We start from the raw sequence: 106,416 nt of genomic DNA on the forward strand, positions 1-106,416 counted from the left end.
ACTGGTCTGGGGGAGGGCCAAGGAGATCGGCATGTAGCCTTTCCTCTGACCCTTCTAATACAGTGTGTCATGGCCTCTAATATGCAGGGAGTTGCTCTGGCCTCCCTTGCATCTTCTAGGATTCTCAGTGGTGTCTTGTCCACGAAGAGCTGTGGTGGTTCTTGTGAGGGGGAGCAAAACTGACAGTGACCTATGTTGACATCTTGGGATGTCACTCACTGCCTGTTTGATGAGCAGCCAAACTTTTTCCACAGCATCTCCACCATTTTACATTCCCCTAAGCAATTTACAAGAGTTCCAATTTCTCCACATGTACTCCATATTTTGCCTAGTGAACATGCCTAGTGAATATGAAGTGGTGTCTCATGATCTTGATCTTTCACAGTTCACTAAAGATTACTAATATTGAGCTTCGTTTACGTGCTAATTATTACATAGGGTCTTTGGAGAAATATCTATCCAAGTTCTTCCACCAAGTTGTCTTGTTATGAGTTCTATCTTCTGAAGAGTATATCCTTAAGTCAGATACATGATTTAGAAATAGACTACCTTTTCACTTACTAGTTAACGTTCTTTGACATAAACACTTTTGAAATTTGGTTGTTTCGGTGCAGGGCCAAACTCTTAGCATTTCCCATGTTACTTTTCCCTTTTGTCTCTTCACTTGTGCCTTAACAGAGTACTCAGATACAAGCTTTCTCTTAGGTTGTTCAAGTAGAAAATACTTACCTACTTTTTATATTAATATATATATAATATATATATTAGATCAACTGTACTTTTTATTATCAACAACTAAATAAGTATAAGAAGTATGAGTATTTTGTTTATATTAATATATATTAATATATAATATATATTAGATCAACTGTACTTTTTATTATCAACAACTAATTCAATAAGAAGTATAAGAAGTATAAGAGTACTCAGGATACAAGCTTTCTCTTAGGTTGTTCAAGTAGAAAATACCTACTTGTTTATATTAATATATATATATTATATATATATATTAGATCAACCGTACTTTTTATTATCAACAACTAATTCAATAAGAAGACACAAATGACATTCTGTGTACAAGTGTCTCTTGATAAGGTCAGCTAGGGCCACAGAAATTCTTAATCCTAGCAGTTTTTTTACATCCTGCCAGGAGTTACACCATATACATCATCTACAATCACCTATGAGAGGAATTGCATACAATGCTCTGATGGAATAAAATTGCTTTTACCAACATCAAAAGGTGATCTCCTCTACCTCCTCTGCTTATTTAATTGTGCAATAATTAATTAGCTGTGTTTTAAGACCTGGGAAATCACCTATTTAGAACAATTATCTTTGAGTTTAAATGTTACAAGTGAAGTCACATTCAGTATAAAGAATACACAAGAGCTGTTAAATTATCACATATTTATTCAACCTTAACAGAGTAGGTAAAATAAGATTCACATTAGTGAAAAATCTCTACAAAATGTCATTGAAAAGCAAAATATGACCGTTTCATCAATTTTGTATCTTCATGAAAGATGTGAGTTGTAAAAATAAAGCAGTTTATTTAGCACTGCATCGCTTTTTGGGTTATCTTCAGTTATAAGTTTAAAGAGGTAGATATTTCTGTAACACCTGAGAGATGAACTGTGAAAACCAGGTGTGGTAAGACAGTTGTATGTAATTTAAAAATACTGGTCTCATGAACACAAAATGTACATTCTACATCTTTAGATGAAATGGCCCTGTTTTGTAAAGCCATTTTTTTTTCTACACCTTGGAGTTCACTGACACTATTGACTTTATAACTCCATAGCATTCCACAAAATGGTGCAAACAAACATAATTTAAAAGACTGCAATATTTAAACTTTTCTTGGGATTGCTGCAGAGCTTTTAAACAGGGCTGACAAAGAAACGTCCAATAGTAAATCTTTAAGATTTGCTCAACTCAATATTGTGGTATGAAAGCAGCTGTATCTAAGCCAATATAGAGATGGTCTGAACAAGTCCTGTTCCAGGACATAGTAGACAGATACTGCAAATACTACAAAGCCATTTGGAAGAAAATCCTTGTCATAAAGGTTCATTTTTTCTTGCTAACCAGAGGAAAAATTCTGAAAGGAATCCAAATGCTTTCCAAACAGATTTCACATCATTTCAAGGTATTGTATTATTCCACACAATAATACCTAATATATACCTTGTAAACCCAAAACAGTAGACCAAATGCTCTGAAGCACACTGCTTTCAGCCCCAAGATTTACCTTCCATACAAAACAAGTGCCACAAACAAGTGTGGGGAACACATAACTACCTTGATAAGATGTTAAGAGGTTACATGCAGTGGGGTTTTGGTGCAATATGATCATTAGCATTACTTTTAAGTAAATTCTATTTCTGACACATAACCTTCACTTCCCCCTCATAGTAGTGTGTCCAATAGTTCACTCAGTAGCTAATGGCTAATTGAGAGGCTTTTAAAATGTTGTTGGAGCATGTTATTTGGTTTTGCTAATCTTGGCAGACTATAGTTCTCCAACTTCATGTACATTTCTTTCGTTTCACTGTCTGGCCCTTGATTATTGTGTCAGTGGCAAAAGTTTACAATTACCTCACACTCCAGGCTGTTTTACCTATTAAATAACTTCTAATTTTCAACCCACTTTAGCTCATAAATGTGACCAGAACACATAAGCAAAACTAGCTTCTGAACACTGAAATAAAAAGTAAGAAACAAAAGTACAAATTCTAGAAATTCTGCCATTGTAAATGCAAAGATCTACTTTCTTCTTTAAATGTGTTCCAAGCTGAAACGAAAGTAGAACTATTTTTCTTAGAGACTCGCATGAAACCTGTTTGTCCAATTACTTGTCTGCATATGCTATTTTCTTTAGGAGTAACAGCTTCATGTACATATCCTGCTACAATCTTGAGAAAGTCAAGACTTGCAGTCATCTCAATTTGCAAGTGATAAAAGTATCATTAAAAAGTCTGTATCAAATATGCTATACTTGTTTCATGGGGCATCTAAATGAGCTACTAGATAAGACTAATAGTCCTCATGTTGTCATCTTCTTTTTTTGTTTCAATGGACTGCAGAACTGAAATCACTATTTGTTTCCACATAGGGAAACCATTATTGGAACAACTTTCAATTTAAAGATAATTACAAGGGGCAGGGTTAAGGCAAATGAACACACAAAGTGAAAGGATAAGACAAGGGACACACTTTTGCAGTGAACGGGAAGGTAAGGCAGATGTCTGATACAGCTGATAGTTTCCTAGTGTATACATTAAAACAATGTAAAACTGCAAAGCAGCCTCCTGTACCACACAGCCCAACAGTTCTTGAAAAATACAGATATAATAGAAAAAAGTAAGAACATTCATCACAAAACCAACAGTAACTATTACAGAAAAGTCATATACAAAATACGACTCAATACAGTGATCACACTTCATCTTATTCAACAATCAGTGCCTGGAAGAGATGGATAAAGTGTCTTGGGAGCTACATTTTGTTTCATTCACTCCCTCAACCTTAGCATCCAGGTCGACTCTTGCAGTTTTACTAGAAGAACTCTTCAACTCATTCTGAGAAACTGGAGGAGCAGTGCAGGACTGTATCACACGTACATCCACTATATTTACAGAGGCCTGCTCTTTCAGGACTTCGACCTTCTCACGAAGCTCATTTCTTTCTGCTTGGAGAGCTCTACACAGCTTCTCTAACCGTTCCAGTTTTATTTGAAAGGACTTGTATTCTTTATCGCGGACAGTTTTCTGGGGGGGGGGGGGGGTGGAGATGGAGGAGAGGACAGAATTCATGTCACCAATTCTACATGTAAACAGAAATTATATTACTGCATTCAAAGGAAAAGGAAATTCAGAAATCTGTGCCACACTGTAAACTATCTTTTGTGATCTGTTGGACCTCACTCTATACTGATATTTAAAACACTTACGATTATTCTACAACAATGTAAAACTTAAATACTCTTTTTCTCATGTTTCTTTGAACTAAGGAAAATCCACTTCTTGACTGCAATTACCTATGTTGACTTAATGAAGTATTTACAAAATTCGGGATTTTAATTAAAAATGCTTATTTCTTCAATTTCTCTTCCTTCTCACCATTTTTTTAAAGCCTAATATCTTCACTCATGAAACATTATAAATTACTCCTAACCAGTTTATCAAAGTGAGAAATTTAGTAACTGTAAATGGAATATACTCTTACTTTATAGCAAACCTGAAAAAAGGTACTTTGCTGCCTTTGGAAATGAATACGTCAAGGTAGAAAAGCAAATTAGTTGAAAGTCTGTGTGCCATTCACAGGAAATCTGAATTTGAAGACAATCTGAAGTTGTCTTCCCTGGAAAGCTGGGATTCTCAAGTTGTGGACTTCTGAACCAGCAACAGGAACATATCCTGGATACTTGGGAGGCCACACCTCAGATAAAATAAGTCAGGTTTTTGCTAAAACAGGGGACAGCCTCCTGTTTAACAAGCCTTAGTCTGTATAAGCTAGGTCTGCTGTAGAAGAAAGCAAAATCTAATTACTTTAAGGTGTCTATAACACAACCCTGAGCTAATTAGTTGCGAAAACAATTCTGATACCTCACCTAAGACAACTTAACTGATTGCAGACTCCAGACCATATAAATAAACTTCCCGAAGGTCCAGCCTCCGTTAGTACGGAGATAAATGAGTGTTCACTGTGCATCAGGTAAAACCTTCTCACCTCTTCAGCCATTTGCAGAAGTACTCTATTATTATTTTCCCACTTGGTACGCCACATTATCATGTCTTTTTCCAGCTTTTTAATTTTCTTTGTCATCTGTGAATCAACAGAATTGCAAATTTTAATTCTAAGTTGCATTCCCTGGCTCAGCACAAAAATATTTTATATTGTTCCTCCCACCCTCCCTCTCCTCATCTAGTGCACTTGCCTCAACCAGCTGATACCTGTGCCTGTCTTGCTAAAAGTAGCTATGCTTGACTGCTGTTAGCAGAATCAAACAGCAGAAGCCCTTAGTGGTAGCAGCAGGAAACAAAGTAGGGAGGAGTTTCATATTATGAAAAGAACAACAAATTCGATCTCCTCAATTTCAGAGGAAGCAGTATGTGGAAAGCTCAGATACCACCACACTCTGAACTCTGTCAGTTAAGGCTGGAGGGCCATTATTCCAGCTAGCGGGAGCTAGCAATGGGACCACCTTCTCACTAAATTGTATGAGAAAATGTCAATGATCTCGAGTATTTAATTAAACTAATTCATCAGTTTCTTGGAATGACTGCTAGTCTCAGTCCCCTAAAGAGAGTTAAGAATCAATATTAAACTGTCAGTATCAGAAGCAGAGGCCAGATAATTTAGGTAAGTGACCAGGAACAGGATATTAAAATTATTAAATTGTTAGCTTTAATCATCATCACAACTCACAAGACTATTCTTTAAAAATTATATTAGAGATAAAATGGGGGTAAAAGTAAGTGTGTTCTTAAATTAATGCTATGGGATACCAGATTCAGTTATAGGTCGTAGATTCAGCTACGGCCATCAAGCATGCATCTTTCCTGTATTCCTTTCCTGTTGGTCTGCGCATAAGCTCTGTTCCAAGTACAGAACCTGCATCAGGCACTGTTAAGGGAAACTATGATACGGCAGAGCCAATGCTCTACGCCAGGGCTAATTACCCATAAAAGTCCCACAAGGCAGAATGGGATGAGGGCTATGGGAGAAGCTCCTGAAAGATGTGAGCTCAGTGCCAAAAACCGTGACCTCTAAAGACACTGACAGAGAGGATATGTTTCAGTACAGTGAATTCTCCAAAATGGTAGCACACTGAAGAGTCTCTGGCCCTAAGCTGCTCTGCATCAGTAACGCTCATGTGCTAGAGTCCAGCTAACTTTGTATGGAGGCTTTGTGCTAGAATCCAGCTAACACTTCCCTTCCACTGGCGCAGTCAGCTCAAAGGACCAGCAGGGACAAACAATCTGCTGCTTGCTAAATTCTACAAACTACAGGGTGTAAAAATACCTAGAGTTGGTTACTGGAGTACTTAAGGTGGCTAAGCAGTGTTGTTTGATTTTTTATAAATTTATTTATTAGTGTTCAATTTGCCAACATATAGAATAACACCCAGTGATCATCCCATCAAGTGCCCACCTCAGTGCCCATCACCCAAGTCACCCCCACCCCTTGCCCACCTCCCCTTCCTAGTTCGTTTCCCAGAGTTAGGAGTCTTTCATATTCTGTCTCCCTTTCTGATATTTCCCAATCATTTTTTCTCCTTTCCCCTTTATTCCCTTTCACTATTTTTTATATTCCCCAAATGAATGAGACCATACAATGTTTGTCCTTCTCCGATTGACTTATTTCACTCAGCATAACACCCTCCAGTTCCATCCACGTTGAAGCAAATGGTGGGTATTTGTCGTTTCTAATGGCTGAGTAATATTCCATTGTATACATAAACCACATCTGGCTAAGCAGTGTTTGAAATACAGCAGATACTTTGGCTATTCCCATTTTTAACAATGAAGGAACAGAAAAGCTCAACAACTTGCCCAAGGTCTACCATAAATGATGACCAGGATATTTAATCTAAGAAATATGACTAATGAGTATGTGCCCCCAAGCCCTGTTTAAGAGCTACCATCAATCATGCCTGATATGCACTGAATGGCTACAAAATGCCAGCTCTACTGTTAACGTATCATCTATTGACTACCATTTCTTCTTAAATCCCAATTTTAAGAGGGAAAATGCCAAGGTAAATTGCTGCCCCACGGAAGTTACACAACACAAATAACAGTCCATGATCCAAATGAAGGTGGATGTTTATTTGGGAAGAGGCAAGTAACTGTACAAAATTACCACTTAGCCCACATTCTGAACTAGAATGACTCCAAACATTTTTCTAAACTGAACCTGAATAGCAATAACTAAATTTTATAAGGATGTTCGTCACTATACATTGTATATAAGGATCAAATTTAAAAGAGTAAAAATACACTCAGCTAGGTTAGATCCTCAGAAATAATCTATTTCAAACAAAATATATCATAACAGCCCTTGACCTGGATCTTTAAAAAAAAAATAATTTACATAATGTTTTGTGAAAGAACGGGGCAGGGATCATCTTGAGTGATTTTTTAAAAGAAAACCTATGTCTAATAGTAACATGTCTTTAAAGAATAATTTTTAATGATGATTAAAGTTTTGAGAGGATCAAGATCATAAGCAACTTGGGGTAATTTCATGGCAAAATGTCTGAATTTGCCAGGCGAAGATCAGGAACGACAAAGTTAAGATTATATCAGTTCACTCACTGATATATAAACTCACCCAAATACTAATAACACTGAAAATGACCTCAAAAATTTAGTGGTATTTATTCTACTAAAATCAGGTAAATACCTTTTCCATTTCCTGCCTGAGGGTTGTAAAGAGTTCATTGCTTTTTGCCATTGTAGTCTGGAATTCTTCAAACTTATCCATATAAAGAGAAAGCTACAGGAAAAAAGTATCAGATATTCTGAGTTCCAGATATGCAATTTAGAATCCCAAAGACTTGCAAAATAACACAAGATGACAAACATTAGTTATGTGTTTTAAGTACTACAAAGAAGAAATACTCTGAAACTTTTGAAATCTTTATTTTATCTAACTGTAAATGTCTGAAACGTTCACACCTTTACTAGCTATATTAAGTCAACTATAATAAAAATTAAGAATTTCGTATACCTATAAATTTCCTGTAACTGTGATGCTTTATGCATTACTCCCCACCCCTATCCTTACATTTGAAAAACTGTTTTTTGGAAAAGATCCTTCTTTTATATCACTAGTCTGCATAGTTCTTAGCTTGATACCAAGCTTTTCTTAATGTGGGCAAGAAAACAAATCAGAAGCTGAAGAATGGTTTGGTTGGAGGATGAAGAATTTAGTGAGAGCAGAGTTAAGCAAAAGGAAAGCTAAATTAAGATAGAGATGCCATTTTTCCTTTAATTCCTATTCTCAGAGAATTTTTAAATTGTACCTGGGAATATAATGCTGAGCAGACTAAAGAGAATATAGCATAGTCACTTTTTTCTTCCCCTCAGGAAAGGAGCTGGAGTGGAGGAACACACACAGAAGTGGCCAGAACAGAAAGATTCACCTGGATGAGTGCTGAGCCCTATGGGCCTCAGAGTGGGCTGAATTGCTTCATGTAGACCAGGGGAAACTCTTTGTGGAGACCAGCTCCAAATAGGAATGCAATTGATTTTATATATAACATTACATGCATTATACGGTACACATTATATTTAACCATGTTATAATATGTAATTATATTATGTTCAGGATGAGGAAGGAGGATAAGGGAACTACAGTGTTTTGCCAAGAAAACTAGAAAACAATAAAAGACCATCAGAGGCCATGAATCAGTTTAAGTGGTATCTCTCCATTTTCATCAGTGTTGTATGAGAATAAACAGAACCACCTGACCATGATGGGGAAGGGATAGGATGTGATAGGATGGAACCAGAACACCCAGCCATGACATCAGATGGGTCATGTGGGAAAAAGCAGTTAAAAGCAAGCTCTGATGCACATGGGAAGGAGAAACAGACTAAAAGGACTATTACTAGTAACAGAGTAGACAAGATGACTGTAAGACAACCAAATCAGATCTACAGAGAGCAGAAGGCAATGGTCAGGCTAAATAGAAACTCAGGAGCAAAGTGGAAAATAGGTGGAGGCCTTATGAGCACTATATAGAGGGACACACACTGTCAGGGCTTTGAGAGTGCTGGCATGCGGTTAATAAGTAATAGTACTGGCTCAAGGACACAAAGGGAGCAGTTTGGGCACCGGAAAGAGATTAGAAGTTATGGCAGTCTGGGGATGATCTGTATGTACTGATGATGCACCATCCAGGTAGACTGTCTGTCCCATCTCAGAGCTCACTGGAGGCCCACACTGGGTAGTTAGTAAGTGGCAACTACCATCACACCTGGACTTAATGCTGGCATTACAGTCAACACACACCAATGTGACTCTATCCTCAACAAATGCTGGAAACTGACAGGTGAGACTAAATCTTGGAAAGAACAGCCATGTTTAGGAACAAGGAAATGGAAGAGGTTACAGCAGAGGAAACAAAATAATGATCAGATCACCCACAGTGATGCAGATGCACAGAAAATAGAAGAAGTTGCAGTGAAAACACTCCAACAGAATCAGAACTGCCTGAGAGCTTGATCAAAGGTCCTTTGGTGACCTATACTGGAAAAATTTAGTGCGCACGTGTTTGTGTGTGTGTGTGTGTGTGTGTGTGTATCAATGGCTCCCACATTAAAGAACATCTTCCAAAGCTGTATATAGTCATATTACACCTTCTCCACATCAATCTTCTTTTATATGGACTTCTGACTGTATAGGACTAATAAGTAAGAGGTTTGAAAGTTTCTAGAAGCATGCTAGGCAGATTCATAACCTATCCTTCATAAGAACAGAAGACTTGTCCTATCTGATACCTGAATTTTCACTGAGGCTACTAGCTTTATCACTAATATGACATTAAAACTGTTCCCAAAGAGAGAAAGAGCACTCAGAAGGGTTGCTCATGATGATGTGTGCTAGTCTTAATATGAATGTATTTTAGAACTAACTAAGAGAGTCCTTATGTTAAACATTATTTAATAAAGTTTGAAAATAGGTGATATTTTTTCAACAGGATGTAATTTGGTTAATGAAAAAAATACATTATATGGACAAATATACAATTGCTCCTGCAGTTAAACACTAGGTAGATATTAGTAAACTTTCAGAGACAGAAGCATGACCTTTCCTGGATCTTTTCTTGAAGTGAGGATGCAGCACCTGTTTCCTTCATCCCTTACAAAGCAACCACATATCAAGGCTCAACTCAAACACAAAGAATCTCAACTCTCACTTTTAAAAAGTACATATACTCATCAGCAAGTGAACTTGTGTAAGCATATGTTGTCTTTTTTTAAATACACATAAAACAAAATACACATTTTCTGCCTCTTTTATTTTCCTCAGAGAACAAACTTCAAAAGATCCTGGAGAAAATAAGCTAGGACAGTACAAACAAGAGACCAAAAAGAGTCTCACCACCCATCCATATTTAGCTGGCAGCTAAAGGGCTTTTTCATGCTAATTTGAAAAAAGTTTTAGTCAACTTACAATGAGTTAGTTACTATAAATGAAAAGAAATATTCCAAGAGATCTATTTTCAGTTTTAGCTGGCAGTGACTGGGACCACAAGACTCACATATTCTATCCTCTGTTGTCAAGTTACCTGCTGTTTCAATTGTACTTCTTGCTGTTTCATTTCTTCATATTTGTGCCTCGATTCTGTTGCTTCTTTTAGTAACTAGAAAACAGAAACATTCTGGCAAAACACTAATAGTAATTACACATGTGGCTGAAATGTCAAATGACCAGATACTTAGGGTTAGTGCTTCCTCTCGTTATTTTAGCAACAACCACAAGTCATGCATCCTGTTGCATCAACGGCCATGCACCAGTTGCTAACACCTAGGAATGTGGGAGAAACTTTTAATCTGCTTAGGAAGAGTATCCTGGAGGTGTAGTAAGGAAAACTCACGGTTAAATGGTTGTGTTTAGGTGTACGACATCAGGCATCTACACTTAAAACCACAAAACATGGCTGCAAATATTGACAGTATCTAGAAAGCCCCTGTATTCCATGCAAGTCTAGATGAGGGATACATGCAGCACAGCAGTGAAAACACACATCAGTTCTTGATTACATTTCTAAAAGTAGCGAAGAGGACGGTTGCTCTACTTTTTATACCTGGATTTTTAAGAAAATTATAAAGTTGTACAGTTGGCAGTAGCTGAAATTCAATCTTTGAATTTCTGAAGTAAAATGCCACACACAGCGCAAATAAGACTTAAAGGTTTGTGAATCAACCAGGAAAGTATATACATGTAATACATGTTATGTATGTGCATATATATGTATACACACACATACACACTTTATACTCCAACTTGGAAATGGTAACTGTTCCATCAGTTGTGCATGAGGTATCACTGCTGGGGTAAAATAAACGTGTCCACACTATAAAAAATCCGCCTCTCTAAATCCTAAAATCACACTTTAGTATGAGTTGTTCAGATCCTGACGAACACTCAGGAACTGAGCATTCCATAACCTGATTACCTCAGCATCTAGGTTACTTGAATGAAGTATGAAATGCTGGATGGAACAGTCCACATCTTATTTAAATAAACTTAAGCATATACATTTTGATTTGCATTATGTTAAATATGAGATTTCACTATGTTCACAATCACTGATACATAAGTACTCAAAATAATATGAGTACATCATTGGGGGAAAATATTGCATGTTTAAGTAAATAGAGAATTCTGTTTAATTTTACCAGAAAACTGTACCAGAGTTGTTAAGCAGTTTGCCTATTTTGAGTTATTCATTTAAGAGAAGATGTAATAGGCTGTAGGAGACCCTCATCTGGTAAACTTGGTGTGAAAAGTTATTGCTACAGGTCTTAAGGCTTAATTTGCAAATACCTGCCACAACTCTTGCACCTGATTGGTACTTGAAAATCAAGATAATGTTCTTCATGTGAACAAAATCACCATGTGCAAGTCCTCTTGGTCTAATACTTCTCAGTCTATCTTTTTAAGAAAATTTCATCAGAAATAAAAAACTGACTGTAGTCTAACATTTCTCAATCTTGAGGGTAAAACAGGCCCACGTAAAATACTGAATCAATTTAAGCATTTTAAATGGTTTGCTTACAATTATGGCAATGATGTTTTTAGGAAACAGAACTTACAAACTCTCTCTCCCTTTGGTGTTTTTCATCAGCTTCCTCTATGAGCTGTGTTGTTTGCTGAAGCCTGGCATCCACAAGTCGTTGCTGCAGTTCCTTATGTTTGAACACTTTATCAATATGCTACAGAAAATATAAAATTTCTTCCGTCACTTAATGAAAAAGGGTATATACACTGGTGAGGAGATTTAACACAAATTACAATAACTTCCTTCCCTATTCATTCCTGTTCATACTACCATAATAATAACATTGGGTCTTTCTGTCCTTCTTCTTGCAGGAGCATCTATTTAGGTCACCTTGTAAACCACTCTACAGCTGCAGAAAGGATTCCATCTGACCACTAACCTGAGCCCATCCTTGTCAGAGTCTAACCCAATCAAGTTTTGTATTTCCTATTTCTGCTCTACACTGAAAATCAGGCTCAAACTATCAACACAAACAACAACAAAAGCCCCCAGATGGATAAGGAGATCAAGCTACTGAACCCATTCATCACATACACAATTCCTGGATACTTTTTCTCCTTATTAAATATTCTCCAATTTCTTAGTATAGAGAGTAATACAATACAATGGTAGGAATGGCCTGGAACTGAATCTTGGATCAATAGATTGTCTTGAACAAATTCTACTTCTTGATGAATCTCAGCTCTCTTACCGGTAAAGGACAACCACACACGTACCTTCCAAAGTTACTGTAAAAATCAATACAATGGTAATACTATTTAACCATTGTTAAATGGTGGTTGGTGCCTGGAGCATATCAGACAGTTGGCAAGAGACAAGGTCATTATTATCTCCAAACTAAGTTGTTAGGTAGTATTTCTGTATAAAAACGTCATCAGAACATCCTACTCAGAGAAACATTAAAACATTTTAGTTTCCATGTTTCATGTGAAAGGAAGAAATGCTAGTTAACAATGAGTAATTTAAGTTTTGGGGAGTGCACCAGATGCATCTTTGAAAATAGTTTTAGATTATTAAATTATATTCTGGCCCCATTTCCCAAAAAAAAGGGGACACACGAGAGATAATTCTATAATATCTAAAACAAATAAGACTTACATGTAATATGATTTGAACATATGCTTTCAGAATGTGCCACTTTAATAATGAAGTAGGCTGTCCTTTGTCACAACAACAAAATCAAGGAAAATTTTAAGAAAAAGAGGACTTAACAAGCTTAAAAAGGGGTGTGCAGAACAGAAAAATGTGGGTAGTGACAAGTAGTTAAGTAATTATTATTCAATATTTTGATGTGAAAATGGCATTGTGTTTCTAACTGAAGAGACTTGTTATCACTTCAGGATGGGTGAAATAATATGACATCTTAGGTATGCTTAAACACAGATTTGCTGCTGTTAAAAGATGAAGGAGAATGGTTAGAATAATACTCAAAATCCCGTGTAAATTAAAACAATCTAAAATTTGAAGTGAAACTGAATAAATGCCATCGAAATTGTTTTTGGGTATGTTCTGGGGCTATTTTTGGTAGCAAAACACACCATTTTAAAATTTACAACCTTGGGGCACCTGGGTGGCTCAGTGGTTGAGTGTCTCCATTTGGCTCAGGGCGTGATCCTGGGGTCCTGGGATCAGATCCCGCATCCAGCTTCTTGTGGGGAGCCTGCTTCTCCCTCTGCCTGTGTCTCTGTCTCTCTCTCTGTGTCTCCCATGAATAAATAAAATCTTTTAAAAAGTGAATAATCACAAATAAAATTTACAATTTTAAGCATTTTTAATGGGTCAGAATATTTTTGAATTAGCAATTTTAATGTGCTTTCTAAGCAGCTCAAGACACTTAATGCAACATTTTACTACCCTCAAGACATAAGGAAGGTGGAGAAATGTACCCTTTGGAAATTCAAAAGGCTCTTGACCCTCTACACTTGAACTCTGAAAGTAGCAAAATTTAATGAGCAAGTTATCACCAATTTCTTCTCAAGCTAGATAGCACAGAACTTCCAGACTAGTTGTAAATTAACTGCAATTGTGCAGGTATACATCATTTGTGTAAATTAACTTACTGTGTGTGACAACCAAGATGACTGGTATTCTGATAAAAGAAGGTTTTTTTTCCTCCCAAAAAGTATGGTAGGTAGAATGCAATGGTACTATACATTGTATTGTCATAGATTTATGATGGATTACCATGGAAGTCTGAGATATTGAACACTGGAAGACCAAATGCTGATTCACTGTTAGGACTGGACATAGGAAAAACATTCTGTATGTTAAAATCACAATCTTCCAGTATCACATGGAAAACAAGTGCCACTCAACATGTCTTGCAGAAAGTATCTCACAGGGATGCCTGGGTGGCTCAGGGCGTGATCCCAGGGTCCCAGGATCGGGTCCCACATCAAGCTCCCCACAGGAAAGCCTGCTTCTCCCTCTGCCTGTGTCTCTGCCTCTCTCTCATGAATAAATAAATAAATCTAAAAACAAAACAAAACAAAGAAGTATCTTACATTTCCAAATCTACAGACACCTGGGTCACCACCTAGTCCTTTAGTTCACACTGGGCCTAATACTTTCCATTCATTTCCTAATGAATGCCTGACTGGTTGGTAGAGTACACAAAAGTTTTAAAATATTGTCCCATGACAAGAGTCTTTAGGAATGAATGGTGAAAAGTTTTTCATAATAACAACATGCTGTCTAAATAAACAAAACATGTTTACCTCTTCTCTCAGTGCATACTGTTCAAGAAGTTTCTTCAGCTTCTCTCCCAGTTCAGTGTTCTCCTGGCGGAGTTTGGCATTGTATATGTCATGCTGTTCCAGCTGTGCTTGGATTTCATTTAAAGTAAATTGGAAACGTGTGGTTGCTTCTTTACGATGTTCTTCCTCTTCTTGTGCCTGCTGCACATTTTCTTCCTTATTATCCAAAATAATTTATGTTACTGATATAGTATAAGCTTATATATATAGTGTTCAAAGAACATGTTACTGCTATATGGGTTCATGTAATCCCACCCTAGGTATTGCTGCTCATCTGAAATTCCTTCTCCTGGACCAGAAAACTCTCATTTAAAAGCAAACATATTTCCTATGTAGATAACCAGAGTAAAAGTAATTGCCCTGTTACAGAACAAGTGTTTGCTGACCTATGGAGACCTTACTTCCCAAAGTGCAAGGAAAGAGCTTCTCCAAACAGATTCTTCCTCATTATTTTCCCAACTATTCTCCTCATTGCTTTGGCAGGGCATCATCCTAGATCAGTCTGAAAAGAGATGTCTCATCTAGCAACCCACTTTCTGAGTCATACCTTCCATTTCCTAGATGTCAAGGGAAAAATGGAATCTTTATTTTAAAAGCTCACTTTCCGCTTATTCTAGGATACAAGCACAAAAGACCTTTACCTAAACAATTATCAGTCTAGTCAAACTGTTAATTTGGTATAAGGACAAAAAAATCCACTTTCATTAAATCCAAACTTAAGGCTTCTAAGGGAGGCAGGGGGTGGGGGTACGGTGGCGGGAGAGCCTCACACCACATGATCATTCATTTTATGTCGTAAATTTCAGGCTGTTGGCCATCTGCTGTGGCACAGGTGATTAGAGATCCTGCCTAATCAAAATCCTATCCCATTCATACCTGCTTAGCTACTATTAGCTAAAAGCAGCCACATTCCCATTATAGACTGCAGATTCTTTCTAGAGTCTCTCTTCTTTTTCCTTCTTCCCTGGTTTACACTAATGTTGATACCTGTTTCCTCTTCCTTCTTGTATAAACTCTATACTTTATGTATAAAGTCATGTGTGTATATATGTAAATATACACATGCATACACAATCTTTTTATATATAAATAATCAAATAACGCTCTCTCTATATATATCTCTATAGATAAGTTTATCTATGCATATCCTACATATAGGATTATTAATTGATATACAGGACTACATATATTTCTACACACTTTTTACATATACACGTAAATGAAATCAGCTTAAGTGTAAGTGCTATTCTGCAGTATTTAGCAACTGAAGAGCTGAAGATTGGCAGAGAGTACTCGGGCAGACCAGTCAATGAGCATCCATTGTATGGCTCTGCAACCGGTTTTCCTTCCTAAACTAATTTTGATTCAAGTCTATAGCTACCAGTCTCTTCATGTCAGCTAAGCATCTCATTTCTCAGCTAAGAAGAATGTGGTAATCAAGTACATTAATATCTCACAACCTTGAGCTTCCTAATAAGCAAGGGAGCTGTGCACTTAAACATCAATATTATCTAGATTCCCTGTGATCAAGTCTAAGCTATACTACAGAGCTCTTCCTTCACGCTGAAACCAGGAGTTGGATAGAGAGTGAGTCATAGACTTATAGTGGCCTCACATACAGCATTAACCCAGACAAAAATGAATAAACATGCAAGCAAGATAGTAAGTCCTTGAGGGAGCCCACAAAACCCTCTGCTCAGGAACCTAACTTACCATAGTAAGTGTACCTGGGAGTATGAACAGAAGCCATTATTACAAACAAGTTCCACTACAGCCAAGTGAAATAAGGATTTACTTCAAATGGATATGTAGGGGTTATAAAATTACCCTAATCTCCCGAAAAACAGAAAAATGAACCAACTAACCTTTAAGCTCTTATTGTGACGCTGAAGTTCCCTGCAAAGAGACTCCAGTTTGCTTCTTGCCAAGATAGCCTTGCTGTGTTCACTCTGCAAGTGAACTTTCTCTTTAACGATCTGGGCTTGTTTCTTCTGTAGAATCTTCATTTGCTTCTGAACATTCCTGTTTTCCTCCAACTAAAATTAATAAGCACTTTATACATTTAAAAAGTGAGAACCTCTGAATTACAGTTGGCAGAACTGGAAATACTGTCATGGAGCATGTTCTACTACTCTCCTATTCAGTTAAGATAGTAAGGAGTATGCAAATAATGTAGTGTATGAGGAAAAACCAATACCAATGTCAATTTTTTTTCTAATGAAAACCAAAAATGGATCTTTTAGGAAAACTTATGAATGTACACCATATGGTTTTGCTTTTCTACAAGAACATATAAAAACTACTTTACTGAAACAAATAAGCAGCTTGTTATGGGAGACAAGAAGAAAATTATAGACTAAGAGCAAATCAAATGAGTCTTGCTGACTCTTCAATAAAGCTTTCATGAAGAAAAAACACTGACAATCAAACATTTCAAGAGCAAAGGTGATTTATCCAGGATATTTATCAAACACTCTTAGGGGTGGGGCACCTAAGTGGTTCAGTCAGTTAAGCTCTGACTTTGGGGTTCAACTCAGGTGTATCTCATGGGTCATGGGGTGGAGCCTTGTCAGCAGGAAGTCTGCTTGAGATTCTTTCCCTCTCCCCTTCTGCACACATGCTCACACACTGGCTCACTCTCTCTCTCTCAAATAAGTAAATAAACAAATAAATCTTTAAAACAAACACACACACACTCTTAAGGCAATGTGTTTACAGGTACTAAAAATACTTTCAATGAAATTCCTGTGGGAAAAGAATAATCCTGCTTTTGAATCTTACTACAGTCTATGAGTACAGCATATTTAAACTGGCTATAGGTTCTGCAGGAATTACCTGTAATCCAACCTCTTGCTTACCCACTGCTCATATACTAGAAGATGAGTAAGCACACTATTATGCTTACTAAAATTGAGCTCTTTAATGGTAATAGTAATAAGCAACTAGTGGTGGTGCAGCTCAAAAATGACTGCCCTATTGTACCAATGATGGCATAGTACACTGAACTGAGGAGGTAGTAGACATCAATCTAATAAGCATTAACAAAGAAAAAAAGATCAAAAAAGATCCCAGAAGCTGGACAAAGTTGTAATTAACTTAGAGAGTTGATATGGAGATACCAGCTGTCTAATGGCTTCTCTTTCATCTAAGGAATATACAATGGAATATTACTCAGCTATTAGAAATGACAAATACCCACCATTTGCTTCGACGTGGATGGAACTGGAGGGTATTATGCTGAGTGAAATAAGTCAATCGGAGAAGGACAAACATTATATGGTCTCATACATTTGGGGAATATAAACAATAGTGAAAGGGAATAAAGGGGAAAGGAGAAAAAATGAGTGGGAAATATCAGAAAGGGAGACAGAACATGAGAGACTCGTAACTGGTAAATGAACGAGGGGGAGGGGTAGAAGGGGAGGGGGGTGGGGGTGACGGGCACTGAGGGAGGCACTCGATGGGATGAGCACTGGGTGCTATTCTACATGTTGGCAAACTGAACACCAATAAAAAATTTATATATAAAAAAGGAAATAAAAGGCAAAGTTGCAAATAATTTCATGAAGTCTACTGAGAAGGAGACAGGTAGAAAGAACTTGAGAGTTTATATAGTTAATGAAAAAGGTATCTAGTATGTGGAGTTTTTATAATAGTGTAGTGATTGTAGAGAGAGATAACAAAAATCACCACACAGAAACGAAGACCTACTTGTGCTTTCATCTGCCTAGTCGTATTTTTGGATTCCCAGAGCTGGGATTCTGCCAGAAAGGTGAAATGGATGGATAAGGGTGGAAAAGTGTATTTCCAAAAGAAGTGAATTTTATGTGTGAAATCCAAGGGAAAAAACACGCATAAAGACAGAAGCTGGTACAGGCAGTGAGAAGGCACACGGTCAACGTACTGGTTGCTGCAGTGATTACAGAGAGAACAGATGTAGCAGGAATCCTTCAATAAGTATGCTGGTGGTTATAATCTGAATGGAGCAGCTTTACTTGTGACTTTGGAGGTCCTCTGTAAACAAGGTGACCAAAGAGGACAGAGAAAGACAATCAAAGACAAGAAGCTGAAGTGACATCAAGGAAGACTACAGAGTAGACACAGTTAGGATTCTGTCTCCACTCCTACAACTGTGTGGGCAAAATCTATGTGATAACATCATTTCAGAACACTGCAGTCTATGCAGAGTCTTGCATCCTCCAAGGGCATGACTGGCCAGTAAACTATGGTTATTTTGGTTCACTTAAGCCAACAGTGTTGGAGCAGCACTCATTCTTCACTCCACAACCCCATGACAGGCAGGTACACAATCTAATGTTCCTGCAGTGGCTTACAGAAGCCAGGGGAAGCAGTGGGGACTCACTCCTTCAAATATTAATGACGTGTTCTGACTTCTGATTAACACATCTGATCATGAAGGTGCACACGGAGCATGGCCACCATTGTTGCACCTGTCTTCTTTCATGTGAAGTGACATGCATGGGATTTGAGAAAACAGAACCTATTTTATTATTCACTCCCTTCATTTAACCCCTTTTCTTCTTTGGGGAGGCAGATATTTCAAAAACAACCACATATCTGGGGAAATTTAGGAGGTCACTCATATAAGCCTAAAATCAAAGGCAATGGAGGAAGACCTTAAGATCTCACACTAATCTCTGACAAATACTCTATAACAATAGTGAAACAAGGCAAAGCAAAAAAAACAAGCCTAGGTAAAGGGAGATAATCTAATATTCAAGCTACTATGCTATGAGATTCAAATATCCAGTTTTTAACAAATCATAATGCATACATTGAACTAGGAAGTATAGCAAAGTCAAAGGAAAAAGATAACTCAGCAGAAACTGTCTCTGAGGAACATCAGATGATAGACTTTAAAATTTTTTAAACCCAAGACTTTAAAATAATTCTACTTATCTGTCCAAAGAGCTACTAAAGGATGATGTGGAGGAAGTTAGAAAAACAATGGAAATAAAATGGAAAGGAATCAGCAAAAAATTAGCACAGAAAGGAACCAAAAGCAAAACAAAACAAACAAACCCACCCAAAACAAAACAGAACAAATGAACAAAAACAAAAAATCAAATCTGGAATTGAAAAGTGCAAAACTGACAATCAACTAGAAGATAGGACAATGGGAAATTATCAACCTCAACAGTAAGGAAAAAAAAAAAAGGAAACCTCTGAGAACCTAAGAGATCTGTGGGACACCATCAAGTGGACCAACAGATGCACTGGCACTGTGGGAATCACTGTGGGGGTACGGGGGGAGCAGAGCAGGGCAGAGAGGTTATCTGAAGAAATAATGGCCCCAAATTTCCCAAATTTGACACAAGATACAAATACCAAAAAGCCAACTGAACTCCAAAGAGGGATAAACAGACACCCACATTAAGGCACATTGTGATAAAAGCTGTCCAGTGCCAAAGACAAAATCTTGAAAGAAGCAAAAAGGAAAATGACTCATCACAAATGAAAGGAAACTTCATAATAAACTTATCAGCTAATTTCTCAGCAGAAGCCACAAGTCAGTGGCCTTCAAAGAGTTGATATACTGGGAAGGTGGGGGAGGTAGACAAACCCCCACCTGAGAATCCTTTGTCTAACAGAACTGTCCTTCAAAATATTAAGACATTCCCAGATAAAAAAGAGCTGAAGGAAGTTTACCACAGTCCAGAGTGCTGGTAGTATCTCCCAGAGAGGAGTATGTACATATACTTGTGTCCGTCTTCGCTTCTTGTACCTTGTTTTTTTATGACTGTTCCCTAGGGGGAACTCCTTGAATGCCTGGCTCTGGTGGCCAACGATTATCCTTATAGTCCCAAAGGACTTCTACAAACGGAGAGACATTCATGCTTGCTACCCCCACACACAATTTACAGTGAAGAGACAATAGCCTGAAATGCAACCCAGACCTTCTGTGAAAGAGCATATCTTCAGGGGGCAGGCTTCTTATCAAACACTCATCAAGGGGCCAACTACAATCCTCCATACCAGGCAGGACAGCAGGCTCCATTTTCACTCTCTACTTCTACCATGCCCCAGATTATTAAAATGTTTTCAAGAAAGGAGACACTGAATATGTCTAACACCACTGATTTTGTGTCTAATACCACTGTTGCTGCCAAGACAATATATCCTTTGAGTGTTTGGCTCTGCTGGCCAGCGGGGTTTCTGTTCATAGGTTCACAGGACAAGAACAATGAAAAAACATTCTTAACTGTCTATTTCCCAAAGGCTCAATGCACAGAGAGCAGAAACAATGCCCATCCTCAAGTCTTCCTCTAAAAGAGGGTATCTGCACACTTTGAATTCTGCTACCTGAGCATATGGCTTACAATCAGCCTGAATCTCAGTGATGACCACACCTTTCGGGAGACTGATACACTCTCAACTACTGAGATCAACCAAAAATAAAGTAGGCTGTGAGAACAATCACTGCAGTTTATTATTGGAATAAAAACAGATGAGCTAAAGCAGACACCGTTGAGTGATGAGGTTTATTACCTATACGAGGCCACTGCTTCAGAACTAAGATGGGTGGCTGTTTCATCTAATACATAGAAATACATGCAGAAAGTTAAGCAAAATGAAAAAAAGATAAGGGAATATGTTCCAGAATTAAGAACAAGGCAAAAACCTCAGATAAAAACTGTACTGACACCGAGATAAATGACATAAGGGAGTTCAAATGAACAGTCATAAGGATACTCACCAAGCCTGGAAGAAGAATGGATGAACAAAGTGCAAATTACAAGAGAGATAGAAAATACCAAAAAATGAATCAAACAGAAGTAACTGAGTTGAAGAATATACAATAACAGAACTGTAAAACAGACAAGAGAAGGTGGAGCAGCAGATTAGATGAAGCACCAAAAAAAGAATCAGTGAGCTAAAGACAAGGTAGAGGTACTCACCTGATCAGAACAGCAAAAAGGAAAGAAAATTATTATTATTATTATTTTTTAAAGATTTATTTATTCATTCATTGAGAGAGCGAGAAAAGAGGCAGAGACACAGGCAGAGGGAGAAGCAGGCTCCATGCAGGGAGCCCGATATGGGACTCGATCCCGGGTCCCCAGGATCACACCCCGGGCTGCAGGCGGCGCTAAACCACTGCGCCACCGGGGCTGCCCAGGAAAGAAAATTAAAAACAGCTTTCAGGGACTTAACGCATACCACCCATACCGACTTTCATACGGTAAAGGTCCCAAAAGGGGAAGACTCAGAGAAAGGGGCAGAAAACATATTTGAAGAAACGATAGCAAAGAACTTCTCGATCCAGAGAAAGAATACAAACATCCAGGGATCCCTGGGTGGCGCACTGGTTTGGCGCCTGCCTTTGGCCCAGGGCGCGATCCTGGAGATCCGGGATCGAATCCCACGTCAGGCTCCCGGTGCATGGAGCCTGCTTCTCCCTCTGCCTGTGTCTCTGCCTCTCTCTCACTGTGTGCCTATCATAAAAAAAAAAAAAAAAAAAAAGATACAAACATCCAGATATGGAAAGTCTAGAGCATTCCAAATATCAGGTCAAAGATAGCCACATTAATCTACATTTAATTAAAACTGTCAAAAGTAAAGACAAGGAGGAAGTCTAAAAGCAATATGAGAAAAAAAAAAAAAAACAATACTGCATTGGGTACAAGGGAATCCTCATAAAATGACCAGGAGAAACTGCTTGTAGGCCAGAAGGAAGTAGCTCAACAATATATTCAAAGTGATGAAAGAGAAAAGAAAAAAAAGAAACTAACACCCAGAAACTATTAAACTGGAAAAACTGCCCTCCAGATTTAACAAGGTTTGTTTTTTTTATTTTTTTCCAGGCAAGAAAAATTAAAGACATTCATCACCACTAGAGCAACATTAAAAGAAAAGTTTTAGAAAAAAATTACTACTTTAAGCTGAATGCAAAGGCACAAATTAGTACCTGGAAAATGTATGAAACTAGAAATAATACTGTTAAGTATAAATATACAGCAAAATTTAGAATAATCTAATCTATAGATGGTGGTGGGTTAATCCACTTATAAAGCTAGTATGAAAACTAAAGGATAAAATAATTAAAAACAACCGTAACTACAAAAGTTTATAAATGAATACAAAACATGTAAACTGACAAAAACAGAACACTGGGAGGGAATTAAAATGTGGAGTATAAAAATGAGTTCAAACTTAGGTTGTTACCAACCCAAAACAGACTTAACAAATAGAAGTTGTTTTATGTAAGCCTCACAGTAACCACAAAGCAAACACCCACAGTACCTGAACATAAAGAGACAAGACTCTAAGCGTAACACCTAAGAATGCCATCAAATCACAAAGGAATATAGGCAAGAGTGAAAGGAACAAAGCAATTCATTAACAGCAAAAATACTACTAACAAAACAGCACTGAGTACATACACATGGACTAAATTCTCTAATTGAAAGACACAGAGTGGCCGAATGGATTTTATAAAACAAGACATAACTAGCTATTTGCTGCCTACAAAAGCCTCATTTCAATTTTAAGAATGCACAAGACCAAAAGTAAAAGGATGAAAAAAATAGCACCTGAAAATGGAAACTAAAAAACACCTATGCTTCTTTCAGACAAAATAGACTTCAAAGCAAACTCCACTGAGACATGAAGATCATCCAAAGAGAAAATCACTCTATGGATTTAAAAAGGTTATACAGGGGATCCCTGGGTGGCTCAGCGGTTTAGCGCCTGCCTTTGGCCCAGGGCGCGATCCTGGAGACCCGGGATCGAGTCCCACGTCGGGCTCCCGGCATGGAGCCTGCTCTTCCCTCCTCCTGTGTCTCTGCCTCTCTCTCTCTCTATCATAAATAAATAAATAAATAAATAAATAAATAAATAAATAAATAAATCTTTAAAAAAATAAAAATAAAAAGGTTATACAGACATATACCAGACATCCCACCCAAAAGCAGAATACGCATTCTTCACCAGTGCACCTACCAATGGTATTTTATTGTTGTTTGGCAAAAAACAAGAATCCATCCTAAAATCATGTGGAATCTCAAGTGAAAAGAACATCCAAATACTGAGAAAGAAGAGCTGACTGTCTCACCCCTTCCTGACTTTATTAAAAACTTCCACAAAGCTCTAGTAGTCAAAATACCATGGTACTGGAATAAAAACAAACATGTAGATCCAATGGAATAAAGAGCATAGAAATGATTTTTAACAAGGTTCAAGATGACCATCCAATGGGGAAAATCTGTCTCTTCAACAAAAGATGATGGAGAAATAATATCCACATGAAAAAGAATGAAATTAAACTGTCACTATTTGTAGATGACACAGAAAATCCTGAAGAATCCACCAAAAAAACCCCCCAAAAACCACTATGGGTAATAAACTAATTCAGCAAAGTGGTAGGATACAAAATTAATGCCCAGGAATAGGTAATGTTTCTATACTTTAAGAGCAAAGCAGCAGAAAGAGAAATTAAAGGAATGTATATCATTTACAACTGTACCAAAAAATTAAATAAATAAAATAACGCTGTGAATAAGGTTAACTACAGAGGTGAAACATCTCTATTCTATGATAGACAGTGACAGAATTGAGAATGACATAAACAAATGGAAAGATTTTCCATGTTCATGAATTCAAAGTATACTGGTAAAATGTGCAAAGTATCCAAAGCAATCTACACATTTAACGCAATCCCTATGAAAATAGCAATAGCATCTTTCACAGAACTAGAGCAAATAATACTAAAATTTATATGGAAACATAAAAGACCCTGAATAGCCAAAGAAATATTAATAGAGTTAATGAAACTGGAAGGACCACAATACCAGATCTGAAGACAGTGCAAAATTGCAGTACTCAGAACATTATGGTGCTGGCACAAAACAAGATGCACAGATCAATGGAACAGAAAAGAAAACCATGAAATGTACCACAAACTATACAGTCAACTAATCTCTGACATGGGCCAAGAACTTGCAATGGGAAAAAAGCGATCTCTTCAACAAATGGTTCAGGAAAAACTGGACAGCAAGAAGCCAAAGAATAAAACTGGGCAGCTTTCTTAACACTATACGCAAAAGTAAACAGAAAATGAACTAAAAACCTAAATGTCAGGCCTGAAACCATAAAACCACAAAAAGAGAGGGGCTTTCTCCAAGTATTCCTGGTTTATATACTTTTGACTGAGCATCTTCTAACATACAGAACTTAATACACTCAAAACCATAGAGGATCACCCTTTAGAATGACCTCTCAGGTAGACTACATTCTCCCTCCAGTAAACTTCTTCACCACCACCATCTCCCAGTCCCCTCCCACTTTCATTTTCTTCTCTTTTTTTTCCCCCCTCTTTACTTTTGCTTTTTTTTCCTCTTTTTTTTTCTTTTTTTCTTTGGGATTCTTGACCTTGTATTTTATACTACTTTGTTTTAAAATTTGTTTTTCACTTTAGGGTCCTTTTATTTGATCTGATCTTTGTTTTCATTTTCTCTCTGACCTCTTCAAAATCATCTAGGTTCTGAAATTTACTTAGGTCATGGTTGACATTCCTGACTCAGCCTGCTCATACAACCACTGCACTGAGCAAAATGACTAAAAGGAAGAATTCACCACAAAAGAAACAATCAGAAACGGTACTCTCTGCCACAGAGTTACAGAATACAGATTACAATTCGATGTCAGAAAGCCAACTCAGAAGAACAATTATGAAGCTACTCCTGGCTCTGGAAAAAAAGCAGAAAGGCATCAAGAGAAATTCTTCAAGACTGCAGAATTTCGACCAAATCAGGCTGAAATAGACCAGCCCCGGTGGCTCAGTGGTTTACTGCCGCCTTCGGCCAGGGGCATGATCCTGGAAACCCAGGATCAAGTCCCACATCAGGCTCCCAGCAGGGAGTCTGCTTCTCTTCCCTATGCCAATCTCTCTCTCTATGTCTCTAATAAATAAAATCTTTTTAAACTTTTTAAAAAATTATTTATTTGCTTATTTATTTATTTATTTATGATAGTCACAGAGAGAGAGAGAGAGGCAGGCAGAGACATAGGCAGAGGGAGAAGCAGGCTCCATGCACCGGGAACCCGATGTGGGATTTGATCCCAGGTCCCCAGGTTCGCGCCCTGGGCCAAAGGCAGGCGCTAAACCGCTGCGCCACCCAGGGATCCCTGAATAAATAAAATCTTTAAAAAATAATAATCGGGCTGAAATAAAAAAAATCAATTAAATGAGATGCAATCCAAACTGGAGGTCCTAACGAGCAGGGTTAATGAGGTGGAAGAAAGAGTGAGTGTCATAGAAGACAAGTTGATGGCTGAGGAAAGAAGGAAAGAAGCTAAGGAAAAAAGAGAAAAATCATTAAAAGACCACGATGAAAGGCTAAGGAAAATAAACGATAGCCTCAGAAAGAAAAATCTACGTATAACTGGGGTTCCAGAATGCGCCAAGAGGGCCAGAGGGTCAGAAAGCATATTTGAACAAATCATAGCTGAGAACTTCCCTAACTAGGGCAGGAAAACAGGCATTTAGATCCAGGAGATAAAGAACCCCCCCTCCCAAATCAATAAAAACCTTCAATACCATGACATTTAATAGTGAAACTTGCAAATTCCAGAGATAAGGAGCAAATCCTTAAAGCAGTGAGAGACAAAAGATTCTTAACTTATATGGAGGAAATATTACATTAATAGCAGACTTCTCTACAGAGAACTGGCAGGCCAGTAAGGGCTGGCATGATATATACAGGGTACTAAATAAGAAGAACATGCAGCCAAGAACACTTTAACCAGCAAGGCTCTCATTCAGAATAGGAGGAGAGATAAAGAGCTTCCAAGATAGGCAGAAACTGAAAGAATCTGTGACCACCAAAACAGCTCTGGGAGAAATATTAAGGGGGACTCTGTAAAGGAAAGAGGAAGCCGAAAGACATAATCCACAAAAACAGAGACTGAATAGGCATTATGATGACACTAAATTCGTATCTTTCAATAGTTACTCTGAACGTGAATACTAAATGATCCCATCAAAAGACAGAGGGTTTCAGAATGGATAAAAAAGCAAGATACATCTGTTTGTTGTGCACAGAGACTGTTTTTTTTTTTTAAGATTTTATTTATTTATTCATGAGAGACAGAGAGAGGCAGAGACACAGGCAGAGGGAGAAGCAGGCTCCATGCAGGGAGCCTGATGTGGGACTCCATCCAGGGTCTCCAGGATCACGCCCTGGGTCTAAGGCAAGCACTAAACTGCTGTCATCCAGGGATCCCAAGGGCTCATTTTAGACCTAAGGACACCTAAAGCCTAAAAAGGAGAGGGTGAAGAACCATTTACCATTGAAATTGTCCTCAAAAGAAAGCTGGGGTGGCAATCCTCATGCCAGATAAAGTTTATCTCAAAGACTGTAGTAAGAGATGAAGAGGGATACTTTATCATACTTAACGGGTCTATCTATCCAACAAGAAGACCTCACAATCATGAATATTTATGCCCCTAATGTGAAAGCTGCCAAGTATATCAATCAATTAATAACCAAAGCAAAGACATACTTAGATAATACACTAATACAGGAGACTTTAGTATGGCACTTTCTGCCAATGGTAGATCTTCTAAGCCAACATCAGCAAAGAATCAAGGGCTTTAAACAATAATACTTGACCATATGGATTTCACAGATATATACAGAACTTTCCATCTGAATGCAACTGAATACACGTACATTCAAATGTACGTGGAACTTTCTCCGAAACAGACCACGTACTTGGTCACAGATTAGGTCTCCTGCATTTGTTCAGACCACAATGCTTTGAAACTAGAACTCAATCACAAGAAGAAATTTGGAAGAAACTCGAACATGTGGAGGTTAAAGAGCATCCTACTAAAAGAGAATGAGACAATGAGGAAATTAGAGAAGAATTTAAAAGACTCATATAATCTTTGGGATACAGCAAAAGCAGTCCTAAGAGGGAAATACATTGCAAAACAAGTGTCCCTCAAAAAATTGGAAAAAACCTCAAATACACAAGCAAACCTCCCACCTAAAGGAACTGGAGATAAAAATAGCAAATAAAAACTACACCAAGCAGAAGAAGAGGGATAATAAAAATTCAAGCAGAACTCAATGAAACAGAGACCAGAAGTGTAGAACAATTCAACAAAACCAGGAGTTGGTTACTTGAAAGAATTAATAAGATAAACTGTTAGCCAGACTTACTTAAAAAAAGACTCAAACTAATAAACTCACGAATGAAAGAGAAGAGATCACAACCAATTCAAGGAAATACAAACGATTTCAAAAACATATTATGAGCAACCATATGCTTATACAGTAGGCAATCTAGAGGAAATGGATGCATTTCTGGAACCACAAATTACCAAAACTGGAACAGGAAGAAACAGAAAACCTAAGCAGGCCAATAACCAGGGAGGAAACTGAAGCAGTCATCAAAACTTCCCAAGACACAAAAGACCAGGGCCTGATGGCTTCCCAGGGGAATTCTATAAAACGTTTAAAGAAGAAACCATACCTATTCTACTAAAGCTGTTCCAAAAGATAAAAAGGGACAGAATACTTCCAAACTCGTTTTATGAGGCCAGCATCACCTTAATTCCTAAGCCAGACATTTTATGAGGCCAGCATCACCTTAATGCTTAAGCCAGACAAAGACCTCACCAGAAATGAGAATTATAGACGAACAGATCCCTGATGAATGTGGATACAAAATTCTCAACAAGATCCTAGCCAATAGTATCCAACAATACACTAAGAAGATCATTCACCATGACCAAGTGGGATTTATCCCCGGGATGTAAGGCTGCTTCAACATTCATAAAACAATCAACGTGATAGATCATATCAACAAGAGAAAAACAAGAACCATATGACTGTCTCCATAGATGCAGAAAAGCATTTGACAAAACACAACATCCATTCCTGATCAAAACTCTATAGAGTGTAGGGATAGAGGGAACATTCCTCAGCATCTTAGAAGCCATCTACAAAAAGCTCACAGCAAATATCATTCTCAATGGGAAAATACTGGGAAACGAACTAGGGGTGGTGGAAGGGGAGGTGGGCGAGGGGTGGGGGTGACTGGGTGGCAGGCACTAAAGTGGGCACTTGATGGGATGAGCACTGGGTGTTATTCTGTATGTTGACAAATTGAACACCAATAAAAAATAAATTTATTAAAAAAATACATAAATAAAAAAACATAGAAAAATAAAAATAAAAAATAAAATAAAATAAAAATAGAGCTACCCTACAACCCAGCAATTGCACTGCTGGGGATTTACCCCAAAGATACAGATGCAGTGTAATGGCAGGACACCTGCACCCGATGTTTATAGCAGCAATGTCCACAATAGTCAAACTGTGGAAGGAGCATCAGTGCCCACTGAGAAGTGAATGGATAAATAAGATGGGTATATATATACAATGGAATATTACTCAGCCATTAGAAATAACAAATACCCACCATGTGCTTCAACAATGTGGATGGAACTGAAGGGTAATATGCTAAGTGAATAAGTCAATCAGATTAGGAGAAACATTATATGGTTCCACTCCTATGGGGAATATAAAAAATAGTGAAATGGATTATATGGGAAAGGAGAGAAAAATGAGTGGGAAAAATCAGAACAGGCGATAAACCTTGAGAGACTCCTGAGGGAAATGAACACGGGAAAGTGCAATGGGAGCTGCATTCGGGGTCGGGTGACTGAATGACAGGCATTGATGGGAGCACTTGAGGAATATTGGGTGTTATACTGTATTTTGGCAAATCCCACTCCAATAAAAAGAAAAAAGGGATCCCTGGGTGGCGCAGTGGTTTAGTGCCTGCCTCCAGGGCACGATCCTGGAGACCCGGGATCGAATCCCACGTCAGGCTCCCGATGCATGGAGCCTGCTTCTCCCTCTGCCTATGTCTCTGCCTCTCTCTCTCTCTCTCTGTGTGACTATCATAAATAAATAAAAATTTTTTAAAAAAGTGTAATGAACAATGGAATATACACAGCCATAGGAAAAGATTATGCCATTTTGCACCAACATAGTAGCACCTACAGGATGTAATGCTAATTGAAATAAGTCAGACTGAGAAAGGCAAATACCATCCAATTTCACTCATAAATTGAACTTAAAACAAACAAAAAGCAGAATTAGATCCATTAGAGCAGGGAACAAACCCTCGGCTGCCAGAGGCAAGTGGGAGGATGGGCAAAATGTGTAATGGGAAGGGGAGGTAACAGGTTTCCAATTACGGAATGAGTAAGTCTCAAGAACAGAAGTCAGAGTCCATGATATTGTAATAGCGAAGTAATGTGACAGATGGCAGCCATTCTTATAGGAGAATAGCACAGTTTAGACTTGCCTAATCACTGTACTGTACACCTGAAACTAATGTAACTACTCAAAAAAAAGAAAGAAAACTATTTAAAAAACACCCCAAAACCTAGATATTGTATCCCAAATCTCTCCTACAAAGAAAAAATAATGGATCAAAGACTTATAACACCTAAAACTGTAATACTTTACTAGAAAACTGGGAGAAAAGTTCATTACATTACATTTGACAATGATTCCTGGACCTGACAAAGACAGGGAAGAAAGGAAAAATAACTGACTTATGGAAATTAAAAAATGTTGTACATCAGGAGACACCATTAAGGAAAAAAAAAGGCAACTCAGAGACCAAAAATAAATATATGTAAGTTACGTATCACAAGAGAGTGATATTCACAGTTTATAGACAGTTTCTGAAACACATTAACAAAATAACTCGGTTAGAAAACAGGCAAAAGATTTGAGTAGACTTTTCTCCAGAAAAAACACACACATCACCATAAGCAAGTAAGAGATGTTCAAAATTACTCATCACTCCACAAATGCTAGCAAAATTGCAGTGAGATATCATTTTGCCCCCCTTACGTAGATTTTATCGGAGAAAGAGAAGACAGCAAAAGCTGGCAAGGATGTGGAGAAACTGGAATCACTGAGCATGATTGGCTTGCTACAAGCCACTGGGGTAGACACAGAATTACTATATAATCCACAAATTCAAGTTCTGGGTATGAATACAATATAATTGAAAGCAAGCATGAACAGATTATTTATAAGCTATATTCATAGAGGCATTATTCAAAACAACCAAAAGGTATAGACAAAACAATGTCCATCAAAGGATGAATGGATGAACATAATGTGAGACACACACACACACACACATATGCAATGGAATCTTACTCCACTAGAAACGAATGAAGCTCTGATACATGCTGCGAGATGGATGAACTCTGAGACATGATACATAATATAAAACAGGTACAAAACGACAAATACTGTATGATACTACTTAAATGAGTCACCTCAAGTAGTCAAAATCATAGAGCTAGGAAGCAGAATTGCAGTTACGGGAAGCTGAGGGAGAGAAGAAGTATGATTTATCATTTAATAAGCAATAAATAGAGTTTTGGTTTGTTTCTAGAGATGGAAAGTGTTGATGGTTCACCACAACATGAATACACTTAATACCACTGAAACACATTGCTTGACAGTGGTTATTATGGTACATTTAATGTTATGTATATTTTAGCACAAAAAAACAGCACAGAAACAAGAGAATGGGGCTGGAGTTTGATATGGGCCATCCACAGTGAGGAAGCACCAGGATTGAGGAGTCAGGGGATGCCTGGGTGGCTCAGTGGTTTGGCGCCTGCCTTCGGCCCAGGGTGTGATCCTGGAAACCTGGTATCGAGACCAACATCAGGCTCCCTGCATGGAGCCTGCCTCTCTCTCTCTCTGCCTCTCTTTCTGCCTGTGTCTCTGCGTCTCTCTATCTCTCATGAATAAATAAATAAAATTCTAGAAAAAGAGAGAGGAGTCAGGGTACGATGCATCGATGTGAGTCAGTGCAAAAGCTTCAGTGAGTGAGAGTTGGGGACCAGGAAAGTTGATTCAAGACAACAACAAAAAAGACAAAAAATAGCATGACAGCTAGATTTGTCTCAAACCTTTGGAAACATACGTTTTTAAAAGAAGACAGAAAAACAGGGGAAGACCAAAAGAGATAAGGTCCTTGGGAAAAATAGCTTTCAACAATGTAAGCTGATGCACTGATTTTAGATATGGAAATATACATTTTTTAAATTTATTTATTTATGATAGTGACAGAGAGAGAGGGGGAGAGAGAGAGAGGCAGAGACACAGGCAGAGGGAGAAGCGGGCTCCATGCACGGGAGCCCGATGTGGGATTCGATCCCGGGTCTCCAGGATCTCGCCCTGGGCCAAAGCCAGGCGCCAAACCGCTGTGCCACCCAGGGATCCCCTAGATATGGATATAAATTCTGAAGTTTGCACTTCATGTGGTAAGAATCAAAGATGACTACAGAAGTTCTGTTTGTTTGGTGGGGGTCAGAGGAGAGAAGGAAAGGCATCATCATCCATCCCCCAACACCTAATTCCCCTAGTCATAGGCACCATGGTCTTTCCCTTACAGTCAGGACCCAAGATTATTCTGGTAGCATGGCTCAAAGAGAAAGCCTAGGAATTGGTTTCTCACAGGCAACTGGAATTGACAACTGTATTTCTGTGCTATCACTTCCAAGGTCTCCTCTCGCAGTTCTCATTTTATTTACTGGAGCCATCTCTATTTTTTTCTTGCAAAGCCTAGCTGAAGATTTGTCAATTTCGTTACCTTTTCAAATAACCAGCTTAGTTTCATTGATCTTTTCCATTGCTTTTTGGTTTCTTTTTCATTTGTTTCCACACTGATCTTTATCATTTTTATGTATTCCTTCTAACTTTGGGCTTTGTTGTTTTTTTTAGTTCTTTGAGATATAAATGTAGGTTGGTTGGGTGAGATTTTTCATGTTTTTGTGGTAGCACAAATGGCTATGAACCTGAGAACTGCTTTTGCCATGCATAATCTGGTATGATGTATTTCCAACATCATTTGCCTCAATATTTTAAAACAGTTTCCTTTAATTACTTTACTGACCCACTGTTCAGCATGTTATTTAACTTCCAGATATTAACAACTTCCCTCTTTTGTTCTGATTTCTAGTTGTTTGGTAGGGATGCTTGGAAGGGTTTCAATCTTGTTAAGTGTACTGAAGCGGCCTAATGTGATCTATTCTGGAGAACACGTCATGAGCATTTTAAGTGAATGTCTATTCGTTTTAGAATGGAACAGTCTGTATATCACTTTTAAGTCCATTCGTTTTACTGTGCTGTTTAAGGCCAATATTCCCTTACTGATTTTTTTTTTGTGTGGATAATTTGTCCATTGATGTAAACAGGGTATGAAAGCCCCTTACTGTTACAGTATTCCTAACAGCCTTTAGGTCTGTTAATGTTTGTTTTATATATTTGGGATCTCTATATTGGGTACACTGATTATTTTTAAATGTTACATCCGCTTGTTGGATTTTTCATTACAAAGTGCTTTTTGTCTCTGCTTTTTATTTTAAAGGCCACTTTGTCTGGTTTGACTATAGCTACCCCAAATTTCCTTTGGCTTTCATTTGCATAGAATGCCTTTTCCCATCTCTTCACTTTTGGTCTCTGCATCCTTATGTCTTGTGAAAATCTTATGACTTTAATATATGCAGCATATAGATGGCTCTTGTTTCCTTATTCTTTAATCCATTTAATCCCTATTTTTTTGATTAAATAACTCAGTCCACTTACATTTCAAGTAATTATTGATAGGTATGTTCTAAGTGCCATTTGTTAATTGCTCTCTGGCTATTTTATAGTTACTGCATTCTTTTCTCCTCTGTTACTCTCTACTTTGGTGACTTGATGAGTTTCTTAAGTCGTATGCTTACCTTCTTTTCTCAGTATCTTTTGGGTATCTACTACAGATTTCTGGTTTTTGGTTACCAAGAGGTTGGCATATATCATCACACATCTATGTATGTGTACCAGATTATTTTAAGTTGATAATAGTAAGACTGACTATATTCTAAAGCTCTACATTTATCATGTCCTCCTAAGTAAAATCCCACTTGATTCATGTTTCTCCAAGCCTGGTTCCTGGGCCCAGCGCTTTGGCCATCAACTGGGAATTTGTTAGAATATGATACTGTAGCCATCTCACCCACTCCTGCCTCAGATCTACTATAAAATGAATCTTAACATCTCCTGAATCATTATTAACAATCAATATTCCCTGGTGATTTATATAAATTTGAGAAGGACTGCCCTAGACCACTCTGCTAGTCAGTTTGCTCTTTCTTCCCTAATGCTTCAGACTTGCTGCTGATGTCACATCACCAGGCCAAATACAACCATTCTGCCACTTTTCCATGTGAATTTCATGCCTTTCTCCATCTTTCTTTTTCTACCATTACTCATTTTATTTTCATCATGTCAGTGTACCATTATAGACTGACTTCCCTACCTGATGGAAGCAGCCCATTCCTTTCCTGAGGCCAGCACCAACAACTCTGATTGCTTTGCATCTGGACAGTTTCTAGACCTTTCACTGATGCTCAGTGGTTCCTGCCTCTCACAATTTCAGAAGATGCCAAAATGCTAATAAGCAGGATATATGTGAACTATCTGAAGGAACAGTAACTATACTTGTTCCAGCTCAACACTTAAGAGTTTGTTATTCAGAAAACATAGTAATATGTTGATATATGATAGTGCTTTAATAACAAATTTTGCTATATTTTACATAGGCTTTGTGCCCTTAATACTCACAAGATCAGCGTATTTCTTACAGAGAGCTGCCAGCTTTTCCTCTGGAGTTGAAAGAGTGTTTAAGGCTTGCATCAATACTAACACTTCTTTTCCTGATAACCAATAAAAGAAAAAAAAGTACCAGGGTGAAAAATTATTATTATTATTATTTATAAATTTATTTTTTATTGGTGTTCAATTTGCCAACAAGTAGAATAACAACCAGTGTTCATCCCATCAAGTGCCCCCCTCAGTGACCCCCGTCACCCATTTACCCCCACCCCCTGCTCACCTCCCCTTCCACCACCCCTAGTTCATTTCCCAGAGTTAGGAGCCTCTCATGTTTTGTCTCCCTTTCTGATATTCCCACTCATTTTTTTTCTCCTTTCCCCTTTATTCCCTTTCACTATTTTTTACATTCCCCAAATGAATGAGACCATATAATGTTTGTCCTTCTCTGATTGACTTATTTCACTCAGCATAATACCCTCCAGTTCCATCCACGTTGAAGCAAATGGTGGGTATTGGTCATTTCTAATGGCTGAGTAATATTCCACTGTATACATAGACCATATCTTCTATATCCATTCATCTTTCGATGGACACCGAGGATCCTTCCACAGTGTGGCTACTGTGGACATTGCTGCTATAAACATTGGGGTGCAGGTGTCCCGGCGTTTCACTGCATCTGTATCTTTGGGGTAAATCCCAGCAGTGCAATTGCTGGGTCATAGGGTAGATCTATTTTTAACTCTTTGAGGAAACTCCACACAGTTGCCCAGAGTGGCTGCACCAGTTCACATTAGGGGGAAAAATTATTAATCCAATCTGTAACTTCTACATAATATTCATGTTCCAATGTCCAGATTATGACATAGACTGTACATTGATACAGATTACCAGTAAAACAGAGAAATTGTTAAGAGGAGTCTCCCCAGTACCTTTAAATTTCTTCGGTTTACCAAAACTACCAGAGATTAGCTATTTGGCACTTAAACAGTAAGCACAAGAGTTTAAAACCTCTTACTTAACTGCTAATTCCAAGATAAAACACTTTACAAAGGGTAGGAATGTTTTCAAAACATCTATGCTGGCCAAGGACAAAACACCTAAAATGTATATAATGCATTGTGACTAGCAACTTTCTAAATACCAGTTTTGGTTATGATTCTTTTCAGGTGATTTACCAAGCATATTCGTGGTGTTAAAGTTTAGGGCCAAAGAAATGAAGTCAAAACATTAATTCTTCCCTTGGAGAGAAGAGTTTTATTTTTATTTATTTATTTTTTAAAGAATACTTTAAGAACTCTGGCAGGCAGAAGGAGATGACTGACATAAGTGGGGGCAAACGTGCTTCAGAGTAAATGATAATCTCTCTTTCTTTCCCTGGGCAGGCGGGGGGTGGGGGAATTTTATTTTCTACACTGTCCACTCTTTCTGTGGAGGATATTTCATTTTAAGATTAGAAGAAAAATTTAATAGGTGTTATACTTTGCAAACTGCTATGCAAGGAGGTAGGAAGGAGGAACAGACTGACTTCAAAAGATACTTTCCTCAATGAAAATGAAAACCGAAACCGAACTCTCTAAAACCTTTGGAATACAGCAAAGGCAGTCTTAAGACAGAGGTAAACAGCAACAAAGACCTTTGTCAAGAAACCAAAAAAAGTCTCAAATACATAGCCTAACCTTACACCAAATGGACCTGGGAAAGAACAGCAAATAAGGCATAAAACAAGCGAAAGGGGGCAGCCCTGGTGGCTGAGAGGTTTAGCAATGCATTCTGCCCGGGGTGTGATCCTGGAACCTGGGATCGAGTCCCATGTCAGGCTCCCTGTATGGAGCCTGCGTCTCCTTCTGCCTGTGTCTCTGCCTCTCTCTCTCTGTGTCTGTCATGAATGAATAAATAAAATCTTAAAAAAAAACAAAACAAGCGAAGAAAAGAAGTAATGAATATTAAAACAGAAATCCATGAAATAGAAACCAGAACAGTGGACAGATCATGAAACTAGGACCTGGTACTTGGAAAGAATTAATACGGTCAAAAACCCCAACCCAGACTTCTCAAAAAGACAACAGAAAGGACCCAAATTAATAAAATCACGAATGAAAGAGGAGAGATCACAACTAACACCAAGGAAATACAAACGATTATAAGAACATATGAGCAAACCATATATGCCAACAAATTAGGCCATCTGGAAGAAATGGATGCATTCCTAGAAACGTACAAACTACTAAAATTGAAACAGGAAGAAATGAACATGACCCATAACCAGCAAGGGAACTGAAGCAGTCATCAAAAACCTCCCAAGAGGGGCAGGGCACCTGGGTGACTCAGTGGTGGAGCATCTCCCTTTGGCTCAGGTCATGAACCCGGGGTCCTGGGATCGAGTCCACACTGGGCTCCCCACAGGCAGCCTGCTTCTCCCTCTGCCTGGGTCTCTGCCCTCTCTCTCTCTCTCTCACATGAAAAATAAACAAACAACAAACAAAAAACCTCCCAACAAATAAGAGTCTAGGGCCAGATGACTACCCAAAGGAATTTTATCAATCATTTAAAGAAGAAATAATAATCTATTCTTCTAAAGATGTGTCAAAAAAAAAAAAAAAAAACAGAAATGGAAGGAAAAATTCCATACTCTTTGTATGGATAGAGGGAACATACCTCCCCTGTGGTAAAAACAAAACAAAACAAAACAAAACAAAACCCCTATGAAAAGGCCACACTGAGTATCACTCTCAATGGGGAAACCTGAGAGCTTTTCCCCTCAGGTCAGGAACAGGACAGGGACGTCCACTCTTACCACTGATACTCAACATAGTATTAGAAATCCTAGCCTCAGCAACCAGGCAACAAAAAGAAAGAGAACACATCCAGATTGGCAAAGAAGAAGTGAAACTCTCCATTTTTGCCGATGACATAACACTCTACGGACAAAACCCAAAAGACTCCACCCCAAAGATTGCTAGATATCATACAGGAATTCAGCAAAGTGGCAGGATATAAAATGAATGCACAGAAATCAGCTGCATTTCTAAACACTAACGATGAGACAGAAGAAAGAGAAATTCAGGAATCGATCCCACTTACCATTACACCAAAAACCGTGAAATACCTAGGAATAACCCTAAGAAAAGGGGTAAAGGATCTGTACTCTGAAAACTACAGAATATTCATGAAAGAAACTGAAGAAGAGGGCAGCCCCGGTGGCGCAGTGGTTTAGCGCCTGCAGCCCAGGGCGTGATCCTGGAGACCTGGGATCTAGTCCCGTGTCTGGCTCCCTGCAGAGAGCCTGCTTCTCCTTCTGCCTGCGCTCCTCTCTGCCTCTCTCTCTCTCTCTCTCTCTGAATGAATAAATAAATAATAAATAAATAAATAAATAAATAAATAAATAAGTCTTAAAAAAAAAAAAAAAGAAACCGAAGAAGACACAAAGAGATGGAAAAACATTCCATGCTCATGGATTGGAAGAACAGATATTGTGTAAATGTCTATGTTATCTGGAGCAATCTACACACTCAATGCAATCCCTATCAAAAAATACCACCAACGTGGTATTTTTCACAGAACTGAAAAAAATAATCCTAAAATTTGTATGGAACCAGAAAAAAAAAATAGCCAGGGGAATGTTGAAAAAGAGAACCAATGCTGGGCGCGTCAAAGTGCCGGATTTCAAGCTGTACTACAAAGCTGTGGTCATCAAGACAGTGTGGTGCTGGTGCACCACATAGACACAGACACATACATCAATGGAACATAACAGAAAACCCAGAAATGGGCCCTCACCTCTCTAGTCAACTCATCTTCCACAAAGAAGCAAAGAATATCTAATGGAAAAAAAGACAGTCTCTTCAACAGATGTTGTTGGGAAAACTGGACAGCCACATGCAGAAGATGAAACTGGACCATCTTCTTACACCATACACAAAGATACACTCAAAATGGATGAAAGAGGGACAGGAATCCATCAAACTCCTAGAGGAGAACACAGGCAGCCACCTCTTTGACCTTGGCTGTACCAACTTTTTGCTAGACATGACTCCAAAGGCATAATGAACTACTACTGGATTTCCACAAGATAAAAAGTGTTTTATGGGGGTTGGCTCAGTTGATTAAGAGACTTTCTTCAGCTCAGGTCATGAGCCTAGCCCCACATCAAGCTCCCTGCTCCGCGAGGAGCCTGCTTCTCCCTCTGCCCCTCCCCCTGCTTGTGCTCTCGCGTGCGTGTGCTCTCTCTCTCTCTCTCTCTCTCTGTCAAATAAACATGCGTAAAATCTTTTTTAAAAAAAAAAAAGCCTTTTGCATAGCAAAGGAAACCGACAAAACTGAAAGGCAACCTACAGAAGGCAAGAATATATTTGTAAATGTCTTATCAGATAAAGGGCTAGTAGCCAAAATTCATAAAGAACTTATCAAATCAACACCCAAACAACTAAGTAATCCAGTCTAGAAACAGGCAGAAGACAGGACAGAGATTTTACCAAGGAAGACCTAAAAGTGGCTAACAGACAGATGAAAAAGTGCCCAACGTCACCAGGCAACGGGGAAATACAACTCAAAACCCAGAAATGAGATACCAGTCCCATGGTCAGAATGGCTCAAATGAACAACCCAGGAAACATCTGATGCTGGTGAGGGTGCGGAGAAAGGGAGATGCTCGTACACTGTTGGTGGGAATGCAAACTTAAGCAGCCACTCTGGAAGAAAATGGAGGAGGTTCCTCAAAAAGTTAAAATAGAGCCAGAAGAAAAGCTTAATTGTTGTTATTAAGTTGTATCACTAAGCATTTTCCCAAAATGATGCCATGTCATCATTTTACAAACACAGTGACCTGAAAGGGCACCTGCACCCCCATGTTTATAGCAGCAATGTCCACAACAGCCAAACTATGGAAAGAGCACAGCTGTCCATCGACAGATGAATGGATAAAGAAGATGTGGTGTATATACATACACATATACATTCAGTGGAATACTACTCAGCCATCAAAAACAATGAAATCTTACCATCTGCCAGAATGTGGATGGAACTGAAGGATATTATGATAAGCAAAATAAGTTAATTGCAGAAAGACAATTATGTGACTTCACTCATACAGAGGGTGTAAGTACCAAAACAGAGGATCATAAGGGTAGGGAAGGACAAATAGGGCAAAAACAGATGGAGATGCTTAACTACAGAAAACAAACTGAGGGTCACTGGAGGGGAGGCGAGTGGGGGGATGCACTGAGGAGGGCACAGATGGAATGAGTACTGGGTGTTATCTACAACCGATGAATCACTGAATTCAACCTCCAAAACTAATAATACACAAGATGTTCTTTAATTGAATTTAAATAAAATTAAATCTAAAAGAATACTTTGCACACAAAATTTTTACTCTGAAACTGTTTGTCATTCAATTCAAGGATAAATAAAGATGGAAGACAACGTGTAAGAAATAATAGTATATATAAACTGTTATGTTATGAAGATTTTAGGCTGTAACCATTTAAGAGTATGTAAAAAAAACTTCAAAGAAAGCTGTATTTTACATATGCTGTTGGGGCTGCTGATTCTGAGGTTATCTTTTTGTTTGCAAGGAATTTTAAATAGTTCTCATATTCCTATAAATTTTAAAGTCATAAAGGGTGGCAGAAAACAGATTTTTAAGAATTCCAGGTTATAGTCAGGTACAGAAATCACTCAATTCAAACACCATTCAAAGATGTTAGGTATAGGGATCCCTGGGTGGCGCAGTGGTTTAGCGCCTGCCTTTGGCCCAGGGTGTGATCCTGGAGACCCGGGATCGAATCCCACATCGGGCTCCTGGTGCATGGAGCCTGCTTCTCCCTCTGCCTATGTCTCCGCCTCTCTCTCTCTCTCTCTCTCTGTGTGACTATCATAAATAAATAAAAATTAAAAAAAAAAGATGTTAGGTATAATAGGAATTTTTTAAAAACAAGAAACATCCCATAAAGCAAAAGAAGGCTTTTAGATTTTATTCATGAAATATAACATATCACATTCTTAGCCCTAAACTGTCAAACTAACAGAGGAGAAGGGAGAAAACACACCCTGATAACTAGTCTTGTTAGCCTGCTTTCTAAGCCAGAGACAGCCATAACATGCTAAATTTTAGCCAATATTTTTAAATAAACTGAGCAAAAACACAGTCTTCACAGTAATTACCGGTCAGATTACTTTAAAGAATCAAACAACAGGACAAAAACAATAGTAGTCTTGCCAAATGGCCAGAGAGTTTTTCACAAAGACAAAACGATTCTTGATTATTCAGAGAGTAATTATTTGGACCCTGTAACGAAAGATCCCTACCTCACCATTTTTGCCTCCTGAATATAACTGACTGGCCTGTCCAAAGAAAACAGAGCTGTGTTTTAACCAAAACTGCACCTACCTCAAAACTGGACAGGTTCTGTAATTATCTGTGCTACAGAAAAGTCAGGTAAATGAGCAGCATGTAAAATATGTCCAACCACTGAGTGGAGATTATTACCTAAGGTTTTTCCTTTGTTACTGCTGCACTCTGAATCTTGTTGACTATCACAAGGCTCTGTTCCAGCATCTGGTCCAGGATGATCCATTCTTGACTCTTCTTTGCAGTACACTGGGCTCACCAAATTCCTATTCTTTGTTATAAAGTTACTGCTTTCATCTTCTTGCAAGGCATTATTGTTACTTGTGCCGGCACAATTTGAGTCTTGGTGTTGAAGAATATCATTTGATTGAGAGTTCCGCAATCCGTCTGCTTTTACTCCTAGCCTGCGAATTCTAGATTCTTCCATTATGCCAGTCACAAGCTAGAAGGAATGAGGAGAAAAAAAAAAAAAAAAAAAAACAGATCACAGAAGAAGAAAAAAAAAAAGATGAAATGTAGTCAAGGGAGGGAAACTATGCAGTACATAAAATACACGGTTTTCCATACTACATCATTTATGTCTAAATGTACTTTTTACATTTTGTATGTGGTACAAGCAGTAGGCATGTCATCATTTGACAGTTTTTCCTCCTTTAATCATTATTTACAAAATAACAACACTGTTTAGAATCAAAGGAGGCCAAGGCTTAAAAAGGACTACCAGAGTGGTAGAACAGGAAAACTCCAAGGCTCTACCCCTCAGATGGGTAAGATGCTAGAAGAATCCATCAGAATCAACTTTTGCTAAGTCAAGTTTTCTAAGAACTTAGAACCCAAAATTAAAACTTACAACCCAAAGTGGAAGGCTTTAGTGAATAGAGAAGCAGTTTTTGCAGTAGGGGAGCACTATGGGATTTTAAAATTCCTACCTACCGCTCCTCACATGCTAAGTCAACAGCGGCCATAGAGATGGTAGACCATAATCTCACTGCCAGAAGGAACAATATAGACATTATTTTCAAAGGATCCTGATGCCATTCAACCTTCCTGGCAGCTCCCTGAAAAACCTGTACACGAGTTTACCTTTGTTTCACTCTTGGGAGAACTGTCCCAAGACTGCGGCAGTCTCCTAAAAAGCTCTGGATAAAAGCACTACAGGCACAGGTATTGACTTGAGCAGCCTAGGGTAAGGGACAGCAATCACACAAAAAAGCAAGCAGCAGAGAGAAAAACCTGAGAAGAGAGAAACTGAGAAAAGAGATGATGGTGGGCTTTTAAAAGCTCTCACATCATGGGACCGCCAGGGTGGCTCAGAGGTTGGGCACCTACCTTTGGCTCAGGACCCTGGGATCCAGAGTCCCACAGCAGGCTCCCTACAGGGAGCCAGCTTCTCCCTCTGCCTATGTCTCTGCCTCTCTCTATGTGTCTCTCATGAATAAATAAAATATTTTTACAAATAAGTAAATAAATGAATAAATAAATAAGCTCTCACATCAAACTTATCTTTTATCTCGTCCTGGCCTTCGGACAGAAGTAAAGGCTAACATGTGAAAGCAGAGTTATGTTGTGCAGAAGCAAAAAGAAACACACCATGCCTAAGATGTGGACCTACTGTCTCCCTCCTCGTGTCCTCTAATTTATTCCTGTGTATCCTGACTTTAGCCATTATGGAGAAAGATGGTAAGGGTTGGGACCAAGGATTCACCACCCCCAAATGGAACCAAAGGCCACATACATATGCATTCCAGTAGGTTGGAGGTACCGTGTAGAAGAGAGGGACTCAAATTCTTATGTCTCTGTTTGGAAACAGCTACCTAAATCACTCCCCCCATCGCATTCTGTTTCACTAATGGCATTTGGAGTGCACGTCAGAGTAGACCAAGGAAGTCAGACCAATCAGCTTTGGCCTTATTCAGCATACTGAATTGCTCAAGTGTTGTCCCTACAGATTACTATACAACTACATATATACAACAGATATGAAATATAATATGCTGCTAGGGGGATTCTCTCATTTTGGAAACCCACAGGCAAGTACTTTAGGAGTCTACAAACCCTAAGGACAAATCTCTATGATAAGGCAAGCAAAGAGCAGCCTCCCTCACAATCCAGAAATATCCTTTTTGAAAAGTAACAATTACCTTACCTCTGGACTCCTACAAACAGGGAACACCTGATGAGTAAAGCTCCCCTGAGTCTCTGGCCTGATATTCTTCTTTTGGGATAGGTCAACTCAGCCTATCAGGCCGCCAACAATGTACGAAAGGCCCAACAAGCTTCATTTCTCAAAATGAAATGGCAGAATCAAGAATTTAGCCATCAGGGATCCCTGGGTGGCGCCGCGGTTTGGCGCCTGCCTTTGGCCCAGGGCGCGATCCTGGAGACCCCGGATCGAATCCCATGTCGGGCTCTCGGTGCATGGAGCCTGCTTCTCCCTCTGCCTGTGTCTCTGCCTCTCTCTCTCTCCCTCTGTTACTATCATAAATAAATAAAAAAATTAAAAAAAAAAAAAAAAAAAAAGAATTTAGCCATCAAAGTCTCCTCTCAGTGTTACACAAAGAGGAGCAGGGTGTCATTTTGGAGATTTGCTGCCTAAAGCAAAGCCACTGGCCTAGTGGGATTCACAGACTCTCCAAATGCCTGGTTCCCATTTACTATGGGATTCAGTTACAATGAAGCTGAATTGTGTGCAGCTGACTGCAGTGGGGGTGTTTTACCTCAACACAAACCATGAAGGACCAAGAAGGGACATGTTCATTGTCTTAGTGGAGAGAAGTCAAGGTAACTCTGATTGCTCTGGCCTATACTCCCTGATAAGACTCGCTGCAGCCTCACTATTTGGTCTCTAGTTTAGGAAACTAGAGTGGTGGATGAACAGAAAGTGGTAGGTGAAAGACCTCATCTTTAGCATCATAAAATGGGGAAATCAACCACACTTGCTAAATGAATCATCTGGGCTATTCACACAGGTGCCCAGGGTGACTAAAATGATGCTACCCATCAGGCCTGTACCACCCAGATGGCCCCCGTTCCTAGCTGAATTACAGTCTTTGCACTGATCATGGCAACATGTGCACAACTATCCAATGAAATTCAAAAAACCCTGACTCACATTCTTAGGCTGATGCTTCTTTCATCCCCCCAACAGCAAAACCAAATCCATCCAGGTAGCACATTCTCCAGGTACAAAAATGGGACTTAAGAGGATTTAAACTTTGTTTCAGCTACCTGAATTCTCCTGTGGTGACTGACATGATCCTACATCACAAGGATAAATGACCAGTTGTATACTTCCCATGGAGTAAAACCCACACAGGTCAAAGATGACAAAATGGATCGCTTTATAAAACTCCCTAACCTTTCCAGAGAGAAGGCCTGCTACAAGTAGCAGGTGAGTGGACAAAAGGTGAAGTTGAATCTACTGGAAATACCAACTTCATGGCAGTTAAAAAATCTAGGCACCAAGTAACAGGTTAGACTGAGGAGTGTTGAAGGAGGAAAACAATGAAGTATCTAATGTCCTTCAAAAGCATTCCTGGAGACCTCCTCATACGAAATATAATCTGGTGTGGCCTCCTCAAGCTGTTGCAGTCTCCTTGGATTTGACATGCTGATGATGGACTTGCCTTCCAGCCAGAATAGCTCAGGTAAGTTCATTGCCTTTTAAACAGAAGCAGCAATGCATGTCCCAGCTGTTGCAGCTCCCAAATGAATGTCCTCCCTACTGTCATTCCTCTAGTCCTTGCTAGGTCATTCCAGGGGTAGACAAATGCCATCCAGCTGGTGTAACTGACAGGGTTAAGGGGACAGAGTGGCGTCAAGGAGAAGACGATGTAAAATCAATTACTTTTTTTTTTTTTTGAGATTTATTTTTTCATTCATGAGAGACACACAGAGAGAGGCAGAGACACAGGCAGAGGGAGAAGCAGGCTCCATGCAGGGACCCCGATGCAGGACTCTATCCCAAGACCCTGAGATCACGCCCTGAGCCAAATGCAGTCACTCAACCAATGAGCCACCCAGGCACCCCCTGTAATTCATTTACTTAACCGACACCTCTAAGACTTGCAAGTGCTCTAAGGAACAAGGCTATAAAGCACTCTAAAAGTTATGTCCACTTGGAAACACTGACTTAAGTCCAACTTGGGAAGCCTCAAAATCATAAACAACACCTTCTTTACAGATTTACAAAATGTTCCTCTTCTTTCGTGGAAGTTGTGGATTAACTGGCACATCTCAAAGAAGTCTGTGTCTTCTACCTCATGCGTGGTCATAAGAGATCGAGTGTTTAATGAAACACAACCCGTAGTCATGTACCTTTCACACAACTGTGAAGTGCTCTCCAAAATGAGGCTGTCTTTGGTTCCTTGCACACACTCACCAGAGGGACAACTGATTCCACACTTACATGGGCTTATGACCACACTACAGAAAGTTTTACCCCCACAACAGGAGTCACTCGCTAACAGAAGGTCGTTTGAAATCTGCCCACAACTGTAGTTGAAATGATCAATGACTGGCTTCACGTGAGTCCCAACTCTCTGGCCAGAGTCATTAGTGGTGGTAAAATTACCCTAGACCACCTTCTTGTGATCATTCATGACAACATTGTGCCACGCCTCAAGCCAGTACAAAGATCAACACTGAGCCTCAAGGAAGAAAGCCTTTCTAAGGTAGATCTGATGCATTATGAGACATGTTCAGCCTGAGTCTCAGGCCAGGGCTGAAGTCAACCCTGCTGTCTGAAGTCCTGTTGATAGCATCCTATCTGACAAACTGAACAAAACTGGTTCCAGACTATACTTGTCAGATTGAACAGTGTGGACAGTGGATATATACCAAGGGAAAATTCACCAAAACCTATCACAGTGTTTCTGCTTCTCCTGTGGACAAAGACATTGCTTGTCTTTGTTTCAGGCTATCTTTTCAAGGATGCCTACAAGGCGAACAGCCCTGCGGGGCGGGGAAGGGGGGGGGGGATGCAAATAGTATCTACCTCTAAAGCAACAGACATATTTGCTTACCAGCATGTTTCCAATTGCTGCTCTCATAAACTGCCACAGCTCAGTGGCTTATTCATTATCTTACACCCTCTTTTAAGGGTCTGTGGGAAGACCTATTCCCTTGCCTTTTCTGGAGGCTAGCTCACGGCCCTTCGTTCCATCTTCAAAGCCACTTAACACCATGTCAGGTGTTATGCACAATGCCCTACCTGTCACTCTGACTCCTGTCTTCCCGTTTCTGTTATAAGGATCCTTACAATTTCACTGGGCCCATCCTGACAATCCCTACACATCCTAATCTATGCAATCACGTCTATGCCAAGTACATCCGGCCAATAAGATACTTTACAGTTTCCTGTTTAAGACATGGGCATCTTTGAGTGGCCACTATTTTGCCACATTATAAAAGAGTCAGGTTCCCTAAGCTCAGGATTCCTCTTGAGAAATGCAAACATCATCTGATTCTCTTTACACCCCCCTGCAGGAACCTGAGGGTCAAGAAACAGGTGTGAATGTGGACACTCTGATAAATGCTACCGTAAAAATCCTGTCTCTTGTCTCGAGACTTTTCCCAATACTCATAAACAATAGCAAAATCATTAGTTTGCAAGTAAAATAATCTCTCTGACCCTTCATAGTTTCTCATTACCCATAATATTCAGATTTGGGTAAGGGCCAGGCATTTTCTAGAAAATGAATGAAACTAGCTTATCAGCATAACAGGAAGTATTTTTGTTGCAATGGGAAAATTCAAACGTTCAAATAAGAATTAGAATTTTGCAAAATTTCTGTGAGGCGCCATGACTCGCAGCTTCCCAATATGTAAAGACTTTTCTTTTTTTTTTTTTTTTTTAATTTTTATTTATTTATGATAGTCACAGAGAGAGAGAGAGAGAGAGGCAGAGACACAGGCAGAGGGAGAAGCAGGCTCCATGCACCGGGAGCCTGACGTGGGATTTGATCCTGGGTCTCCAGGATCGCGCCCTGGGCCAAAGGCAGGCCCAAATGACCTAGCAGCCAAACCGCTGCGCCACCCAGGGATCCCTGTAAAGACTTTTCTGATGAAACTGATAATGATATCAACAACTCTGATAGTCTAACATTGTATAAGAACATGTGAAAGATGTACACAACTGAATTCAGTATTTCCCACCTGCCAACACATCACAAAATTACCAAAAAACACAGGATACATGTAAAAGCATAAAACAGAACGCTGGATTTTAAAAGGGCACATTGGAAAAAGTTCTGATAAGGCTTAAGATTCCATATTAGAGTTGTCAGTGCTTTTAAAGTAACTTTTAAAGTATAAGTAATTCGTAAACGACTTCTTAGGCCAAAACGTTAGAGATCTGCTGCACTTGGGTACAAACAAGGACACAGACAGGAAGACAGAAGAAATAAAGACCCGAAGCAGTCTCCAAGCAGTCTCGGAGGGGTGCATACCTTACCTATTATCATGGAAACCCATCTTTAGGGAAGATGAATGAAACAGAAATTCCAGAGCTACAAAGTACAATAAAATGGAAAAGCCATTAGAGAGAGAGTTTCAATAGCAGAGGTTAGCAGGCATCAGAATCAGCAAACCAGAAGTTACATCACCTGAAATTAGTCTGAGGAACAGAAGGAAGAACAAGCAGAATCAGCACCAGCAGGAAGAACGAACAGAATCAGCAGTGCCTAAGAGAACTGTAGGAATACCATCAGGCATATCACCACATACATGATGGGAGTTAAAGCGGAAGTGAAGACAAAGAGGCAAAAAGAAACAAACAAACAAACAAGTAAACACAATTTGAAGAAATGATATCCAAAAAAAAAAAATCTCTCACATTTGATGAAAACTATTAATCTACACATTCAATGCACTAACCAAACGGGTATGATAAACTCAGAGCCTATCTTCAAAATAAAGATGGCATTAAAACATCTCTAGATTAAACAAAAGCTGCACATGCTGACAAATGGTAACTAGATTAATAAGCGCGTTCATCATTTCAGAATGTATTTAAATCTTCAATCAATAATTATGGTGTTACACCTGAAAATAATATTGTATGTCAACCACTTCCATAAAATAAATAAATAAACAGCAAATCTAAAGCAAAAGAGGGGGAGGGAAGAGGTAACTAGCAGACCACCCCCCACCCCCACTACAAAAGAAAAGAAAAGAAAAGAAAAGAAAAGAAAAGAAAAGAAAAGAAAAGAAAAGAAAAGAAAGGAAAGGAAAGGAAAGAAAATGAGGATCCTGACTCACCAATAAAAGGATACTACTCATCAACTCAAAGCCATACAAAGAAATACACAATAGTAAAGGTAGCTACAAAACATAAATAAAAAAGCCAATTATTGTTATATTTGGGGGTTTTAACTCCTTTTTTTCCGTACCTAACTAAAAGACAAAGTACAAACAATAATACAATAATAAAACTCTTTCATCTATAAAGATGTACTCTAAGACAGTGTAACAAGGAAGAAAGGAAGAGGGCAGAACAAGTATAGCAGAGTTCTCATATATTACTGAAACTAAACTGATGTTAATTCAGATTCATTTGTTACAACCTGAAGCTGTCAATTCTAATCCCCCAAAATAAGATAACTAACAGTATACAGAAAAAGAAACAAGAAAGAAAATGGTACATTACAAAAAAAAAAAAAAAAAAAACAAGCCAAACACAACAGAAGGCAGTAACAGAGGGAAAAAAGACCAACAAATTAACAGTAGTAACTTGGTCCCTGTTAGTTAATTATTTTTAAAGGTAAATGCAGTAAACTTTCCAATTAAAAAGCAAAATAGGACACATGGATTTTTTTTTTTTTAAATTGGAGTTCAGTTTGCCAACATATAGCATAACACCCAATGCTCATCCTAGGACACATGGATTTATATAAATAACCCATGGCACCTGGGTGGCTCAGTTGGCTAAGCATCTGCCTTCTGCTCAGGTCATGATCCTGGGGTCCTCTGATCCCGCAGAGTCTGGCTCCCTGCCCCGTAGGGAACCTGCTTCTCCCCTTGCCTTTGCTCAGCTCATACTCCCTGCCCCCCAACTCAGGCTCTCTCTTTCAAATAAATAAATAAAATCTTAAAAAAAATAAATGAATAATCTATCTACATGCTTTCTGGACAGACTCACCTCAGATACAAGGAGACAAATAGTATGAAAATTAAAAGATGGAACAGGATATTCCATAAAAAACAGTAAGTAAAGAAAAAGTGGAGTGGCATTCTAAAATTAGACAAAATTGATTCTATGGCAAAAACTGTGAGGAGACAAAAGCATTACATTTTGACTGAAATGTGAATGCACAGAAATTAACAATTACAAATTTACAGACATCTAACAGAACCGCAAAACATATAAGCATTAATTAACACAACTGAGGCAAAAAACCAAGTAATTCTAAAATTAGCAACCCAATGAAGGCCATCTTCTTGGGTAAAGAGGGACAAGAGTCACTTGTGTTTTAATTCCCCCAGGATTTATAAAATAACCAAAGAATCATACATTGTTTCTGCTTCCCAAGAAACAACTGAGGTTGACCTTGTATTCAGTATTTTTTTCAAGTCAGTGAGAAAATTTAAAAATTAAAGTCATAAAGAACCTACCTAAAAGTGATATATGCAGACAGCAGATATTCACCCAACTTTTAAAAACAGAAATTGAATTACTCAGCCATTAGAAATGACAAATACCCACCATTTGCTTCGACGTGGATAGAACTGGAGGGTATTATGCTGAGTGAAATAAGTCAATCGGAGAAGGACAAACATTATATGGTCTCATTCATTTGGGGAATATAAAAAATAGTGAAAGGGAATAAAGGGGAAAGGAGAAAAAAATGAGTGGGAAATATCAGAAAGGGAGACAGAACATGAGAGACTCCTAACTCTGGGAAATGAACTAGGGGTGGTGGAAGGGGAGGTAGACGGGGGGTGAGGGTGACTGGGTGATGGGCACTGAGGGGGGCACTTGAGGGGATGAGCACTGGGTGGTATTTTTTGGGGGGGTATTTCTATATACTGGCAAATTGAATACCAATAAAAAATAAATTTATATATAAAAAAAGTCTTTATCATCAAGATATCCTGGTACTGGCAATCACAACACATAGAACAGAGCAGAGAACGCAGAAATGGACCCTCAACTCTATGGGCAACTACTCCTAAGAAGCAAGAAAAAATATCTAATGAAAGAAAGTCTCATCAATAAATATTTCTGAAAAAAACTGGACAGCCTCCTGCAGAAGAATGAAAGTGGACCATTCAGCTACACCAAACACAAAGATAAATCAAAATGGATGAAATACCGAAATGAGAGACCATAATCCATCAAAATCCTAGAGGAGAATTCAGGTAGCAACTTTTTTTTTTTTTTTGCTTGCAGCGACTGCTAGCAAGGCACCTCTCAAAAGGCATAGGAAACAAAGGGAAAAATAAACTATTAGGACTTCATCAAGACAGAATCTGTACAACAATGCAACAGGCGGCAAAATGAAAGGCAACCTACAGAATAGGAGAAGATATTTCCTTAACAAAGTCAGCACCCAACAAAACAAATAATCCAGTCAAGAAATGGGGAGAATACATGAACAGGCTTTTCTCCAAAGAAGACCTATACACATGGCCAACAGGCAGATGAGAAAAATGATCCTCATGACTTGTCATCAGGGAAATACAAATGAAAACTACACTAAGATCTCACTTACACAACTCAGAATGGATAAAGTAACAAGGCCAGAAACAATAAATATAAGGGAAGATATAGAGAGAGTGGAACTTTCTCTTTCACTTTTGATGCAAGGGCAGGCTTGTTCAGCCATTCCAGAAAACAGAAAGGAATGTCCTGAAAAAGTGAGAATAGAGCTACCCTAGGACGCGGCCATTGCAATACAGGGTATTTACCCCAAAGACACAAATTTAATGAAATGAAATGACTCCTGCACACCACTGTTCACTGCAGCAATGTTCATAATAGCCAAACTATGGGAGGAATCAGGATGCCCTTCTACAGAGTGATAAAGAAGATGTGGAAGGAGCCTCGGTGTCCATCGACAGATGAATGGATAAAGGAGATGTGGTCTATACATAAAATGGGATATTACACAGCCATCAGATATAACATGTTTTCATTCAGACGGGGAACATAAAAAATAGTGAAAGGGAATAAGAGGAAAGGAAAGAAAATGAATGGGAAATATCAGAGGCAGTGACAGAACATGAGAGACTCCTAACTCTGGAAAAGGAAGAAGGGGTAGTGGAAGGGTGGGCAGGGTGTTGGGGTGACTGGGTGACGGGCACTGAGGGGGGCAATTGGCGGGATGAGCACTGGGTGTTATGCTATGTGTTGATAAATTGAACTCAAATAAAAAAATACAAAAAAAATAAAAATAAAAACAGAAATTGGGAAACTAATCCTTTATCATGTATTTCAATCCCATGTTGTAGTCAAGTGAGGAATGATAACAAACTAGAAAAATGCTCAGAAAAGCATGAGCAGAGAAGGAAGGACAGTTTAAATGGTAGATGAATATGAGACAGTTAGGGCAGTATTAGATTCCGACTATTCATATGCACTATTAACACAAAGGGACATTACCTTAACCATTTTAATTTGGTGAACCTTTTAAATTTAGCTAACTGAATAAACCCTTGTTCCTGAATCAGTCAGTCTCTACCTTCATCCCAAGGAGCATGAACCCAAACACTCATGTTCTTATTTGCAGTTTGTTTTTTAATCAGAGTTGTCCCTGGGAAAGAGAGACCTCCAAAATCACTGCCACTGAAAGTGACAATTTTGAATCCCCAGACTATGCTGAATTCATGGCTCCTCTTTCAATCGTGTAGGTCCTGGATCTTTCTTTCAGAATGCATGGAGAAGTGAAAAGAAAGGGGGAAAAGACAACTAAAAGTTAGTTAACACCTTGTACTGACACGGAAAAAATACCTGACATTGGAAAGAGACCCCCCAAAACTAATTCTTGACACTTTGCTCCAGTATAAATTTAACATTTTCAAATTCATTATATATGTTAGAAAAATATTACTTGTAACTTCCTAGAGGAGTGAGTGTTTCAATATTGCTCAAGTAAAGGGAAAAAAAAGGAGGATTCTCATCTTCAGAGGTCCTTTCCCTGAAATTCCACACCCCGTGGCTCTAATAGTACATAATAGGCAGCCTATCCATTGTGCGAACTTTTCCAAATTCCACCCATCGACCGCAGAACAAGTTGGGTTTTCCCAGTCTTATGGTCCTCACTTTCCTGTATTCTGAGGCAATGAAAACTCCCGATGTTAAGTAGGGAAAATTTGTAGAATGTACCACAGATTGAGAGACCAAAGGCTGTTGGGCAGGCACTCAAATGACAGGAAAAAGAAAGAAAAGGAAGAAAAAACGTGAATTAGAAAGGCTCACAACGATGCTCGCCAGTTCTGTTGGACTGAGGTCTTGCGGCATCATTTCGGCATCTCTGCTCCCAACTATCACCAAACCGGTGATGCCAATTGCCAAGGTCCCATGAACTGTGCGGCCATACCCAGGTACTTCATAGAAATATACAACCCTGTTGCGGCGAAAGGAAATGAAGACATGGAAAAGGAACAGGCAGCGTAAGGATGATGGACTCCGCGCCATTATAGAAGTACGCAATAGCGCTGCCAGGGAGCAGCCTGCGCGTTTCCATTTACCTCCCCACATCCGAAGGACAGCTCTAAAGCTCTTACTGTTTTGACGGCGTGCCCAGCGCGGGGAGCATGAGGCGGCGGGGGCTGGGAGTGAGGACACTAGGCTCCCGGGGCCCGGCCGCGCCGTCCGCACGTGGCTGTCACACCTGGCTCACCCCTACATCATATTCCATTTCCTTCAGACAGGGCTGCGTTTTCTGCCCTTCCTTGTCTTCCAACCGCATGCCCCCAAACGGCAGCCCTCTCCCTCACCCCATTTAGTCCGATAGGTATATAGAAACATTCACTTGCTCCCACCGACATTACCTGGGAGGAAAGAAAGCTGAATATTCGTGCCGTGGCTAAAGTAAACAAATAGTTTAAAGCAACCTGTAAAAGACCGTATTCTCACTTACCTTTTAACCCTGCAGCTAGAGCTGACCAGAATATCTACCCCACTGACCCGCAGGGAATAGCCGGCGCCTTTTTCGCGCAGCCTATTTTACCTAAGTCGCAGCGAGTTGACGAAAGCAGCCAAATCCGCAATATAACGAGCAGCACAAACTCGCAAGACTTCCTATCCTCTAATACCTGCCGACCAATCGCGCACCCTAAGCCTTTCACGTGACCGGAAGAGGTTGGCTGCAGCGGGAAAGGACTAGGATGGGGGTGGGGAATATAAGAATCTAGGCTGAGCTTTTTCGTCAAAGCTTGTGTGGAGTTTTTGCGATTCAGAGTTCCGGAGAAAAGACTTCGGAAGGAACTGGCACTCCTGCCAAATTGCGCGGTTGCCCACGTGCTGTTTACATAGTTATTCAGGATTCAGAGAAAAGGAAACAACTCACTGTCCTGCGCACATTGCCTACTGGGATTTGTAGTTTTAAAGGGATGCTATGGTGCGCTGACTGGCTTACCGATTGAGCCTCTGCCTCAAACTAGAAGTGTGATCTGAGATCCAGTCCCGCATCGCGCTCCCTGCATGGCGCCTGCCTGTGTCTGCCTTTTTGTGCCTCTCATGAATAGATAAAAATCTTTAAAAAAAAAAAAATAAATGAACGCTACTATACTCGAAGAACTTTAGAAATGTTTCAGTAATGGGGAACTTAATATATCAGGGTTGGCAGAAAAACTATTTCTTTTGTTCCTATTGTCCCTATGGAAACCTCACGTTTAGCAGGAAACTTAAGACTATTGGCTTTTATAATTTATTTGCCCCGAGACAGTTGCCCACAGCCCCGCCTAACCATCAACCTTGGCGATCATTTACCACTTCCAGGTTCCTGTGGGATGAGAATCATGTTTTCTTGAGTTTTCTTGACTGACTCTCTCGGGCTTGAAGAACGCAGCTCCACATATAGTTGGCACTTAATACTTGTTAAATGAATTCTACTCTATCAGCCACCGTTTCCCTCTCAGATTTCTCATAAACTTGCTTTGCTGAGTGATTTTGCTTGTTGATGTTATTAATATGAAATGTTGCTCTGGCAGTTCCTGAAAATGACCACTTTCCAGTATAGAGAATCAAGACTTAAGACTTAAAAAATATATATATATACATATATATATATATACATATATATATATAAAATTCACTCCACACAGTTCTCCATCATTAAAGTACAATTCAAGATTTTTATATCTGTAAAGTTTTCAATTACTACTGTATAAATCCACAATATTTTCATCATCTTCCCCCCATACACAACAGAATACAATCACTTCTTCATCATCTTCCGCCCCCCCACACACACAAAATGCAATCACTTCACATTTTTCCTTAGCCGTAGAAATTCATTTCTTTTATTTATAATGATTTAAATATTATATATCAGTTCTTCAGTCCTTGTAGGGCTCTTTATATTTCTTGGATTTACCACAAACTTATTAGTCCTACAGAAAAATGTGTGTGCACACATGTGTATATGTTCACTACTATTTCTATATAGTGTATAAGAGCATGTTTTGCAAATAGTACTATTTTTTCTTTGCAAATCTGCATGCTCCAGTTATTACGTTTCTCCAAAGTTGGGTGCTCACTGTTGAGGAGTTTGGCAATTGCTTTCAACCAAATAACTGGGACCTAACTTTCCAAGATAACAGTAGAGCAGAGAAGACTTAATATTTAGCATCCTGTTTTTTTTAATTTTTTAATTGGAGTTCAATTTGCCAACATATAGCATAACATCCAGTGCTCATCACACTAAGTGCCCCCCTCAGTGCCCATTACCCAGTCACCGCAACCCCCACCCACCTCCCTTTCAACTACCCCTTGTTCGATTCCCTGAGTTAGGTATCTCTCATGTTTTGTTTGTAAAGCAAAATTCCAGAGCCTCTTGCCTGTTGAAGGAAAAGTAAGAGAAAGGCTTTTTTAGAATTCCCTTTCCCTCTTTCCCCCATCCCCTACCTCACTTCTGACTACTTATTATCAAGTTACTGGGAACTTCTAACCACCTGCATCATGTCTTACATTAACCACAGCCTATACAGCTTTCTTGTGCTTGTATGTGCTTGGTAGTTAGAAAAAGGGCATCCAGCTCACTTTATCCTAGAGGATTAACTTCTAATTTGTGAAAATTTACTAATTCATTGCTGGATCAAATTTGACATATTCACAGGCTACCTCCAGAACCCACTGCTCAAATCACTCTTGCACGTATACTAATTTCTTCCAGTGCAAATACGGGAAAGTTGAGCCAGAGTTGCCAGCATTGAGATTCCTGCATCCCTCAAGATAGAACCCATGGATTTTCTGGAAAAGCAATCCCAAACTATCACTATAATTGTGACCACTGACTCTATATTTCCTTATGACTTCGTCATTCAGGTATGACTCATCATTCCACAAAAATGGAATAAACAAATGTGCAAAATGAACAAAATTGTTCTGTCCATTAAAACTGGTCTCTCAATACTCCTAACTCTGGGAAACGAACTAGGGGTGGTAGAAACAGAGGTGGGAAGGGGTGGGGGTGACTGGGTGACGGGCACTGAGGGGGGCACTTGATACGATGAGCACTGGGTGTTATTCTATATGTTGGCAAACGAACACCAATAAAAATATATATATTAAAAAACTGGTCTCTCAAGACTCTGCATTTCTTAGGTGCCTATCTCCTTCTGTATTGCACTTAGCTCAGAGACAGGGGCTGAATCCAGGAACATACATTTGGTTTTCCACCCAGCTTGATAAATTTTTGAAATTTACTGGGAAAAGGAATACACATTGCCAGGTCACCAGCATGCCAATCATGTCCCCATTAACCTGGGAATTATATTTAATTATATTTAATCATAAGATCACTAACCTAACCGACACCAATTTATCCACCTGTCCCTCAAGACATGAACTCCCTCAGGGTCTGTTGAACAACCAGTACATCCAGATACTCCCTCTGCAGAAAAGATTTGTTGTAGTTATTAAGATTTTATTCACTTATTCATCAGAGACAGAGAGAGAGGAGCAGAGACACAGGCAAAGGGAGAAGCAGGCTCCATGCAGGGAACCTGATGACACTTGACCCTGGGACAAGCCCTGACTAAAGGCAGACCGCTGAGCCAACCAGGTGTCCCTGAAGAAATTCTTTTAAGCTGTTATTTCAAAAATTAAAAAGGTCAACAAAAAGGTTGAAAGATATGATCCTTTCAGGTTCCATGAACAATGGATAGTGGAAAGGGAGGTGGGCAGAGGGATGGGGAGACTGGATGATGGGCACAAAGGGGGACACTTGAAGGGATAGGCATTGGGTGATATGCTATAGGTTGACAATTAAACTACAATGAAAAATAATTTTTAAAAATGAAATAAAAATAAAATCATGAATGAAAGAGGAGAGATCACAACAAACACCAAGGAAATACAAACGATTATAAGAAAATATGAGCAACTATATATGCCAAAAAATATTTAATAAGCAATAAATAGAGTTTTGGTTTGTTTCTAGAGATGGAAAGTGTTGATGGTTCACCACAACATGAATACACTTAATACCACTGAAACACATTGCTTGACAGTGGTTATTATGGTACATTTAATGTTATGTATATTTTAGCACAAAAAAACAGCACAGAAACAAGAGAATGGGGCTGGAGTTTGATATGGGCCATCCACAGTGAGGAAGCACCAGGATTGAGGAGTCAGGGGATGCCTGGGTGGCTCAGTGGTTTGGCGCCTGCCTTCGGCCCAGGGTGTGATCCTGGAAACCTGGTATCGAGACCAACATCAGGCTCCCTGCATGGAGCCTGCCTCTCTCTCTCTCTGCCTCTCTTTCTGCCTGTGTCTCTGCGTCTCTCTATCTCTCATGAATAAATAAATAAAATTCTAGAAAAAGAGAGAGGAGTCAGGGTACGATGCATCGATGTGAGTCAGTGCAAAAGCTTCAGTGAGTGAGAGTTGGGGACCAGGAAAGTTGATTCAAGACAACAACAAAAAAGACAAAAAATAGCATGACAGCTAGATTTGTCTCAAACCTTTGGAAACATACGTTTTTAAAAGAAGACAGAAAAACAGGGGAAGACCAAAAGAGATAAGGTCCTTGGGAAAAATAGCTTTCAACAATGTAAGCTGATGCACTGATTTTAGATATGGAAATATACATTTTTTAAATTTATTTATTTATGATAGTGACAGAGAGAGAGGGGGAGAGAGAGAGAGGCAGAGACACAGGCAGAGGGAGAAGCGGGCTCCATGCACGGGAGCCCGATGTGGGATTCGATCCCGGGTCTCCAGGATCTCGCCCTGGGCCAAAGCCAGGCGCCAAACCGCTGTGCCACCCAGGGATCCCCTAGATATGGATATAAATTCTGAAGTTTGCACTTCATGTGGTAAGAATCAAAGATGACTACAGAAGTTCTGTTTGTTTGGTGGGGGTCAGAGGAGAGAAGGAAAGGCATCATCATCCATCCCCCAACACCTAATTCCCCTAGTCATAGGCACCATGGTCTTTCCCTTACAGTCAGGACCCAAGATTATTCTGGTAGCATGGCTCAAAGAGAAAGCCTAGGAATTGGTTTCTCACAGGCAACTGGAATTGACAACTGTATTTCTGTGCTATCACTTCCAAGGTCTCCTCTCGCAGTTCTCATTTTATTTACTGGAGCCATCTCTATTTTTTTCTTGCAAAGCCTAGCTGAAGATTTGTCAATTTCGTTACCTTTTCAAATAACCAGCTTAGTTTCATTGATCTTTTCCATTGCTTTTTGGTTTCTTTTTCATTGGTTTCCACACTGATCTTTATCATTTTTATGTATTCCTTCTAACTTTGGGCTTTGTTGTTTTTTTTAGTTCTTTGAGATATAAATGTAGGTTGGTTGGGTGAGATTTTTCATGTTTTTGTGGTAGCACAAATGGCTATGAACCTGAGAACTGCTTTTGCCATGCATAATCTGGTATGATGTATTTCCAACATCATTTGCCTCAATATTTTAAAACAGTTTCCTTTAATTACTTTACTGACCCACTGTTCAGCATGTTATTTAACTTCCAGATATTAACAACTTCCCTCTTTTGTTCTGATTTCTAGTTGTTTGGTAGGGATGCTTGGAAGGGTTTCAATCTTGTTAAGTGTACTGAAGCGGCCTAATGTGATCTATTCTGGAGAACACGTCATGAGCATTTTAAGTGAATGTCTATTCGTTTTAGAATGGAACAGTCTGTATATCACTTTTAAGTCCATTCGTTTTACTGTGCTGTTTAAGGCCAATATTCCCTTACTGATTTTTTTTTTGTGTGGATAATTTGTCCATTGATGTAAACAGGGTATGAAAGCCCCTTACTGTTACAGTATTCCTAACAGCCTTTAGGTCTGTTAATGTTTGTTTTATATATTTGGGATCTCTATATTGGGTACACTGATTATTTTTAAATGTTACATCCGCTTGTTGGATTTTTCATTACAAAGTGCTTTTTGTCTCTGCTTTTTATTTTAAAGGCCACTTTGTCTGGTTTGACTATAGCTACCCCAAATTTCCTTTGGCTTTCATTTGCATAGAATGCCTTTTCCCATCTCTTCACTTTTGGTCTCTGCATCCTTATGTCTTGTGAAAATCTTATGACTTTAATATATGCAGCATATAGATGGCTCTTGTTTCCTTATTCTTTAATCCATTTAATCCCTATTTTTTTGATTAAATAACTCAGTCCACTTACATTTCAAGTAATTATTGATAGGTATGTTCTAAGTGCCATTTGTTAATTGCTCTCTGGCTATTTTATAGTTACTGCATTCTTTTCTCCTCTGTTACTCTCTACTTTGGTGACTTGATGAGTTTCTTAAGTCGTATGCTTACCTTCTTTTCTCAGTATCTTTTGGGTATCTACTACAGATTTCTGGTTTTTGGTTACCAAGAGGTTGGCATATATCATCACACATCTATGTATGTGTACCAGATTATTTTAAGTTGATAATAGTAAGACTGACTATATTCTAAAGCTCTACATTTATCATGTCCTCCTAAGTAAAATCCCACTTGATTCATGTTTCTCCAAGCCTGGTTCCTGGGCCCAGCGCTTTGGCCATCAACTGGGAATTTGTTAGAATATGATACTGTAGCCATCTCACCCACTCCTGCCTCAGATCTACTATAAAATGAATCTTAACATCTCCTGAATCATTATTAACAATCAATATTCCCTGGTGATTTATATAAATTTGAGAAGGACTGCCCTAGACCACTCTGCTAGTCAGTTTGCTCTTTCTTCCCTAATGCTTCAGACTTGCTGCTGATGTCACATCACCAGGCCAAATACAACCATTCTGCCACTTTTCCATGTGAATTTCATGCCTTTCTCCATCTTTCTTTTTCTACCATTACTCATTTTATTTTCATCATGTCAGTGTACCATTATAGACTGACTTCCCTACCTGATGGAAGCAGCCCATTCCTTTCCTGAGGCCAGCACCAACAACTCTGATTGCTTTGCATCTGGACAGTTTCTAGACCTTTCACTGATGCTCAGTGGTTCCTGCCTCTCACAATTTCAGAAGATGCCAAAATGCTAATAAGCAGGATATATGTGAACTATCTGAAGGAACAGTAACTATACTTGTTCCAGCTCAATACTTAAGAGTTTGTTATTCAGAAAACATAGTAATATGTTGATATATGATAGTGCTTTAATAACAAATTTTGCTATATTTTACATAGGCTTTGTGCCCTTAATACTCACAAGATCAGCGTATTTCTTACAGAGAGCTGCCAGCTTTTCCTCTGGAGTTGAAAGAGTGTTTAAGGCTTGCATCAATACTAACACTTCTTTTCCTGATAACCAATAAAAGAAAAAAAAGTACCAGGGTGAAAAATTATTATTATTATTATTTATAAATTTATTTTTTATTGGTGTTCAATTTGCCAACAAGTAGAATAACAACCAGTGTTCATCCCATCAAGTGCCCCCCTCAGTGACCCCCGTCACCCATTTACCCCCACCCCCTGCTCACCTCCCCTTCCACCACCCCTAGTTCATTTCCCAGAGTTAGGAGCCTCTCATGTTTTGTCTCCCTTTCTGATATTCCCACTCATTTTTTTTCTCCTTTCCCCTTTATTCCCTTTCACTATTTTTTACATTCCCCAAATGAATGAGACCATATAATGTTTGTCCTTCTCTGATTGACTTATTTCACTCAGCATAATACCCTCCAGTTCCATCCACGTTGAAGCAAATGGTGGGTATTGGTCATTTCTAATGGCTGAGTAATATTCCACTGTATACATAGACCATATCTTCTATATCCATTCATCTTTCGATGGACACCGAGGATCCTTCCACAGTGTGGCTACTGTGGACATTGCTGCTATAAACATTGGGGTGCAGGTGTCCCGGCGTTTCACTGCATCTGTATCTTTGGGGTAAATCCCAGCAGTGCAATTGCTGGGTCATAGGGTAGATCTATTTTTAACTCTTTGAGGAAACTCCACACAGTTGCCCAGAGTGGCTGCACCAGTTCACATTAGGGGGAAAAATTATTAATCCAATCTGTAACTTCTACATAATATTCATGTTCCAATGTCCAGATTATGACATAGACTGTACATTGATACAGATTACCAGTAAAACAGAGAAATTGTTAAGAGGAGTCTCCCCAGTACCTTTAAATTTCTTCGGTTTACCAAAACTACCAGAGATTAGCTATTTGGCACTTAAACAGTAAGCACAAGAGTTTAAAACCTCTTACTTAACTGCTAATTCCAAGATAAAACACTTTACAAAGGGTAGGAATGTTTTCAAAACATCTATGCTGGCCAAGGACAAAACACCTAAAATGTATATAATGCATTGTGACTAGCAACTTTCTAAATACCAGTTTTGGTTATGATTCTTTTCAGGTGATTTACCAAGCATATTCGTGGTGTTAAAGTTTAGGGCCAAAGAAATGAAGTCAAAACATTAATTCTTCCCTTGGAGAGAAGAGTTTTATTTTTATTTATTTATTTTTTAAAGAATACTTTAAGAACTCTGGCAGGCAGAAGGAGATGACTGACATAAGTGGGGGCAAACGTGCTTCAGAGTAAATGATAATCTCTCTTTCTTTCCCTGGGCAGGCGGGGGGTGGGGGAATTTTATTTTCTACACTGTCCACTCTTTCTGTGGAGGATATTTCATTTTAAGATTAGAAGAAAAATTTAATAGGTGTTATACTTTGCAAACTGCTATGCAAGGAGGTAGGAAGGAGGAACAGACTGACTTCAAAAGATACTTTCCTCAATGAAAATGAAAACCGAAACCGAACTCTCTAAAACCTTTGGAATACAGCAAAGGCAGTCTTAAGACAGAGGTAAACAGCAACAAAGACCTTTGTCAAGAAACCAAAAAAAGTCTCAAATACATAGCCTAACCTTACACCAAATGGACCTGGGAAAGAACAGCAAATAAGGCATAAAACAAGCGAAAGGGGGCAGCCCTGGTGGCTGAGAGGTTTAGCAATGCATTCTGCCCGGGGTGTGATCCTGGAACCTGGGATCGAGTCCCATGTCAGGCTCCCTGTATGGAGCCTGCGTCTCCTTCTGCCTGTGTCTCTGCCTCTCTCTCTCTGTGTCTGTCATGAATGAATAAATAAAATCTTAAAAAAAAACAAAACAAGCGAAGAAAAGAAGTAATGAATATTAAAACAGAAATCCATGAAATAGAAACCAGAACAGTGGACAGATCATGAAACTAGGACCTGGTACTTGGAAAGAATTAATACGGTCAAAAACCCCAACCCAGACTTCTCAAAAAGACAACAGAAAGGACCCAAATTAATAAAATCACGAATGAAAGAGGAGAGATCACAACTAACACCAAGGAAATACAAACGATTATAAGAACATATGAGCAAACCATATATGCCAACAAATTAGGCCATCTGGAAGAAATGGATGCATTCCTAGAAACGTACAAACTACTAAAATTGAAACAGGAAGAAATGAACATGACCCATAACCAGCAAGGGAACTGAAGCAGTCATCAAAAACCTCCCAAGAGGGGCAGGGCACCTGGGTGACTCAGTGGTGGAGCATCTCCCTTTGGCTCAGGTCATGAACCCGGGGTCCTGGGATCGAGTCCACACTGGGCTCCCCACAGGCAGCCTGCTTCTCCCTCTGCCTGGGTCTCTGCCCTCTCTCTCTCTCTCTCACATGAAAAATAAACAAACAACAAACAAAAAACCTCCCAACAAATAAGAGTCTAGGGCCAGATGACTACCCAAAGGAATTTTATCAATCATTTAAAGAAGAAATAATAATCAATTCTTCTAAAGATGTGTCAAAAAAAAAAAAAAAACAGAAATGGAAGGAAAAATTCCATACTCTTTGTATGGATAGAGGGAACATACCTCCCCTGTGGTAAAACAAAACAAAACAAAACAAAACAAAACCCCTATGAAAAGGCCACACTGAGTATCACTCTCAATGGGGAAACCTGAGAGCTTTTCCCCTCAGGTCAGGAACAGGACAGGGACGTCCACTCTTACCACTGATACTCAACATAGTATTAGAAATCCTAGCCTCAGCAACCAGGCAACAAAAAGAAAGAGAACACATCCAGATTGGCAAAGAAGAAGTGAAACTCTCCATTTTTGCCGATGACATAACACTCTACGGACAAAACCCAAAAGACTCCACCCCAAAGATTGCTAGATATCATACAGGAATTCAGCAAAGTGGCAGGATATAAAATGAATGCACAGAAATCAGCTGCATTTCTAAACACTAACGATGAGACAGAAGAAAGAGAAATTCAGGAATCGATCCCACTTACCATTACACCAAAAACCGTGAAATACCTAGGAATAACCCTAAGAAAAGGGGTAAAGGATCTGTACTCTGAAAACTACAGAATATTCATGAAAGAAACTGAAGAAGAGGGCAGCCCCGGTGGCGCAGTGGTTTAGCGCCTGCAGCCAGGGCGTGATCCTGGAGACCTGGGATCTAGTCCCCGTGTCTGGCTCCCTGCAGAGAGCCTGCTTCTCTTCTGCCTGCGCTCCTCCTCTGCCTCTCTCTCTCTCTCTCTCTCTGAATGAATAAATAAATAATAAATAAATAAATAAATAAATAAGTCTTAAAAAAAAAAAAAAGAAACCGAAGAAGACACAAAGAGATGGAAAAACATTCCCATGCTCATGGATTGGAAGAACAGATATTGTGTAAATGTCTATGTTATCTGGAGCAATCTACACACTCAATGCAATCCCTATCAAAAAATACCACCAACGTGGTATTTTTCACAGAACTGAAAAAAATAATCCTAAAATTTGTATGGAACCAGAAAAAAAAATAGCCCAGGGGAATGTTGAAAAAGAGAACCAATGCTGGGCGCGTCAAAGTGCCGGATTTCAAGCTGGTACTACAAAGCTGTGGTCATCAAGACAGTGTGGTGCTGGTGCACCACATAGACACAGACACATACATCAATGGAACATAACAGAAAACCCAGAAATGGGCCCTCACCTCTCTAGTCAACTCATCTTCCACAAAGAAGCAAAGAATATCTAATGGAAAAAAAGACAGTCTCTTCAACAGATGTGTTTGGGAAAACTGGACAGCCACATGCAGAAGATGAAACTGGACCATCTTCTTACACCATACACAAAGGATACACTCAAAATGGATGAAAAGAGGGACAGGAATCCATCAAACTCCTAGAGGAGAACACAGGCAGCCACCTCTTTGACCTTGGCTGTACCAACTTTTGCTAGACATGACTCCAAAGGCATAATGAACTTACTACTGGATTTCCACAAGATAAAAAAGTGTTTTATGGGGGTTGGCTCAGTTGATTAAGAGACTTTCTTCAGCTCAGGTCATGAGCCTAGCCCCCACATCAAGCTCCTGCTCCGCGAGGAGCCTGCTTCTCCCTCTGCCCCTCCCCCTGCTTGTGCTCTCGCGTGCGTGTGCTCTCTCTCTCTCTCTCTCTCTCTGTCAAATAAACATGCGTAAAATCTTTTTTAAAAAAAAAAAAGCCTTTTGCATAGCAAAGGAAACCGACAAAACTGAAAGGCAACCTACAGAAGGCAAGAATATATTTGTAAATGTCTTATCAGATAAAGGGCTAGTAGCCAAAATTCATAAAGAACTTATCAAATCAACACCCAAACAACTAAGTAATCCAGTCTAGAAACAGGCAGAAGACAGGACAGAGATTTTACCAAGGAAGACCTAAAAGTGGCTAACAGACAGATGAAAAAGTGCCCAACGTCACCAGGCAACGGGGAAATACAACTCAAAACCCAGAAATGAGATACCAGTCCCATGGTCAGAATGGCTCAAATGAACAACCCAGGAAACATCTGATGCTGGTGAGGGTGCGGAGAAAGGGAGATGCTCGTACACTGTTGGTGGGAATGCAAACTTAAGCAGCCACTCTGGAAGAAAATGGAGGAGGTTCCTCAAAAAGTTAAAATAGAGCCAGAAGAAAAGCTTAATTGTTGTTATTAAGTTGTATCACTAAGCATTTTCCCAAAATGATGCCATGTCATCATTTTACAAACACAGTGACCTGAAAGGGCACCTGCACCCCCATGTTTATAGCAGCAATGTCCACAACAGCCAAACTATGGAAAGAGCACAGCTGTCCATCGACAGATGAATGGATAAAGAAGATGTGGTGTATATACATACACATATACATTCAGTGGAATACTACTCAGCCATCAAAAACAATGAAATCTTACCATCTGCCAGAATGTGGATGGAACTGAAGGATATTATGATAAGCAAAATAAGTTAATTGCAGAAAGACAATTATGTGACTTCACTCATACAGAGGGTGTAAGTACCAAAACAGAGGATCATAAGGGTAGGGAAGGACAAATAGGGCAAAAACAGATGGAGATGCTTAACTACAGAAAACAAACTGAGGGTCACTGGAGGGGAGGCGAGTGGGGGGATGCACTGAGGAGGGCACAGATGGAATGAGTACTGGGTGTTATCTACAACCGATGAATCACTGAATTCAACCTCCAAAACTAATAATACACAAGATGTTCTTTAATTGAATTTAAATAAAATTAAATCTAAAAGAATACTTTGCACACAAAATTTTTACTCTGAAACTGTTTGTCATTCAATTCAAGGATAAATAAAGATGGAAGACAACGTGTAAGAAATAATAGTATATATAAACTGTTATGTTATGAAGATTTTAGGCTGTAACCATTTAAGAGTATGTAAAAAAAACTTCAAAGAAAGCTGTATTTTACATATGCTGTTGGGGCTGCTGATTCTGAGGTTATCTTTTTGTTTGCAAGGAATTTTAAATAGTTCTCATATTCCTATAAATTTTAAAGTCATAAAGGGTGGCAGAAAACAGATTTTTAAGAATTCCAGGTTATAGTCAGGTACAGAAATCACTCAATTCAAACACCATTCAAAGATGTTAGGTATAGGGATCCCTGGGTGGCGCAGTGGTTTAGCGCCTGCCTTTGGCCCAGGGTGTGATCCTGGAGACCCGGGATCGAATCCCACATCGGGCTCCTGGTGCATGGAGCCTGCTTCTCCCTCTGCCTATGTCTCCGCCTCTCTCTCTCTCTCTCTCTCTGTGTGACTATCATAAATAAATAAAAATTAAAAAAAAAAGATGTTAGGTATAATAGGAATTTTTTAAAAACAAGAAACATCCCATAAAGCAAAAGAAGGCTTTTAGATTTTATTCATGAAATATAACATATCACATTCTTAGCCCTAAACTGTCAAACTAACAGAGGAGAAGGGAGAAAACACACCCTGATAACTAGTCTTGTTAGCCTGCTTTCTAAGCCAGAGACAGCCATAACATGCTAAATTTTAGCCAATATTTTTAAATAAACTGAGCAAAAACACAGTCTTCACAGTAATTACCGGTCAGATTACTTTAAAGAATCAAACAACAGGACAAAAACAATAGTAGTCTTGCCAAATGGCCAGAGAGTTTTTCACAAAGACAAAACGATTCTTGATTATTCAGAGAGTAATTATTTGGACCCTGTAACGAAAGATCCCTACCTCACCATTTTTGCCTCCTGAATATAACTGACTGGCCTGTCCAAAGAAAACAGAGCTGTGTTTTAACCAAAACTGCACCTACCTCAAAACTGGACAGGTTCTGTAATTATCTGTGCTACAGAAAAGTCAGGTAAATGAGCAGCATGTAAAATATGTCCAACCACTGAGTGGAGATTATTACCTAAGGTTTTTCCTTTGTTACTGCTGCACTCTGAATCTTGTTGACTATCACAAGGCTCTGTTCCAGCATCTGGTCCAGGATGATCCATTCTTGACTCTTCTTTGCAGTACACTGGGCTCACCAAATTCCTATTCTTTGTTATAAAGTTACTGCTTTCATCTTCTTGCAAGGCATTATTGTTACTTGTGCCGGCACAATTTGAGTCTTGGTGTTGAAGAATATCATTTGATTGAGAGTTCCGCAATCCGTCTGCTTTTACTCCTAGCCTGCGAATTCTAGATTCTTCCATTATGCCAGTCACAAGCTAGAAGGAATGAGGAGAAAAAAAAAAAAAAAAAAAAAACAGATCACAGAAGAAGAAAAAAAAAAAGATGAAATGTAGTCAAGGGAGGGAAACTATGCAGTACATAAAATACACGGTTTTCCATACTACATCATTTATGTCTAAATGTACTTTTTACATTTTGTATGTGGTACAAGCAGTAGGCATGTCATCATTTGACAGTTTTTCCTCCTTTAATCATTATTTACAAAATAACAACACTGTTTAGAATCAAAGGAGGCCAAGGCTTAAAAAGGACTACCATAGTGGTAGAACAGGAAAACTCCAAGGCTCTACCCCTCAGATGGGTAAGATGCTAGAAGAATCCATCAGAATCAACTTTTGCTAAGTCAAGTTTTCTAAGAACTTAGAACCCAAAATTAAAACTTACAACCCAAAGTGGAAGGCTTTAGTGAATAGAGAAGCAGTTTTTGCAGTAGGGGAGCACTATGGGATTTTAAAATTCCTACCTACCGCTCCTCACATGCTAAGTCAACAGCGGCCATAGAGATGGTAGACCATAATCTCACTGCCAGAAGGAACAATATAGACATTATTTTCAAAGGATCCTGATGCCATTCAACCTTCCTGGCAGCTCCCTGAAAAACCTGTACACGAGTTTACCTTTGTTTCACTCTTGGGAGAACTGTCCCAAGACTGCGGCAGTCTCCTAAAAAGCTCTGGATAAAAGCACTACAGGCACAGGTATTGACTTGAGCAGCCTAGGGTAAGGGACAGCAATCACACAAAAAAGCAAGCAGCAGAGAGAAAAACCTGAGAAGAGAGAAACTGAGAAAAGAGATGATGGTGGGCTTTTAAAAGCTCTCACATCATGGGACCGCCAGGGTGGCTCAGAGGTTGGGCACCTACCTTTGGCTCAGGACCCTGGGATCCAGAGTCCCACAGCAGGCTCCCTACAGGGAGCCAGCTTCTCCCTCTGCCTATGTCTCTGCCTCTCTCTATGTGTCTCTCATGAATAAATAAAATATTTTTACAAATAAGTAAATAAATGAATAAATAAATAAGCTCTCACATCAAACTTATCTTTTATCTCGTCCTGGCCTTCGGACAGAAGTAAAGGCTAACATGTGAAAGCAGAGTTATGTTGTGCAGAAGCAAAAAGAAACACACCATGCCTAAGATGTGGACCTACTGTCTCCCTCCTCGTGTCCTCTAATTTATTCCTGTGTATCCTGACTTTAGCCATTATGGAGAAAGATGGTAAGGGTTGGGACCAAGGATTCACCACCCCCAAATGGAACCAAAGGCCACATACATATGCATTCCAGTAGGTTGGAGGTACCGTGTAGAAGAGAGGGACTCAAATTCTTATGTCTCTGTTTGGAAACAGCTACCTAAATCACTCCCCCCATCGCATTCTGTTTCACTAATGGCATTTGGAGTGCACGTCAGAGTAGACCAAGGAAGTCAGACCAATCAGCTTTGGCCTTATTCAGCATACTGAATTGCTCAAGTGTTGTCCCTACAGATTACTATACAACTACATATATACAACAGATATGAAATATAATATGCTGCTAGGGGGATTCTCTCATTTTGGAAACCCACAGGCAAGTACTTTAGGAGTCTACAAACCCTAAGGACAAATCTCTATGATAAGGCAAGCAAAGAGCAGCCTCCCTCACAATCCAGAAATATCCTTTTTGAAAAGTAACAATTACCTTACCTCTGGACTCCTACAAACAGGGAACACCTGATGAGTAAAGCTCCCCTGAGTCTCTGGCCTGATATTCTTCTTTTGGGATAGGTCAACTCAGCCTATCAGGCCGCCAACAATGTACGAAAGGCCCAACAAGCTTCATTTCTCAAAATGAAATGGCAGAATCAAGAATTTAGCCATCAGGGATCCCTGGGTGGCGCCGCGGTTTGGCGCCTGCCTTTGGCCCAGGGCGCGATCCTGGAGACCCCGGATCGAATCCCATGTCGGGCTCTCGGTGCATGGAGCCTGCTTCTCCCTCTGCCTGTGTCTCTGCCTCTCTCTCTCTCCCTCTGTTACTATCATAAATAAATAAAAAAATTAAAAAAAAAAAAAAAAAAGAATTTAGCCATCAAAGTCTCCTCTCAGTGTTACACAAAGAGGAGCAGGGTGTCATTTTGGAGATTTGCTGCCTAAAGCAAAGCCACTGGCCTAGTGGGATTCACAGACTCTCCAAATGCCTGGTTCCCATTTACTATGGGATTCAGTTACAATGAAGCTGAATTGTGTGCAGCTGACTGCAGTGGGGGTGTTTTACCTCAACACAAACCATGAAGGACCAAGAAGGGACATGTTCATTGTCTTAGTGGAGAGAAGTCAAGGTAACTCTGATTGCTCTGGCCTATACTCCCTGATAAGACTCGCTGCAGCCTCACTATTTGGTCTCTAGTTTAGGAAACTAGAGTGGTGGATGAACAGAAAGTGGTAGGTGAAAGACCTCATCTTTAGCATCATAAAATGGGGAAATCAACCACACTTGCTAAATGAATCATCTGGGCTATTCACACAGGTGCCCAGGGTGACTAAAATGATGCTACCCATCAGGCCTGTACCACCCAGATGGCCCCCGTTCCTAGCTGAATTACAGTCTTTGCACTGATCATGGCAACATGTGCACAACTATCCAATGAAATTCAAAAAACCCTGACTCACATTCTTAGGCTGATGCTTCTTTCATCCCCCCAACAGCAAAACCAAATCCATCCAGGTAGCACATTCTCCAGGTACAAAAATGGGACTTAAGAGGATTTAAACTTTGTTTCAGCTACCTGAATTCTCCTGTGGTGACTGACATGATCCTACATCACAAGGATAAATGACCAGTTGTATACTTCCCATGGAGTAAAACCCACACAGGTCAAAGATGACAAAATGGATCGCTTTATAAAACTCCCTAACCTTTCCAGAGAGAAGGCCTGCTACAAGTAGCAGGTGAGTGGACAAAAGGTGAAGTTGAATCTACTGGAAATACCAACTTCATGGCAGTTAAAAAATCTAGGCACCAAGTAACAGGTTAGACTGAGGAGTGTTGAAGGAGGAAAACAATGAAGTATCTAATGTCCTTCAAAAGCATTCCTGGAGACCTCCTCATACGAAATATAATCTGGTGTGGCCTCCTCAAGCTGTTGCAGTCTCCTTGGATTTGACATGCTGATGATGGACTTGCCTTCCAGCCAGAATAGCTCAGGTAAGTTCATTGCCTTTTAAACAGAAGCAGCAATGCATGTCCCAGCTGTTGCAGCTCCCAAATGAATGTCCTCCCTACTGTCATTCCTCTAGTCCTTGCTAGGTCATTCCAGGGGTAGACAAATGCCATCCAGCTGGTGTAACTGACAGGGTTAAGGGGACAGAGTGGCGTCAAGGAGAAGACGATGTAAAATCAATTACTTTTTTTTTTTTTTGAGATTTATTTTTTCATTCATGAGAGACACACAGAGAGAGGCAGAGACACAGGCAGAGGGAGAAGCAGGCTCCATGCAGGGACCCCGATGCAGGACTCTATCCCAAGACCCTGAGATCACGCCCTGAGCCAAATGCAGTCACTCAACCAATGAGCCACCCAGGCACCCCCTGTAATTCATTTACTTAACCGACACCTCTAAGACTTGCAAGTGCTCTAAGGAACAAGGCTATAAAGCACTCTAAAAGTTATGTCCACTTGGAAACACTGACTTAAGTCCAACTTGGGAAGCCTCAAAATCATAAACAACACCTTCTTTACAGATTTACAAAATGTTCCTCTTCTTTCGTGGAAGTTGTGGATTAACTGGCACATCTCAAAGAAGTCTGTGTCTTCTACCTCATGCGTGGTCATAAGAGATCGAGTGTTTAATGAAACACAACCCGTAGTCATGTACCTTTCACACAACTGTGAAGTGCTCTCCAAAATGAGGCTGTCTTTGGTTCCTTGCACACACTCACCAGAGGGACAACTGATTCCACACTTACATGGGCTTATGACCACACTACAGAAAGTTTTACCCCCACAACAGGAGTCACTCGCTAACAGAAGGTCGTTTGAAATCTGCCCACAACTGTAGTTGAAATGATCAATGACTGGCTTCACGTGAGTCCCAACTCTCTGGCCAGAGTCATTAGTGGTGGTAAAATTACCCTAGACCACCTTCTTGTGATCATTCATGACAACATTGTGCCACGCCTCAAGCCAGTACAAAGATCAACACTGAGCCTCAAGGAAGAAAGCCTTTCTAAGGTAGATCTGATGCATTATGAGACATGTTCAGCCTGAGTCTCAGGCCAGGGCTGAAGTCAACCCTGCTGTCTGAAGTCCTGTTGATAGCATCCTATCTGACAAACTGAACAAAACTGGTTCCAGACTATACTTGTCAGATTGAACAGTGTGGACAGTGGATATATACCAAGGGAAAATTCACCAAAACCTATCACAGTGTTTCTGCTTCTCCTGTGGACAAAGACATTGCTTGTCTTTGTTTCAGGCTATCTTTTCAAGGATGCCTACAAGGCGAACAGCCCTGCGGGGCGGGGAAGGGGGGGGGGGATGCAAATAGTATCTACCTCTAAAGCAACAGACATATTTGCTTACCAGCATGTTTCCAATTGCTGCTCTCATAAACTGCCACAGCTCAGTGGCTTATTCATTATCTTACACCCTCTTTTAAGGGTCTGTGGGAAGACCTATTCCCTTGCCTTTTCTGGAGGCTAGCTCACGGCCCTTCGTTCCATCTTCAAAGCCACTTAACACCATGTCAGGTGTTATGCACAATGCCCTACCTGTCACTCTGACTCCTGTCTTCCCGTTTCTGTTATAAGGATCCTTACAATTTCACTGGGCCCATCCTGACAATCCCTACACATCCTAATCTATGCAATCACGTCTATGCCAAGTACATCCGGCCAATAAGATACTTTACAGTTTCCTGTTTAAGACATGGGCATCTTTGAGTGGCCACTATTTTGCCACATTATAAAAGAGTCAGGTTCCCTAAGCTCAGGATTCCTCTTGAGAAATGCAAACATCATCTGATTCTCTTTACACCCCCCTGCAGGAACCTGAGGGTCAAGAAACAGGTGTGAATGTGGACACTCTGATAAATGCTACCGTAAAAATCCTGTCTCTTGTCTCGAGACTTTTCCCAATACTCATAAACAATAGCAAAATCATTAGTTTGCAAGTAAAATAATCTCTCTGACCCTTCATAGTTTCTCATTACCCATAATATTCAGATTTGGGTAAGGGCCAGGCATTTTCTAGAAAATGAATGAAACTAGCTTATCAGCATAACAGGAAGTATTTTTGTTGCAATGGGAAAATTCAAACGTTCAAATAAGAATTAGAATTTTGCAAAATTTCTGTGAGGCGCCATGACTCGCAGCTTCCCAATATGTAAAGACTTTTCTTTTTTTTTTTTTTTTTTAATTTTTATTTATTTATGATAGTCACAGAGAGAGAGAGAGAGAGAGGCAGAGACACAGGCAGAGGGAGAAGCAGGCTCCATGCACCGGGAGCCTGACGTGGGATTTGATCCTGGGTCTCCAGGATCGCGCCCTGGGCCAAAGGCAGGCCCAAATGACCTAGCAGCCAAACCGCTGCGCCACCCAGGGATCCCTGTAAAGACTTTTCTGATGAAACTGATAATGATATCAACAACTCTGATAGTCTAACATTGTATAAGAACATGTGAAAGATGTACACAACTGAATTCAGTATTTCCCACCTGCCAACACATCACAAAATTACCAAAAAACACAGGATACATGTAAAAGCATAAAACAGAACGCTGGATTTTAAAAGGGCACATTGGAAAAAGTTCTGATAAGGCTTAAGATTCCATATTAGAGTTGTCAGTGCTTTTAAAGTAACTTTTAAAGTATAAGTAATTCGTAAACGACTTCTTAGGCCAAAACGTTAGAGATCTGCTGCACTTGGGTACAAACAAGGACACAGACAGGAAGACAGAAGAAATAAAGACCCGAAGCAGTCTCCAAGCAGTCTCGGAGGGGTGCATACCTTACCTATTATCATGGAAACCCATCTTTAGGGAAGATGAATGAAACAGAAATTCCAGAGCTACAAAGTACAATAAAATGGAAAAGCCATTAGAGAGAGAGTTTCAATAGCAGAGGTTAGCAGGCATCAGAATCAGCAAACCAGAAGTTACATCACCTGAAATTAGTCTGAGGAACAGAAGGAAGAACAAGCAGAATCAGCACCAGCAGGAAGAACGAACAGAATCAGCAGTGCCTAAGAGAACTGTAGGAATACCATCAGGCATATCACCACATACATGATGGGAGTTAAAGCGGAAGTGAAGACAAAGAGGCAAAAAGAAACAAACAAACAAACAAGTAAACACAATTTGAAGAAATGATATCCAAAAAAAAAAAATCTCTCACATTTGATGAAAACTATTAATCTACACATTCAATGCACTAACCAAACGGGTATGATAAACTCAGAGCCTATCTTCAAAATAAAGATGGCATTAAAACATCTCTAGATTAAACAAAAGCTGCACATGCTGACAAATGGTAACTAGATTAATAAGCGCGTTCATCATTTCAGAATGTATTTAAATCTTCAATCAATAATTATGGTGTTACACCTGAAAATAATATTGTATGTCAACCACTTCCATAAAATAAATAAATAAACAGCAAATCTAAAGCAAAAGAGGGGGAGGGAAGAGGTAACTAGCAGACCACCCCCCACCCCCACTACAAAAGAAAAGAAAAGAAAAGAAAAGAAAAGAAAAGAAAAGAAAAGAAAAGAAAAGAAAAGAAAAGAAAGGAAAGGAAAGGAAAGAAAATGAGGATCCTGACTCACCAATAAAAGGATACTACTCATCAACTCAAAGCCATACAAAGAAATACACAATAGTAAAGGTAGCTACAAAACATAAATAAAAAAGCCAATTATTGTTATATTTGGGGGTTTTAACTCCTTTTTTTCCGTACCTAACTAAAAGACAAAGTACAAACAATAATACAATAATAAAACTCTTTCATCTATAAAGATGTACTCTAAGACAGTGTAACAAGGAAGAAAGGAAGAGGGCAGAACAAGTATAGCAGAGTTCTCATATATTACTGAAACTAAACTGATGTTAATTCAGATTCATTTGTTACAACCTGAAGCTGTCAATTCTAATCCCCCAAAATAAGATAACTAACAGTATACAGAAAAAGAAACAAGAAAGAAAATGGTACATTACAAAAAAAAAAAAAAAAAAAAACAAGCCAAACACAACAGAAGGCAGTAACAGAGGGAAAAAAGACCAACAAATTAACAGTAGTAACTTGGTCCCTGTTAGTTAATTATTTTTAAAGGTAAATGCAGTAAACTTTCCAATTAAAAAGCAAAATAGGACACATGGATTTTTTTTTTTTTAAATTGGAGTTCAGTTTGCCAACATATAGCATAACACCCAATGCTCATCCTAGGACACATGGATTTAATATAAATAACCCATGGCACCTGGGTGGCTCAGTTGGCTAAGCATCTGCCTTCTGCTCAGGTCATGATCCTGGGGTCCTCTGATCCCGCAGAGTCTGGCTCCCTGCCCCGTAGGGAACCTGCTTCTCCCCTTGCCTTTGCTCAGCTCATACTCCCTGCCCCCCAACTCAGGCTCTCTCTTTCAAATAAATAAATAAAATCTTAAAAAAAATAAATGAATAATCTATCTACATGCTTTCTGGACAGACTCACCTCAGATACAAGGAGACAAATAGTATGAAAATTAAAAGATGGAACAGGATATTCCATAAAAAACAGTAAGTAAAGAAAAAGTGGAGTGGCATTCTAAAATTAGACAAAATTGATTCTATGGCAAAAACTGTGAGGAGACAAAAGCATTACATTTTGACTGAAATGTGAATGCACAGAAATTAACAATTACAAATTTACAGACATCTAACAGAACCGCAAAACATATAAGCATTAATTAACACAACTGAGGCAAAAAACCAAGTAATTCTAAAATTAGCAACCCAATGAAGGCCATCTTCTTGGGTAAAGAGGGACAAGAGTCACTTGTGTTTTAATTCCCCCAGGATTTATAAAATAACCAAAGAATCATACATTGTTTCTGCTTCCCAAGAAACAACTGAGGTTGACCTTGTATTCAGTATTTTTTTCAAGTCAGTGAGAAAATTTAAAAATTAAAGTCATAAAGAACCTACCTAAAAGTGATATATGCAGACAGCAGATATTCACCCAACTTTTAAAAACAGAAATTGAATTACTCAGCCATTAGAAATGACAAATACCCACCATTTGCTTCGACGTGGATAGAACTGGAGGGTATTATGCTGAGTGAAATAAGTCAATCGGAGAAGGACAAACATTATATGGTCTCATTCATTTGGGGAATATAAAAAATAGTGAAAGGGAATAAAGGGGAAAGGAGAAAAAAATGAGTGGGAAATATCAGAAAGGGAGACAGAACATGAGAGACTCCTAACTCTGGGAAATGAACTAGGGGTGGTGGAAGGGGAGGTAGACGGGGGGTGAGGGTGACTGGGTGATGGGCACTGAGGGGGGCACTTGAGGGGATGAGCACTGGGTGGTATTTTTTGGGGGGGTATTTCTATATACTGGCAAATTGAATACCAATAAAAAATAAATTTATATATAAAAAAAGTCTTTATCATCAAGATATCCTGGTACTGGCAATCACAACACATAGAACAGAGCAGAGAACGCAGAAATGGACCCTCAACTCTATGGGCAACTACTCCTAAGAAGCAAGAAAAAATATCTAATGAAAGAAAGTCTCATCAATAAATATTTCTGAAAAAAACTGGACAGCCTCCTGCAGAAGAATGAAAGTGGACCATTCAGCTACACCAAACACAAAGATAAATCAAAATGGATGAAATACCGAAATGAGAGACCATAATCCATCAAAATCCTAGAGGAGAATTCAGGTAGCAACTTTTTTTTTTTTTTTGCTTGCAGCGACTGCTAGCAAGGCACCTCTCAAAAGGCATAGGAAACAAAGGGAAAAATAAACTATTAGGACTTCATCAAGACAGAATCTGTACAACAATGCAACAGGCGGCAAAATGAAAGGCAACCTACAGAATAGGAGAAGATATTTCCTTAACAAAGTCAGCACCCAACAAAACAAATAATCCAGTCAAGAAATGGGGAGAATACATGAACAGGCTTTTCTCCAAAGAAGACCTATACACATGGCCAACAGGCAGATGAGAAAAATGATCCTCATGACTTGTCATCAGGGAAATACAAATGAAAACTACACTAAGATCTCACTTACACAACTCAGAATGGATAAAGTAACAAGGCCAGAAACAATAAATATAAGGGAAGATATAGAGAGAGTGGAACTTTCTCTTTCACTTTTGATGCAAGGGCAGGCTTGTTCAGCCATTCCAGAAAACAGAAAGGAATGTCCTGAAAAAGTGAGAATAGAGCTACCCTAGGACGCGGCCATTGCAATACAGGGTATTTACCCCAAAGACACAAATTTAATGAAATGAAATGACTCCTGCACACCACTGTTCACTGCAGCAATGTTCATAATAGCCAAACTATGGGAGGAATCAGGATGCCCTTCTACAGAGTGATAAAGAAGATGTGGAAGGAGCCTCGGTGTCCATCGACAGATGAATGGATAAAGGAGATGTGGTCTATACATAAAATGGGATATTACACAGCCATCAGATATAACATGTTTTCATTCAGACGGGGAACATAAAAAATAGTGAAAGGGAATAAGAGGAAAGGAAAGAAAATGAATGGGAAATATCAGAGGCAGTGACAGAACATGAGAGACTCCTAACTCTGGAAAAGGAAGAAGGGGTAGTGGAAGGGTGGGCAGGGTGTTGGGGTGACTGGGTGACGGGCACTGAGGGGGGCAATTGGCGGGATGAGCACTGGGTGTTATGCTATGTGTTGATAAATTGAACTCAAATAAAAAAATACAAAAAAAATAAAAATAAAAACAGAAATTGGGAAACTAATCCTTTATCATGTATTTCAATCCCATGTTGTAGTCAAGTGAGGAATGATAACAAACTAGAAAAATGCTCAGAAAAGCATGAGCAGAGAAGGAAGGACAGTTTAAATGGTAGATGAATATGAGACAGTTAGGGCAGTATTAGATTCCGACTATTCATATGCACTATTAACACAAAGGGACATTACCTTAACCATTTTAATTTGGTGAACCTTTTAAATTTAGCTAACTGAATAAACCCTTGTTCCTGAATCAGTCAGTCTCTACCTTCATCCCAAGGAGCATGAACCCAAACACTCATGTTCTTATTTGCAGTTTGTTTTTTAATCAGAGTTGTCCCTGGGAAAGAGAGACCTCCAAAATCACTGCCACTGAAAGTGACAATTTTGAATCCCCAGACTATGCTGAATTCATGGCTCCTCTTTCAATCGTGTAGGTCCTGGATCTTTCTTTCAGAATGCATGGAGAAGTGAAAAGAAAGGGGGAAAAGACAACTAAAAGTTAGTTAACACCTTGTACTGACACGGAAAAAATACCTGACATTGGAAAGAGACCCCCCAAAACTAATTCTTGACACTTTGCTCCAGTATAAATTTAACATTTTCAAATTCATTATATATGTTAGAAAAATATTACTTGTAACTTCCTAGAGGAGTGAGTGTTTCAATATTGCTCAAGTAAAGGGAAAAAAAAGGAGGATTCTCATCTTCAGAGGTCCTTTCCCTGAAATTCCACACCCCGTGGCTCTAATAGTACATAATAGGCAGCCTATCCATTGTGCGAACTTTTCCAAATTCCACCCATCGACCGCAGAACAAGTTGGGTTTTCCCAGTCTTATGGTCCTCACTTTCCTGTATTCTGAGGCAATGAAAACTCCCGATGTTAAGTAGGGAAAATTTGTAGAATGTACCACAGATTGAGAGACCAAAGGCTGTTGGGCAGGCACTCAAATGACAGGAAAAAGAAAGAAAAGGAAGAAAAAACGTGAATTAGAAAGGCTCACAACGATGCTCGCCAGTTCTGTTGGACTGAGGTCTTGCGGCATCATTTCGGCATCTCTGCTCCCAACTATCACCAAACCGGTGATGCCAATTGCCAAGGTCCCATGTTCATACCCAACTATTTCATAGCAACTCTCACTTGTAGTTTGCAGGTGTCTTTGGTTCTAAAATGAGTCTCATGTAAGCAATATATTGATGGGATTTGTATTTTTGTACATTCTGATACCGTATGTGTTGATTGGGTGTTTAGTCCATTACATTTAGCATGATTATTGAAAGATATGAATTTAGTACTATTGTATTACATGTGAAGTCACTATTCCTTCAGAGTATCTTCATTCATTCCTGGTCCTTGTTGCTTTTGGGCTCTTTCTGTACTTAAAGATCCCCTTTAATATTTATTAATTAATTAATTAATTAATTAATTTATTTATTTATTTATTTATAATTGGAGTTCAATTTGTCAACGTATAGCATAACACTCAGTGCTTATCCCATCAAGTGCCCTCCTCAGTGCTCTTCACCCAGTCACCCCACCCCATGTCCACCTTTCTTTCCACCACCCGTTGTTCATTTCCCAGAGTAAGGAGTCTCTCACATTCTGTCTCACTTTCTTATACCCTTTAATATTTCTCCCAGAGTTAGTTTAGTGTTCAGAAATCCTTTTAATATTTGTTTCTTCTGGAGCCACTTTATCGCTCCTTCTATCCTTGCTAGATGAAGTATTTTCAGCTACCTTTTTTACCTCTAACAAACTGAATATATTATGCCAGTACTTTCTGGCTTGTCAGGTTTCTGTGGACTGGTCAAAGACCCCAGTTTTAAGGAGAATTACAGAACATGAGTTCAAAAATTATGAACATGAATACAAAAGTTCTCACCAATATTAGCTAATGGGATATATCCGTACATTAAAATACCATTCACCATGACCAAATGGAATTTTTCTCTGGGCTGCAGGTGTGGTTTAATATCTACAAATCAGTCAACCTGATACACCACATTAACAAACCAAGGGAGAAGAACCATACGATCCTCTCAAGAGATGAAGAAAAAGCATTTGATAAAATACAGAATGCTTTCTTGATAAAAACTCTCCACCACGTAGAGATAGAGGGAATATACCTCATATCACAAAAGCCGTATGGAAAAGTCCCAGGTTGAATATTATATTCAGCAGGAAAAAACTGAGAGCTTTTCCTCTAAGGTCAGAAATTCAACAGAAATGACCACACTCACCATTCTTGTTCACATAGTGCCAGTAGTCCTAGTCTCAGTAATCAGATAACAAAAAGAAATAAAAGGCATCCAAATCAGGAAAGGAGAAGTAAAATCTACTCTGAAAACTACAGAACGCTATAAAAGAAATTGATGAAAATACAAAGAATTGGAAAAACATTCCATCCTCATGGATTGGAAGAACAAATATTGTTAAAATGTCAGTTATCTAAATCAATCTACATAGTCAGTGGAATCCCTATCAAAATACCCCCCAAATTAAAAACTGTACGCAGTTTTCATAGAGCTGGAATAAAAAATCCAAAGATTTGTTTGGAACTAGAAAAGACCCCGAATCGCCAAAGGAATGCTGAAAAAGACAACCAAAGCCAGTGGCATCACAATTCTAGACTTTAATCTGCATTACAAAGCTGTCATCATCAAGACAGTATGGTATTGATACCAAAACAGACAAACAGATCCATGGAATAGAATAGAGAACCCAGAAAGGACCCTCAACTCTATGGTCAACTAATCTTCGACAAAGCAGCAATATTCAATGGAAAAATTCCCCTCAACACATGGTGTTGGGAAAATCATACAGCCACATGGAGAACAATGAAACTGGGCCACTTTATTACATCAGACACAAAAATAAATCAAAATGGATAAAAGACCTAATTTTGTGAGTTAGGAATCCATGGAACTCTTAGAGGAGAAGGCTGGCAGCAATCTCTTTGTCCTTGGTTACAGCAACTTATTTCTAGACACATCTCCAAACGAAAAGGAAACAAAAGCAAAAATGAGTTATTAGGAATTCATCAAGAGAAAAATCTTCTGAAAAGCAAAGGAAACAATCAATAAAACTAAAAGCAACTTACAGAATGGAAGAAAATATTTGCAAATGCCTTATCAAATGGTATCTAAACTCTGTAAAGAACTTATTAACTCCAACACCAAAAAACAAATAATCCAGTCAAGAAATAGCAGAACCTACGACCCAGCAATTGCACTGCTGGGGATTTACCCCGAGATACAGATGCAGTGAAACGCCTGGACACCTGCACCCCGATGTTTACAGCAGCAATGTCCACAATAGCCAAACTGTGGAAGGAGCCTCAGTGTCCATTAAAAGATGTATGGATAAAGATGTGGCATATGTATATAATGGAATATTACTCAGCCATTAGAAGTAACAAATACCCACCATTTGCTTCAACATGGATAGACCTGGAGGGAATTATGCTGAGTGAAATAAGTCAATAGGAGAAGGACAAACATTATATGGTCTCATTCATTTGGGGAATATAAAAATTAGTGAAAGGGAATTAAGGGAGAGGAGAGAAAATGAGGGAAAATATCAGTGAGGGTGACAAACAAGAGAGACACCTAACTCTGGGAAATGAACAAGGGGTAGTGGAAGGGGAGGTGGGCGGGGGGTTGGGGTGACTGGGTGAAGGGCACTGAGGGGGACACTTGGGTGTTATGCTCTATGTTGGCAAATGAACTCCGATAAAAAAATTTTAAAAAAAGAAATAGGCAGAAGACAAGAAAATATATTTCTCTAAAGAAAACATAAAAATAGCCAAGAGATACATGAAAAATGCTCAACATTGCTCATTATCAGGGAACTATAAATCCAAACCACAGTTTCATACCACCTGACTCTAGTCAGCATGGCAAAATTTAACAACTCAGGAAACAATGCATGTTGGTGAAGATGTATGAAAGGAGAATGCTTACAGTTGGTGGGAATGCAAGCTGGTGCAGGCACTCTGGAAAACAGTATGGATGTTCCTCGAAAGTTAAAAACAGAGCTATCCTAAGGCCCAGCAATGCACTATTAGGTATTTATCCAAATTATGCAAACAGGGGATCCCCGGGTGGCTCAGCGGTTTGGCGCCTGCCTTTGGCCCAGGGCGTGATGCAGGAGTCCCGGGATCGAGTCCCGCGTCAGGCTCCTGGCATGGAGCCTGCTTCTCCCTCCTCCTGTGTCTCTGCCTCTCTCTCTATGTCTATCATAAACAAATAAATAAATCTTAAAAAAGAACAAAGTATGCAAACATAGTGTTTCTAAGGGCTACATGTACCCCAATGTTTATAGCAGCAATCATCTGCAATAGCCAAACTAAGGAAAGAGCCAAGATGTCCATCATCTTATGCATGAATAAAGAAGATGTTGTATTTATGTACAATGGAATATTACTCAGCCATTAAAAGAATGAAACTCTGTCATTTTCTTTTTTTAAAGATTTATTTATTTATTTATGATAGACATAGAGAGAGAGAGAGAGGCAGAGACACAGGAGGAGGGAGAAGCAAGCTCCATGCCAAGACACCACGTGGGACTCGATCCTGGGAACTCCAGGATCGCGCCCTGGGCCAAAGGCAGGCGCTAAACCGCTGAGCCACCCAGGGATCCCCTGTCATTTTCAACAACATGAACAGAGCTAGAGAGCATTATGTTGCATAAAATATGTCAGTCAGAGAAAGACCCTACCATATGATTTCACTCTATTTGGAATTTAGGAAACAAATGGATGAAATAGGGTATAGGGTAAGAAAAGGAAAAATAAAATAGGTTAAAAACAGAGAGAGATAAACCATAAGAAACTTTTAACTATAGTAAACAAACAGGGTTGCTGGGAGGAGGTAGGTGCAGAGATAGGCAAATAGGGTGACAAAGAATATGGAGGGCACTTGATGTAATAAACACTGAGTTTTGTATGCAGCTGATGAATCACTAAATTCTACCCCCAAATTAATAATACATTATATGTTAACTAATTTAAATCTAAAACAAACAAAAAAGACCCCTGGTGTCAGAATGCACAAAACTGATCTATATGCAGCCTAATAGAGACTAAAAAAGGGGACAATCCAACAAGAAGATTGCAAATATTTATACATCCAACATGGGAGAACCCAAATGCATAAAACAACAATGGACATTAATATAAAAGCCAATATTAATACAATAACATAAGGGGGTTTTTAACACCCCACTTACATCAATGAGCAGTATCATTGAAACAGAATCAACAAGGAAATAGTGGCTCTGCATGACACACTGGATAGGTGAATCTAATACATATTCAGAACATTCTATCCTAAAAGAGTAGAATAGTCATTCTAATCAAGTGCATGGAACATTCTCCAGAATAGATCACATTTTAGGCCACAAATCAAGTCTCAACAAATTGAAAACCACTGAAATCTTATCATGCATCTCTTCCCATCACAACAGTATGAAACTGGAAATCAATCACAAGAAAATATCTGGAAGCCACAAATACATGGAGGTTAAAAACATGCTAGTAAACAATGAATGGCTCAGCTGAGAAATCAAAGAGAAATAAAATACATAGAGACAAATAAAAATGAAAGCACAACTGTCCCAAACCCTTGGAATGCAGCAAAAGCTATTCTAACACAGAAGACTACAAAAATACAACACTATATTAAGGTGAAAGAAAAATCCAAAGGAAAAACTTAACCACACAGCACTGAAGGAAGGCAGGAAAAGAACAAACAAAGCCATTACCAGTAGAAGGAAGAAAATAACAAATCTCAGAGCAGAAAAAAAATGAAATAGAGATGAAAAAACTATAAAAATGATTTATAAAAATAAGAGCTGTTTAAAAAGATAAATGAAATTGATAAATATATAGAGGATACATACATACATACACAGGAAGATAGATGATAGGTAGATAGATCAATAGATAGATAATACATTGACAGATAATAGGAAGATAGATGATACATAATTATTTAATATTTTCTATGTATTTTGTTTTCAAATTTCAACTAGTTTCTTACTTTATAAATTCTTTTAAGTTTTCTTAACTTTTATTTTTTATAATTACATTTTAGATATATTCATTTTTAGCTTCCTTTTACTGTATTCGATTTTCTATATATACTTATATATGTAAATATATTATATATAAATACAAACATATACATAAATACATAAACTGTATATATATATGCATATAAAATATATATAAAGTTTTGCTTTCTTTGTAATTTTGGAATTTCAGATCTTCTAACACGCAGACCAAAATACACTCAGGACCAAGTGGATCACCCTGTTTTGTCCACTGGTGAGATTATATTCTTTCCTTGCTTCTTTTTTTCCCACTTTTTTCTTTTTTTTTCTTTTTTTTAAATTTTTATTTATTTATGATAGTCACAGAGAGGCAGAGACATAGGCAGAGGGAGAAGCAGGCTCCATGCACTGGGAGCCCAATGTGGGATTCAATCCTGGGTCTCCAGGATCGTGTCCTGGGCCAAAGGCAGGTGCCAAACCGCTGCGCCACCTCTCTTTTTTTTTTTTGTTTTCTTTTTGTTTGTCTTGTCTTTTCTGGTTTCTGGACCTCTTCAGATTTGTCTAGTGTGCATTTTGCTTGAGTTGTGGTTATTTTTTTATTCTGTTCACTTGTTCATTCTTCTCTGTACAAAATAACTATAAGGAGGAATTCACAACAAAAGAAAGAATCAGAGGTCATACTCTGGAGATATGTTTCTAATTGGATTAGCACAGAGCTAATCAATATGGATTTAAGTAAAATGTTAGAGATGGAATTCAAGCTAACAATTATAAAGTTACTAGCTGGGCTTGAAAAGCATAAAAGAATCTAGAGAATCTCTTAGTGCAAAAGTGATATCTAATCAGGCTGAAATTAAAAATATTGTAACTGAGATGCAGTCTAAACTGAATACTCTGACTGCTAGGGTAAATGAGGCACAAGAGAGAAAAAATGGCATAGAAGACAAGTTGATGGAACAGAAGAAAGCTGAGGAAAAGAGACAACTTATAGTCTATGCGGATAGGATCCAAGGGATCAGTGATGCCATAAAAAGAAACAGCAGAATTATTGGAGTGCCTCAGCTTGCAGGTGTGTGTGTGTGTGTGTGTGTGTGTGTGTGTGAGAGAGAGAGAGAGAGAGAGAGAGAGAGAAGGTATATTTAAGCAGATCATGTCTGAGAACTTCCTTAATTTGGGAAACAAAACAGGCATTAATATTCAAGAGGTAAAGAGAACCCCTCCCAAAATCAATAAAATAGATCAATATTCTAACATATAAGAGTGAAGTTTGCAAATTTCAGAGATGAGAAAATCCTGAAAGCAGCTTGACAGAAGAGATTCATAACATATTTAGGGAGAAATATCAGAATCACAGATCTATCCACAGAGACATGGCAGGCCAAAAAGGGCTAGCATGATATATTTAGGGTACTAAGTAAGAAAAACATGCAGCCAAGGAATCTTTATTCCAATGGAAGGAGAGATAAAGAGCTTACACAATAGACAGAGCTGAAAGACAATATGACCACCAAACCAGCCCTGAAAGAAATATTAAGGGAGATCCTTAAGGGAAGAGGGAGACCAAGAGCAACACAGACCAGAAAGAAACAGAGAAAATCTACAGATACAGGGACTTTACAGGTAATCCAATGGCACTAAATTAATATCTTTCAATAATTACTCTGAACATGAATGGGCTAAATGCTCCATACAAAAAAACACAGGGTATTAGAATGTATAAAAAAAACAAGACCCAACCATATGCTGTGTACAAGACAGCTTTCAAAAGAAAGCTGCAGTAGCAATCCTCATATCAGATAGATTTCAAATTAGGTTTTAAGCCAAAGACTGTAGTAAGACATGAAGAGGGACACTGTATCATGCTTAAAGGATCTATTCAACAAGACCAATTATAAATATTTATGTTTCTAATTTGGAGCAGCCAATTATATCAACCAAAATAAACCAAAGTAAAGAAACATAGATAACAATGCATTAATAATAGAGGACTTCGGGATCCCTGGGTGGTGCAGCGGTTTGGTGCCTGCCTTTGGCCTAGGGCGCGATCCTGGAGACCCAGGATCGAGTCCTACGGCGGGCTCCCGGTGCATGGAGCCTGCTTCTCCCTCTGCCTGTGTCTCTGCCTCTCTCTCTCTCTCTCTCTCTCTGTGTGTGACTATCATAACTAAATAAAAAAAATATAATAGAGGACTTCAACATCACACTTACAGCAATGGACAGATCCTTTAAGGAAACAAGCAAATAAACAAGGACTGAATGATGAACTGAATCATAGGACCTTCCCATATATACATTTTTCTTGACCGCACGTGGACCTATCTCCAGAATAGATCAGATACTGGGTCACAAATAAGTTATAAACTGATACCAAAAGATTAAGATTATTCCCTGCATAATTTCAGACCACAGTACTTTGAAACTTGAACTCAATCACAAAAGAAAATTTGGAAGGAACTCAAACACTTGCAGGTTAAAGAGCATCTTATTTAATAATGAATGGGTCAACCAGGAAATTAAAGAAGAATTAAAAAGAATTAAAAAGATTTATGCAAATTAACAAAAATGAAAACACAACAGTTCAAAACCTTTGGGATACACCAAAGGTGGTCCTAAAAGGGAAGTACATTTCAATACAACCTTCTCTCAAAAAATTAGAAAAATCACAAATACACTATTACACCCAAAGAACCTGGAGAAAAACCAGCAAATAAAGCCTAACCTAAGCAGAAGAATAGAGATAATAAAGTTAAGAAAGATGAACTAGAAACAAGAAGCACAGTAGGATTGATCAATGTAACTAGGAGCTGGTTCTTTGAAAGAATTAGGCATGGCCAACAAGCACATGAGAAAATGCTCCACATCACTGGCCATCAGGGAAATACAAATCAAAACCACAATGAGATACTACCTCACATAAGTGAGAATGGGGAAAATTAACAAGGCAGGAAACCACAAATGTTGGAGAGGATGTGGAGAAAGAGGAACCGTCTTGCACTGTTGGTGGGAATGTGAACTGGTGCAGCCACTCTGGAAAACTGTGTGGAGGTTCCTCAAAGAGTTAAAAATAGGACTGCCCTACAATCCAGCAATTGCACTGCTCAGGATTTACCCCAAAGATACAGATGCAGTGAAACGCCAGGACACCTGCACCCCGATGTTTATAGCAGCAATGTGCACAATAGCCAAACTGTGGAAGGAGCTTCCGTGTCTATCAAAAGATGAAGGGAGAAAGAAGATATGGTCTATGTATACAATGGAATATAACTCAGCCATTAGAAATGACAAATACCCACCATGTGCTTCAATGTGGAGGGACCTGGAGGGTATTATGCTGAGTGAAATAAGTCAATCAGAGAAGGACAAACATTATATGGTCTCATTGAGTGGGGGAATATAAAAAAGTGAAAGGCTGGGATCCCTGGGTGGCGCAGCGGTTTAGCACCTGCCTTTGGCCCAGGGCGCGATCCTGGAGACCCGGGATCGAATCCCACATCGGGCTCCTGGGGCATGGAGCCTGCTTCTTCCTCTGCCTGTGTCTCTGCCTCTCTCTCTCTCTCTCTCTCTCTCTCTGTGACTATGATAAATAAATAAAAATTTTTAAAAAAGTTAAAGGCAATAAAGGGGAAAGGAGAGAAAATGAGTGGGAAATATCAGATAGGGAGACATAACATGAGAGACTCCTAACTCTGGGAAACAAACAAGGGGTGGTTGTAAAGGGGGGTGGGCGGGGCGTGGGGGTGACTGGGTGATGGGGAACACTGAGGGGGGCACTTGATGGGATGAGCACTGGGTGTTATGCTATATGTTGGCAAATTGAACTCAAATAAATAAATAAATAGATAAACAAACAAATAAATAAATAAATAAATAATATGATAGATAAAACCCTTGCCAGAATGTATCAGAAAGAAAGAGAAAGGACACAAATTAATAAAATCATGAATGAAAGAGGAGAAATCTAGACCAACAGTAAGGAAATATAAATGAGTTTTAGAACATAATTTGAGCAACTATATTCCAACATATTAGGCAATCTGGAGGAAATGAATGCATTCCTGGAATTTATAAACCACCAAAAACTGAAACAGGAAGAAATCAAAACCCTGAACAGACCCATAACCAACAAAGAAGCTGAAGTAGTACAAAAACTTTCCAAAAAACAAGAGTCCAGAGACATGATTTCCAAGGGCAATCCTACCAAACATTTAAAGAAGAAATAAAACCCATTCTTTTAAAGCTTTTTCAAAAAATATGGAAGGAAAACTTCCCAACTTGTCCTATGCGGCCAGCATTACCTTGATCCCAAAACCAGACATGAGACACCACCAAGGAGAATTATGGACCAATATCCCTTATGAACATGGATGCCACAATTCTCACCAAGATTCTAGCCAAAAGATTCCAATAGTACATTAAAAGGATTATTCACCATGACCCAGTGGGGTTTATTCCTGGATTGCAAGGGTAGTTCAACACTTGCAAATCAATGTATTATATCATATGAGTAAAAGAAAAGAGAAGAATCATATGATCCTCTCAATAGATGCAGAGAATGCATTTGACAAAATACAGCATCCATTCCGCATTAAAACTCTTCAAAGTGTGGGGATAGAGGGAGCATATCTGAATATCATAAAAAACCATCTATGAGAAGACTACAGTGAATATCATTCTCAATGGGGGAAAGCTGAGAGCTTTTCCCCTCAGCTCAAGAACACAACAAGGATGTCCACTCTCACCACTATTATTCAACATAGTACTACTAGCCTCAGCAATCAGGCAAGAACAATTTTAAAAATGCATCCAAATTGGCTAAGAAGACATCAAACTCTCACTCTTCACAGATGACTGATGCCATGGGCAAGCCAAAAGACTCCACCCCAAAATTGCTAGAAAATTGTTATATGAAACAACTCAGCACTGTGGCAGGATACAAAATCAGTGATCAGAGATCAGTTGCATTTCTATACACTAACAATGTGACTAAGGAAAGGGAATTTAAGGAATTAATCCCATTTAACATTGAATGAAAACCATAAGATACCTAGGAATAACCCCAACAGAAAGGGTAAAGGGTATATACTCTAAAAACTACAGAACACTTACAGAGGAAATTGATGAAGATGTAAAGAGATGGATAAAAATTCCACATTCATCGATTGGAATAATAAACATTGTTAAAATGTCTGTGTTATCCAGACAACATACACATTCAGTTGAAATCCCTATTAAATACCATCAATATTTTTTCACAGAAATGGAATATAAAATCCTAAGATTTGTATGGAACCAGAAAAGACCCCAAATAGCCAAAGTAATTCTGAAAAAGAAAACCAAAGCTGGTGACATTACAATGCCAGACTTCAAGCTGTATTATAAAGCTATGATCATCCAGAAAGCATGGTACTGGCACACACACAAAAACCAGACACATAGATCAATGTAACAGAATAGAGAACCTAGAAATGGGCTCTCAACTCTATGATCAACTTATCTTCAACAAAGAAGCAAAGAATTTTCAGTACATGGTAACAGAAAAACTGAACAGCCTCATGCAGAAAAATGAAACTGGAGCATTCTCTTACACCAGAGACAAAGATAAACTCAAAATGGATATAAGACCTTAATGTATGACAGGAATCCTAAAATCCTAGAGGAGAAAATAGGCAGCAACCTTGTTGACCTTGGCCACAGCAACTTCTTGCAAAACACATCTCTAAAGGTAAGGGAAATGAAAGCAAAATGAACTATTGGGACTTTGTCAGGATAAAAACCTTCTGCACAGCAAAGGAACATTCAACAAAACTAAAAGGCAATCTATGGAATGAGAGAAGGTATTCGCAAACAACATATCAGATAAAGGGCTAGTATCCAAGATCTATAAAGAACTTATTAAACTCAACACTCAAGAAATAAACAATCCGATCAAGAAATGGGCAGAAGACATGAACAGACTTTTCTCCGTATAAGACCTATACATGGCCAACATGCACAGGAGAAAATGTTCCACATCACTTGCCATCAGGGAAATACAAAGCAAAACCACTATGAGATACCACCTCACACCAGTGAGAATGGCTAAAATGAACAAATAAGGAAATAACAGGTGTTGGCAAGGATGTGGTATAAGGATAACCCTCTTACATTATTGGTGGGATTTCAAGCTAGTGCAACTGCTCTGGAATACAGTATGGGGTTCCTCGAAAATTTAAAAAGAGGTACCCTAAAACCCAGGACTTGTACTAATGGTATTTACCCCAGAGATAAAAATGTGGTGATGCAAAGTGGCACCAGCACCCTAATGTTCATGGCAGTAATGTCTACAGTGCACAATGGCCAAATTATGGATATAGCCCAGATGTCCATGGACAGATGAATGGATAAAGATGTGGTATGTGTGGCTGTGTATATACATACACATATTTTAAAATAGACACATAAATATACACACATATACATAAGATATATACATGTATACATTATATATGTATATTCACACACATATACAAAAATAACAAATATATGTGATATATATCTTACCCTTTGCAGTGACTGGATACAAATAGAGGTGTTATGATAAGCAAAATATATCATTAAGAGAAAGACAATTATCACATGCTTTCATTTATTGTGGAATTTAAAAAACAATACAGATGAACATAGGGAAGGGAAAGAAACATAAAATAAGATAAAAATAGGACTGCAGATTTTAAGACTCTTAATTCTAGGAAACAAAATGAGAGTTGCTGGAGGGGAGGGGTAAGAAGATGGTTAACTGGGTGATAGGCATTAAGGAAGAATAATAAGCAAATTTTAAGAAACAAAACAGAGGATCATAGATGAGAGAGGAAAAAATAAAACAAGAAATCAGAGAGGGAGGCAAACCATAACAGACTTTTAATTCTGGGAAACAATGAGGGTCACTGGAGGGTAAAGAGGTGTTGGAATGGGATAACTGGGTAATGGGCATTAAGGAGGGCATGTTGTTATAGAAGACTGATGAATCACCAAAGTATACCTCTGAAACTAATAATACAGTAAACATTAATTCACTGAATTAAATTAAGAAAAAAATAGTAAAGGGAGTCTTTAGGGTTGAAAGAACAATAGATGATAATTTGAAGCTGCATGAAAAACAAATAAAAACCTTCAGTAAGGATATTTATATATGTAAATTTTAAGGCCAAGTTCTTGTAATTGCAACTTACCCTTCCTTTTAATTATATATGTGTTAACATTCCCACTCTTCTTTTTTTTTTAAAGGTTTTATTTATTTATCCATGAAAGACACAGAGACATAGGAAGAGGGAGAAGCAGGCTCCATGCAGCGAGCCCAATGTGGGATTCAATCCCAGGACTCCAGGATCACACCCTGAGCTGAAGGTAGACGCCTAAACGCTGAGCCACTCAGGCATCCCAACATCCCCACTCTTCCACTGTAACATAAAACTTAACATTGAATGCATTTGAACACATTTTCTCTTATCAATCTTTCTGTTCTCAGTATATTTTGTAGGCTCATACACTGAATCCAGTTAGGTAGAGAAAATCTTTTCTTCCCTTATACTTCTGGTGACCACAAAGGGAGAATAAAAGACTGTAGTACTCACTATTTCTTGTGACTGCACTCAATATCTGGGATACCTGATAAGGCAACAGAAGGTAAGAATTATTTTTTAAAAGTTTATTTATTCATGAGAGAAAGAGAGAGGCAGAGACACAAGCAGAGGGAGAAGCAGGATCCATGCAGAAGCCCAATGTGGGACTCCATCTCGTGACTCCAGGATCACGCCCTCCACTGAAGGCGGCGCCAAACCACCGAGCAACCAGGGCTGCCCAAAGGTAAGATTTCTTAAGAACTCCACCTCTTGTATTTCTATCTATCGCTTTGGTCAAGAGTAGTTAGTAAAAAACAAAACAAAACAAAACAAAATGAAACAAAAAAACTCATTTCCTTTCCAAATTTATATTACCAGAAGAAAACATTTGTGTGATCTGGATCTTTGAGTTTGCGTAGCCATGACCATTGTTATTAGTCCTCTTTCAGGGTAGGACTTCCCTTTACCATTCTCTTTTGAGTCACCTGTCACTTTTAAAAATTTTTATTTATTTATGATAGTGAGAGAGAGAGAGAGAGAGAGAGGCAGAGACATAGGCAGAGGGAGAAGCAGGCTCCATGCACCGGAAGCCTGACTTGAGATTCGATCCCGAGTCTCCAGGATGGCGCCCTGGGCCAAAGGCAGGCGCCAAACCGCTGCGCCACCCAGGGATCCCTGAGTCACCTGTCTTAAGCAGAAACATCACAGGGCAGACCATGGGAATAAGTCATAAACCTGCCAGTTTCATGGTGAGCTTATGGTTCTCTCTGAACAAATTTTGCTGTAGGCAATCAACTAAGAGAGTAAAACAAAGGAGATTCCCCTTCTATATTATTTTATGTCTTTAAAATGTGACTTAGATCTGGTGAAGAGCTCATTCATCCTGGATTCCGGTGGTTGTGGGGTGTAGGTTGTCAGGACTGCATTTGGCAGCTGGTTGTCAAGCTAGGATACAAAGCATGTATAACTGTGCCAACTCTGGTGGCGGGAGTTTAAGCTTGTAATATTGACATCTCTACCTTTGGTTGCCTTCTCGGTGCCAGGAGAGTCCAATTCCAGTATCATCTGCATTCTTTCACAAATCAGTGAGAACATGAACAGAGGCTTCTCAGTTTTGTTGGAGATTGGTAGCATGAATATTTCACGAATACTTCCCTTATGACCTATGGTAGCAATCTTTGCTTTCACTGGGAATGACCATTTTGGATCATCAGTTATAAATCATATATACCTACTCCAAAAAGACTTCCTGATTTTATGGTAAAAATTAATTCCAAGTAATTTATACCTGGAAAATTGCCTGGAAAATAGGTATTTATCTCTGTAAAAAGGCTTTTTGGTTTGTGACAAATTTGGAATGGGTATACTCTTAGAGATCCCACTTGCCAATGGCCAGGACATGGAACTTTAGATCTGGAAAGACTTTTATACCTAAATTTATTTTTAGAGAAATCTCATTCTAAGCAAATGTCCTACTGATATTTACAGGAAGATCAAATTGATGAGCAATGCAAAAAAAAAATCATTGTGTCTAGCAATGTGGACTCACTTGAGAAAACTGGAAAGCTGGGACAGCAGGGTGGCTCAGTGGTTGAGCATCTGCCTTTAGCTCAGGGCATGATTCCAGGATCCCTGCAAGGAGCCTACTTCTCTCTCTGACTCTGCCTCTCTCTGTGTGTTTCTCATGAATAAATAAATAAAATCTTAAAAGGATACCTAAATAAATAATTTTTTAAAAATCTGAAAAAAAAAACCCTGGAAAGCAAAAACCAGATTTGGAACAAAAGTTGACATTTATGCATAATTTTCCCTGCTATAAGTGCCTTCTTCCTATTTTCCCCAGATATCATCCCTGAACTTCCAGAAGATTTGTAGATCTTTGGACACCTTGGACTCAAACCCCTCTTCCAAAATGTGACCTCTTACAATTATATTCCTCCACCTTCTTCAAGAAATTCTTTGGTCTCTGAATTACCTCAGAGACCTTTCATTCTCCTTTCTGTAAAAGAAAAAAAAGGCACTCAAATTTGACCTTGAGTCTGTATGTTTTCCAATATGGGGCATACAGTGTAGTACATAAATGCTGACAAAAATGTTAACAGAAGCTCTGAAAACACAGTAAGTTTCTGTTCAGTGCATCTACTTCCCAGGGCTCTGTAATGAGACTGCATCAGTTCTAATGTTTCCCACATAGCATCCTTTCCAAGTACAATCTGGATCCTCAATGCAGAAAAACATGTCTGGACAGCTGCTGGTCCTTTATCCTATTTAAAGGATCCTATCAAATCTAGACAAGAGTTAGAAATATTAGTGGCTATTCATAACCCACTTATAGGCATTTTGACTGGTTTGTAAAATATGTTCTCCTCACTCACGATTACTAACGTAATTCTAAAACTCAGACTGTTTGGAACTGAGAAACACCAACTGAGAAAATTTTTGGCCAAATACCCTCTCAGGACATCTTGAAAATGACTAGGAAATGACTTCTTTGATGGTTACCAAAGTCTGGTGCAAACAATCATAGAGGTTTTACTCCCTAAAGAGGGACTGGTCTAAGATTACATCATCAGTTCAGAAAGAAGGCTAGCATCCCAAAACTTTTCTTAAGTGCTTTATACAGACTTTCCAAAGGCACAGTGCATTAAAGCTCAGGGCTCAAAAACATAGAAGTCTTTTCCACTTCCACCTTAGTTAGAAATATTTTCCTTGATATAGTGAAAAATCCAAAATAGTGAGGTTGGATGGGCAGGAGTCCTCTCAACATTATTATAGCCACCAGTTCCCAATTTCCTGAAAATGTCAACAAGGGAAAAAAGAGAGAAGGAGAGAGAAGAAATAGACAGTAGGAGTCACAGAGAGAACAAAACAAAAACCCACTCTCACCTTGAAAATAGTTTCAAGACAGAAAAATTACCCTTAAATATAATTAATGAAAATGACTCTGAAATTGAGAAATTAATCTGAATTGACTCAGAGCCTCCTCACCAATCAGTGAACCTAGTGTTTGGTAAATATGTTTGTAGGTGTTCTAAAAAAAGACTGAACATTGGAAGCACAAGTGCCTTATACTGAAAGAAAGAAAGAGAAAAAGAGAGAAAGAAAGAGAGAAAAAGAAGAAAGGGGGGAAGGGAAGGGAAGGGAGGGGAAGGGAGGGGAAGGTAGGGGAAGGGAGGGGAAGGGAGGGGAAGGGAGGGGAGGGGAGGGGAGGGGAGGGGAGGGGAGGGGAGGGGAGGGGAGGGGAGGGGAGGGGAGGGGAGGGGAGGGGAGGGGAGGGGAAGGGAGGGGAAGGGAGGGGAAGGGAGGGGAAGGGAGGGGAAGGGAGGGGAAGGGAGGGGAAGGGAGGGGAAGGGAGGGGAAGGGAGGGGAAGGGAGGGGAAGGGAGGGGAAGGGAGGGGAAGGGAGGGGAAGGGAGGGGAAGGGAGGGGAAGGGAGGGGAAGGGAGGGGAAGGGAGGGGAAGGGAGGGGAAGGGAAGGGAAGGGAAGGGAAGGGAAGGGAAGGGAAGGGAAGGGAAGGGAAGGGAAGGGAAGGGAAGGGAAGGGAAGGGAAGGGAAGGGAAGGGAAAAGAGAGAGAGAGAGAGAAAGAAAGAGAAAGAAAGAAAGAAAGAAAGAAAGAAAGAAAGAAAGAAAGAAAGAAAGAAAGAAAAGAAAAGAAAAGAAAAGAAAAGAAAAGAAAAGAAAAGAAAAGAAAAGAAAAGAAAAGAAAAGAGAAGAAAGAGAAGAAAGAAAGACCAGGTAACAATTTCCTTATGGCTCAGCACCCAAATAAAATTCATTTCTTCTCTTCTAGGATGCAATTTACCATAAATCATTGCTAATGGAATCTGATCTTCAGGTGGTCTCTCAGAACCCAGCTTTAAACTTAAAGCATAAAGAACTGGATTTCTTTTCTTCCCAGTTTTATCACTGAGAAATAATTGAGGCTGCAAGATGGCAGAAGAGTAGGGGTCCTCAACTCACCCGGCCCCACCAACTTACCTAGGTAGCTTTCAAACCACCATTAACAAATTTGACCTGAGATTTAAAGAGAGAACACCAGGAATGCTACAGAGAGAAGGGTTTTCACTTCTAACAAGGTAGGAAGGTGGAAAAAAAAATACAAAAGAATCAAGTGGGGGAGGGGCACCATGAGGAGCCAGGCTAAAGCCTCTGGAACAGGAAAGCCCAGCCCTGGAGAACTGCAAACTTTAAAAATTTGCCCTGGATTATTCCCGGAAGGGAAAGTGCTTAGCAGGGAAATAAGGCAGAATGGCAGGCAGGAGGGGCAGTGGAGCCTGCAGTTCTCCAAGTCACTATGAGAAGAAGGGCCCTGGGGGAAAGTACACCACAAACTGTGGGCCAATCTGGGTAAAGGGCTGGAGCGTTTAGCCTGTGGAGCATTTGGGAGGAGCAGGTCGGTCAGGTGGGCAGCTCCAGCTGGAGGTGTCTGTGCCCTGTCTGTGCCCTGGAGGTGTCTGATCCCAGCAGCACAGGGCCCCGGATCCCAGGGCACCGAGCAGACAAAGCCTGCAATCCTGCATTCCCATGGGATAGGTGGAAGCAGGGAGGGCACAGGACAGCGAGGACTCTCCTACTGCTGGGTGCCTCCAAGCTGTGAGATGCTTGTACCTGCGCCAGCCAGGGGAGCATCTAAGCCACTGCAGACAGGAGACTGTGGTAGTTACTGCAGGGAGCTGACTCCAGGGCTGGAATTCCGGCCATCTCCATTGTTATTTTCCTCCTTGTATCCCATTAGCCTGGGAGATGTAGCACTGCCAGGGAACAGAGGCCTCACAGGGTAAATAGCTCCCACTGAGGGCAGCCCCGGTGATGCAGTGGTTTAGCCTGCCTGCGGCCTGGGGTGTGATCCTGGGGACCCTGGATGGAGTCCCACCTCGGGCTCCCTGCATGGAGCCTACTTCTCCCTCTGCCTGTTCTTCTGCCCCTCTCCCCCTCTGTGTCTCTATGAAAAAATAAATAAAATTAAAAAAAAATAATTTAAAGAATAGCTCCCCCTGAGCCCAGCACCCCGCAGGGGGTGGGACAGCTTCCCAGGTGCACATACCCAAGAATCAGCACAGCAGGCCCCTTCCCCAGAAGACCAGCTGGAACAGGGGAAATGCAAGTTATTGACCAAGCAGCACTGGAAAGCTCCAGGATCAAGAGGAGATCGAGGAAAAATAGTATGAGACTACTACAGGGTCCCTTCTCTTTTTTTTTACTTAAAAGTTTTTTCCCCTTTTTCCATTACACTCATTTGTGTATGACTGAAAATTTCCAATATTTTTTCTCTTTTCCCATCTTAACAATATTTTACCACTTCATTTTTAAGATTCTTCCTTTTTGATTTTCATGTATCTACAATTACATGTGTATATAATATATACATAGATCTATATTTTCCACTTCTAGATTCCCTTCAACATACTCAACTTAATTTGGGGAGATATACAAGATACGTTGTTTTTGTTTTTTTTGGTTTTGTGTTTTTACTTTCTCTGCCTCATTTTGTTCTACAATGGCAGAAGTTAATACCTTCTAAAACATGACCAGGATGCACCCAGAACCCAGTAGTTATACCGTGCTGGTTCATTTTGTGGGATTTCTCATTCCCATTCTGCCTCCCTCTTTTATCTCATTCATGTTTTTGTGGTCGGTGTTGGGGACCTCTACAAGTATTTCTGGTTTATATAAAGTTGGGACTGAGCATCTTCTAACCTACAAAACTTAGCATATCCAGAAACAGGAGGATCACCCTCCAGAATTCTTCAGGTAGACTACATTCTCCCTACAGTGCAACGTCGTCACCACCACTATCTCCCAGTCCTTCCCCTTTTTTCTTCTCTTTTTTTTTTTTCAACTTTACTTTTGCTTTTTCCTCTTATTTTTTTCTATTTTTTTTAAATTCTTCTTTGGGATTCTTGACTTTTTACTTTTTTACTAGATGTTTTAAAATTTTTCACTTTAGTGGTCCTTTTGTTTTTTGTTCTTTTTTTTCCAATTTCTGGTCTCCTACCTTGGCAGAATAATCTAAAAATAAATTTACTTACGTTATGGTTGATATTCTTGACTCAGTCCACTCATACAGCAACTCTGCACTGAGCAAAACGACTGGAAGGAAGAACTCACCACAAAAGAAACAATCAGAAACAGTACTCTCTGCCACAGTGTTATAGAATATGGATTACAATTCGATGTCAGAGGGATCCCTGGGTGGCGCAGCGGTTTGGCGCCTGCCTTTGGCCCAGGGCGCGATCCTGGAGACCCGGGATCGAATCCCACGTCGGGCTCCCGGTGCATGGAGCCTGCTTCTCTCTCTGCCTGTGTCTCTGCCTCTCTCTCTCTCTCTCTCTGTGACTATCATAAATAAATAAAAATTAAAAAAAAATTAAAAAAAAACAATTCAATGTCAGAAACCAAATTCTGAAGCAAAATTATAAAGCTACTGGTGGCTCTGGAAAAAAGCATAAGGGATTCAAGAGACTTCATGACTGCATAATTTAAATCTAATCAGGCAGAAATTAAGTATCAGTTAAATGAGATTCACTCCAAACTGGAGGTCCTCATGCTGAGGGTTAAAGAGGTGAAAGAAAAGAGTGAGCAACATAGAAGACAAGTTGATGGCAAGAGGGGAAGCTGAGGACAAAAGAGAAAAACGAGACAGATCACGAGGAAACGTTAAGAGAAATAAATGACAGCCTCAGTAGGAAAAAACTACGTATGACTGGGGTTCCAGAGAGTGCGAAGAGGGCCAGAGGGCCAGAAAATATGTTTGAATAAATCATAGTTTAGAACTTCCCTAATTTGGGAAGGGAAACCGGCATTCAGGTCCAGGAGATAGAGAGGTCTCTCTGTCAAAATCAATAAAACCCATACATACCTTGACATTTAATAGTGAAACTTGCAAATTCCAAAGATAAGAGGCAAATCCTTAAAGCAGTAAGAGACAAGAGATCCTACCTTATATGGGGAGAATTATTAGATTAATAACAGACCTCTCTACAGACCTGGCAGGTCAGAAAGGGCTGACATGATATATGTAGGGTACTAAATGAAAAGAACATGCAGCCAAGAATACTCTGTCCAGCAAAGTTCTCATTCAGAACAGAAGGAGAGATAAAGAGCTTCTAAGATAGGCAGAAACTGAAAGAATATGTGACCACCAAACCAGCTCTGCAAGAATATTGAGGATCCTTAAAACAAAGAGGAAGCCCAAAGAAATAATCCACAGAAACAGGGACTGAATAGGTATTATGATGAAACTAAATCCGTATCTTTCAATAGTTACTCTGAAAGTGAATGGGCTTAATGATCCCATCAAAAGACGAAAGGTTTCAGAACGGATACAAAAGCAAGACCCATCTATTTGCTGTCTACAAGAGACTCATTTTAGACTTAAGGACCCCTACAGCCTGAAAATGAAAGGGCGGAGAACCATTTACCCATTCAAATGGGCCTCAAAAGAAAGCTGGGGTAGCAATCCTCATATCAGATACATTAAATTTTATCCCAAAGACCGTAGTAAGATAGGAAGAAGGACATTATATCATACTTAAAGTGTCTATCCAACAAGAGGACACAACAATCATGGATATTTATGCCCCTAATGTGGGAGCTGCCAAGTATATCAATCAAGTCATACCCAAAGTAAAGACATACTTAGATAATAATCCAGTCATAGTAGGAGACTTCAACATGACACTTTCTGCAAATGACAGATGTTATAAGCACATCATCAAAGAAACAAGAGCTTTAAATGATACACTGACCAGATGGATTTCACAAATATATACAGAACTTTCCATCCAAACAGCTGAACACACACATTCCTCTCAAGTGCACATGGAACTTTCTCCAGGATAGACCATATCCTGGGTCACAAATCTGGTCTCAACGGATACCAAAAGATTAGGATTGTCCCTTGCATTATTTCAGACCACAATGCTTTGAAACTAGAACTCAATCACAAGAAGAAATTTGGAAAAGAAACTCAAACATGTAGAGTTTAGTTAAAGAGTATCCTGCTAAAATGAATGAGTCAACAAGGAAATTAGAGAAGAATTTAAGAGATTCATGGAAACCAATAAAAATGAAGATACATCCATTCAAAATCTTTGGGATACGTGTAACGTCAGTCCTATGAGGGAAATACATTGCAATACAAGCATCCCTCAAAAAATTGGAAAAAATAAAATACACGAGGTGACCTCGCACCTAAAGGAACTGGAGAAGAGCCATGTGAAGAATAAAACTGGACCAGAAAGATAAATTCAAAATGGATGAATGATCTAAATGTGAGACAAGAATCCATCAAAATCCTAGAGGAGAACAGGCAACACCATTTTTGAACTTGGCCACAGCAACTTCTTGCAAGATACATCTTTGAAGGCAAGGGAAACAAAAGCAAAAATGAACTACCACGACTTAATCAAGATAAAAAAGCTTCTGCACAGCAAAAGAAATAGTCAACACAACTAAAAGACTATTACAGAATGGAGAAGATAATTGCAAATGACATATCAGATAAAGAAAGGGCTCATATCCAAGATCTATAAAGAACTTATTAAACTCAACAGCAAAGAAAAAATCCAATCATGAAATGTGCAAAAGACATGAACAGAAATTTCACCAAAGACGACATACACATGGCCAACAGCACATGAGAAAATGCTCTGCATCACTGGCCATCAGGGAAATACAAATCAAAACCACAATGAGATACCACCTAACACCAGTCAGAATGGTGAAATTTTTTATTTTTTTAATTTTTAATTGGAGTTCAATTTGCCAACATATAGCATGTTTAAGACTACAGTTCAGAAGCATTAAGAACATTCAGGGTTGTACAACCATCACCACTATCCTTCTGCAAAACTTTCATCCCAAATAGAAACTCTGTACCCATGAAACAGTAACTTGAAGTTACTTATTGCTAACCCGTGTTTTGTCACTATGAATTTGCCTATTTCTGGATTTCAAATACATGTCTCTTTGAGCTAGTGACAGAACCCAGCAGTTGCAAGAAAAGCTCTTTATCTGTCCCCCCACCCACCCACAACTGCCTAAACATTGGGCAGCGGCCCATACCACAAAAAGAAGCCATGCCAGTCCTTTTTTACATAAACATCTTTTCTAAACATCTCTCCTGTGAATGGCCTTCACCTTGCATCCCCAGACCTCCTCCTTTCCTTAACTCAGGATGTTACATAGCTTCAATTACCTAGCCTCCTTTTGAGTCATGTCTTTGGAGATGCTTTGAAAAATACTTTTATCCTATTTGAGGTTAAGTTTCTGTAATTTTTTCTATTATTTGTATTGCTGATCTTCATCAGTATTTACTCATGAAAAGCAGTCCTTCCCCCTTACTTAATCTGTATTTTAAGACTTTGAGAGGTCTCTTTTCAAAAGAGCAAGAGCACAAGTAGAGGAGAGGAACAGACAGAAAAGCAGAGTCCCTGCTGTGCAGGGAGATCCGTGCAGGGCTCAATCTCAGGACCCTGGGATCCTAACCTGAGCCAAAGGCCGATGCTTTAACCCACTGAGCAGTTCAGATGTCATATTTTTAAAAATCATAAAATGTTAAACATTTGGAGTTAACTTGTGAAAGTAATTTTATTTTTTTTTAATTTTTATTTTTTTATTTATGATAGTCACAGAGAGAGAAAGAGAGAGAGGCAGAGACATAGGCAGAGAGAGAAGCAGGCTCCATGCACCGGGAGCCCGATGTGGGATTCGATCCCGGGTCTCCAGGATCGCGCCCTGGGCCAAAGGCAGGCGCCAAACCGCTGCGCCACCCAGGGATCCCTGAAAGTAATTTTAGTTTAAAATTTTGACTAACTTTGCTTTTTCCTTGTGTCCCTTTTTATGATTTCAGTATCGTGAGGTAGATTATTAACTTTGACTCTCGAGTGTATAATTTTCCCTTATGCTTTTCCTTAAAAATGCAGTATTCCAGAAGTTTTCCAAACTCAATCTCGCAGGCCTGCCAAAGCTTTTAGACACTTCATCCTCCAAAACTTAATTTTAAAAATTGCAATTCATGATTTTCATTATATTTTACCAATAACACAATGTTTGTAAGAGCATATACAAAACTTTTGAGTTGTTTATTTAAAATCCAGGAGCTCTTCATTATACCTTAATATTCTGTAAACCTTACTGATGCAATTCTGATCTAGGTGGAAAATTAGTTTCATTACCATTATTCCTACTCTGGTCATCTGTTGCTGTAAATGGATGTTTCCTTTATTTCTTAAACTGTTGTATCATCTTGCATCTAACTTTTCTTTCAGCTTACAGAATTTCTTTAGGAGGGTTTAAGAGAATAATAAGGCAAACACTTTTGGTAGTTTAACAAATTTTTTTACATTTAAAGAATAAACATATAATTGGGCTATTATGCCCAACTGAAAAACAGGTACAGCTTGCTGTGGAAAAATAACATAGTACTTTATATTGTATCCATTTTGTTCAGACACTACAGGAAATTTTAGGCAAACAGTGCAATTTACCTTCCATAGAAATTTGCTTTCCTGTCTCTTTTGCTTTCACATTTTTTTTTAACTCAGTAACAAAATCAGATAATACCATGTCATGGCATTTTTTTAAGGTAAAGAGGCAGAAAATTTTAAGAATGTGGACATTACACTCAAACAACTTCTCTAGTTTTCATCAATTATCATTAAAAATTTTGAAATTACTTTGAATTGTTTTTCATCCTATTGAAAAATTCATGGAGGGCAGGTTAATAATGTATCCCTTTCTTCATTAAAGTAGTATTTTTCTTTTAATAGTACTAAAATAACAGTAAAAAACTAGCATTTAAATTTCTTTTGGAAAAAAACTGGTACTGAAGTTATTTTTAATATCTGCTATGACCTCCTCTTTCAGAACGATTTCCCCCACGACCTCCTCTGGAACCCCCATAACTTGAGCTACTGTATGATTCACGAGGAGCAGGATACCCCCTCTCCATAGAGAGTGGAAATCCTCGTTCTTGTCTGCCACCATGCTCACGACTGCTTATATAGAGATCACCCCGGCTGCTTGAGTAACTTTCCCGACCTCCACCATATCCATCACGTGTGCAGCTGGAATCATCATTGCGATTGCTTCCACCATAACTGAGAGGGGGCCCACGTGTTGGAGGTACACCACGGGAGGTACCTGAAAGATCAATGTTCAAGTAAAAATAACTACGTTAAAATTTTTGTGGCATTACACCATGATCCTAGTTTAAGTACTAAATATTTGGAAAAAAAATTTTGAACTGCTCTTGCTGAAAAGATATTCTGCTGCAATAATCAGGGCATTTTAAATTTAAAAGAAAATGTAAATGTAGCATGTTTCAAGCTAAATAATTTGGAATAAATGTAGTCAGTTTCTGAAAATGTGCTGAAATTCTGACCTTTATATTTTTCCTATGCTTCATACCATTAAATATCCTTTCTTCCTTGTTAAAAATGTTAGAATGTTTTTAATGAGAAAAAAGAGACTACCAATTTACCCTCAAAAGCAACCTGTTAGTTTAAATGAACTATTAAAGTAATTCAGATCTTCAAACCAATAAAACTGATTTTTCCTAGTGGAATTAAAAATAACATTATAAACACAACAATATGGCCTGTTAAGTCTAATTATAGGAGAATTAAGTAGCAACCAGACTCTTACCATAATTCTCGTATGATTCTCGATAAGAGCCACCACTTGAATGTTCAGAATAATCTCTATTACGTCCACCACCATAGCTATCACGATCACTAAATTTAAAAAAGGTATTAATGTAACAATTAAGAATTGCAAGCAGCTACTTGATAAAAATGAAAATATTTATAGTACCTATATCCTCTAGAGTAATGTTCGTCCCGAGAAGTTGAATGGCTGCAGTAACGGTATGAATAGTCTCTAGATGGTGGAGCATAATCCTTGGTGTCTCGGGAACTTGGATAATCTCTGCTTGAATAACTTAATAAAGCAGCAAATATTTAAAATGCAATTTCTTATATCCAGAATATATTTAAAAACTCAGAAAATAAAAGGACAAAACTTTTTTCAATGAGCAAACTTGAATACACTTTTCTCTAAAGGAGATACACAAATGGCAAACAAGTACCTCTCATTAGGTAAATACAAATCAAAACCCAAACTAGTTACTGCTTCACATACCTGCTACACTGGCTATAATTTTTCTTAAATGGAAAATATTAATATGTTATTAATGTAGACAAAAGACAATCCATACATTGATAGCAGAAATGTAAAAATAGGTCAGTCCTTGTGGGAAAGGTTAGTGGTTCCTTAAAAAAATTAAATACAGAATTACAATATAACCCCAGAATTCCACACCTGAGTATATACCCAAAGGAGATGAAAATAGGTGCTCAAATATTTGCAAATCAATGTTCACAACTGTACTACAGTGTAAATATACAAGACTATGTTAATAGCATATATAATGTAATATAAAAAACCATAATAAGGATTCATGCTAACATATCAATGTTTCTTGAAAACACTGATGCTAAAGAAGCCAGACATAGAAGATTACAATAGTTTGACTCCATTAGTATAATCAATGCAGAACAGTGAATACACAAAGAACACAGATTGGTGTTTGTTAGGCCCTGAGGACAGGGTAGGGGGTAACATTATGGGTTATCTGGGGATGATAAAAAAATGTTTTGGGAATATATATATAAAGGTGGCAACTGTAGAATACTATAAATGTACTGAATGTTACTAAAGTGGTAACTTTAAAATCTTTACTTTTGTTGAATTTCACTTCAACAACAAAAAGTCCACTATGACTTAACTGTTTACATACTCTTTCTTTTACCTGTCTTTGGCATTGTAACTATCATCTCTTGGTGATACATAGTCATTTCTTCGGGAAGAGACTGGCTCTTTGCGTGAAGGACCTCTATAATTTTCTCTCCCATGTGATACTGGACCTTAATTTGAAAATTCTTAAATAAGTACCTTCATAAGCTTTGCAAAAAAGAAAAATCCAAAACACTGTCTTTCCACAATTATTAAGATTTCTCCTTTAAGATACTTTTATATGTATTTTTGTATGTACTTTAAGATACTTTTATATGTACTTTTGTTTACTTTTTACATATTCCTGAATATTTTATCTTCTGCTACCTTCCCCTCACTATATAAATATTGAGTAATCTTCAAATTTGCGTGAGTAAAAAGCTTCTAAATATAACAATTTTGGTAGTTATTTATACATTTTCTAAATCTCCCTATTTTCACTTCTCAGTTTTTCTTTCCTATTTGTCACTGTCTTCTTTGATTTTTTTGTTCAGGTTACTAGAAAGTTCATTAGTCATTCTTAAGCTATTCAATATTCTCTCCACTACAATGGTCCCACTACAACCAAACTATTTTTTTCCACATACATATTATACCTACCACACCTGGTTAAAATATTTCCAATTGCCCCTCAGAGATCACAGTATTTATCAAGCTAAGTTATTATAATGTAATGTCAGAATATTTTCTTACTTTCAGGTTGTACTACAAAGCTGTGGTCATCAAGACAGTGTGGTACTGGCACAAAAACAGACACATAGATCAGTGGAACAGAACTGAGAATCCAGAAGTGGACCCTGAACTTTATGGGCAACTAATATTCGATAAAGGAGGAAAGACTATCCATTGGAAGAAAGACAGTCTCTTCAATAAATGGTGCTGGGAAAATTGGACATCCACATGCAGAAGAATGAAACTAGACCACTCTCTTTCACCATACACAAAGATAAACTCAAAATGGATGAAAGATCTAAATGTGAGACAAGATTCCATCAAAATCCTAGAGAAGAACACAGGCAACACCCTTTTTGAACTCGGCCATAGTAACTTCTTGCAAGATACATCCACGAAGGCAAAAGAAACAAAAGCAAAAATGAACTATTGGGACTTCATCAAGATAAGAAGCTTTTGCACAGCAAAAGATACAGTCAACAAAACTCAAAGACAACCTACAGAATGGGAGAAGATATTTGCAAATGACATATCAGATAAAGGGCTAGTTTCCAAGATCTATAAAGAACTTATTAAACTCAACACCAAAGAAACAAACAATCCAATCATGAAATGGGCAAAAGACATGAACAGAAATCTCACAGAGGAAGACAGAGACATGGCCAACATGCATATGAGAAAATGCTCTGCATCACTTGCCATCAGGGAAATACAAATCAAAACTACAATGAGATACCACCTCACACCAGTGAGAATGGGGAAAATTAACAAGGCAGGAAACAACAAATGTTGGAGAGGATGCGGAGAAAAGGGAACCCTCTTACACTGTTGGTGGGAATGTGAACTGGTGCAGCCACTCTGGAAAACTGTGTGGAGGTTCCTCAAACAGTTAAAAATAGACCTGCCCTACGACCCAGCAATTGCACTGTTGGGGATTTACCCCAAAGATACAAATGCAATGAAACGCCGGGACACCTGCACCCCGATGTTTCTAGCAGCAATGGCCACGATAGCCAAACTGTGGAAGGAGCCTCGGTGTCCAACGAAAGATGAATGGATAAAGAAGATGTGGTTTATGTATACAATGGAATATTACTCAGCTATTAGAAATGACAAATACCCACCATTTGCTTCAACGTGGATGGAACTGGGGGGTATTATGCTGAGTGAAGTCAGTCGGAGAAGGACAAACATTATATGTTCTCATTCATTTGGGGAATATAAATAATAGTGAAAGGGAAAATAAGGGAAGGGAGAAGAAATGTGTAGGAAATATCAGAAAGGGAGACAGAACGTAAAGACTGCTAACTCTGGGAAACGAACTAGGGGTGGTAGAAGGGGAGGAGGGCGGGGGGTGGGAGTGAATGGGTGACGGGCACTGGGTGTTATTCTGTATGTTAGTAAATTGAACACCAATAAAAAATAAAAAAATAAAAAAAAAAGAATATTTTCTTACCATAGTTTTTTCATGTTCTTTTTGTATTTTTTTTTTATTGGAGTTCAATTTACCAACATATAGCATAACACCCAGTACTCATTCCTTCAAGTGCCCCCCCCCTTAGTGCCTGTTAGTTTTTTCCTTTTATTCTCAACCATTTTTTAGGTCTTATGATTCTCCATGTTTTGTAGTCTTTTACTCACGTGTATATATAGGAACACTGTCAAGAATACTTGTTTATTATTCAAAATATTAACATAGCAAAAGCATTTATAAGTCACTTTAACATACCAGGTAATTACTCCATTGTCAGTTTCCTATGTTCTTTTCTACAGCCACCTCTCTCTAATTAAACATATTTTATACATCCTTGCTTTTTTTCTTACAACAATATCTCCACTGAATGAAACAAGTTGTGCCTCTTCCTGTTTTATTAAGTATCTTCTTCGTTTTCTATTTACCACCCCCAACTGCAAAACTTCTAGTACCTTGTATGCGAGGTACCCTGATCTCCCTACCCTGCTCTCCCTACCCCTTTTATTAAATAACCATCCAAGCCCACATTGATCTGTTTTCATCTAAATAACAAAATATTTCCTATTCATTAATCGTGAAATACTTACACAACATTTCTTTCCTAATGAGAGGATTCTTGGAAGCAGAAAATATAACTCACATAAATTATTTATTTTAGTATTCTCACAAAATGAAACAACGCCTTGTACATAAACATTATGACTTTCTATAACTTAACTTTCCAGTAACTTTTAGATGAGGCCATCACCAGCCTATACACTTTCAAAAAACTCATGCTGAGATTAAGTGTGTATCCACCATCATCTGCATTTAAAACAATCTTTTTAGTAAAGCTCCATCATGGTCCAAACATAGGAAAAAATATGACAAATTGCATTTATTTTTTATAACTAAGACAAACCAAGTGATCAAAGTACACAGCCCAACAATGCTATATATCAAAGTGTTCCCTAACAGAATGTTGTGATATTCATGAAAATCTTGATCTTGAAACCTTGCAAAAAAGAGACCACTAATCAAAGCATATTAGTAGGAACTTTAAAAAAAATCAAGAGGAGTTCTTTAGCAAACATGTATTTAATAAGAATGTTTTGCCCCACTGTGGTGTTTGTTAATTACGTACTGTATTTAAAATATGAACTTGAAGAATTACCTCATAACTGAAACAAAACAGTTATCAATAAATATGCTCACATACCTCCTTTCCATTTTGCTTCTTGAAACTTAAATACTCAGTTTAAAAGAGCTGACTTTCATCCAGAAAAAAACTATTGTCTTTGTAATTCATAGCATTTTACCTCTTCCTCCAATTCCTCTACTGCTATGTCCAGGAGCAGAAGGAGCAGATCTTTTAGGAGGAGGGCCTCTACTTCTTGAAGATGGACCTCTTTTAACTGGAAAGGGTCCCTTGGAAGAACTCATGTTGAGGTTAAGAGTATATTCTCCATCATCTGTATTTAAATGAAATCTTTTTAGTAAAGTACATTCAACTTTTTATTTTATTTATTTATTTTTTATTTTTTTATTGATTTATGATAGTCACACACAGAGAGAAAGAGAGGCAGAGACATAGGCAGAGGGAGAAGCAGGCTCCATGCACCGGGAGCCCGACTGAGATTCGATCCCAGGTCTCCAGGATTGCGCCCTGG

General features: G+C 38.9%; 2 protein-coding genes across 6 annotated transcripts in view; both read right to left on the reverse strand.

The window, feature by feature from the left end:
* Positions 1-1,395: 1,395 nt before the first annotated feature.
* On the reverse strand, positions 1,396-66,187 carry LOC140629718 (gamma-taxilin-like). Of its 5 annotated transcripts, none has more exons than XM_072819296.1 (11): positions 65,888-66,187; positions 59,417-59,508; positions 40,723-41,026; positions 34,245-34,336; positions 16,425-16,595; positions 14,521-14,715; positions 11,838-11,957; positions 10,307-10,381; positions 7,414-7,506; positions 4,735-4,830; positions 1,396-3,773 (listed from the first exon to the last, which is right to left on the reverse strand). In XM_072819296.1, exons 1-11 carry the CDS (start codon positions 66,174-66,176, stop codon positions 3,465-3,467), a joined length of 1,836 nt encoding a protein of 611 aa, XP_072675397.1. In that variant the 5' UTR covers positions 66,177-66,187; the 3' UTR covers positions 1,396-3,464. The 5 variants fall into 5 exon arrangements, with proteins under 5 accessions (XP_072675397.1, XP_072675400.1, XP_072675398.1 ...); XM_072819299.1 differs by lacking the exons at positions 59,417-59,508; positions 65,888-66,187 and adding exons at positions 52,004-52,151; positions 52,668-52,818; XM_072819298.1 differs by having other exon boundaries at positions 3,592-3,773; positions 4,616-4,830.
* A 33,703-nt stretch (positions 66,188-99,890) lies between these two features.
* Positions 99,891-106,416, reverse strand: part of LOC140629717 (RNA-binding motif protein, X chromosome-like) — a 13,446-nt gene continuing 6,920 nt past the window's right edge. Inside the window, exons 5-9 of the mRNA XM_072819295.1 lie at positions 106,066-106,218; positions 102,638-102,752; positions 101,641-101,766; positions 101,473-101,561; positions 99,891-100,968 (exon numbers count right to left, since the gene is read on the reverse strand). Coding sequence (XP_072675396.1) covers positions 100,664-100,968; positions 101,473-101,561; positions 101,641-101,766; positions 102,638-102,752; positions 106,066-106,218 — 788 coding nt within the window. The 3' untranslated portion in view covers positions 99,891-100,663. The remainder of the gene's footprint in view (positions 100,969-101,472; positions 101,562-101,640; positions 101,767-102,637; positions 102,753-106,065; positions 106,219-106,416) is intronic.

Source organism: Canis lupus (assembly GCF_048164855.1).
Source record: "Canis lupus baileyi chromosome Y unlocalized genomic scaffold, mCanLup2.hap1 SUPER_Y_unloc_5, whole genome shotgun sequence".
NCBI classification, from domain to species: domain Eukaryota; kingdom Metazoa; phylum Chordata; class Mammalia; order Carnivora; family Canidae; genus Canis; species Canis lupus.

Coding starts and splice junctions, on each gene's coding strand:
- LOC140629718 (XM_072819296.1), bottom strand. CDS start 66,176: ATGGAAGAATCTAGAATTCGCAGGCTAGGAGTAAAAGCAGACGGATTG. Junction 16,596..34,244: donor GTAAGAAATACGCTGATCTT/GTGAGTATTAAG, acceptor TATTAATTTTAG/TTGGAGGAAAACAGGAATGT. Junction 3,774..4,734: donor TTCTGCAAATGGCTGAAGAG/GTGAGAAGGTTT, acceptor CCCCCCCCCCAG/AAAACTGTCCGCGATAAAGA.